Source organism: Siphateles boraxobius, unplaced genomic scaffold, assembly GCF_051911475.1.
Source record: "Siphateles boraxobius isolate OS27281-9 unplaced genomic scaffold, OSU_SipBor_1 6, whole genome shotgun sequence".
NCBI classification, from domain to species: domain Eukaryota; kingdom Metazoa; phylum Chordata; class Actinopteri; order Cypriniformes; family Leuciscidae; genus Siphateles; species Siphateles boraxobius.
In genome coordinates this window covers 28,810,627-28,920,971 of record NW_027509186.1, presented here as the reverse complement: position 1 = coordinate 28,920,971, position 110,345 = coordinate 28,810,627, and the positions used below count along the sequence as shown (strand labels likewise).

Here is a 110,345-nt window from a genome sequence, read left to right as displayed (position 1 = left end):
AATGCCACTGCAAACTTCACTTGTGCATTTCCTCTCAGGCGTGACATTTTGATTTTGATGGAAAGGGTGCATCAACATTAGCCTACACACACTAAAGCAAAGGGTGTGGCAACCAATATCATCAGCTTTTGGATGTGTTACAATAACCATCCCTTTGAATTTTTACATCAATCGTTTTTCTGTTCACAGATTCTCTCTATACTTTCACGGAACTAAAAGTGCCCCGAAAGTCTCTAAAAATATATTTCTTTTTAATTTTGTTGTTGTTTGTTGGCCACATCAGATATTCAGACCTTTTTATTATTTTAATCTGACCTTTTTTATTTACTATTCGTTTGATATGATGCTTGTCCAACTCTATGTTTGAGTGATTGTGCAATTTTCGCATATATATTCGCATACTGTGCAATAAATTTTAAGATAAACCCAAAAATGTGTTGATATTAGGCTATTTATCTGTTTTTGCACCCATAGAAAGAATTTAAATAATGTTATTTCTTGGTTGTAAAAAAAAGTAGCAAAAAAAAACCCCACTTAAGCTGGGGAAACGTCTCGGTTACATATGGTAACCCTCGTTCCCTGAGGGAGGGAACGGAGACGTAGGTCATGACTGACCAATAGGAATCTCGCTAGAGAGGCCAATCTACTTCGAGTGAAACTAAAACAAGCCAATACACATTGGCGTGCAATCATTTGTATCAGCTGCGCGCCCTCGTTAGCGCGGGTATAAACGAGCAGCTGGTGCGATTGCACACTAGTTTTTTGCTGAGGAGCCAAGCCTGAGAAAGCTGGCCGCCCCGGCGGGCGGCAGCGGATGTGGCGACGGGACCTACGTCTCCGTTCCCTCCCTCAGGGAACGAGGGTTACCATATGTAACCGAGACGTTCCCTATCGGTCAGTCACTACAACGTAGGTCATGACTGACCAATAGGAATCCCTACCAAAGCGCCACAGCCGCTGCACCCCATCCAGCGCCCCCGTGCAAGCCTCTACACCTTCTTGCCTGGAAGGACGATAGGCGGAGGCTTACACAGAGTGAGTCTGACACTGTTGTTCCGTAATAACCCATACAGTGAGATATTGGATAACACTGGGAAAGCGTGCCCTTTCTGTTTAGGAAGGAACGCTGCGGAAGCCACTTCTTCAAAGAGTTATGTGGAAATGCATATGGACTAGCCGAAGGCTGTACTGCATATGAAATAAAGGGTGACTTAGCCCAAGGGAAAGACACGGGCTTCCGATAGGAGCAGCCGTGGAATATACACATATGGGATCCCCGTAGGGTCACACAAATGGAACCCAGCCCAGATCCGGTTCTCAAGGATTCAGCGGATAAGGGCCTGGCGCCAGACGCTCCGCCAAGTCCGGGCCGAGGGGTTTTGGAGGACTCAACAGGTTTTACTCTGGAGCAATAAGGGTGCACAGTAGGGTGCAGCAAGCCGACAGAGCCAGACCTCTCAGTGCTTCTACCCGTCTAGGGTGAGAACACGGGAGGACACCGGCTCTACACGTAGGCTATAGTATCTAGCGAACGTGTTAGGTGTCGCCCAGCCCGCAGCTCTACAGATATCTGTTAGCGAGGAGCCACGTGCCAGCGCCCAGGAGGATGCAACGCCTCTCGTGGAGTGTGCATGCAACCTGAGCGGGCAGGGCACGCCTTGTGCTTGGTAAGCCAAGGCGATGGCATCCACTATCCAGTGGGCCATCCTCTGCTTGGAGACAGCCTTTCCCTTCTGCTGGCCTCCGTAACAGACAAAGAGCTGGTCTGAGGTCCTGACGCTTTGAGTTCTGTCCACGTACATACGCAGAGCGCGAACGGGACAGAGCAAAGCCAGGGCTGGGTCTGCCTCCTCCAAAGGCAGCGCTTGCAGGTTCACTACCTGGTCTTTGAAGGGAGTGGTAGGAACCTTGGGCACATAGCCAGGCCGGGGTCTTAGTACCACGTGGCTGTCACCCGGCCCGAACTCTAGGCACGATTCGTCGACCGAAAAAGCGTGCAGGTCTCCTACCCTCTTGACAGAGGCCAGTGCAACCAGCAGCAAAGTCTTCATGGAAAGAAGCTTTAAGTCTACTGACTGCAGAGGCTCAAAGGGAACATCCTGAAGTGCTCGAAGCACCAGGGAAAGATCCCAAGAGGGTATGGAGGGGGGTCGAGGAGGATTTAATCGTCTCGCCCCCCTAAGAAACCTGACGACCAGGTCGTGCTTTCCCACTGCTTTGCCATCTATGTGGTCGTGATAAGCTGAAATAGCGGCAGCATGTACTTTGAGGGTGGAGGGAGACAGTCTACGCTCCAACCCCTGCTGTAAGAAGGAAAGCACAGACCCTATCGGACATCTTCGGGGGTCTTCTCGGCGAGAAGAACACCACTCGACGAACAGGTTCCACTTCAGGGCGTAAACACGTCTCGTGGACGGCGCCCGTGCTGAAGTGATGGTGTTAAGTACCTCAGGGGGTAAGTCACCTAGACCCTCCGCGTCCCGTCCAGGGACCAGACATGGAGTTTCCAGAGGTCTGGACGCGGGTGCCATAGGGTGCCCCGTCTCTGAGTCAGAAGGTCCTTCCTCAGAGGAATGGGCCAGGGAGGGACTGTCACAAGGAGCATGAGTTCTGGGAACCAAGTCCGGGTGGGCCAATAGGGAGCCACCAGAAGGACCTGCTCCTCGTCCTCCCTGACTTTGCACAGTGTCTGCGCAAGTAGGCTCACTGGGGGAAACGCATATTTGCGAAGGCCCCGGGGCCAGCTGTGTGCCAGTGCGTCCGTGCCGAGTGTTCCCTCGGTCAGGGAGTAAAACAGCTGGCAGTGGGAGGTCTCTGAGGAGGCAAACAGGTCTACCTGAGCCTCCCCGAACTCTCTCCAGATCAGCTGAACCGCCTGGGGGTGGAGTCGCCATTCTCCCGGGAGCACAGCTCGTGATAGCTCGTCGGCCACACGGTTGAGCAAGCCGGGGACATACATGGCTCGAAGCGACCTCAGATGCTTCTGACTCCAGAGGAGGAGATGGCGGGCGAGTTGCGACATGCGACGGGAGCGTAGACCACCTTGTCGGTTGATGTACGCAACGGTCGCAGTGTTGTCCGTACGGACCAGCACGTCCCTGCCCTGTAGCCGTCTTTTCAAGCGGGTCAGGGCGAGATGTACTGCTAGCAACTCGAGGCAGTTGATGTGCCAATGCAGTTGAGGGTCCGTCCACACCCCTGACACTGCATGCCCGTTGTACGTGGCACCCCAGCCGGTGGCAGAGGCATCTGTGAATACCACAGCATGCCTGGACACCTGTTCCAAGGGGACTCCTGCCCGCAGGAACGAGGGGTCTGACCACGGGCTGAAGGTCTGGCGGCACGCCGGTGTGATTGCCACCCGGTGAGTGCCATGATGCCACGCCCATCTCGGGACTCGGCCGTGAAGCCAGTGCTGAAGCGGTCTCATATGTAGCAGGCCGAGCGGGGTTACCGCTGATGCTGCTGCCATATGCCCCAGGAGCCTCTGAAAGAGTTTCAGTGGGACCGCTGTCCTGCCCTTGAACGTGTTCAAGCAGTTCAGCACCGACTGAGCACGCTGCTCTGTGAGGCGCGCTGTCTGGGCGACCGAATCCAACTCCATACCGAGAAAAGAGATCCTCTGCACAGGGGAGAGTTTGCTCTTTTCCCAGTTGACCTGAAGACCCAACTGGCTGAGGTGCCTGAGCACTAGGTCCCTGTGTTCGCATAGCTGATCTCGAGAGTGTGCTAGTATGAGCCAGTCGTCGAGATAGTTGAAGATGCGAACGCCCTGTTCTCTCATGGGAACAAGGGCCCCCTCCGTGACTTTCGTGAAGACACGGGGGGACAGGGACAGCCCGAAGGGTAGGACTTTGTACTGATATGCTCGACCCTCGAACGCAAAGCGCAGAAATGGCCTGTGTCGAGGAAGAATCGAGACATGAAAGTACGCGTCCTTCAGGTCGATCGCTGCAAACCAATCTTGGGGACGGATGCATTCGAAAATGCGTCTCTGCGTGAGCATTTTGAACGGTAGCTTGTGGAGGCTCCGATTCAAAACTTGCAGATCCAAGATCGGTCGTAACCCACCCCCTTTCTTGGGTACAATGAAGTAGGGACTGTAGTGCCCTGACCTCATATCGGCTGGAGGGACCGGCTCTATCGCATCCTTCGCCAGTAGGACTGCGATCTCCGCACGCAAGACATGGGCATCGGCTGCTCTCACTGTAGTGGAGTGGATGGCCCGAAACTTGGGGGGACGCCGGGCGAACTGAATCGCATAGCCGAGCCTGATGGTTCGAATGAGCCAGCGAGACGGCCTGGGGAGCGCTAACCAGGCTCGCAGAGACCGTACAAGCGGGACCAAAGGGACCGAAGGCGTACCCGGAGTGGGGCAGCGAGGTGGAACACAGGGACGCAGCTCGGGAGGCTCTCTCTGGGAGGCGGCCCGTAGCGGGGTCTGAGTGTGCTGTGCAGCACTTACCTGGTTCCACGGGGCAGGAGGTGCGGGAGGCGGCTCGATGGCGTTCTCGGACCGTACGCAGCTGCCGGCTGGCGATAGAAGAGGCGGATGAGAGTGGTGAGGATTCTGACCCCCCACTACTCTCCGGGCCCTCTTCGGACCCAGAGATGATAGAAACTGCTCTTTTATTGAAAATTTGGGTACCGCTGGTTTTAAGGCCAGCGGCGGAACACAAACAAAACGGAACAAAGGATTTTCCACCCGGCCCTCTTCCGGGGGAGGGAGCGATGCAGTCATCGTCTCCTGGAGAGCAGTCCCTTCCACCTCTGGGTCGCCCGTCCTAGGGCCGCTTACCCTTGGCTTTGCCGCCCCTCTTGGCGGGGGCCTGGACGGGCGGGGCGCCCTGCCTGCGACTGGCTCCACGGTGCCGCTTGGATGGAGGCTGCTGCTGCGGCGCGGGAGCAGGGGCAGACGCAGGCGGACGCCCACGGCGACGAGCAGACCGAGGAGCCGCGGGCGGTGGGGTGGAGGCAGCAGCTGACCGCCGCGGCAGGATATGTTTGATGGCCTCAGTCTGCTTCTGTACAGCCGAGAACTGCTGGGCGAAGTTCTCGACCGCGTCGCCGAAGAGGCCGGTCTGGGACACGGGGGAGTTAAGGAACCTGATCTTGTCGGTCTCCCGCATGTCAGCCAGACACAGCCAGAGGTGGCGTTCCTGGACCACTAGTGTGGACATCGCACGACCCACTGACCACGCAGTGACCTTCGTCGCACGGAGCGCGAGGTCAGTTGCGGCACGAAGTTCTTGGAGAACTTGTGGATCATGACCACCCTCGTGCAGGTCCTTCAGTGCCTTGGCCTGATGAACCTGCAACAACGCCATAGCGTGCATGGCAGAGGCAGCTTCCCCACAGGCCTTGTAAGCCTTGCCGGTCAGGTCCGACGAGTACTTACAGGCCCGGGAAGGAAGACACGGTTCTCCACGCCAAGTGGAGTTAGGGCACAGTTGCATAGCAACGGCCCGTTCCACTGGCGGGATACGCGCGTATCCCTTAGCTGCCCCGCCATCAAGGGTGGTGAGGGAGGAGGAGCCACCGAGACGGTTTCGGGCAGTAAAAGGTGCCGTCCACGTCCCTGTGAGCTCCTCATGCACTTCCGGGAAGAAAGGCACTGGGGTGGGTTGCTGAGAACCAGCGCGCGCCACCCCGAGATACCAATCGTCCAACCTCGAGGGCTCGGGACACGGTGGAGGGTTCCACACGAGCCCGATCCTGTTGGCGGCCCGGGAAAGCATGGCCATCATCTCCGGGTCCGACTCGGGCACCGCTGACACACCTGAAGGAGGCAGCGGCTCCGAGCCGTCGTCCGCAGAGAGGTCTGACCCACCCTCCGATGCAGCGATCGACATCTGGTCGTCGCAGGGAGCGCCGAACGAAACGACCGGTACACATCTCGAGGACGGTCCAGAACGTTCCGTTGGCAGCTCAACTGGTTGCGGAGCATGAGAGGAGTGAGGGTTCCTAGGGGGTTGGTTCCCCGAAGGAAGCGCGCTCACTGTAATCCTCAGGTCACCCGTGTCACTGCCCGAAGCAACCCGCGAAGGGGGGTTGGAACGAGGTGCAGGCACGGGGACTCCGCCCCTTTGCAGGAACGTGAGTCTCGACCTCAGCTCCGAGATGGTCATCTTCCCACAATGGGTACATGACTCATCCACGAACGCTGCCTGTGCGTGTTCGAGGCCCAGACACACGAGGCAGCGATCGTGACCATCCCGCGACCCCAGGTAACGACCGCATCCAGAAACACACAGATAGAACGTCATCTTGAAAAAGACGCGAACTATCTGTGTGAGCTCTTTTAGGGACTACTCTCACTGGTGCTGAAGCACGCAGGGGAACAGCCACAGCGATCACAGACGGGAATGTGCACCCGTCTGTGCGCTGGATCTCTCTCGCTGGAGGTCTTACCAGCTGTTACAACAGCTTTTGAGCGCTTGCCAGGCGCACCTTACCAGCTGTTATAACAGCTTTTAAGCGCTCTGAAGCGCACCTCACCAGCTGTAAAAACAGCTCTTTTTCTTTGCTCAGTTTTTAAAATAAAAAAAAAAGAAAGAGAGAGAAAGAGAAACTGCTCGCGCTGCCGTGCTGTCACGCCCGCACCGGGAAGGAGAGGTCCAGAAAGGCTCGTAGTAGTTGGTTTCAACTGAAAGCAGAGACATCGAAGTGTTTGGCTCCGAAGCAAAAAGCTAGTGTGCAATCGCACCAGCTGCTCGTTTATACCCGCGCTAACGAGGGCGCGCAGCTGATACAAATGATTGCACGCCAATGTGTATTGGCTTGTTTTAGTTTCACTCGAAGTAGATTGGCCTCTCTAGCGAGATTCCTATTGGTCAGTCATGACCTACGTTGTAGTGACTGACCGATAGGGAACAACTGTTCATTATTTTTTTTTAAAAATACTACTGAAATGTCAAACATTATTACATTGTATGGTTTTGTAACCTGCAAGGTTAATTTTATGTATGATAATATTTTATCAATCATATCTAATAGGTCTCACAAAAGAAAGAAAAAAACATAGAGAGACAGATTTGTGCTTTTAATGCTGTAAGACACATGGAAAGAAACATTAAAGGGATAGTTCATCTAAAAATGAAAAACCTGTCATCATTTACTCACCCTCAAGTTGATGGACCCCATTGACTTCCATAGTATTTTTTTTCTCTCCATGCTATAGAAGTCAATGGGGTCCATCAACTTAAGGGTGAGTAAATGATGACAGAATTTTCTTTTTTGGGTGAACTTTCTCTTTAACAGTCTCTTTAGTGATGTTCCTGTGTCAGGCTGAGAAAATATACATGATTTTATGATTATGGTCTTTAGACAACATTATCAAACAATGCTAGAATTGTAATTCATGCCAGTCAACAAATCATGACATCATTAATCATCAGGACCCAGATTTTTTTGATCTCTGTCTTGTCCTTCCAAATGTCAAGTTTTCTATTGTCAGGGGACACAGTTAACCAAAACTTTATGTACAGACAGAATGCAATCTCTTATTTTTTAGAGACAGTTGTCCTTTGTGGTCTGCTCAGCCCACAAGGAAACAACATTGTCCCATGAGAAAGCAATTATCTAGTATAATGAATGCTTTGAACCAGAAAATACAGACTACTGCCCTCTCTGCGCTTGTGTTTGACAATCATTCTGCTTGGAGGCACCACACATATCTACATGTGAGCCTTAACTACACATCAGATTAATCACTCCTAATTGCTGAGGTTTATTCCACAATGTGAAGATTATAAATATTTGCCACAAACAAGTAACCATTTTTTGAAAACAAATCTATATAGATTCAAAAAATTATTGCTTATGTCTCTATTTTTGTAAGTCAAAGTCACTATAGCTTATTCCTTTACAATCACTTTTCAACTTTCGAAGCGCTGATACATCACCTTCTAATCATTGCATTTTCACTGAGAGAAAATAAATTATAAGAGCGTATGCTAATAATATTGGGCATCTCCAAATCAGGGCCCTTACTAATTGGTGTGTGTATCTTTAATATGATCAAGTCACTGAACATCTACTTTTAAGCGATAGAAAACTGATTAAACTTCATTGCAGCATAGTGGATTTTATCATGCATGTCCTAAGGAAAAGCATCTACTGGGAAAGCATCACTGTGAGCATTCGGGAAAGGCTGTTTAATTCCTAATTCAAGCTGCCCTTGCAGGAATCACGTGAGGGAAGGATTACACACAGTTGAGCCATTGCATTTTGGCACTTCATCCAATGGCATATGAAGCCCAAAAGCAGACAGTTGGACCATGACAGCACTGCCACTGGACAGACATTCAAACATGTTTAAAGATATCTGTCACTTAGTTTTTAACCTAATTTGAAGAACTGTGCAATATTTTTCTGTCCTAAAGAGCTGATCGAATGAATTTGGATAGGTCACAGTAAAAATAAGGTTCTTTATTGACATTGATTGTTCCATGAAGAACCTTTGACATCCATGCAACCTTTTCATTACACAAAAGGTTCTTTACCTTGGAAAAAGGTTTTTCAGATTATTAAAATGTTATAAATTATTTTAAAGGGATAGTTCACCCCAAAAAAAATATTCTGTAATAGTCACCCTTAAGTGGTTTCAAACCTGTATGAATTTATTTTCTTCTGCCTAGCACAAAAGAAGATATTCTGAAGAATGCCAATAGCCAAGCAGTTGATGGGCCCCATTTACTTCCATAGTATTTTTTCTTTTTTTTGTTTACACATGGAAGCTAAGGGGGTCCATCAACTGTTTGGTTACCATATTCTTCAAAATATCTTATTTTGTGTTCAACAGAATAAATACATTCATACAGGTTTGGAACAACTTGAGAGTATATGATGACAGAATTTCCATTTTTGGGTGAACTATCCCTTTTAGAACTGTTTACTGAAAGGTTCTTTGGGGAACCAAAAATATTTTCTTCTTTGGCAACGTTGCATTTTTAAAGAGCATTTTTAAAGGTCAGTTAGGAATATATATATATATATATATATATATTACATTTAAATAAAAAATATTAATAAGATAAAATAAATAATTAATATATAAATATTTTGAACCATAAAAAGCTGCTATTATATTTTTTTTATTATTTATAGAATGTTCTGAATGAATGTGAAAAAATATAAATATATAATAAATATATTTGTTATATTTATTATTTAGTACTTTAATATGTTGTCCTATGACATGGTTTCATTGTCAATATGTCTGCAAGTTCCATAAAGCTCCCTCAATCCATTTTTGGAAAAGATATGATGGGTCCTTAATGTCAGCAAAAATGGTTTAGTATTTTAACCCTAGTGTATTTATTGTTGAAGCTTGAGCCCTTGACACATTCTCAGTTTCTATAGGGATGTGAGGTATCCAAGTAATACTAAGAAAAGTCTAACTCTTGGCAACTGCTGCTGTGTTACGGCCCCTGCAACTGATTCTGAGCAGAACAGACATTTTTTCCTTCAACTTCATTTGTCCATTTAAAAGAGTGGGTGTCAGTATGTAAGCGTGAACTGTGCATGGTGTACTTCCACTAATGTGGCAAGAGAGCGTGTTTTCATGCTCCCAGTTCAGGCATGAAATTGCAATGATACGGCTGTTTTGTCAGACAAATATGCATGATTTCAGACATGTTGCTGTTAAAAGGTTTTACATTAACTTTGCTGTGAATTTTTAAGCTGCTGAAAGTGCACTGGTATGCTTCATCTTAAACTAGTGCATCTTGCTTTATTCCACATGCTGTGCTGGAAATCACTGAAGCTATCAACAGTGTATTTTTGGATTGTTTCTGATATCACAGTGATTTGGTGATACCTTAAAAGGATATATGTTTCTTCTTGCCATTTTTTTTTATCTTCTGATCTGCAAGAGTAGAGTAGCCTTGTGCAATGGGTTTGGTCAGATATAATTGTATAGTTTTTCTGTGTCATTTAAATATTCAACAAATAATGTGTATGCACATCTTTAACACATAATCTCAATCAATAAAAAAAACTATGAATTTGTTTATATATATATATATATATATATATATATATATATATATATATATATACGTTATATTTATATGCACAACTTTTTTAATATATTTATAGTTATGCTTACAATATAGTTATATTATTTATTCATAATCTTCATTGTTTAAAATCTTTTTGACCACAAAGCAGAAATAATTGGTAGATTTTTTTTCTTTACGAACAAGGAATCCAAAAAAATATATTCAAATATTATACACAATGACATTTGTGAGATCAAAATTGATGCTTATACAGTATATTTATACACCTACATACGTACACATAAATATGTGTGTGTGTGTGTGTGTGTGTGTGTGTGTGTGGTTGTGTGTGTGTGTGTGTGTGTGTGTGTGTGTGTGTGTGTGTGTGTGTGTGTGTGTGTGTGTGTGTGTGTGTGTGTGTGTGTGTGTGTGTATTCAGTACTGTACATACTGTATATAGAGAAACATATGTAATATATTACGTTTCTCTATAAACTGTGTATATATGTGTGTGTGTGTGTGTGTGTGTGTGTGTGTGTGTGTGTGTGTGTGTGTGTGTGTGTGTGTGTGTGTGTGTGTGTGTGTGTGTGTGTGTGTGTGTGTGTGTGTGTGTGTGTGTGTGTGTGTGTGTGTGTGTGTGTGTGTGTGTCATTGACAAATAAAGCTTCAAAAAAGTTTTTTTATCAAAATTGATGTGACGCATATTTTTCAGTCACGAACAACAACAATGTGTTAAAGCAAGTTTCAGTTGTTAAATAACATTTCAAAGTGTTCTTACTGTTTTTATGTCAGGCGGTACAACCAAATAGTTGTATGTATATATACTGTAGTTGTACACCTGACATGGAAAGTGTACCAACCTACCCATACTTGAAATTAGCCGTTTTACCAGTATTTGAGAGAGATCTACAACCCTTTTCTCTCTGCCACAAGGATCAGTTGGGCTACTCTGGATGCTGAATTGTCAAGTTAACTGTTACTGCCTTGCCAAATCATAAAAGAGCATGCATGTTTGCATTTGTGCCACCCTGACATTTGAGAATATACACATTTCTGGACAAATTAGTTTCAGTTATCAACAGTTTTAAAACTATATTCATAAAATGTCTTTATGTGAAAGCTTTTTTTTTTCAAAACTATAATGATGCCATAGTATTTAGTTTAAATTTTTTTTTTATTAAGACAATATTTTAAATAGTTTTCTTAGTCTGTTCATTTGTACAGACTTTTTCCCCACTTGATATTTTGGGCCTTTAAGATAACAAAACATAAAATAATATGTATTATTTAAATGTACAAAAAAATTATTCAAACTAAATAGATTTTATAGAATAAAGTATAGGCTATATCTCATGAATTTATCAAATTATATATATATATATACAGTTTTTTCTCAAAAACAGATGAAAATATTGTTCCGTTTCATTGTTCCCTCGCCATTGGACTAGTTGACACATGTGCTTCAGACGCAATCACGCAGGGGCATTCCCAAAGCGTCATCGACGCAGCGTCTCGTTCCCTACTCAGCCAACTAGGGTTACAGTCGTAACCTGAGACGATCTTGAACTCAGGGGCGTGTCCAAATATTTGTCCAAACAAATGATCTCTAGGATGGGAATATCCCTAATACCACCTGCAACTGACTAGCAATGAGAATATTTCCAACACATCAGAAATAAAAGTCATTTGATATTTTTGCTATTCAGCGTTTTACAATCAGGGCAAATCAACCAGTCAACTATGATAAGCTGCTGACCGACCATCTCTTTGGTCTCTTTGGCGGTTCTCCATTATCGTGCTACTGCCAGACTGATTCTGTTGGTTGGTTTTACTGTATTCCCTAACACTCTGAGCAGCCATCTGTGTACTGAAATCTAGTTAAAAACCATTCAAACCACCAATGTTATGAAAAATGCATATGGAGATTACCGTGCCATAATGCATCACAGTAGCAGTAAAAATAAATAAATTATATATATATATATATATATATATATATATATATATATATATATATATATATATATATATATTACATGTAATGACCTATTATGTTGCAGACTTTATGCTGTCTAATTGCTGATTATTACTTAATTATCAGAGTGCCTTGTACTAATGATGTCAGAGATTGAACTCAAGTGAGTACTGCTGCATATCCACTATACTCAAAGAGAGCGCCATAAATTGAGCCTTGGCGAAAATCCACTGTTACCAAGCAACCATACAACCAACACAACATAAAACATAAGAAACGTGATGTCAGGAAAGTGTGTGAACGGCCTAATGTAATTGTAGTGTGATGGAGGAGGCCTAATGACATGATATTAAATGAAGACCATGAAAAAGCTTATATAATTTTTTTATATATTGGATACAAATGTAAAAGCCAGACACAATGTCCTTGTGAGATATTTATATGTGTAATTCTGTTCACTGCAAAAATCCTCCCATATAGGGATAGGAAAAAATAAATAAAAAATACCCATGACTAAATCTCTAATCCACTTTATCCTGTAATGATGCGTCTCATCATAAGCCAACTACGGTAGTGGTACTGTCCAGTTATGCTCAGGAGGTCCACTCTAAAGCAACCGGCATATGATTTTGGAAACATAAGAAAAGAGTAATGAAGTCTTGTTGTTAATTGTTGTTAATAGTTTTTTGTAACACTTTACAATAAGGAACATAATTATTAGTTTACTACTTTAGTTAGCATGAACTATGAATGAACAATACTTCTAGCATGTATCAATAAGTTCATGTTAATTTCATCATTTACTAATTAATACATTATTAAAATCAAAAGTTTTTTTGTTAACATTAGTTAATGCATTGTGAACTAACATGAACAGACAATGAATGACTAGTATTGCTAATTGTTTGTTAGGTTGCTTTCCAAGTTCTTCTTAAACCCTCCACCCTTCCCCATCTTCACCAGATCTCATATACTGGTCATTTTATATTTGCATTCATGTTTTGTTTGGTGTAGTCCTTACAACAGGAACTTGGGGTGGAACAGGAGTCAGGACCAATCAGAATCTCCAGTGATCTGTAGGCCACACCCACCTAAATGCAGACATACACACATATACACCACAGAGACACATCAGCATCAAACACTACAACACTTCCATAAAGACATGAGTCGTAACAAAGCTTTTTGAGAATCGTTTAATCTCACTTAGAGAATGAAAGTCTAAACGCCTTACTGGCAAGTATGAGCATCAGACATTAAGAATTTTTGAGAATTGCTTACACTTAGAACAAAATTGGCCATGATTTAAATCTCTTAATAGAACAATACAGACCAATATTTAAATCTCTTAATTGCTTTTAAACGATCATATCTGTGTCCAAGTCACAGCGGCATTTATATACGTGCTAGATAATACTATAAATAGGCTACAGTATAGCTAGATCTAAATCCGGATGATCATGTCAGTTCAAATAAAGCACTAAGGCATTATAGACATAGCAGTGTCTGCAAAGCGGCTTTGAAACAATGTGTACTGTGAAAAGCGCTATTCAAATTAATTTTACTTGACTTATCTTCATGGGTGAGAAAATAGCACACAGCACTTCAACGCTTTATCTAAATGACCTTAGTATCTTCTCCACGTGTTTGCCTTTGATGCGAGGTGTAACACCATTGAACACTAATGCACGCTTGTGAAACACATTCCTCTGGCCTTGTTTCCAGCTTGCCAGAGCACCTGAGATGGTTGCCATGGTTTCCTGGTCACATATGTTCTGATGATGTAGATCAAGTAGCTGTTGAAATTATCTTCAGATTCATGTGCACCGTTGGATGACTCCATCCAGGAAGGCATTTCATTGCACACACAAGCATGCATGTGAATGGGTATTCAAGACACATCATGCATCATATATAAATAAATACATACTGTACCAAGCCAGGAATGAATGAAGCTCTAAAGGTGCCGTTGTTCTCTAGAGGACTAAAGCGTTAGTGGGCAAACTCAGCAGGCGCTGATAGAGCTGGACAGTTTGGTCGCAGTGTGTGCAAACACAGTGTAACAGTGGCGAGAGGGGGTGTGATTGCAGGCTGTCTCTTCGGCTGTGCTCCAGTGGCACAAACATGTTGATAAATGCAAAAAGGGTTCATTTAAGAATAAAATCCTTCATGTAGCTGAAGAAATAAAGCCTGCAATTTGGCATGAATGAATGAACATCCTATATGTTTTTCTCTACTAAAGACTAATAAGGTTCAGTGTCCTAATTAAAGAGCCATTTAATTATTGATTATCTTGGTTTGCTTCTATTGTACAACATAAAACTAAGTCCCTTGTTGTACACAGTGTGATTCCAGCCTAAAATAAGTGGATAATGCATTCAAATTATAACATTATGTAAATGTGGGTGGGGGGGACATGCAGTGACCAGGGAAATACAGTATTTCTGAATTGCTAAAACACTAAATCCCATTCTCTGAACCAAATTCTCATTAGTCTACTCTAAACCAATTTGTTGAATAAATCACTCTTTCTGTAAAACATTAAACAAGTACAGGTAGTTAAAGGGATAGTTCACCCATAAATGAAAATTCTGTCAGTGTTTACTCACCCTCATGTTGTTCCAACCCCGTAAGAACTTCGTTCATCTTCGGAACACGAATTGAGATATTTTTGATGAAATGTGAGAGCTGGATCACTCCTCCATACTAGTCCATAGGCTTCTTGAGGGATTGAACTTGCCGGTCTCGAAAACTTATTAAAGACATCGTTAAAATAGTCCAAGTGACTTCAGTGGCTCAATCTTAAGTTTATCAAACAACGAGAATACTTTTTGTGCGCAAAAAAACACAAAAATAAGGACTTTAAATTCAACTATTCATTTCCTTCTCTCTGGGCCTCGAGTCAGGTTACTAGTTTAACAACGTACGCTTCTGTTGTTCGTCACACGCATCACACACACAGCCTACGTGTGACGTAGCTCTACGCAATTACACTAGTTTAACTGACTAGAGGCCCAAAGAGAAGAAAATGAATAGTTGAAATAAAGTTGTTATTTTTGTTTGTTTTTGCGCACAAAAAGTATTCTCGTCGCTTGATAAACTTAATATTGTAGTCACTTGGACTATTTTAACGATGTCTTTAATAACTTTTCAAGGCAGGCAAGTTTTAATCCCTGAAGAAGCCTATGGACTAGTATGGAGGAATGATCCAGCTCTCAGATTTCATCAAAAATATCTTAATTCGTGTTCGGAAGATGAACGAAGGTCTTACGGGGTTGGAACAACATGAGGGTGAGTAAATACTGACAGAATTTTCATTTTTGGGTCAACTATCCCTTTAAAACACTGTTTGCAAATCTCTTGAACTCTTTTTTTAAAACTCTAAACACATGCTCACTCACTAAAACACATTTCGCACTGTGATGCACTTATGTTTCAAAATGCTAAACACAGGCAGGCAAAAGTTCAACACAACTACACAGTTGTCATCGTTTACACACAACGACTCAAAATTGTTCACACTTATTTCTAATGATGTGACCAAACGAACTAAACATAATACCAGTCAGTTCAGAGTCCCAAAATTTACTCCAAAATGTTGCACTGAATGTTGATACCAACAATGGATGGAAGCAATATAAGAGGGAGAGAAGGAAGAGCATGAGGTGAACAAGCAGGAAGAGGATGAGGATGAGGAAGAGCAGGTGTGGAGAATGTTGTTCAGGCTGGATCTGGATTTAGGATTTTTCCCTTTGCCTGCAGAGATGACATTGTCTGAGATGTGGAGAAACTCCTCTGGCCTCACCAACATGAAGGCATGATCCTAAAGCAGAATAAAATCTCTCTCACTGACCTTGATTTTGCAGTTTTGAAAAAGGAGTGAATAAGATTTGCAAACAGTGTTTTAACTACCTGAACTTGTTTAATGTTTTACAGCAAGGGTGATTTATTTGACAAATTGGTTTAGGCTATTGAGAATATGGTTCAGAGAATGGGGTTTAGTGTTTTAGTAATTCAGAAAAACTGTAAAAGCCATTTTACCCCTTCAGGGTGTGATGTTACATACAAACAAACATGGGTGATAACCTTTGACCTGTATATCATCTGTCCTCTCCATGTTAAGTGTGTGTGTGTGTGTGTGTGTGTGTGTGTGTGTGTGTGTGTGTGTGTGTGTGTGTGTGTGTGTGTGTGTGTGTGTGTGTGTGTGTGTGTGTGTGTGTGTGTGTGTGTGTGTGTCTGTGTGTGTGTGTGTGTGTGTGTGTGTGTGTGTGTGTGTGTGTGTGTGTGTGTGTGTGTGTGTGTGTGTGTGTGTGTGTGTGTGTGTGTGTGTGTGTGTGTGTGTGTGTGTGCTTGTGTGTGTGTGTGTGTTTAAGATAAAATAACATGAATAACAAATCATTAATTAATTAAAAGAGGCTGATGAAAGTGGTGATATAATTTTTAATAAGTATTTATTTCTATCTTCAACAGTAATATGCATCTTCTATTATCATTTTTGTATTTTAAAAAAATGGGAAAGGTTATATTCCTTACATATTGTTTCCTTGTGATTAGCCTAAATATTTAATTACCATTTAAGACAAAACCAGGTGTGAGGTGAGAAGTTTTTTTTATCCAGAAACTTCTTTTTTTACTAGTTTAAAATATCACACACTTCTCATACATTCTTACTTCAGTAATCGCCACAACAAAATATCAACCATTTGGTAATTTCGTTTTAGAAAGCATTAATTTTAAATAACAGATTTAGCAACTTGGATGAGGGGTGCAGTGTCTTACTCTAATAAAACAAATCTAATTCAAATACACCATCCCATATATGAGACAAATATGACAAAATATATTAATTTATTTTATGTAATAAATAAATAAGTAATTGAATATTTGTAACAAACAATGTTAAGCTGTATTGTGTGACATTTTTTATTACCAATAAATTTCAGTTTCTTAAAAATAGCCTAATACTTTACTCCCAAATACAGAAATTTACGTGTACTGGGCCTAATATTCTCTTTATCCTTTCTAACACTGCCATCTTGTGTTGAAATGTGAAAATGCTTCTAGACGCATTAACTTTAAAACGGATCATTTCAATCTAAATATATTCGCTATGTGTGTTCACTCTGGCTACTGAATCACCATTTAAACTATGGGGGGGGGGGGGTATAAGCCAGAGTGGACATGTATATCCGAGAAATGCTACTAATGCTAATTGTTTATTTAAAAAAATGACATAGACATGAGTAAATACGTTTAAGTGCAGTTTAATACCCTCTCTTATTTAATCCACATCTGTTTCATGATCAATGTTCATCATCAACCGGAAGCCCACGAGTGCTGTCTTAGTCCCTCCTCTCTCTTTCGCTTAGATGTCCTTGTAGCCAAAGCCCGCCCATATTAGACATTCTCTGTTGTAGCTATGGAAACTCATCAGCGGCAGCCAGCATCCTCCAGATTGTCCACCCCTTCGACTGGAGAGCTAAGCTAAATTTGCACGTTAAATAATCGACTCAAAATGGCGTTCTGGCGTCAAACGCCTTTCTTGGTGCTCTTATCCTGTCTGTGTGAGTACTATTTCTTTAATTGCTGTAAATGAGTGAGTAGTGGTTGAATAGGCGTTCGTGTATCCGTGTGATGGCATCTCGCGCTGACCCCCGCTGCTGCTGCTTTACTACCGTTAGCCATTTACCGCCACGCTCAATTTTAGTGTAAACACAGTACGCGGCTTCTAGTAATGTGGCTATTTTATTCGCTGTTGAAGTAATTGGTTTGATATCGCCCAGCAGTGGATTACATGCAACGGCTGTGTCTCAAAACACAATGAGATGCCTCTTCTGACAGCGTTTTGGGCGCGTTCGAATATGAACATCATATGTTCGAGAATGCTGTTTGAGTAGGCAGCTCACTAACGTTAGGTGTTGAGACAGCTCTAGTTTGTATTCCTCAGCATGCTTCTCATGTGTGATTATCTTGTGTGATGTCTTTGTGTTTATAGTCTAATTTAGAGGGGTAATTTAGTAATAACTACAAATTAGGCATAATTGCATGCAACTAACCCTATAGTTAATTAATATTACTCAGTACTTAAATATATAATTTCACTGTTACAGGGACACTTTAAATAAAGTGTAACCGAGATTTGAAGTACACTGCAAGTGCACATTCTTTTGTTGTATTATTTATTGTTGAATTATTTCTCTGTAGCTGGCATGTTGTTGAGGTATTGCAGGTCACATTTTAGATGTGGGGGACTCAACCAGATCTTTTCATTTTCATCCCAGCACAATGTGCTTTTGTGTAAAATGTGTGATGTGTGAAGAGGTGTAGCTACTTTCATCTGCTCTTTAAATTCTCAAAGCTGCAACTGTTGGCCAAAGTGCCCTTAATACCAAACTACTTTAAAAAAGGGCTCAACTTCAGCCTAAATTCTGGAGAAGAGTTTTTGTCATGTGTTAAAGAATGCATCAAGTCAAAGATCACACCGCTACCCCCTTCTCTCCCTCTTATTTTCCCATCTCCTTTTAAGTCGTTTCTTTGTAAAGTCTGGAATAGCATTTTTAGTTAGCCAATACAGTATGTCATTTGAAAGGCTACAACAATCAGCTATTGCCTTGTTGGAGTAATTTAAATTAGTGATCGACCGATGTATCGGTTTACCGATATTTTTCCCGATATTTAAGCATTTTCCCATAATCGGGAATCGGTTTTGTAATATCGGATTTTCCGATAAACGGCGCCATCTTGTGGCCGTTTTGAGAATTCCGCCATTGCAGCCCGCGTCTGAGGAGATCAGTTCAATAACAACTCTGTGCACAGGTAAAGTATATGTTCTACTTGCTTTGCTTTAATTATTCAACTTTATTTAACATAACAGACATGCAGAAATGAGATTTGAGACATAAATTCCTGATATAGTTTATTTATGCAGCTTGGTTCTAAAAAATTGAGACGAACTCATTGAGCCACGTAGCGTAATCCGTCACGTCCTTCCCCAATAAAGACGTAACTTTACACTAATTAAATAAAACAGTCATGAATGAGTGCATGTTGAAAATAAAAGCGCTGAATTTAATTCTCTATCTGTTGTATTTGCTCACCATTAGTCTCGAAAAAAAAGTTCGTTCATATTGCTGAGCATACACTGGGTTGATGATCAGGAATGCTCTAGCACGGCCAGTCGGCCACTGAATGAAACTTTTGACAAGATTATCTTGTTTAAACACCCTAGATTATATTATCATTTACTACATAGCAATTATTTCGCTAATAGACATCTAAATATACCGCTTTGTGGAAATTAATTATTTATTATCTGCACGCGCGATCGCGGTTGAGTAACGTATAGCCTAATGTTATAGTTATGTGTAAATGCATAGATAAACAGCACTTTGTCATAAAGCATTTCATGATCTAGACCGACAAAAATATTAATAATAATTAATAACATACTAGTTGGAAAATGCAATGATGTATATGCTGTTTTGTTTGTTACTTTCCTGATGTTATAGGCTATTCCAGCTAATATTATGCAGTGAATTAATATTACCCAGTGAATTATTCCTCGCTCTTAGTTTAAACCTATTAAACGGCACATAAACCTTCTAAAACTGTTTAAAATGAATTACATTTCTGCAAAGGTGATATGACTCCCCTGTCAATTATTTTTTCCACAAGAAAACATTAGACTTTTAACATTTATTTTGCCTATTGTTAACATTGTTGCTGCTGATGCTTATAAATGATATGTATAATTTAGATATAAATTATATAATGTAATTATATAAATGTTTTTATTGTAATTTGATTAGTTTACCATTTATGAAAACAAATAAACATATCCAAATATGTTAGAATAGTTTTTGTGCTTTATTTTTTACCTCATCAAAGCTTTTATTTTTAAACAAAGTGCACTTTATTTTTTGGACTCAGACCCCTCTATTTATTTGTGTATAAATATCAAGGTTTTTTTTTTGTATGCAAGGAGGGAGTGATTCTTATAAATAAAATGGTTTGTTCAGTTCAGTTCATTTGTGTTGTAATAATTGTGCCAAAAACAGAAGTATAACAGTAAATAAATATCGGTTCTGCATATCGGTTATCGGGCACATACACATGCAAATAATCTGTATCGGTATCGGTTATAAAAAATCAATATCGGTCGATCACTAATTAAAATCACAAAATATGCCATCAAAACAACCGTCATAATTAACACAAATAGTATAAAGGGAGCTTTTGTTGCTTAGAACGGAAATGCAAAAATGTATTATGACGATTTTGCATAGATTTATTTTTTTATTAAACCAATATGATAACAAAACAAACAACAAAATATATACAGTATACTGTTTATTAAATCGAAACTAAACTAAATGAATCTTCAAATGCGTAGATTTGTTTTATACACTTACTTCTCTAACCTGACATTAGATTTTCCAAGTCTTAAAAGTTGTTGGCTGAAAGAAATAATCTTATATTTATGCATAAACATTCTTTTGTTTGATGTAAATAGGGACCTTGCTAACACATGCTTCTCAGTGGTGGATAATGTTGCTTGTCTGATCGGGAAATGTCAACAGCAGATGTAAAAATAGACCATGATGCATCATGCGATGGGAAAGTCAGACTTGGAGACGTCACTGGAAACCTTGAAGTCCTCCAGCTGTGGCAATATGATTCTTTACTCTTGTCTCCAATAAAGTGCGTCTTTAAATGCGGCAGAATTCAGAACTGTCCCTTGAGCTGACAGTCTAGGTGATGATAAAACGACACAGATGTTTGGGTTTGGTAACTATCTCATACTTTGTAGAAGTCCATACGGCAAGATTTTAATCTGATGCTAAAGCCTCAGATTATCACATATGGATCACTGTAAATACACTCTGTGGATTTCATGAGATTATGCGAAAGTGGAAAATGCATCTAGAAATCGCAAATGCCCCAAACTCCACATTGCTTTCTCATGAGCGAAGTCTATCGGGACTGTGCTTTGCCAAATAGTTTATTTCATATTTGCCTTTTCATTATGTCACATTGCCTGGCTTTTTTTGAGTTGGTGCGGACAGATTGACACTGAAAAAACACACAGGCTCTTCTAAATCTGTCCATGGATTTTGAACATAAATTTGTTCAGCTCTGGGTACATTTCCCCCAAGATTCTTACAAAGTTTATTCTTCCATTATGATTTCCATAAACATTACAAAAAGTTGAAAAGATGATCCACAGAAAGTAAGTCACCCTTTGTTGAAATTCAGAAGAATTGTTTCTTCGATGACATCAACTATCTTTGAAATGCATAATAATTAAGATTATTATACATTTTTAGCAGCTGTCTTTTTTTTTGAAATCATGGAAGTAAAAATAAATTCTTAATAATGATTCTCATTATATTCACATTACTTTACTACAGTAATAAAAATTATCCTCTCCACACACCATTTTATTTATTAAAATCAGCATGAATTAAAGCCAGTGCAATAAATATTACAATGGAAACAGTTTAATACGGCTATCAATTTAACGTGTTAATTTAGGAAAATTAATTATAATAAATGAGTTGAGCCATTCACACAGTAATTTATTTACTTTTCTTTTTACATAAATATTAATATATGTTGATGTCAATGTGTAAGGTGGAAGTATTAAAACGAACGACGACAGAGTAGCAAAATGAACAGACTTTAATAAAGGTCTTTAGGGGCCGTTTACACCACACAAATTTCAACTAAAAACGGATTTTTTAAATGCGTTTTGGCTGTGCATTATCTGCGTTTTGGGGGCCTGAAATCGCAAACCTTTGAAAATGGGATTTGAAATGAAGTTTTTGAAAACAATACTGTTATCTATCCTCTCTGTGTAAACTAGAAAAAAAAGTTAATTTGTAAAAACTTTGATGTCATGCGTTTTTAGTAGTTTTAGCGGATCCGTGTGAATGGGGAAAGTTTTGACAATGTTGTCGTCTGTATACGAAAAAAAACACACACAATTTTTTTTCCCCCCATTTTTAGTACATCTTTGTCTTGTAAACGTACCCGAAGAACAGTCAGGGAATATAATCAAACAACCACATAATACAAATATGGCAATCAATACCAAACAAAGAACTGAAAAGTGAAGGCTTAAATACACAAGGCTAATTAACATAAAGTGAAACAGGTGCATAACCTAATCAGAAATAACCAAGGAAACTAACTAGTGGTGAAGAAAATGAGGGACAGGTATAGGAAATAGAACTAAACCACAACAGAGCATAGGCTACATGTGACAATAATCAACATACTGATACTCTACAATTAATTTAATTTAAATTTTCAATTTGTGATTGACAGCTGTACAATTTAAATAAGATAGGTGAAGGAGAAGAATTATCATGATAATGTCACAATGCAAAACAATCTTAAAGGAATAAAAACAGGCTTCATTTATATTTATGTAAAAATATAATTTCTTATTTTTAGACGGTTATTGACAGACTTTCTTTTTTTCTGTTGCAGGTAACAGTACAGTTTTTGCTGTAATACTCCGAACAACTGAAAAATCTGTGTGGGCAAATGAATTTGATTGTAAGTCTCTTATGATGCTGTTTAATTAGATTACATCATTAATGTGTGCATAAATTGATCTTATATATCTTGTATATTTAAAGCGATTGAACTGACCTGCCTGATAGAGTCCATTTCTACAAACAATCCCAGAATTGAATGGAAGAAAATTAAACACGGTGTACCCAGCTATGTGTATTTCCAAAATAAAATTTCAGGTAACAGATTCGTACTCTCAGGAAATGATATAATTTAGTTGTTGACAGTATTTAAACCTACTTTTAGCTAAGTTAAACTGAACTAAGCTGCTTTATGTTCTCAGGTGACTTGGAGCACAGAGCTTTGCTGAGAGAGCCTGCAAACCTTCTGATCCTGAACACTAGCAGATCAGATACGGCACAGTATCGCTGTGAGGTGGCGGCCATCGATGACCAGAAGCCCTTTGATGAAATACTAATCAGTCTCGCTGTAAGAGGTACTGTTGGAATAGTGTCTCTCAGGTTTAACATTCTCCAGATTTTATTCAAAGTGATGTTACACTGAAGTGCCACATGAGCACAATGATTGGACTGTCCGGACAAAGAGGTTTTAGTGGACTTGAAGGCTGGATGAATCCGTTGAGCTGATTAAAATGATTCCTGTATTCACAAAAATGTCTCAGATTATAATCGCGGTCTTGCTGTTTGGAACATAAAGTCGAGAGTGAATTTAATGCCATGCAGCATTAGGTTTATTGTGAATGCTGCTTTCGTTCTGCTGCTCTTTTAAACCTTATTTAAAGTTGGCATGAAATGAAAACTCACCCTAGCTATTTTCTAAATGCATATTATAGATCTTATTGTGAACAATTAATCCATGCTTAGTTTTTTTTACCTCATAATAATATACTGTATATAATACGTTTCATTTATAGGCGCCTTTCAAGGCACTCAAGGTCACCTTACAGTATGTCAAGTCATCCTCATTTATATAGCGCTTTTAACAATGTAGGTTGTTTCAAAGCAGCTTTACAGAGATAAACATATAATTTAAGGTAACAGAGATTGGTTTGGTTTTATAGTGGTTCTTGAAAAATGCTTTTTCCAGCTAAAGTTAGTTTTGATTGATTCATTTCCGTCTAAATGATCATTTGTTATTAAATTAGGGGCCGCTAAGACGACACCGTTCTCTCTAGTAAACAGACTTTAAACGTGAACCTGTGATAGACGCTGATGGCGTTCACATGCGCATTAAGAATTGATTCTATAGTTATGTGCGTTTGAAAATATGTGCGCAGGTTTGTAATTCCTTACAAACCATGCCTAAACAAACTACTTGTCTTGTCTATAAATTTTGATGCAGAATTTTACTTTATCTTATCACTTTGGGTAGGTACGCGAACCGAAAAATTCCACTAAGCTTTATCTGTTGAGTGGTATAGGGATCCTCCATAGGGAGAGGCTAGTTGGCACTTCAGCACTGCATTGTCATCGGGTCCAGGCGAAAGTCCTTTGTCAGATCTGGATACGGCCTGGATCCGGCAGGCTGCGGGAAAACCTCGGGATAAACAAAGACACTAAAATTAGCGTAGATGCCATTCTTCTTATGATGTAACGAGTTCATCAAGATTTAAGGGAAGTGTTCCCAGTTCCGGCTGACCTAATCTAAGCAGTCTAATATTGAATTATAGGAGTCAATGGAGGTGTTATGTGAATGCTAGGTCAAAGAGCATGAGAACAAATCAATGAAATACAAAGCAATACAAAACACAAACATACAAATCAAACAATTCCATAATTTTGGTGCTGCACAACTAAAAGCCCCTAGAAACAAAAAAAACCTATGTTCCCTGATTTATGTAAACACAAATAAACCGGAGCAGATGAGAAAAAAATTCATATTCTTTTTGATATTCTATTAAAAATATAAAAAAAGTCAATGTTGTACAACAATAATCTGGGGCCGTCTGCAAACTTTTAACCTAAAGGGGTTAAAGTTGCTGCCTTAAGTGCGAAAATATGACCAAGTGGTAAAATATAGATAATAAATAACTGGATTTTTCTGGTGAAAACATTTAAGTTGCCATATGCAGGACTTCTCCAATCATTTAGTTTGCTGAACTCCATCTCTGCAGGCTCATGGTCATCTGCCTCTGGATTTTTTAAGATGTGGCCACATCTTAAAAAATCCAATCAACAACCGGTTCAAGTGCCCACCCTACATTTTAAATTTTTTGCCCTTTTTGCTATAATCCGTTTCACTCTGATGTACATCACTATAGGGTGCTGCAGTGATGATGTATATTTGTAGGCCAACTGAAAAGTTAACATAATCCTGGTGTCTCCAGAGAAAAACCCCAATAGGATTTTCCATTGGCTTTTGGATTATTGCAGAAAACAAGAAAAAATGGCAGAAAGTTAGTGATTCTAGTGAAAGATCTGCTGCTGCTACCATTTCATTGCCACCTTTAGACATCGTCTCTTCCATTTCTTCTTTTGGGAAAGGGTTTTAGTTATGAAAAATGGAAAAAAAGCTGCTGCTTTGCTGTGGATGTGTTGCAGTGAAGCCGGTGATGCCCAGGTGTAGTGTGCCAGAGGCAGTTACGGTGGGTTCAAGCACTGAGCTGCGGTGCATTGAGAACGAAAGCTTTCCGCAGTCACAGTACCAGTGGTTCAAAAACAACGAGGAGCTGCCAGAGGACCCAAAAACCAGCAGCAAGTTCTACAATTCTACATACACCATGAACACTGAGACTGGTTCACTGGTAAGTGTTTTGTTCTATCATGCTAGCAAAAACATATCCTAATTTCTTGATTCAAAAACAGAGGCTTGGATTACGCCACCAGCGTCACCAAAAGGGATTGCAAATATAATGATTGATTTCACATCGCTTTCTGGAGCACTTAGATACAGATAGTCCTGTCCCCAAACTCATGCTATTGTTTAATATTGGTGCTGTATTGGGGTAGTCAGGATGCAAACGGAGTGCTTTTTTAAATTATTTGCCTGTGTGACATTACAGATCACACAATACCCAAATACACAATACTCCTTTTTTGGAGCTTGATAATAAATACTTTGTTTGTAATGAGGAGGACGTTTTATGCTATGAAACTTGCAGGATGTTTTAATGGTACAAAGACCTCTTGTGTTTCTAAAGGTCAAGGCAAATGTCATGAGCCTTTAAATAAACTTAAAACGAACGTTAATCATTCACAGGCTGATTTTCTTAAAGCACCAAACTGGGGTAGGAGAAAGTAATTTAATACTGAAAAAGATCATTAACTTTGGCTTTAAATAAAATAATACAAATAAAATGCAATGAATACAATTTTTTTTAAATATTGTTTCAATAAATGGGGGGTGGTGATGGCGCAGTGGATAAGACACATGCCTTTGGTGTGAGAGACCCGGGTTCGAATCCACTGTGAGACACCAATGTGTCCCTGAGCAAGACACTTAACCCCTAGTTGCTCCAGAGGCGTGCGACCTCTGACATACATAGCAATTGTAAGTCGCTTTGGATAAAAGTATCAGCTCAATGAATAAATGTAAATGTAAATAAATACAAGAGGCTTAGGGTAACATGCCTTTGTTTTTTAATCGCCAATCAGCAAATAATCACATTTTTTGTAGTTTTTCTTTTTTTACAATTATGTTGTATTTTACTTGTTATTGCATTAACTGTACTTTTGGTAATTATATGACTTACGTTTGATCCATAGAAATTCCGGTCGGTGAAGAAAGAGGATGCGGGTGAATATTATTGCCAGGCCAGAAATGAGGCAGGGTGGTCAAAATGCAGTCCACAGCCCATGGAAGTGTGTAAGTGTGGCCCTTTAAATATGCTGGTCAATAGTTGCATTAGTGATTGAGCTTTTAATAGTACAATTATTTATTCACAATAGCACAGCTCACTTCTCATCTCTTTTCCATTCACTGACAGTTCATATTAGTGACTATATCTATCAAGCTCCAAAAAACACCACGAAGTGTACACAAAATATAAAAGTATACAAAATAGTTAATAATTAGCAGAAGATATTGAATATAGTGCTAGTAAAGTAGTAATATAGAACTGTATGTGTGTGTGTGTGTGTATATAGATATATATATTATTTTTCTTTCTTTTTTTCTTTTGGGTTAGCTATTCAAACACATAATTTCTTTCTAGATGATGTGGACATTGTAGGGATTATCCTGAAGGTGTTAGGTGGAGTGGCAGCATTTTTTGTCATTGTGGGAATCTGTCAAATTCTGAAAAGTGGCATCTGTTCCTGCAAGGATCACAGGGAAACCAAGTGAGTATAAATAACCACAAAATGAATGCACCAGCGTTCTCTTTTTTGATCTGGCATTTCATACACTTTTGCTAAGATTACAATGCTCTGTTTCATACAGTTACAAAGTACCGCAACATGACAATAGGATGGACTACACCAGTCCAGATGAGGTGAGTCCTTGTGGATTTGTGACATAATAAAGCACCACAGATCTCATTGTCATGCATTAATGCATGTTTAGAGGCTGTACTCTACACTTTGCAGTGTTCTTATAAGGATGGATGGAATATCATGCAAGATTTGGTTGCTTATCTTCTCAGTTCCATGCAGCATTTCTCTCACTGCTGAAATTTTGTTTTTATTAATGGAAGCAAAGCTCCAAGTGGTATTAGTGCAATCCTCAAAATAATCTCTCAGTAAAATCTCTACATGGAAAAAATATTCCACTCGATTCATGTAGTGCCACATTTTAACTATAAATCCTTTGCTCACTGTTTTTCCTATCACTTTTTTTTCTCAGGGACATTTTCGCCACAAGTCCTCCTTTGTCATATAAAATCAAAGATGAGGAGATGAGCGCTTCAGCTGTGAAGGCCTTGTGAGCCGACTTCTGAACTGTCAAACTGTGCATTTTATGCAGAGGTGCGACTTGAGCTTCAGGGCTTGCCAAAGTTATTACAAAAACGAAAACTACTGTGTTAAACAGGGATTTAAACAGACAGGAATTGAACACAGTTTTACTTAAAACTCCACAGTTTATATATAAAATTTACATTTTCAACTAATCAGTGCTCAGATTTATAGCTACTACATGAATCTGTTCAAGTAAAAAATAATTTTTCAGCAAATCAAAAAGGACTGAACTTAAAAGATGAGTTTGAGTCTTTCCAAATTCTTGTGAATTTTTGAATGTCAGTGACAGACTTGAAATGAGGCTAATGATTTTTTTTGTTTTGTTATGGTAGCAAGGCCTAAATTGCATCGAGGTGCTGCTGTATTTTTGCCCCAGAGTAGTCAACACAAAATACCAGTGCAAGAATTTACGCGTCTTCAAGGTAAATATTTGATTTCCCACTGGAAATATAGCGTGTGACTATGTGAAGAACCCTGTCAGTGTAAATGTGTACAATGCCATGCCAAGACTGTTTTATCTGGGTCACTTTTGACAAGAGGATTTTATGTGTTAGTGTTTTAGTAGTAGTTATTTAGTTCATGAACTATACATTTGTAGCATTTTAGTTTGAGATTTGGCCAAACATCTCCGTAAAGTCAGTAGACTTAGTTGTGAAAGATGATTCATTTAGTTGGTTTCATTTTTGAAATATTCTAGATACAGATTATGCACTTGTGTTTTTTTCAGAGTGCCATTTCTGTGTTTAAGTGACCTTCAATACTTTATAATTGTTTTATACGTTTTGGACATATTGTCCAGGGTTTTTTTAAACTTTTTTTGTGTTATTGTTTTAATCTATTTTAAAAAATCTGCATACATTGTAGTTCACTTCTTCAGAGTAGTAGTTAGATAGACTGTGGGCCGTGTCACAAGAATAAAAATGATTTTGTGGAAACAATCAACATTGTCTATCATTTTATTTTAAAAAATGTAGCAATTGGACCATCAAATTGACTTTGTTTTTAAATACTTGCAGTGGAACTTAGCTTGATGAACAATAAATAAACTCATTATTTTCATCTTCCACTTTTATAAGTAATTTGACACACTATGACAATATATAGTCTTCCTCATGGCATGTCCCACTGTCAAAAAAAAAAGACCGTTTATAGAAAAAGAAATGAAAAAGAGAGCCTGGGTTCTATCAATGTAATTGATATGTGATGCAGCTGAATTTAATTAAAGAGTCTAATTTAATGAATAGGCAAATATAATGGATATGCCTATGCAAATTTACCTGTCCTATCAGAACTGATTGGTGCCAGATACTGTATATTCCAATATGTAAACAAATGTAAAGACAGTATCTCTTATCGAATTATTCAAAGTGTTTGATGGCAAAACATTTCAATGTACCATTTTTTTTTTTTAAAGCGTAGCACAGTATTATACAATTGTTTACCTATTCATACTATTGGGTGCCAGTCAATGGGCAGACAGAATCTGATTTGGTGTAGTTACGCGGTCAATAATAAACCCAGGTGATGCTCAGCCACATGTTTCCAAATAATTCTGTGTTTGAATTTACTATATATATATAAATAAATAAAAGCATAGAATGAAATATCTGACATTCCAGCAATGGTTAGATGTTGAATGTATTTCCTTACTATTTAAAGTTACACTGCAAAAATAATAATAATAATTTTCTTAACCAGTATTTTTAAAATGTTTTTTTTTATTGTCATTGGCAAAATGTATTGTCTTGTTTTAAACATGAATCGCAAGTTTGTGCATAAAAAAAAACAAGAATTTGCAAATTGCAAAATAAAAAAATAAACAGAATTCAGGAAAACAAGTTTTGCTTGTCAAGTAAATGCATATTGTTTTAAGTATGTTCAGATTTTTTTTAATGTAAAACAAGAAATACTGATTAAGAGTTTTATTTATTTTTTTGCAGTGTATTATAAGAAAAATTGTCACACGTTAAACTGTTGTCCAATTATTTTTTGTAATGTCTGGTTTGTGTGATGTGAAATGAAAACATTATTAGAGATGAAATGCTATTTGAATAGCATTATCACTGAGATGTTTACTCTATGCCACTACACTATTGTACTATCAATACTTAATCCATTATATAATGCTTAGATTATAAAATTCTCAGGTACAGTTAAAGGAAGTGACCATGTATGTAACGTTATACAGTTAATGTGGTCATGTAATCAGTTCCCTTTTATTATTGTTATTTAATAATAAAGAAATACTTATATTAATTAGTCTCATCCTTGTTGTTTCCCAATCTGAGAACTGCTATTAAAAAGCTTTTATTCTGAAATAAATCCAAACTTTTATTTTGAAATTGCACCTAGAGGAAGATCCAGGAGGTGCGGGAGTTTTATGGCAAAATATCCTTCCTGACTGCTGTCCTGCTGTGAATTGAAGAACTAGAATCGAATCAGGCAGAAATATCCGTCTGGTTTCGAGCTCAAACTATTAATATTTCGATTTAATCGCGAATATTAAAAAATCAAATAGGGCATGCACTAGTTTTTGAAGGCCACTTGGTAAAAGGTATCAGAGCGATAGAGAATCGCACAGCCACCTGTAGCTGAGCGCAGCCGTCAATCAATCAGGTGATCTATGATCGAACAGCAGTGACAGCAAACGTCCATTAGACATGAGCTTCTTCGGCTTCGGACAGACCGCTGACATCGACATCGTCTTGAATGACGCCGAGACCAGGAAGAAAGCTGAGCACAAAACTGAAGATGGGAAAAAGGACAAATATTTCCTATTCTATGACGGTGAGACTGTAAATGGGAAAGTTAGCGTGACTCTCAAAACTCCTGGAAAGAGGCTGGAGCACTATGGGATCAAAATTGAGTTTGTCGGGCAGATTGGTGAGTTTGTCGGTCGGTGAATGGAAGTTTAGAAACAGTCCTATGGTTATACATTATGTCAACGTGTCCTGTGATTTACAGAGCTGTACTATGACAGAGGGAACCACCATGAGTTTGTGTCACTAGTGAAGGATCTTGCACGACCTGGTGAGCTTTCTCAGTCTCAGACCTTTGACTTTGAGTTCACCCATGTGGAAAAGCCCTATGAATCTTACACTGGCCAGAATGTCAAACTAAGGTAAATCTATTGCTTCTTTTCTAAAGTTACTAATCTATCAGAAACCCTTTGGTGAAACTGGTGCTTGGAATGAAACTGTAAACATGACAGTAAACAACATTTGCAGAAATATTACATACACAGCAGTATGAATCGTATATGTACGGTGTGTAGTGTCCTTTTTGGAGGAACAGAATATACTTGAATTTCTTGGTTCTGTTTAGATACTTTCTGCGAGCGACAATCAGCAGAAGACTCAATGATATCAGTAAAGAGATGGATATTGTAGTGCAGACGCTGTGCTCATACCCAGAGCTCAACTCTTCCATCAAGATGGAAGTTGGAATTGAAGATTGTCTCCATATTGAGTTTGAATACAACAAATCCAAGTAAGTTGGATTTCTGAATAACATTAACACAAGTTAAAACATTTTGATGAATCGCAGTGTTTCATATAATTAACCCCTATTTTTTTATATACAGCCTATATGATGTAATTTTTATTATATATAGCACAATTTATGATATAATTTACAATATAATTATTTTTTAGTATAGTATTTTGGAAAATAATAATATATGAGCTTCATAATATAATCAAGTAATTAACCCTCTGGTACTGCGAGTTTGGCGGTCAAACATATTCTATTATTTCAATAATGAATGTACTATATAGTTCGATAATAATTTTTATTTAATATTTTGTATTTTTAGGGGATTTGATGGTACTAAATTATATTTATGATCCATTTATTATGTGTTAATCACTTTTAGACTGTCGCAAATCTTGAATGCTTTGGAGCACAGACTTAAGTTTGGTCTCTTTTTAAAGAAGACACATGGAAGATTATTTGCTTAAGTGAAAAAAGTTATAGAAGTTAAAAATTATTACCGGTAAATTGAAAAATGCACAACAAAATTATGAAATATGTACTTTACAAAACATGTTTTACTTTAAAACTGTGAGAAAACCAAAGCCATAAATCTAAACAAGTTTTGCTCCAAATTTGAGGTTGATGCCTCAAAAATGAGCTTTCAGTAAGAATTTGTTTGTGTGCAGTACCAAACGTTTCCACTAGATACAATTCGTCTCCCATTCACTTCCAATGCGAAATTTTTGACTGCGAACAATATAAGTGTGACAATTGTTTTAGGACCATTTAACCTTTTTGTCCATGATTTTTTTGTTCACATAGCACATGCCAAAACCTTTACTACGTTTTGTACCAGTCTGATGAAGTAAGCAATTCTAAAAAAAACAAAAGTTAAAATTTTAACCAAAAGCACAAGAGGATCATAATAAAGCTTGTAATATGTGCTTAATAAATAAATAAAGATTAAAATTAAGCTTGTAATAAATGCTTAAGTCTCAATGCAAAAGAATATTGTCATAAAGGGGCTGTTTTTAATCAAAATATCAGTTAGTCTTTTATTTAATGAATATGTACAGAAATGATTTGCAAAGTTATTTTTTCACTGAATGTGAAAGTGAATGTTCCAGTTCCATTTTCCAAATCTGTCCGGTTTAGGTACCATCTGAGGGATGTTATCGTAGGAAAGATTTACTTCCTTCTAGTGAGGATAAAGATTAAGCACATGGAAATCGATATAATAAAACGGGAAACAACTGGAACAGGACCCAGTGTGTACCACGAAAATGACACCATCGCCAAATATGAGATCATGGATGGGGCACCGGTGAGAGGTAAAGCCAAAGTCTTGATCTGTATTACATTATGATAATATACAGTCATCTTTTGTGGCTTCTATTCTAACACTTTTATCAAATGTATTATTGTCATATACACTTAACAAGGTCATGGCTTTGCTCCGTTATTCTTTCCAGGCGAGTCGATCCCCATCCGCTTATTTCTCGCTGGATACGAGTTGACCCCCACCATGAAGGACGTCAACAAGAAGTTCTCTGTGCGTTACTACCTGAACCTTGTGCTTATCGATGAAGAAGAGCGACGATACTTCAAACAACAGGTCCGGGATGACACACTAAGGAACATATTACACATTTCTTCCATCCGTCTTGAAGTATGATTTGATTTCTGTTCATTCCCAACAGGAGATCACACTCTGGAGGAAAGGAGATATTGTGAGGAGAAGTATGTCCCAACAGGCCACCATTGCTGCCCAGAGGTTCGAAGGATCATACACTGAAACTGCATCAGCAAAAGCCAAAGAGGAGAATGACTAAACATAAGACGATGTACGTTCCCTCAACGGTTCAAACGAGCCTTGTTGCGTCTAAATAATGTTTTATAAGTCTTGAAGGGATTAATGTGACAGATGAAGTTTGCTGAGAACAAAAATGAGAATCAAGCTTGTAAAAAGCATCTAACTACTTAAATGTGTATAGATTACAAAATTATTTTTTTATTTCTCTTTCCAATACTGCGTAGATTTTCATTACACAACAGTGACCAACAGTTTTGAAATGCCAGAAACGATCTTTTCATGTGACGGCCACTGTTTTCATTCTATTCTATTCTGATTCGTGAGCCTCAATACATTCCTCTTGTTCTGCTCAAGTCTAGTGCACTGAAAAGTCCGAATCTCGCTTCTATACTTTGTGCTGTTAATCGAGACCAAACTTAAATTAACTGTGATCTGTTGTGTTATAAATCTAGCGCTTCATGTACTTTTCAGAGTTCTGCACAGTATTATTCTGTCATTAAGGGTTTTACAAATGAAGACCTCCATAGAAATGTCTAACTAGAACATCTTGTCAACTAACTTATGCAAGGCAATGCCTTTTTTCTTTTACATGAATATTTTTATTGTTGAAATATCTTTTTTGATTTTCTGTCATCTTAAGTGTTTATTTCCTATTAAAATGAATCAATTATCATCATCACGGAAGCATAGTTCCAGTATTCTCAACAGTGCATTTAAATGCTGTAATAGAGAAAATCCTTTATGTGATTGTTTGCTACGCATTTTTAAAGTGACTTTGCTATTCTTACATGTGTATGTTATTTTATTACTAAATATGTGTTTAATGGCATATTAGCTGTTCAGGTGATAAGGTATGAAAAAAAAACTTCTGCAAAAGGCAAATTTAATCAGCCCTATTGTAATAAAATTTACTAACCTCTGCATCCAAGATGATTTTGCTTTTTGTCTGCAAAATTAAAATAACCTGTGATAACTGACCTCTCAAAACTGAAATGAAATCTGTATTATGAAGTGGTATGAAGGAGGCAGAAGCACAAATATTTTAATAACAAAATACTTTGTTTTATTTACTCATTTGATCACATCAAAATAGGTTACATAAAGAAATAAGACTGTAAAACTCCAAGTTTTAAAGTAGAGAGAATCGTAAGGTGGGAGGAAAAACTTTCATGATGATTTTCATATTGGATCTTCATTCTCCAAACTCAGGACAAAGTCAAATTCCTCTGAAAATAAGGAAAAATTACATGAATTTTAAGCTAACAATTATATTAAAGCTTCTTTTTACAAATGCATATATCTGAACAGCTGGAAATACATTTTTTTTTAATAATGTGGATTTAATATATATAATTTATATTTAGCTAAAAGTTATTTTTAAGATTATTATATTTAAATTTTTTAATTGTTATGATTAAATATATTATACCTTTATAATCACATTTTAAACAATGCTACATGCAAATGAGAATATACTGTGTTTTACTTATGCATAACAATAAATGAGCTGGTTTGGTGTGTATTAAATAGAAGTAACCTGCAGTGAGGGGCTGAACTGATAGTCTGGCCCTGGTGAAGAGGGCCATGTCTTTCAGAGGGCCACCCTTAGCTTTGTGTTGCAAGTGATATTTCTTCAGCTCAGCCAGAGAGATGAAACGCTTGGTCATCCTTTCAAACTGAACATCCACCTATACAGTTAATCAGTGGTCAGTTTTGATGGTAAAAATAGAAATATGTATTTTTTTTATCTGTGTAAATACACACCATACTCCATTTAGGGTTGTCTGCTTTGCTTGAGGGGTCGTAATGAACGTCTTTCTTGACAAATTGCGTATGGTCTACATAAGCCTCCTTTACAATCTGTAAGAAATAATTAATACAGGGTTCGTACAGATACTGTAAAATGAAATTCCAGCACTACTTTTTTGGTTTTCAAGGACTTCAATCAGAGATCGCATTTATCAAATAATATCTTTATTTTCTTTCAAATTCTAAAAAAAAGGGTAAATTGATAAACAAAATAAACTAATAAAACAAAATGGTACAAATAAAGTGCAGCACAAGCAATGACTGCGGTAACTTCAACCATTGAAAGGATCCTATGTCAAAGATATCGCTTTCCTTATTCAAACTGATTTTTTCTCCCATGAATATATGATTGACCTGAAAACCATATACTTGATATTTATGCGAGCAATATCAAGTGCAATGTGAAATTTCTCTATATCAGACGGGTTGCAGTGTTAATTTTATGTGAAAAGATTGTTTTAAAAACATTAAACACTAATTTCACATATATTGCCATTCAATAATTCAATCACTTTTCAAGTACCTTTTCATAAATATTGCTGTTTTCAAGGGTTTTCTAGGACTTAAATCTCAAAGCGTCAAATTCAAGTACTTCAAGCACCCTGTACGAACCCTGCTCATAAAATTATTCTCACTCACTGTTATTATGTATGTGGTTAAAATGTTAAGCTTCCACTGGAGTGACTCCTCACCTTCATGAGGCCAGCGATACCTGGCACTTTGCAGTTACTGTGGTAAAAGAAAGCCTGCTGGTCCACCTTCATATCTCTCATGAAATTACGTGCCTGAGGGGAAAAGTCTTCAGCATAAGTGATTGTTCTGCATGTGCTTTTTGATAAACATAATACTAAATCACAGTCTACCTGATAATTCCTCACTCCATCCCAGCATCCCGTTTGGTTGGGAAGGGCTTTTAGGTCCTCAATTCCAAACTGTAGTCGGAGTTGACAAGATATTATGTTATGTAATAGGCTAACATTGCTTCACATCTGAGTTGTTTAATTAGGTTTACATTCACCTATTAACATCACTTAAAAAATCTCTTCTGATAAAAAAAGCTTTTAAAATATCCCTCATTTACTGATTTTTTTTTTCTAGGTCATTGTACACTTCCACTACATAAGAAAAAAAATCATTTTTCACAATATCGTAAGTCACAATCATGGTCACAATGCAAAACTGCAACAATATGTATGGCATTGTATAGAGTGCTGTATGTGAGATCAGTATCATGATTTGAACCGACAGAAAAAGTAGAAATGAGATAAGTCATAATGAGATAAGACATAGGCCCTAAGTATGGCATCAAATGTCAAAATATGAGATACTAAATCATAATTTTGATAACAAGTAGAAATTATGAGATAGTCATATTTATAAGTTAAAAGTCGAGATGTTATCTCAAATTATGATTTTTTTATGTCACAATTATAATTTACCAAAGGAAATCATTTTGTTTTTGTAGTTCTCTGTAATATTGTATTGTTATTGTTGGAGTTAACTTAATAATAATAATTATTATTAATAATTGATTTACCTTCACGTCCACTCCATTTTCAATTCGACTCTCAGGTTCAGACTTCATCAGCCAGTGGTTGTAAGATGCTTTCCATGCGTCATCATTTTTAATTTTTTTCTCAACATCATTTTTTATTGCTGTTGACCTTTTTCTTTTGCCAGTTTTGAGTGGTGCTTCATCATCAGACTCCTTATTGTGTTGGGCGTCTGCATCAGCTAAAACAAGAAGCAAATAATTATTTAAAGTGATGCTTGTCGCGCATAAAACTATAAAACGATGCAACCCTCACATTGAGCAGATTACTTACTGTGTTCATTAGATTTGGCGCTGCTTCGTGTTGTTTTCCTGGGTGGCATGTTTCACTTGCAATGCGAGCGAGGAAATACAAGCACTCGTGATAAAACAGCGCCCTAGCAGATTGTGTGCGGTCTGGAGAATCATAACGGGGTTGGGATTTAGTCTGCTTTTATTTAAAATCAAATTCAGAAGGTGGATATAAAAAGAGATCCTTAATAACGTTTAAAAACTGTTTGCAACTTAAATCTAATAACTTTTAATCAACTTGACCTAAATATGCGTTAATGCTGCGCATACATGATCCATATGAATATATTTGTTGAAGCTGAACTACAAGACCAGTCTGTTTAGAACTTCACTACCCAGCATCACCGCGGCGACTGATTGCGTCACTGAACCAACATGGCGGCGGCTAGGGCACTCGTAAGAGGTGTCCTATTGGGCACATATAGCATCGGTAGAAGTCGCAGTTTAATATTTAACACTGTACACGTACAGAGACGAGGAATATCAGCGTGCATTGATCGTAAGTCAAATTATTTAAAGACCGTGATAATAATGACAATGTTCCTTGAGAGACAACCACACAAACAGTCAGTCATTTAGGACTGGATGTAATGTTACTGTTTGTTTCAAATACTATTTTTTTATTATGCTAGTATAGATCTAATGCAGATTTTAATCAGTTTAATCTCATTTTTGATTTTATGTCAAATCTGGTGCAAATTTATGATTTTGAACCTATGTCGATGGCCAGTCCCTGTCACAGGTTGGTCTGTTTAGTAAACTCAGTTGTGCAGGCTTGTTGAGCCAATATAAAAAGCTTCATTAAAAATCAGTGTTCATTGAGTTTACTGAAATTGTACAGTATTATGTTAAATGTACAAACACTTTTTCTTTATCATATTTAGATATGTTATAAAAAAAAATGTAATAGCACGTCTATGCAAATTTTAACCAATCATATTTGGGGGTGGGTGTCGAGCGCAGCTGATTGGCTCATATCAGATGCCGTTTCCCTTTGTTCCGTGCTGGTTATGTATCTCATTACAACAGATGCTGCTGCTAATACATACAGTATATAAACTAAACAATTACCAATTACACGTTCTTATACAGGTCCTTCTAAAAAAATTAGCATATTGTGATAAAGTTCATTATTTTCCATAATGTAATGATAAAAATTAAACTTTCATATATTTTAGATTCATTGCACACCAACTGAAATATTTCAGGTATTTTATTGTTTTAATACTGATGATTTTGGCATACAGCTCATGAAAACCCACAATTCCTATCTCAAAAAATTAGCATATTTCATCCGACCAATAAAAGAAGTGTTTTTAATTCAGAAAAAGTAAACCTTCCAATAATTATGTTCAGTTATGCACTCAATACTTGGTCGGGAATCCTTTTGCAGAAATGACTGCTTCAATGTGGCGTGGCATGGAGGCAATCAGCCTGTGGCACTGCTGAGGTGTTATGGAGGCCCAGGATGCTTTGATAGCGGCCTTAAGCTCATCCAGAGTGTTGGGTCTTGCGTCTCTCAACTTTCTCTTCACAATATCCCACAGATTCTCTATGGGGTTCAGGTCAGGAGAGTTGGCAGGCCAATTGAGCACAATAATACCATGGTCAGTAAACCATTTACCAGTGGTTTTGGCACTGTGAGCCGGTGCCAGGTCGCGCTGAAAATTGAAATCTTCATCTCCATAAAGCTTTTCAGCAGATGGAAGCATGAAGTGCTCCAAAATCTCCTGATAGCTAGCTGGATTGACCCTGCCCTTGATAAAACAGTGGACCAACACCAGCAGCTGACATGGCACCCCAGACCATGGTACCCACAGTACCCACAACTGACTGTGGGTACTTGACACGGGACTTCAGGCATTTTGGCATTTCCTTCTCCCCAGTCTTCCTCCAGACTCTGGCACCTTGATTTCCGAATGACATGCAAAATTTGCTTTCATCCGAAAAAAGTACTTTGGACCACTGAGCAACAGTCCAGTGCTGCTTCTCTGTAGCCCAGGTCAGGCGCTTCTGCTGCTGTTTCTGGTTCAAAAGTGGCTTGACCTGGGGAATGCGGCACCTGTAGCCCATTTCCTGCACACGCCTGTGCACGGTGGCTCTGGATGTTTCTACTCCAGACTCAGTCCACTGCTTCCGCAGGTCCCCCAAGGTCTGGAATCGGTCCTTCTCCACAATCTTCCTCAGGGTCCGGTCACCTCTTCTCGTTGTGCATTGTTTATTGCCACACTTTTTCCTTCCCACAGACTTCTCACTGAGGTGCCTTGATACAGCACTCTGGGAACAGCCTATTTGTTCAGAAATTTCTTTCTGTGTCTTACCCTCTTGCTTGAGGGTGTCAATGATGGCCTTCTGGACAGCAGTCAGGTCGGCAGTCTTACCCATGATTGCGTTTTGAGTAATGAAACAGGCTGGGAGTTTTTAAAAGCCTCAGGAATCTTTTGCAGGTGTTTAGAGTTAATTAGTTGATTCAGATGATTAGGTTAATATCTCGTTTAGAGACCCTTTGTGCAATGTGCAATGAATCTAAAATATATGAAAGTTAAATTTTTATCATTACATTATGGAAAATAATGAACTTTATCACAATAGGCTAATTTTTTTAGAAGGACCTCTATATACTGTAGGCTATATATGCACACACTGCATTATTTCCACAGCCTCTATAGGTCTCTCAGATGAACAGAAAGAGTTTCAGAAGGTGGCATTTGACTTTGCTGCCAACGAGATGGCACCACATATGGCGGAGTGGGACCAAAAGGTAACCTGAACAACTGAAAATATTGGTTATTGTTTATATATCACACTTAAACCTTACTGTACATTTAAACACAATTTATATTTTCACTTAGGAAATATTCCCCGTGGATGCCATGAAGAAAGCCGCCCAGCTGGGATTTGGTGGGATTTACGTGAACCCTGATGTTGGGGGCTCTGGACTCTCTCGTCTGGACACCTCTATCATATTTGAAGCTTTATCCACAGGCTGTGTCAGCACTACCGCTTATATCAGTATTCACAAGTGAGTCTGCCCTGCCATATATGCGCTATAAATGTCCCCACTCCCTACTAGCTTACTTATAAAATACTTTGTTTTTGCCTCGTAATAATACATATTGTAGGAGCAAATTGGTTTTTATATAAAGTAGCACGTGCTTGCATCTCGTTTTCCTTCTTCTTTGTGGTTTATTGGGCCTTACATAGTGTTTATGGGTTGTGTTTTTATAGCATGTGCGCCTGGATGATAGACACATTTGGAAACAAGGAGCAGAGGGAGAAATACTGTCCTGATCTCTGCTCTATGCAGAAATTCGCCTCATACTGTCTCACAGAACCTGGTAAATTCAAAGTCACATTTTTCTGTATTCATTTGTGGGCTATATCAGTGTTATCCTTAACCAAAAACCTAGAAATATTGCCTTTGAAACTAACTGAAATTATGTTGAAGTACTAAAATTACTAAAGATAAATTATATATATATATATATATATATATATATATATATATATATATATATATATACACACATATATATTAAAAAAGAGAGAATAATAAAAATGGCAAAAGCTCATGAAAATTACAACAACAAAAAAATGTATGCAGATACACCAAAAGTGATGTCTGGCCTTGGAAATTGTACATCTTTACATATACATATATATATATATTTTTTTTTTAACCTTTTTTTCTTTTCTTTTCCAGGTAGCGGGAGTGATGCTGCTTCTCTTTTAACCAGTGCGAAGCTCCAAGGAGAACATTATATTCTCAATGGCACCAAGGTACATGAAGAAACTGAGACATTGACAAAAATCTCCATGCAGCTTCCCAACAGTTTTCCATGTCTCCCGTCAGGCGTTCATCAGTGGAGGTGGAGACACAGATGTTTATGTGGTCATGTGCAGGACAGGTGGGAAGGGACCTAAGGGGATCTCCTGCCTGGTGGTTGAGAAAGAAACCCCTGGACTCAGCTTTGGCAAAAAAGAGAAGAAGGTAATGGATGTTTTCAGCTTAAACCAGGGGTGTCCAAACTCGGTCCTGGAGGGGCCACTGTGAGAATTTTTATTTTTTTTAGAACAAGTGACTTTCAAAAGAGTGTTAAAGGTTGTACAGCAGATGGCAGAATTGAGTCATTTATTTATAAACTGCAGGTAGGATGGAACTCACAGCCAACCCGAGCTGTGATTTTTGAGGACTGCGCTGTCCCAGTGACCAATCGGCTTGGAGCAGAGGGGGAGGGCTTCAGCATTGCCATGAAAGGCCTAAACGGAGGCAGAATTAATATTGGTGAATTGTTTCATAACTTTGATTTGAAACCTTTTTGATACCCTATTTATTTTAAGCCTTTTTTGGTGACTGTTTAATGCAAGTGCTCTTGTACCCACAGCTTCTTGCTCTCTTGGAGCAGCTCATGCATCTGTGCTTCTGGCTCGAGACCACATGTGTGTGCGTAAACAGTTTGGAGAAACACTATCGAACAGCCAGGTACCAGCTGAATTGTCTTGCACTGATCTTTCTAATAGGTCTCAATCAGACGTCTAGTTTAAATCAGAAACAGGAAGGTGTAATGGTTGCCCGTGTTCAGTTCCTGCAGTTTAAGCTGGCTGAGATGGCCACTAAGCTGGTCGCCTCTCGGCTGCTGGTGCGTCACGCGGCGCTGGCTCTACAGGAGGGCCGACCGGACGCAGTCTCCCTCTGCTCAATGGCCAAGCTCTTCGTGACAGATGAATGTTTTTCAGTAAGTACACACTAGAGCCCGACCGATATGGATTTTTGGGGGCCGATGCCGATACCGATATTAGGGAGTAAAAAAAGCCCGATACCGATATTTCGGCCGATATTATTTATGTGTATATTATAATACAGTAGCAATATTATTTATGTGTATTATAGTACAGTATACCAGTCAAAAGTTTGGACACTTTCCTATTGGTGTGTACAAACTTTTGATGGGTACTTTACACAGTAGCTATAAACAGAATAAATATATTTTATAAACACGTTTTGCAATGATCACTCAAATGTGGTAATCAAACACTTGTGTGACACAGATATGTAATGGAGGCAGGGGGAATGATAGAATGAGAATTATACAGCTGAGCTGTAACCAAACTAGTTTGCATTGCATGTTATATTATATTATATTATATTCCAAATACTGTTGCATAATCTTCACTAACGACGACTTTGTCTTTTAATTTAGTCATAACTTGTATCAATAAATATATAAAAAGTGTCACTGACAAAACCTTATTATCTTCTATTTTTACTCTTAATTCCTCTAATCTCTACCAGTGGAGGAAGAACTCAGATCTTTTTACTAAAGTAAAATGAATAATATCATAATGAAAACGTTTTTAATTACATATGTACAGTACTTTTATATTATTTTAAATAATTAGTAAGCAAAATGTACTAAACGTGACACTAGGCTACTCTTAATGCAAAATGGCCCTATATAAAGTGTTATAATTATATACATTTTTGGAATATTGCTTGATGTTGTAACGTAGCGTTATCAGGCAGAATGAGCTTTAACACTGTGTCTACACCGGACGCGGCCGTTACTGCTCGCGTCGCAACAGCTGTTTACCCTAGACAAAGCAGAATCAGTTTACTGTCGGAGATCGCTCGCGCCACGCATTTTAATCAATGTTTCATCAACCAATTGCCTTAATAAATAAGAAGAAGGCCTAAATATAGCAGACAATATAATCAGGACTTCTCAGCTGCACGCTTGCAATAGTCACAAGCTCACACAATACGTGACAGAGGCTTGTAGCAGAGAAATCAATTCTGTGAATTACACTGGTCAAATCACAAGTCGACTACTACCCACCGGATGAAGAAGGGTTGGCTCTCAGTCTCCACAGGCTACATAAAATATTCATTTTATTTTATTTTATTTTATTTTTCGTGTTTGCATTTATGAGGAAAAAACAATGTTACAGACGCGACAGTTCAGCACTACGGACGTGAGCGCTCTGAAAGCGGCACTAATGCTTTGAAACTTTCACATAGACATCAAACAGAAAGCACAAAACCTTTCGTTTCAAAGTGAATTTCGTTTTGTATTAATTGTATCTTAATTTTAATCAATGTTTCATCAGCCATTTGCCTGGATTTAATTTATAAGAAGTAAATTTAGCAGACGATAGATAATCTCGACACGGAGGCGCCTGTGGGTGAACTGGAGCTCGTCTCATGAACCGAAACTCAGCGTATAGACCTGAGAATTGAAATATATCTATATTGAAATGTCTACTTTTAAACAGAACAATTCAAAACGAAAGACAGACAGACTCATGTAATCGTATGAAATGTGCATTTCTCTCTAGCGCGCGCTCACTGAAGATCGCGAGTCAGCATCGTCAACTTCATCTTTGGCTGACACTGACTGAAAACACTTGTTTATTAATAAACAATTAAAATGTCTCCTTGCTATATTTATTGTATTCATAATCATTATTTTTGCCAGTTCTTGTGACAGCTTTTAGGTGCTTTATTGGCAGCGCCACCCTTACATGAATCACCGTATCCGCATTTTTTAAAATATTCATTTATCGGCCATTATAAATGCCGATACCGATAGTTAGGAAAATGCCTAAAATCGGCCGATAATATCGGCCCGCCGATATATCGGTCGGGCTCTAGTACACACACATTATTCCGTCACCTGAGTGCTGTTGTAACCCAAATATGTAAATAAGTATTTTCTGATCATCTCTTTCAGATTTGTAACCAGGCCTTACAGATACATGGAGGCTATGGTTACCTAAAGGACTATGCAGTGCAGCAGTATGTCAGAGACATTAGAGTACATCAGATATTGGAGGGTAATGACTTTTTTTTATTATTATTAAAAAAAGGAACTCTGTTTCACTTTATTTTAAGATGTCCTTGTTACAGTGTAGTTATACATTTAAGTACTGAATAATATTAATTAACTACATGTACTTACCATAGGGTTAGAGTTAGGATTATTGTTTGGTTAATTGCGTGTAATTATGTATTCTTACTTATGCCCCTCACCCTTGTCAGGGTAAGGGCCGCCAACCACAGATCTACAGATTATTCTGTCTTTGGCCATTCTTTCCAGCTGGTTCCGGGTGTAGCCCATCTTGGTGATGTCGGCTTCGAGGTCACATCGCCAGGTGTTTCTTGGACGGCCTCTTCTCTGCTTTCCTTGGAGGTTCCACTTCAACGCCTGCCTGTTGATGTGGGTTGATGCTTTACGAAGAGTGTGCCCTATCCAGCCCCATCTTCTCTTTCTGATTTCTTCCTCTGCAGGGAGTTGGATAGTCCTTTCCCAAAGGTTGATATTGCTGATGGTGTCAGGCCATCGGATCCGGAGAATTCTTCTAAGACAGTTGTTGATGAAGGTTTAAACCTTCCTAATGGTCATCTTGGTCATCCTCCAGGTCTCAGCTCCATACACTGACTTCACGTTGGAGTTAAATAGGTGGACTTTTGTTGTCAAGGACAGGTCTCTTGAGCTCCAGATGTTCTTGAGCTGTACGTAGGCCGCTCTTGCTTTGCCAATCTTTGTCTTGACGTCTGCGTCTGTCCCGCCCTGTTGGTCAATGGCACTGCCCAGGTAGGTGAAGGACTGAACTTCTTCCTGGGGACTTTCATTCATCATGACTGGTTCCTTGCTTGAGGATTTTATCTTTAGGATCTTGGTCTTATCTCTGTTTATGTTGAGGCCAATCTGAGATGAGATAGTTGACACTACATCTGTCTTCTCTTGCATCTGCTGTTTGTTGTGGGAGAGAAGTGCAAGGTCATCAGCAAAGTCCAAGTCCTTGAGCTGGGTCCACCAGGTCCACTGGATTCTGTTTTTTTGCTCTCTTGTTGCTTGCTTCATAACCCAGTCAATGGCGAACAGGAAGGGTGACCTGGAAGATGTTAGTGAGCTGCCCTCCATGGATGACTCAACAAAACCATCATTCCATCATGAGAATGTCTTATCAGGTTGACCAACTTAATTGGGATGCCGTAGTGTCGGAGGAGCTTTCAAATGCCTTCTCATAGTCAACAAAGTTGATAAACAGGGGGGAGTTCCACTCAAGGGACTGTTCGACTGTTGGTGTTCCGAGTGTGCGGATGTGGAGCTAGTCTTTTCAAGAGTTCTTCGAAGTGCTCGGCCCACCTCTTTGTCTGCTGTTCGATCTCTTTGACGGTCTTTCCCTGTTTGTCCTTGTCGGGTCGCTCTGGCTTGCTGAACTTTCCAGACAGTCGCTTGGTGATGTCATACAGTTGTTTCATATTGCCGTTGTATGCTGCCAGTCCACTCACATATTCTTTCTTATTCTTCTTGATACTCCTTTTCACTGCTTTGTTTGCTTTTGCGTAATCTATTTGAGCCTGGGCTTTTGCTGCGCTAGTCCTACTGGTATTGACTGCCGCTTTCTTCTTCTTTATATACTCTATCTTGGTCAAGGTCTCCACTGTAATCCACTCTTTATGCAGGTGTTTTCTGACTCGGAGTACTTCCTGGCATACTGATCTGAGTGCCTCTTTCACATGTAATTATGCATAACTGATGGTTATTACTACAGTAACTACATGTGTAATAAGGACATTGTAAAATAGTGTTATCATTTAGAAGTAGCTGTAATGTGTCTGTATTAATATTGCATACTAATACATATAAAAAAAATTAAACAATAAGAAGTATAATTATTATTGTTCTATGTGGGGTTGGGTGCAGTAATGCAGTATTATTTTCATGATCACTTTTGATTTAACATAGTTGTTTCTTTTGTTTAGGTACGAATGAAGTGATGAGGATGATCATTGCGAGAAGTTTGCTCACTGAATCATGATGTTCATGAATGGAATGGATTCATAGACAGGACTATATATCTTACATGGGACTATAGAGGTTACTGATCTTTCACACTCCAGTATCTGTTGATTTTGATTATGAGCTGTCAACTGTATTTTATGTGGAATGTCCAGAAAGTTTATGCCTTAAACACATGAATTAGTAAATCCAGATTACAGTGTTTATAATAACACACTGAGAAATGTAGTTTGTTTAGGGTGAAAATTCTGGCAGGTTACAAGACAATATTTGAAGAGAAAACACTTGGCAAAGCATTCAGCATTTACAAAAGTTACTGAAACACTATTTGAAATCTAATATAATTCTGACAAAGACCAATAAATCTATGTCAATCTATGTAGAAATGGATATCAGATTAATTCAATGTTCACCACTTGGTTTTATCACAGACAGCTTTCTTTGTGAGATCATTTTCAAAGCACAGAAACTCAGATCACAATTCAAGTGTGGCTTTATACTACTTTTCCTCATTGCAGAGTATATAAATCTGATCCTCATGTTGTTTTTAAAATGACTATTGTGTCTTCTATTAAACTGTCTTGTGCTTCCTGTGAAATAAAAAAAACTTGTTTCGATGAAGCTTTCAATGAAGGCTGTTTGGGTTTCACCTGAAAATCTGTTTTTGTATGTCTTATCAACGTTTATAATGCTCTCATATTAAGAATTAAAATGCTATTTATACCTATATTGCAAAAGTTATAATATCTTCAACTCATTAAAGTAGTATTGAAGTACAAAAGTATGCTTAGGTTAAAAAGTATTTTTATTGGTGCAAAAATTAAACAAGCATAGAGATGCAAAAATAAGTTTCTGAGGAGATTAAACAAGTGGACTAAAGTGAGACACTTTCATATCTGTTTGGTCTTCAGTATCCGACTGAATGGGAAGTACATTCCCTCCACTCTGCTGATGAGGTGCTGAATTGTTGTTCACCTGGCTTTTGAAGAAAAACCGATGAAAGCAAAATCATGCTTGAACACATCTAGCTTACCAAGGTTTAAATACACACCTAAGCTCATTTGCACATGTTTTCTGGATGTGCTTCTCGCTGTTCCAGGTGACATAGGAAACTATCATCGCACCAATCAGCAGAAGAACGAGGAAGATTCCCATCAAAACTCCACCAATTACAGCTCCAATTCTTCCTGCATCTTAGAATAGAACAGCATGTCAAATAATGTCAGTCTTCAGTTATGTCAGAGCAATGTGTGTGTAGTACTCACGGGTCACTCTGAGGGTTATGCTGCACACTGCCTGTCCGAGCTCATTGGACGCTTTACATGTGTAGGTAGTAGCAAAGGCATCAGACAGGTTGCGCAATATCAGGGAACCGGTGTGCTGATCTGAAGCACAAATGAGACATGAGTTTTAGTGATAGATTTAAACAATTGATAGAATAGAAAAAGTTGGCTGATAACATATGGTGACCTTATGCGCTAAAGAAAGAACGCGCAAATCTTTAGAACTTTGTGTTTGAACTTCCGTTTTTGCGGTAGCTCTGTATATTTCTATTGAAGAGTAAATAGCTGGTGAAGTGGATTTACTTATTGTGGAGTTAAAGGTGTTCTAAGCGATGACAGGTGACGTCACTTCTTGTTGAAGTTTAAAGTATTGTCAAACAAAATGGAGGCTAGCTAGACCCTCACTCCTCCTCATCCACACACTAACCCCCCAAACCCCACCCCCAAATCCTTCTTGTCTGTTATTGGCTGAAACAGTTTGTAGTGTTTTGTGGTGCGGGTTAGCCCAGTTTGTTCTTGCTGTTTGTGGAGTCATGGGGTGTCTGCAGAGACCGCATTTTTTACAGTGTGTTCAGTAGACAGGCAGCTAGCGGATAGTGAGGAGATGTTTGCTGTATGTGACAAATGTTTTGGCCTAAAAAACGCGTGACATCGCTTAGAGCACCTTTAACAAAAGTTATCATGACCACTTTAATGTATGAAGCGAATGTCATAACAAATGTCAGTAGACCGGGAAGATTTTAAACTAAGCTGTTCGTTCAAAAATCCCTAAGATCTTACCTTCATGTTGTGGAAATACAAACCGGAAGACAGGACACAGAGCAGAGCTGAAAAGGGGCGGGGCTACAAAAGCTCCAAGCTGTTTGGTTTTTTTCAGTGTTATTTCTAGTGTTTTTGCAGCAGGTACCTTCAATGAAACTGTCTGGTGGCAGATCGGCCGCATTCTGCTCTCTGTGCCATGAGTAGATCGGTCTGGGGAGACCATGAGAGGTCTGACAACTCAGAGTGACATCATTTCCCACGTAAGTGTCTCCCTGCAGCCGACACACTGGCACTGATGGAGGAACTGATGATGGAGAGAACAATGAACATATAGCACCATCCATGTGTGGAGTCATCATAAATATGATCAGTTAAAATTATGTATTTGAAATTTATCAAATTACACATTATTACTGGTTTATCATGAGTTCTAAAGACAAAGAAGAGTAATAACATTAATCACAATTATTAATTGCAATACAGTATGTTTCTTTCAGTGTTATTATTAAATAAAACTAAAAAATAAAGCTGTTTTTGTTCATTAAAATAAAATTTAAATATTAGATGAAAAACAAGAAATGTTGCATTGGCAATTAACTGAAATAAGCTGAAGATGAAGTACTAAAAAAAACTGAATAATAAATAAAACTAAAATAAATACATATAAAAAACAAATAAATTGACAAAAGCACAACAAAATCATATAAATGTAACAACAAAAAAAGAGCTAATTCAAAATATGAATAAATCCTATAATAGTATCTAAATAATAAAATAACACTTGCGCTTCCAATTTTTATATCTATAAGACAGGAAATAAATACAATTTCAATTGAATAGAAATTAAGTAAATATGTTGGGTAACACTTTATTTTAAGGTGACGTATAGTTACACGTTACGACATGTACTTACTATAGTAATAACAGTAAATTATGCATAATTACAAGTAACTAACCCTAAACCACACCCTAACCGTAACTCTATATAACTCAGTACTTAATACTCAGTATGAGTAATTACAAAGTAACTACGTCACCTTAAAATAAAGTGTAACCATTATTTGAATAAATATGAATAATAATTAATGTTTTTTTAATGCTAAAAGTATTTCCAATATTTTATACATATTTATAATATTTTTATTTTGTCTTTAATTTTGTCTTAAAATACCATGTTTCGGGGTTAGTGGCATCAAAAACTTTGAAAACCCATGGTATAGGCCATCTTACATAGCACAGTGAGGTTGATGAGACCTTGTCCGCTGCCGGACCAGTCATTTGGGTTGGTGACCTCACAAATGTACAGCCCAGCATCAGATGTTTCGGCACTGATAATCCTGATGGAAGCGACGCCTGACACTGGAGGGTTCTGCAAAAGAGCCATTCTTCCGTCCAAAGAGTTCACCCAGTACACCATCCCATTGTAGTACAGCAGCTGTGTCAAAAATAACATTGAGGTCTACAGACTGGTGGTCTATTGTAAATGACTCTGATTATTCCCATTCTTACCGTGTTGGCTAGGACAGCAGGAGTTCCTGGAGAAGCGTAACGCCACTCCAGGGTGAAGCCCTCTGAGACGTGTGTATTATATGTGCAGGTCAGCTCAGCCGACGAACCCGACCGTACAAACACTGAGGGCTTTACCACAACCGCATGCCGTGACCTCACTACATCTACAAGGACAAAGGAAACATCCGGAGGTTATGCTCTATACGTTGAGAAACCTTAATACATACACTACAAGAGTTTGGGGTCAGTAAGGCTTAAAAAAAAAAAAAAAAAACCTTTTATTCCGAAAATATGCATTAAATTGTCACAAGTAACAGTAAAGACATGTATAATGTTACAAAAGATTTATATTTCACATAAATTCTGTTCTCTTCTATTCATGTAATAATCACGAAAAAAATCAGTTTTCACAAAAAAATAAACAGCACAAATGTTTTCAACATTGATAATAATAATAATAATAATAATAAGCAGCAAATCAGAATATTAGAATGATTTCTGAAGAATCATGTGACACTGACAACTGAAGTAATGATGCTGAAAATTCAGCTTTGCCATCACAACAATAAATATGTATTAAAATGGAAAACAGGTATTTTTAATTATAATATTTCATAATACTTTACTGTATTTTTGATAGTAAATGCAGTCTTGGTGAGCATTAGATATTTCTTTTAAAAACAAATTAAAAATAAGATTTTCCATAATCTAATTATAAACCTATTTCAATTCTATATGTAATGACTGAAAAGGTTGATGGAATTACTCACCAAAGTACTGGAATAAAATCCATGTTGTGAGGACAGTGTGACCAAATGCCATTATGCTTTTAATATTTTGTTGCCCCTGCAATAAGATAAGGAGCAGCTCATAACTGGTTGGCTCTGACTAACAGAAAGCTCAACAATGTCCAGACTGTGCTTGCAAAAAAGGGAGGCATGCAGGTGTGGCTAAACGTTTCTTATTGTTTTTCACTAAAGCCCCTTTTTTCTTAAAAATGGTTAGAAAAACCAAAGTCACCTATTCCATAGCTAAGACAACCAATGTTATTTTGAACAAAGGAATTTAATTTATACTTACTCCTAAAGAAATGTTGATTCCGATGATGTTAACAAGAAAAAGACAATTTTGTTATGGTTATTATAGAAATCGGGGGCTCGTCCGGGATCTCAATCTGAGCTCTCTTGCACACAAAGCAAGTTAAAAAAAGAAATGCTGCAGCCAAAATTAAGTTTGTTAAGACAGTTTAACAGGGTCAATCAAATGCAACATGAAAGAACTATGCTTGTTTTAATCAACTGTAATATAAAACTTTGAACAATGTTTTACAATGCAATTTTGTATTGGTTTAAGAAGCAGAACATTCTGGTAAGTGATCAAAACATGTACCACAACTTGAACCTCACTAATGCATTTCCCCTCCAAGCCTTTTTCTTACCTCTGTGCTTCCATCATGAGGACAGTTACAGCATCATAATGCTTTCAATTCTATATTATGCCAATTTTAAAAAAACAAAATGAGTGAAAAAGGCCTAATAACAGAGTAGACAACCACATTATTCATTGCACAGAGAATAACATTCCGCATTAACACAAATATCAAACTATCAAAAATGATAATACATTGCTTCCAATATTCAAGTCATTAAACCACAAGCCTAGTATTTCATATATTATCATGTACACATGAATTAATAAATGTACCACTTCCATGTAACTTGGATGATCAAATCATAACTAAGAGTCCTTCTTGCTCCAGCAAACAAGCACGGCAATTTCTGGCATTTATTTGTTTTAAACTAAATCATATGACATTTTAAGACAGCATTTTCATGGGCATTCATTTTATTTTCCATTTTAAAGTTATCCCTTTTCTCTCACTGAAATTATAAATTTCTCTGAACGGCCAGAAATTTGTAAATATGAAAATAAAAGCACTGCTCATCTTTAGAAATCTGTCAACTGCTTGACAGAGAAAAAAAAACTCCTGAGAGAAACGGAGGCACAAGAGGCACACAATAACAGCCGATGCTTAATATTTGTCAACTACTGAACTAATACCATACATTTAAAAGATTGACTAAATAACTGGATGAATCGAAAATCCATAAACACAACTGTTATAAACAGTGGAACATCATCAGTGACATATGCATCCCTTCAAAACATCAGGTATTATAAATGTATAATAACACTGTAAAGTTGACTAAATAAATGAAAAATACTGTTCTTGGTCAGTGTAACGATTTGAAAAGATGACGAGAACACATCAAAAACACAAATTACGCTCAGTAAAAAAACATAGAATACCTTATAAAACAAAGTAAAGGTGTTTTTGACATAACTATATTTTACTTTACTTTACTCTGTATAAAAACTAAGCCAAATTTTGTTATATTTATAGCCACCTTTGTTGAAACTCTCCCTCATATGTTTGGTTAAGTTTTGTAAGTCTTTAGCACATTATTTGACTTTAGGGTCGTTACACCAGTGACCCTGCGTGGTTCTGGGTGGGCACCATGACTGGCACCGCCCCCATGCGGGACAGAGTAGCAGTGTTTATAGGCATGTTGAGTGGGCACGGGGCCTGTGGCTGCGGGCCCTCAGTCCTGTGTGTGGAGGAGCTGTCGGGACTGTGATGGCGATGGTGGCGGAGCGTGTGATTGGGTGCGCTGCTGGCGTTGTATCCAGGCAGGCTGTGGAGTGGGTTGGGATCCCCTGGGTGGAGGCGGTAAGTGGCTGTGCTTCCGGAGGTGGTGAGGATGGACACGGTGTCCAAGGCACCTGGGGGGTATGGGTAATGGTTGTTTTGGAGTGGATGTTGAGGGTCCTGTGCAGGAGGGCTGGTGGCTATGGAGGACAATGTGCCGTTCTTTGATATGATGTCTGATCCTGTGCCACTTTTAGCCCAGGAAACGCGTTTCGGGGCCTGTGCGTCTTCCCTAAAGTAATGGAAAGCAGATACTGTAATACACACATCTAATCTGTAGCATTATGACAGTGGTGAATGAAGTACACAAATCAAGTACAGATACCCTCATATAAAATATTACTCCAGTAAAAATACTTTTCTTTTTGAAATTTACTTGAGAAAAAATACAAAAGTAATGAATCATGTTTATTTATTCAAGCCAACATTAGTCAGACTAGTCATTATTTAGTATTGATAAAATATTAGTGCAGTCATTTAATATGTATTCAGCTGTAAATAAGCAAACTTATTTATCACCAAAACTTATTATACACTATTAAAACTTTAAACTTCAATGTACTAACATATACATTTAAGTTACTGATAATTCAAGTGTACAAATAAGTGAAACAATATACATATAGTATCTTAAAATGAGGAAAAACTAAATTTGGGTAAACATGTGGTGACAAATAGTATAAAAATACCATATACAGATTGTCGTCAAGTAAAAATGTTTGATATTACACTTCGGAATGTAGTGAAGTAAAAGTTTCCCAAGGTAAAAACACTCTGATAAAGTACAGATACTTAAAAAAATTACTTAAGTACAGAAATTAAGTAAAAGTACTCCGTTTCTGTCCTGCACTGTATTATGAAGAAATATAAGACTGGCTCTTACTTGATATCATTGGCCATCTCATCCTCAGTGTCATGATTTCTCCTCAGGATAAAGATCAGGAATAAGATGAGAGCCATCAGACCCACCACAGACCCCACCGTCGCCCCCGCGATGACCCAAACATTGTTAGCTGCGCCACAAGAGGAACAATTCAGTTACAAATATAGAGAGTGAGGAAATCGGCAATATTAAATGTGACATCAAGCTTTGTGACTGATACTTACGTGTGGAGACCTCTAGATTGATGTGGCAGCTGTCAGTTCCAGCCGTGTTGCTGGAACGGCAAATATACTTGCCGGACATGCTTTTGGTGAGGTTGCTAAGTCGAAGGGTGCCCTGCCTCTCATCTGAAAACAGAATCCATCCTTCATACTGTCATTCAGCACTGAACATCAAATAAGTGTTTCCAATAGAGTTCACCACTCCATATTTATCTTCCTGCTGTTGTGACCTCTATGTGCAAGGTATTGCAGACAGTGTAGGACTGCTTATTCTACGTCTATGGGTGTTTGTTCAATTATGGGCACTTTTGGTCCTGAGGACTTTTAGAAATTAAATCTTCTTAAAACACACTCACTAATTTGTTCACTAACATTGTATAAACATACACTTCTGTTTAAAATGTTGGGGTAAGTAAGATTTTTTTAAGAAGTCTTTTAAACTCACACCAAGGCTGCATTAATTTGATCAAATTATGGTAAAACAGTATTAGAATTTAAAATCATTTTCTATTTAAATATATATTAAAATGTAACTTTTTCCTGTGATGGCAAAGCTGAATTTGCAGTATCATTACTCCAGTCTTCAGTGTCACATGATCCTTCAGAAATCATTCTAATAGGCTGATTTGCTGCTGAAGAAACATTTATTATAATCAATGTTGAAAAAAGTTAGCTTGTTGTTGAAAAAGCTGAAATGTAGATCAAACTCAACAAGTTAATGTGTCCTTGCTGAAGAATAATGGAGAAAATAAATCTTACTGACCCCAAAATTTTGAACTTATTAAAATCTTAAATATTTTAAACAGGTACACCAACTTGATTTGGTGGAAAGGATACCACAATTCAGATATTTTCCATAATTTGTGGAAAATAGAAAACTCATATATATTTTAAGATCGAAAAGGTAAAAGAATACAATTTAATTTGAACATAATATGCATTTGATAAGGTAACAGAAGTAAATTATGAAGGCATGTTAAAAAGATTTATGTGACCATAAAAGAGACAGCTGAAATATGTTAATATACCAAAAAAATACAAAAGAATCTTCGGACGTGAGAGTACCCAAGCTTGAAGAAACACCTGACAAAGACAGAAAATACAAGTAAAATCCTTTGAGAATCCCTATTTAAAGGGTTAGTTCACCCAAAAATGAAAATTCTGTCAGTATTTACTCACCCTCATGTTGTTCCAACCCCGTAAGACCTTAAGACCTTTCCTTCTCTGTGGGCCTCTAGTCAGTTAACTTAGTGTAATAGCGTAGAGCTACGTCACACGTAGGCTCACTATTGGCCGACGCTGGTCATGTGGGTGATGCGTGTGACGTACAAATACTGATCATACGCTATTACACTAGTGTACTGACTCGAGGCCCAGAGAGAAGGAAATGAATAGTTGAAATAAAGTCATTATTTTTGTTTGTTTTTGCGCACAAAAAGTATTCTCGTCATTTGATAAACTTAAGATTGAGCCACTGTAGTCACTTGGACTATTTTAACGATGTCTTTAATAACTTTTCGGGGCTGGCAAGTTTCAATCCCTGAAGAAGCCTATGGAGGAGTGATCCAGCTCTCAGATTTCATCAAAAGTATCTTAATTTGTGTTCCGAAGATGAACGAAGGTCTTACGGGGTTGGAACAACATGAGGGTGAGTAAATACTGACAGAATTTTCATTTTTGGGTGAACTATCCCTTTAAGAAAGCACTTTGTCATAACTCTAAAGGAAGCTGAAGGACACAAATATAGGGCATATGTGTTAAAGATCTGGCTACAATTATGTTGACAAAATACTATTCCTATTTTCACTGCATGACAGTGGCAATAAGGATGGAAATTAAAACCACAAACACAGAGAACAAACATTACATTTTGGCCATTATTAAAGTGTTGGCAGAGAGTGCAGTGGGACCATCTGCTGCTGCAGCTTCTGTCCACACTGATTGGCCAGCAGTGATGAGCAGCCAAACTCAAATTCCTCAGTGACCCAGAGCCCAGGACAGACGCCCAGGGACCGGAGTCTGGGCTTCACAGATTTTAAAGGCACTTTTATACTAATGAAGTGTCACTTAAAATGATTGGCTTCATAAAATGTACTCTTCAATGGTATGTTCATAAAAACCACGCGGTGATGGCTGATTCAGGATGTGATGTTTCTACGTTGAACAAACAACAAGACACAGGACTGATTTTAGCTCTCTAACAAAATACACAAATAGTACAGAACCACATGATTCATAATTTCAAAAATGGGAGGGAACAAAAAAGATGAAAGGGGTAGGATGATGTTTGAGATGCTTTTAGACTGATATGTTTGGGATATTGAATGACTCTAATCTCACTGACACACATTGATACAAATGGCTGATTGCTAAAAATGCTTATATATATATAAGCTAAGCTTTTTTTGTTGTTTTTGTCCTTTTCGCAGTCTTTGTTGACAGATTTTGTGCAGATGGTAAACTTCATTCTGTGAAGGTTATCAAAATACTATATGAGGATTGCACGTTTTTCCCGGAATGATGATCCGCCACTGTTATGAGACAGGATATGAAATGAAGAATATGGCAAACGGGATCGGGAAATAACCCTAGCCAGATTCGAACTCTGACATGCCACACTTCCAACACATTTCTATATATTTATATCTGACAATATTTTAACAATGATAAAACAAAGACTATATCATATATCACATCATTTATTATATAATTTTAACATAATCTTTAAAGGTGAACTATGGGACTCATGCATATGTGAAATTAGTTTTCGGTTATCAACAGCATTTTGTTCACAGTCTGCCATGATTCATTTATACTGCAAATGAAAATATCCCATAAAAGGGAGGTTACATAATTTTAAACATTTCTCTGAATTACTATCACTTTCTTTATATGTAAAACTGTGTACCTTTAAAAAAACAATTACACTACCGTTCAAAAGTTTGGGTTCAGAATTTATGCTCACCAAGGCTGCATTTATTTGATCAAAAATACAGGAAAAGCAGTAATATTCTGAAATATTATTACAATTTAAAACAAAAATTTTCTATCTGAATATATTTTAAATTGTAATTTATTCTTGAAATGCAAAGTTGAATTTTCAGCATTATTACTCCAGTCTTCAGTCACATGATCCTTCAGAAACCACTTTAATATGCTGATAAGCTGCTCAAGAAACATTTATTATTCAATGCTGAAAACAGTTGTGCTGCTTATTTTTGTGAAACCATGAAATTCTTTTGATTAACAGAAAGTTTTTTGAAAAATAAATTATTGTTACAATATAAATGACTGTCACTTTTGATCAATTTAATGCATCCCTGCTGAACAAAAGTACAGTGTTACTCTAATTTTAAAAAAAGCCCCCCCAAAAAAATGTTTTTTTTTTAATGGTAGTGCAAGTAGTAGGAGTTTTTTTTTATTCCAGTAAAGAACTAAGCTAAGAACTAAGAACTAAACACTAAACACATTTAATGTGGCTCTAAAGAGTGTATCTAAAGGAGTTCTCTCTATCCTAGGGTCTGTTCCCTTACCCAGGTATCCCAGTACAAGCACAGGCTGGGGGCAGGACCTCCACTCTGTGAATGCGCAGATGAGAGTAACAGAGAGAGGAAGACAAATGACCAGGAGAACACGATACGTTTGTCTTTCCTGAGGGGAGTATTACTGAGCACCTCGTCTCCCTCAGGACTCTCATGTCAGGAGAAAAACGGTAGACCCACGTGCCTGGGATCAAGGAGGAAATTTGCTGCATGGTTGATAAGTATAAGCCTGCTTTCATGAACAGCTGGCACCGCAGTGTATTTCGACCAAAGATTTGTGCTGATCACAACTGACATGTCAACAGAAATCATCATGATATGAAGACTTCAGATGCAAAAGCCTCTAAGTCCGTTTAAAGTTTTTGTTTAACATTAACATTTTTATCAGGCTCCTAAGTATAGGTTTCTACCCAAGTACCAGCCTTTCTGAATGGAGGCTGGGATTTAGTGAGTTTGAAGTGAAAGTATTTGATGAGCGTATACTATGTGACGAGAGCATTCACTCAATATTATTATCTCATTTTTGACAGAGGTGGCTTTTAGAGGCTTTTGCATCGGAGGTCTTCATATATTTTGGAAAAACACATTGTATACTAAATGCATGTTTCTAGTTCTGCAACAGTCTTTGTAATGAGAGAATGCGCCAGTACTGTAGAAATGTTGTAAGTCATTCCTGGCACTCAGTCAAGGTCAAATCTGTTGTGTTCAGAAGCTGATGGGAACGTGTCTATCTGGCAGCTCTGAGGATAGCAGAGCTATTTCCGAGACATGCTAAACCAGTGATAAATGATGCCTGTGCTCTTCCTCTCTACACAGCACCTAACCAATCTTATCAAGATAATAAACTGAGTACAGAGAAAAACAGCCCCTTAAGATGATACTACAATAACAAAGTCATATACTACTGTTCACACATGTGGGGTCGGTAAGATTTAAAAAAAAAATATATCTAATGCTCACCAAAGCTGCATTTATTTTATCATAAAATACAGTAAAATTGTGAAATATCATTACAATTGTATATGTTTAAAATGTAATTTATTCCTGTGATGGCAAAGATGAATTTTCATCAGTCTTCAGTGTCACATGATGCCTCAGAAATCATTCCAATATACTGATTTGTTACTTATGTAATGTTTCTTATTATTATCAATTTTGAGAACAGTTGTGCTGGTTAATATTTTTTTGTGGAGACTGTGATATATCTTTTTTTTTCAGGATTCTTTGATGAATAGTAAGTTTTGTAACTTTATAAATGTCTTTACAGTAACTTCTGATCAATTTAATGCATCCTTACTGAAAAAAGTATTAATTTCTCTTGTTCATTTTGAAACACTAAAACACAATAGAATTAGCATAAAAAGAGTTTTTAAAATAGCGTTTTTTGATTTGCAGTATGGAGTAAAATAGGCAATGTGGTTAACATTACTTGATGAGACTTTCAAGTTTTGTTCTGCAACATCAATTACACAGTCAAATAACATGAGCTTCGAAACTGTTGTTTGACTCCAAATGCCAGCTGCTAACAACTAGCTACATAAAATCTAAAACGGTTGGCTGATTTGTACAGCATGTAAACTCAGAAAATTCCTGGGGGAACACATGGTGAATTAGCTCTCGGGTTGGTCTACAGATTGATGTGTGTGTGTGTGTGTGTGTGTGTGTGTGTGTGTGTGTGTGTGTGTGTGTGTGTGTGTGTGTGTGTGTGTGTGAGTGTGTGTGTGTGTGTGTGTGTGTGTGTGTGTGTGTGTGTGTGTGTGTGTGTGTGTGTGTGTGTGTGTGTGTGTGTGTGTGTGTGTGTGTGTGTGTGTGTGTGTGTGTTTGTGTGTGTGTGTGTGTGTGTGTGTGTGTGTTTGTGATTTGGAGGACACAAATGTGTATAATGACATGGGTATTACACTGGTATTACAACTTGAACGTCCTCATATTTCAAATGGCTTTAAAAACATACTCAGCAGTGTTTTATTAAAAATGTAAAAATGCAGAATGTCTCCTGTGATGGGAAGGTTTAGGGATAGGGGCAGTGTAAGGGGATAGAATATACAGTTTGTCCAGCATAAAAACCATTACGCCTATGGAATGTCCTCACAAATCACAAAAACAAACATGTGTGTGTGTGTGTGTGTGTGTGTGTGTGTGTGTGTGTGTGTGTGTGTGTGTGTGTGTGTGTGTGTGTGTGTGCGTGTGTTTGTGTGTGTGTGTGTGTGTGTGTGTGTGTGTGTGTGTGTGTGTGTGTGTGTGTGTGTGTGGTAAGTTGAACCTGATTATTGATAAATCATTTTAATGCAGCATATCAAATAATTTGTAGCCCGACTGGGTTTCAATTACAACATCTTCTTTAGCTTTGCAACACGATATAATTGCTTATTGGATTCTAAATTACATAATTGTTGATGACCGGATGATCTTGAGGTAACAAGATTTTCAATGTTAATCCTCCAATTTTACATCCAGTGTTCAATTGTATTTTTGCCACACAATTATGCTATTTGAGCACTTTTTTAGTTTGCTAAAGTTTAATGACTTTAGTATAGTACGTTTTAATGTCATTGTATCTCTTTAACTAAACTAACATTCAAACAAATAAATTAATATTTATATTCAGCAAGGACACATTCATTTTAAAATATATTAAAATATCTAAAATAGTAATAATATATTTTACAAAATGACTATATTTTTGATTGAATAAATGCAGCCTTGAGCATAATAGACTTGCAAAAACATTAAACAATCTTACCAACCCCAAAATTTTGAAGGGTAGTGTACCATCTAAATTAACCACATTTCAACCGTTCAAATATATATCAATCCATACAGCAAATTTAACACCTTTCAGTGAAATTATCATTAGTAGATGAAAAATGAAATCCAAAAATATTTGAAATGAATCCACAGAAGCACATGAATGTGTTTAAAGAAAAAAAAAGAGTAGCAAACAATGGCGTTCATACAGATGCAGGGGACTCACTTTGCATGGGAGAGAAGAAGACCTCAGAGAGAGGAGCTGCTTTGGTCCATTTGTACTGAGGAACAGGTTTGCCGTAGCTGGATTTACAGCTCAGTGTTACGTTGCCGGTCAGTACAGGATTTCCAGTCATAGAGCATACGGGTGTGGATGGAGGAACTAGAACAAACAGAGAAAGAAATCATGAGATAGACAGTTAAATATGCTTATATAAACATTACATTTTGTCAATGTACCTTTAACATTGAGGTGTAGTTCCCCTAACAGGCCTATAGCTCCTGGGATGATGACATTGCAGGCGTAGCGCCCGGAGTCGGACTCCTGTGTGTTGTTGATGTAGATGGACAGATTGGCAGAGGGCATAGACATGGAAAAACCCACCCGCTTCCGAAAGTCAGGACTACCGATGCCTATCTGTCCAGATGAATAGGAGATAACCTGCAGTGCAAAAGCACACAGAGAAACTTTAACACGCAACTAGGCTTCAGCAATATTACACATTTGCATATTGGCAGTCTGAACCAATCAGATATTTCTTAGGATGCGTTCATATACAGTAAGGTGAACATAAGACTAGATGGAATGGGGTCTCAAGATGCACATTTAAAAAAAATATGTGTCTTCAGTGTCACAGAAATCATTCTAATATGCTGATTTGTTGCTCAAGAAACATCTTATTATTATCAATGTTACAATATTTTTGTGTAAACCATGAAAAAAAATCTCTCCAGTTTTCACCTGGTATTAAAATGTGTTTTGGTCGTTCGAATCACAAGTATAGACGAGAGAGACACATTCCCGTTTACACATGGTGTTTTAATCTATCTCTTTTGTCCACTTTCAAACACTTCTGTCCTCATTTCTTCAAGGGTAGGGTCTATAGGCAGAAGCAATCCAGTCGAATGTGTTTTCAATCACCTCTGAAAGTGGTCAAAAATTGACAATCTCTAAACGTTTTAGACACTGTTTACCCCTGTATTGAGCGTCGTCCACTTGTGACCCGACCGACCAAAAAGCATCTTAATACCTGGTGTAAACAGGGTCAAAAGCACAGCATTTATTTGCAATAGATTGTTTTTTCCAACAATGTAAAAGTCTTTAGTGTCACTTTTGCTGAATAACACTAATTTCTTAAAGAAGAAATAAATAGCACATACTAAATGGAAAAAATGGGTAGCCCTTCAACAGGTTAAAAATGCTATAAAAAAGCCACCACTAAGAATATGAAGCTAAAAAAACTACCGGTAATTAAAATACACAGTATATGTAAACTAATAGGCTAGTAGGCTGTTGGACCTCTATCATTGCATATCAGTATTCATATGGTCAAGAACATTAAAATGAAAGTCTTCTGGCACTGAGCGTGTGGCCGATGATAATGATGGAGGTAAACTGTCATGCTAAAGATAATCCTTGGGTGCAAGAGCAGATGGTCAAGTTCGAATTTTAGGCTGATTTTCCATTTATTTATGATAAGCTAGCAGGCAAAGGGAAACATGTGGAACTACAGATTATGATAAGCATCACAAATATCATTTGAACACGATGTCTCGCATGTGCAGTATAACCTTACACATTATCACACCTCGAGGGTGTATTAGCTGACATTTACATCGCAATCTAAAACCTTCAGTGATAACGGCTCGAGTTAATCCACTTCTCGGCCATCCATCAAATTCATTTCGTGTAATTTCATAAACAGGCTTTGACCTTTCAAGTGTTCCATACTTTTCCTGTGACATTAAAGTGAAACCCATCTGTTGAGTGAACCTGTGATAGAGGATGCAGAGGGGGTCTGGCATGTTAGGTTCATGTCATTTATTATGTTTGCTGATGGAGGACAACAGATTGTTCTCACATGTAATCCGCCCCTCTTTTTTCACAATGACAGTAAAAGGGGGACAGGCAATGGTCAGCTGACATATAAAATCGACTTAACTTTACATTAAGATATTGTGTTTATATATATATACACACGCACACACACACATTTATATACACATACGTGATTGTGGTAAAGTGTAACTATTGCAGGTATACTTAAGGTACACTTTAAATATCTTGCATTTAAAGACTGATATTATACAGAGAGCATACAATCCTTATTAATAATGATATTAAAGCACATTTTAGGTTTAATATTAAGAAATGTGCATTGTACAATAAAGAAATACTCCAAATAAACTTAAACTTAAGTGATATGTCAATAAATAGTATAGTTGAAGTATAGTTTTTTACTTGTGTATATACACACATATGTGACCTGCATCACAAAACCAGTCACAAGTAGTACGGGTTTATTTGTGGCAATAGCCATTGTATGTATTGTATGGATCAAAATGATCAATTTTTCTTTTATGCCAAAAATCATTAGGATATTAAGTAAAGATCATGTTCCATGAAGATATTTTGTAAATTTCCTACTGTAAATATATAAAACATTTATTTTTGTGAGTGAATGCAGCACAATCGCGAACATAAATAGACAACTTTAAAGGCGATTTTCTCAATGTTTTGATTTTCAAATAGTTGTATATCGGCCAAATATTGTCCTATCCTAAAAAAACATACATAAATGGAAAGCTTATTTATTCAGCTTTCAGATTATGTATAAATCTCAATTTCAAAAAAATTACCCATGTTACTGGTCTTGTAGTCCAGGGTCACATATATATAATGCGTATAATGTATATCTATATAACTTATTTTCAAATGAAACATCAGGATTATAGGTTACATATGCATAATTATGTATTTATAACATGGACTTACTTTAAAATTCAACATCAAGAGTTTAGGTTAAATATATATATATAAACTTTTTATTTTTATTTTATTACTAATAAATTAATTATATATAACATGGACTTATTTTAAAAAATGTACCATCAAAAGTATATATACATACATATATACAGTGGTTAAATTGGGCCGGGGCTCTCCGGGGCTCAGCCCCGGCACATAAGCCTGCTCGTTTGCAGTCAGTTGCCTACTGGAAATTATGTCACATACAATTTGATGAAAGTGATGCTTTTGAAAACATATTTCTGACAATAAATGAAAGATTTTTGAAATGGCATGTCTATTTTGTCTCGGCGGAGCTGAGATGAGAAAAATCGGAACACGGCCGTATTTTTGTTCAGCTGCTTAATCTCGTTGTCAGTCGACCATGATCGCGCACCGCTCGCGCATGCGCATCTGACACGGATAAATGTACGCAGCAATAATGAATGTTCCTGGGAGACCGTGGTTGCGCGGGATGTGGATGTTCCAGAAATGTCAAAAAAGTGCCCTCGCCTTGAATGACAAGGTAAGAAAAATAAGACTAAATCAAAATTAAATAACCAGGACTAGGTTGACCATGTGATTTTTCTCAGGAGATGTTTTGAGCATTTTACTTCAGATACCGGATTATCAGCAAACTGCCAAGAGAATTGCTAATTTAACGTTAGCTGGCTACTTAAAATAAACTAGCAATCTATTCAGTCAGCATATTTGTATTTGATCTGTGTGAATTACCATCTCTGTTCGAAATCTGCAATTGCAGTTATTCGCGGAATTATCAACTTTACGTGGGTTGTGTAATGATAGCAATGATAGCAATGATATGATAATGCAATGATATAGCAAATATAGCAATGAGGCAACCACTGGAGCCAGAAATCAAAACTTTGCCTTTTTATGTGTGTGTGTGTGTGTGTGTGTGTGTGTGTGTGTGTGTGTGTGTGTGTGTGTGTGTGTGTGTGTGTGTGTGTGTGTTGTCGTAGTAAAGAGAGAGAATGGGAGAAGGAAGTTTGTATGAGGTGGACATGGTCACCACAGACCCAAATCTTCTCAGCTGTTGCTACTGTCATATGCTGCACTGTCTCTCCATGTGGCACATTATGTTTGGCACATTGTATGGGTCACTATATCATAACAAGGTATTACAACGTGTAATCAAGTGATGACTGATTAGCAGTAATGTAAATGCTAAATGTCCTAATACCTGTTGCAAAGTAAATGCTCTTAACCTTGCAGTTTTTCACATATCATGTAATACTCAATTTCTCCATTTCTTTGCACAAAACTCTCCAGAAAGTGCTATTTAATGGTTTATTTTTCAAAAAAAAATTCACGGGGGGGCATGCCCCCGGACCCCCCTAGGGAGAGCACCCCCACATAATAAATCCCAATTTAACCCCTGCATATATACATATATATATATATATATATATATATATATATATATATATATATATATATATATATATATAGACATGTGCCGGTATTCGGTAATGCGATAAATCGCGGTAATGAATATGCACGATATTGTTATCGCGGGGACTTCGAAATACCGTGAAAAATAATAGATCCGAATTTTGATTTTTAGAACGCGCATCAGCTTATTTTCCATCAACCGCTTAAAAAAACAATGCGTATATGCTGCGCAAAACACGTGCGCACTTTGATGTAAACAATCCCCACATCACATGTATAAGCACTGTGTGAATGCAGTGTGCACTCTAGTCTAATGTAAACAATCCTCACATGGAAAAGAAGCACGGCGGAAGGAGGAACGCTGCCGATTATTTATCCCCCGCATGGCTGCCAACTCTCACGCATTCAGCAGCTTGAGACTCACGCAATTGACACTTTCACACGGTCTCGCGCCACACATCCATTTTCTCACGCAGAGAAAAATCGCGGAGCAAAGAGGACACTGACACCGACAGACTAGACAGAGCAGGTTACTTTTGATATGAAAAAAATATCAGCTCTCAGGTTTTATAACGAAATTCAGACAATAAATACTGTTTTGGTGCTTGTAAATGACGTGACAGATCGCGCGCCTCAGTTCAAGTAAACAGATCATCTGTTACTTTTTATTAAAGATACAGTACAACCCACCGAAAGGTACGTACTTTCGATCAATCAGTGTTTTTCAACCACGGAAAGAGGTCAATAACACTGCAGGAGAACAATTATGTCACAGAACGTTACATTTACCTCAGGAAAGCCATTTAATGTTAGTTGACTATAAGAAAATAGCTATAGAGAGGAGTATTTTGCTAAATATGTGCACTATATTACATATTTTAATATATGTTTACTTGTCATTATATAATTGTTATTATAATGAAAATTACGGCATATTACATTTTTATATTTATATTATTATTATATTTATATTCTTTGCATTATATTTAATTTCTCTCTGTATGTTTACAGCATTATGTGAGATATATTTTTTCTTGAGAAAAAATTAAATGCAGGCTATCTACTGTAGCCTACCTTATATTTATCCAAATGAGTCAATATTGAATCAAGATTGAAATTAAATCCAAGAATTTAATTGAAATCATGAAAATTGTGTTAAGCAATAATACAAACAGTAGCCTCAGTAACTGTACCATGTAAACATTATAACATGTTGTCACTAAAAAATAAAATTAATGTTTTGACAATCACAATTACAATTGCAAGTATTTTTTAGATACCCCCAATCCGTCTGTTTCTCTTGTGCAATTAAAATATCGTGATAATACCGTATACCGTGATAAAAGCTCAATCAATTAATCGCAGCATGAAAATTTGATACCGGCACATGCCTAATATATATATGTATATATATATATATATTCCAAACATACTCACCTGTTTGGAATCATTGCCCCAGAAGGTCCAGATGATTGTGTTCTTCTCGATGGAGGTGGTAGGGGTGTACCAGGCCTCCAGAACAACCATTTGTCCCATGATTACTTCCATGTCTTTCCGTGGCACCTCGACTTGCTGAGAATCACCTGTGATAGAAGTGAAACAGCCAGTGATGGGACTTATCCTGGAAATCAGAGGGCAGGTTCGGCAACCGTGCTTGACTTTTAGGTGACATCATTAAATTGTACATTTAAAAAAAAAAAATCATAATCCTACACAGGCAAAATTCCTAATCAATTAAAAAACACACACACACACACACACACACACACACACACACACACACACACACACACACACACACACACACACACACACACACACACACACACACACACACAAAAGGAACCTTTACAGCCCATCAGGTCCTAAAAATTATGAACTGAAAAAATTAATAAGGTCATATATAACTATTTTTAGCAAATTCTGTAGAGAAAAATGCATATTCTACAAGAGCAAAATATAAATGCATGCATATTTTCCGAGCATAGCTGTGGTATGACTTCATTTGAAAATAACTAATTAAAGTAATTGAAGTATTTGATGCGCTCCTCAGCGTTAAACAGCAAGAGGCCACAATGAATTGCCAACCTAGTTTGCGCAAACAGTGAAATATGAAATATGAAAATATAAAACAAAAATAACTGGTTAATTAAGAATAAAATTATCTCCTTGAATAAGAACATCTATTGCCCACACACGCAATGGTTCCACTGAAGGAAATGTGCTAAATGATACCTTGAGGTGACTAATTTAAGCAGGGATCACTCACAGGGCAGGGAGTCTCCTGAGCTGCTCAGCTGGAGGTGGATCAACTGATCCCAGCATTCCCAACTGTCCTGGTCAGCCAGTTTGGCGGTAGATCCCTCACTTGCAGATAAACGGGGTGGTGGAGCTCTGCTGAGCCGCGCTACACTGCACTTCTGCTATATTCCCTTTACTTTCAGCTTTAAACTGAATCTGTCTGTGACGTAAAGACGCCGGTTTCTTGCTATAGACTGAACACTGCCCACAAGCTGCTTTGTTATTGCTCATGAGACTGCGCCTCCATTTTTTAATTTCTGTTGTGGATCTGGACTAGTAATCCTCCAACAATCCACGGCTCAATCTAGCAACGCTTTCTCCTGGCTCACGTGAAACAAGTCAAACTCAGCTGGACTTAAAGATGATGTAACCGACCGCTCCTTTGACAAACGCTTTCACTGCTGGATTGCCTTCATTCATATTGTCACAGAAAGATAAACCTCCCAGATTAAAGGACCTGATGGGAAACTGATCTAAATATATCCACATTCCTTATCATTTATCCTTATTTCATCTCACAGAGGGAGCTATACAATAGTACATAATCTCATCATGCAAAGAATACTATTATTATATTATTATTAATAAGAAATGGTTCTTGAGCAGAAAATCTGCATATTATAATGATTATGAAAGATCATTTGACAATGAAGACTAGAGTAATGGCTGTTATTTTAAATTATTATTATTATTTTAATTTACAATTTAACTGTTTTTACTGTATTTTTGATTGAATAAATACAGCCTTGGAGACCATAAAGACTTACTGACCTCAAAATTTGCAAAATATATTAAACATACAAGTCTAACTAAAGACGAGCATAAAAGTGTAGTTAAAGCTTTCCATGGATATTTAGAAGAGCACAATTTACCTCGGATTGTCTGATTCAATCATAACATTACCCAAAACAGTATTGTACTAGTTTCTGTCAGCCAGTTTTTTTTTTGCACATTGTCAACCCTTAATCTTTTTAGTGGTAAAAGCTCAATCTTCCCCTTCATCCCACCCTGGGACTTTGGAGGGAGTGTAAGTAGGACATGCATCGCCTGGGCTCATGAAAGCGCTGCGCCGATGTGTGGCGGCTCTCTGATGTGCCTCTGTGTGCCCAGGTTTATCCCTTATCTTTCTGAGCCATAGTTGTTTATTAAATCAAGGAACATCTTCCTAATCCCGTCACTGGCTCCATCTGTGCCGCTATAGACAGACACACACAGTACCAAGGTGGGTAGCCTGACACGGACACCTTGATTCGAGGATTACCACGTGGACACACTGCACACACAAATACATGATGCATGTATATTTATACACAGACCAGCTGAACACGAGTAAAAGTTTAGATCTTCATCCTGAAATAAGTAAACAAGCTATGCATTGTTTGCACTGCTAAAACAATCAGCTGCTGTTGATTGACAACAACACTGACATTGATCTCTGGGATTGATATTCACACCAGTCTAACAATGTGCACGGTAGTATTTTATACTTTAAGAAGGTGAAGACAGGAGAAGCTGCACAAAAGCAATGAGTGAGGGACAACTTTTGGAAATGTGTTGAAAATATCACCCCCCTACATTTAAAAATCAAACTAATGAATGGAAAAAGAGATCACTACAGACTATTGCCGTTACAGAAGGCCACCTAATGAGGGCAGCACAATACTGATGGATGTAACAAAGTAAAGATGAGTTAAGATAAACAGATTTAACAGGGTATATGTCAATGCCACTGAGTTTTATGTGCATTCAATGGAATCAGAAATCCAGATCAGACAACAAAGCAAATTTTAATGTAGTGTACTTAGAATTTGTATCAAAAGACAAAAACAACACACAATTCTACATATTATATAAATATAAAATAGTTTATATAAATAAAATTAATTGTATATGATCAATAAGAATATAATTTTGTTCATAAATTAATATACATTATAAAATAAATCAAAAAGTCATTATTCACTGACACTCTTCCTGTTCCATTAAGCTGTTAACTCAAGAACTATTGTGACCAGATCACAGAGTCTGTGAGTTTAAGGGTGTGTTCACACTTGTAGTTTGGTTTGCTTGGTTCGTTTGGTCCGGATCACAAAAAAAATGCTTGAGCATTCTGTCCTTTTTAGGGTCGCAACTTGTGACATCATGTCCCGTTTTTGGTTTTTTTACATGTCTTTGGTCCATGTTGCATTTATATATCATTTGAACCACAACAGAGTTCATGTAGAAGCAGACTAAGATCCGTCTTTTTAGCGGTGTCGGGTCCGCTCTGCTTGTTTGGTGCGCACCAGGGTTCAGATGGCAGCATTCACATTAATTCAAATGAACTGCACTTACAGAGCAATCACAACAGGGTTCGTTTTAACCCAACCAAACATGCCAAGTGTGAACACACCCTAACTCAACAACTGTTGAATCAGTCTGATTCATCCAATTCAAGAATCAGACTGATCTGATTCAATTCACTGGCTCAATGATCCAGTCAAAACAGATCTCAAGTTTACAGCTTACTGGAGGGGAATAACAACTGAATTAATGTCTATTCCTCACACTAAGCTATCATGGCTTCAATAGATTTTGAATAGATGTAGTTAGTATATGGTAGAATAAAAAAGCGGCGCAACGATTCTTCTAAATTCTCAGAAAATAAAAGCATACAAAATTTGGAATGACAAAAGGGTAAGTAAACAAGGATGATGTTACAAGTAAGAGCATTTGTAGGCAACAAATAGGCTATAAGTAACTAACTTCATCAAAAGGTTCATTGTCAAGTGTAGGCCTATCTAAAAGCAAAAACTGACATTTCCTGGTACATAGGTGCTCAAAAACAGACAAGAAGCTTTTATCAAATGTCCTTCCTGAAAAGAAAAAACCCTTGAGCCGGGTGTTGATAGTAGCTTACTCCCGTTAAACAGAAACCCATTGTCTTCTAATATAATCTCCTCTTTTGCTTGTCTCCGGCTCACAAGGGTTGTCTGATAAAGCTTTAGCATGAGCGATCTGAGCCAGCCTTAAAATACCTGCTAATCTTGGGCAGCTGCACATTAGAAAGCACTTTACTGAGGTATGAGCGATGCAGCTCAGGTCTGATGAGTACGACTAACCTTTCCCATTTGATTTTAAAATCCATTGTTAGGGGAACGCTGGGTTTAATTATCAGAGAGTTTACCTTGAGAGCGAGAGTGCTGAGAGCGAAGTCTGTGGCATATGGTGACACTGAGTGAAGTCTGCAAGGGCTCATATGTGTAAATATAAATGCTCTATTTTGAATAATAAACATTTGGTGAACGTTCCTTTAAATACGGTTACATCAGTCTAATCTTTAGTGCTTTTTAAAGCAATTTTCTGTGTGTTGTCACATCAAAGGGCCTTCTTTCAAGTTTAGATCAATTCTTCATGCATAGATGGACACAAACAGGCCGTAGTCAGGGGAGGACAATCAGAAACATTGTCCAGCATACCAAGGTATTTTAGGTTGTAGCCTACTTATCCAGGCCCTGTGGATTTAAGCAATGGTCCGGACATAACACAGTATATACTACCTACTGTACATAGGCAGCACTCTAACCACAATTGAACCTTTTTAAAGGGTTAGTTTACCCAAAAAATTATTTAATTATCCCATAATTTACTCCATTTAATCCATCTGCTTGCTTGTAGCCTATAGCCTACATTCCCAATAAGGTCCGAGTTTGGTCTTTTATGTCACTGTATAAGTCCATTAAGCTACATTAAGCGTCCCGACGCCTGGGGAGTCCTGGAGTATGATGTATTGAGGGAACCCCCAGTACTGCAGCACAGCGCCGCGATATAAATTTAAGGAAACTAAACAAACGAGAGAAATATATGTCTTCCTCAGATGTAAAGACTGATATGTAAGTCAGCATTGGGGAATAATATTATAATCTCGTTCACAGTAGAGAAAGTTGCTTACATGTACAAAAGTAACTGTGAAGACTTAATTTGTAAACACAGCTTTTGTTTTTATCAGCTTTTCCATATATACTGAACAAAATTATAAACACAAAACTTTTGTTTTTGCCCCCATTTTTCATGAGCTGAACTCAAAGATCTAAGACTTATTCTATGTACATAAAAGGCCTATTTCTCTCAAATATTGTTCACAAATCTGTCAAAATCTGTGTTAGTGAGCACTTCTTCTTTGCCGAGATAATCCATCCAACCTCACAGGTGTGGCATATCAAGATGCTGGTTAGACAGCATGATTATTGCACAGGTGTGCCTTAGGCTGGCCACAATAAAAGGCCACTCTAAAATGTGCAAAATGTGCAAAAAGTTGAAAAGAGGAATATTTATTTGAAATATAAATCTTTTGTAACATTATAAATGTCTTCACTGTCATTTTTGATCAGTTTAATGTGTCCTTGCTAATTAAAGTATATATATATATATATATATATATATATATATATATATATATGTATATATATCTGACATATACGTATATTTATATCTTCTCTCAACTGTCGTCTTACAAATATGTTTCACTGAGTCAGTCACAATGAATTCTGGGATTGCCTTGTCCATGAAAGATGAATGTCATCCTGCCGAATTTGACCAAAATGAGGGATATTAGAAACTTCCTATCTTTTGGAACAGGCTTCAGGTCAGCAGTGTGTCTATGATGATGATGAAAATCCTGTCTACTGTAGGTAGTCAGCTCACTAGTATTGAACAGAGCCTTTTACCTTTCCTCCTCTCAGCAATTCACTTTTCCTCTCTTTTTGCACACATACACCCCTATAATAACAAATATTAATCTTAAAAAAGAATAAATTGGACAATGGAGGCTATATATTGTGACATGACATTATGGGAGATGCTAAAATAGAATGACTGCGGGGCTTGAGAAAAACTTATCGGCCATAAATATGGTCTTAAATCAATGTGACTTTTTTGCTCTCAGTCATCATGACCCAAGCTGTCAGCTGGATTTTCAGAGAAACTGAAAAAACAGAAATAATACCTCTATATATATTGAGAGTTAATAGACTCTACAAGTTCAATCAATAACTGATCATAAAAAAACACGAGTAGACTGTGGTGCAGACAGACAGATATATAGATTTTCAATAAACACCTTTAGGGGACATTCCAACTGGTTTTGAATAATCTGAGCCGCAACCAAGATCATTATATTTGTTTACATGTCTGACTGCTCTTGAACTGCTGCATATGCTTTGTTTTGATTGCTGTGTTGGTCTGGGAGAGCGCTATAAATCTAAAGAGTGCTGCTAGAGTGTGGAGAGCATCAATCAGCCTGAATGTGACGGGCATCCATCTCTGCCACTCAGGTCCACAGGAAGAAAATTATGCCGTTCCACAAAGCTACTCTCTCCGTAGCCTCCGGCATATGGACACAATCTCCTCCTACAAATCTGTGCAGAAAATATTAATCCATGCAACAGGCAGATGGATCGGTCTTGAATTATGTATAGAGCGCAAGCTCAAGCAGAAGAATTACTCTTGCAGTCTAGAGGCACATCTGATGTACAACATAAAAATCATGGTTATCAGGTTCTTGTGAAGGAAAGTCAGGAGAGAAGATCATTATGGATTCTGTGGATGGGATGGCATTCACAGAGTCGGAGGAAATTTAATGGCCATAAAAGGCTATCAGGAGAGATGATGCCGCATGTTGCCTCGGGTCCTGAAGATAAGCATGGATGTAAAGCAGTTCACTCGTTCCTTCTGTAAAAGACTGCAGAGAACGATTGATCAAAGTGTCCTCACACTGTACTTACAGATTCTTGGTTTGTTTGCTTCACATTTGTCTTTTTGTTTAAATAAGCCCAAACGCTTTGAATCAAAGGAAGTCTAGACAGTCATAGAATAACGGATTGAATAACGACAACTGACATCCTGCAGGATCCCTAAAAATTCTTTAAAAAACTTTAAATATGGATAAGAATTCTTATCAGCAAATACTGATACTAGTGAGATGATATACTGGGATCTTATTGTGTCCAGTAATGAAATTGGCTTTATTAGACACCCTCCATCCGCACACCCTTATAAGATGTCCATCATCTAATCATACGCAGGTCTGTGAAGCTCATATTCAGAGTGGGCTGTTTGAATTATAAAAAGAACAAAAATGAAATCTAGACTAAATCACTGAGACCTTAAATCAGACTCTCCAGCCATGAGCTGTGGGATAAATATTTAGATGTCAGCGAGGGGAAAGGATACACTGTCTTTTCATCTCTTGGATGTATCATTTCCAGGGAGATCAGACAGCTGCTATGGTAACCTCAGAGCTGACATCCTCTTTGAAAGTTTTATTGGGAGGTTAATTAGGCTGTTCCAAAATACGTACAGAAAATATATACAGTATACACTGGTAAGATTTTTTTAAGTTTTAGAAAGAAATCTCTTATGCTCACCAGGGCTGAGTTGATTTGATCAAAACTACAGTAAAAATAGTATTGCGAAATATTATTACAATTAAAAATATCACTTCTCTTTTTGAATATATTTTAAAATGTTATTTATTCCTATGATGGCAAAGCTGAAGTTTCAGCAACATAACTCCAGTCTTCAGTGTCATATGATCCTTCAAAAATCATTTTAATTTGCTAATTTGCAGCTCAAGAAACATTTATTATTATCAATGAAAAAAACAGTTGCTTAATATGTATGTGGAGACCATGATCCATTTTGTCCTTACTCTAATTTTTGATCAAATTAATGTCCTTGCTGAATAAAAATCTTACTCACCCTAAACTTTTGCGTCACATACTGCTCCAAGACGCAAAGGTTGAGGATCCAAATGCAGTTTATTTTGAAAGGGTAATCCAAAGGCGTAATCTAAAGTACAGGCAAGTTCAAACACAGGCAGGCAGTCAATACAAACAAACACAACAAAAAGGAAGGGGACACAGGCAAAAAGGAGGAATCCAAGAAACAGGCAAAGATCAAAAACCAAGAACACTAGACCAGGGGATCAACAGAGAGAATGCTTGGAATTGCAGTGTAACACTAAACAAGACTTTGCAGGGAATGACAGAAAGAACCAGGCTTATATAGCGTGAGTAAACAAGATAATGAGACACAGGTGTATGTGATAATGGATGATGGGTAAAGGATTATGGGGAATGGAGTCTGTGGATGTGTTGTGATTGTCCAGATTGGGATGCCCTCTGATGGACATGCCGGGCACTTCAGATGCTCCTAACATAGAGAAGTCCAGCAGGGAGGCAGAGCGGAGACAGACAAGGGGGCGGGACGGAGGTCAAGGTCTGTGGAAAGGGGGAAAGACTGGAGACGGAGATTCAGGGGGCCAGGGCGGATCCAACGCTTCAGGGGCCCAGGGAGGTGCCAGTTGGTCAGGCGCAGAGGTGGCCAATCTTGTCCAAAGACACAGGCGTAGAGTCGGCCATCTTGTCCGAAGACACAGGCATAGAGTCGGTCATCTTGTCCCAAGACACAGTCGTAGAGTCGGCCATCTTGTCCGAAGACACAGACGTTGAGGCTGCCATCTTGTCCGAAGACACAGGTGTAGAGGCGGCCATCTTTTCGGAAGACACAGGAGTAGAGGCGGCCATCTTGTCCGAATACACAGGCGTAGAGGCAGCCATCTTGTACGAGGGCTCTGAAACGGTGGCCATCTTGTCTGAGGGCTCTGGGGATGGAGTTGACGTGTGTGTTGCCCATACACACAAAATAGCCGTGGTCATGATGATCAGCGCTGTATCTCCAGAGCTGACTCAGGCACGGCGGATATCTTGTTTGAGGACTCTAGAAGGGACGACCTTGACGTGAAGAAGCTCAGGCTTGGCAGGCATGACGTGAAGAACCTCACGCTCGGCAGGCATGACGTGAAGAAGCTCAGGCTCGGCAGGCATGACGTGAAGAAGCTAAGGCTCGGCAGGCATGACGTGAAGAAGCTCAGGCTCGGCAGGCATGACGCAAAGAGGCTCTGGTATGGGAACCAAAGGACAGGGAGGTACATAAAACACAGGACTAGCAATCATCAGACCTGGGACTGCTGGTGACTGTGGTGGTCCAAGCTCCGTGGCCACTGGATCTTGGAGTGTGGTGCCCCTCCCCAAAAAATGTTTAGGGGACATGTCCTCCTCAACCTCCCCAACAGTGAAGGAGGAACCAGTCAAATGAAGGGCATAACCTAGGAACTCGCTCAGTGATCCTCAAAGGACCATCACATATTAATGTGGATTGTAACGGGTTGTTGAGTCCATAACAAAAGAAGTCAATGATAGCATAGTCTGGGAGTTTAGTGAATTTGGCAATACCTAGGAAGTCCTGAGTGTGGTCCTCGAGCGAGCGAGGTCCTTGACGAAGGCGGACGAGACGTCCTGCTGGATCCATATTGGCGAAGTCTTCTACCATGTACTGCTCCAAGACACAAAGATTGAGGATCCAAATGCAGTTTATTTTAAAAGGGTAATCCAAAGAAGTAATCCAAAGTACAGGCATGTTCAAACACAGGCAGGCAGTCCATACAAACAAACACAACAAAAAGGCAGGGGACACAGGCAAAAAGGGGAATCCAAGAAACAGGCAAAGATCAAAGATCAAAAACCAGGGACACAGGAACACGGGGGCACGGGGACACAGGATCAACAGAGAGAATGCTTGGAATTGCAGTGTAACACTAAACAAGACTTCGCAGGGAATGACAGAAAGAACCAGGCTTATATAGGGTGAGTAAACAAGATAATGAGACACAGGTGAATGTGATAATGGATGATGGGTAAAGGATTATGGGGAATGGAGTCTGTGGATGTGTGGTAATTATCCGGGTTGGAGTGCCCTCTGATGGACATCCCGGGCACTCTCACTGGTGATCGTTACACGCACACCCAACAGCTGATCGTTTATTGCAATAAATTCCTTACATTTTTGGGTAATTCCTTTTTTCTTTGATGCTATCTTGAGAAAACTTCTTTACTTTTTCAAATACCTGAGCCACAGAAGGTGTCGGAACACTGGGAGGCTGTAGTTTTTTCTTGGCAGCACTGAGGCAAATTAAATTGGATGTGTTGAAACTATTAGCTGTGCTACCCCCTCTTGATATTTCTGCAGAACCCTCATTGCAAATGGCAATTTTCCATCCATCCAATTTCCAAACCGTTGGTCAGATGTGGGTACAGCATAACATCATACAGGTATAAATTCCTTTTTAATTGAGTATTAAATTAAGGTTTATAGATCCTAGTTTCCATGACAGAGTTCAAAATAGTTTTTTTCATTACTACTGGAGCTGCTAGATTGCTAGGTTTCAAATGATTATTAAACAGCAAGCACAAACTACACAAAAGCGACAGCCCTTCCCGAATTCACTCGCTCATTTTCATTCACTTCTTCTAGTGGACTATATTAGTGGAGTAATGTAGGGGAATAGTATAGAGTGATTTCAAACAAAGCTTGTGTTATAAGTTACATAAAAAACACCATTAAAATAGATGGTACAGTTTTTATACAAGTGCATGTCTGAGATAAGGCTCAAAAATAGAACTAAAATGCTTGATCTGACCTAGACAAATAAGAGGCCCAATGGGAGCTGGGATGAATGCGAGAGGTCTGTGCCGAAATCCCACAGGGCTGCCCCGTACAGCTGTGGGACAGAGTAGACCCCGTGCTGAGGCTCAGGTGTTTTATACAGTTGCCAAGCAAGAGCAAAGGAACTCAAAGCTAGAAAACAGAAACATGGAGTGTTTCGTCATGCGCTCCAGTGGAGAGCTGGAAAACCTTCAAAATATTGTCACATCCAAATCTGAAAGCTCTCTCGCCACAGCAGACCATCAAGACTTCATTTAATGCCATTACTAGAATACCCTCCTGGGATGGGAGTTTAGATAACATACCACAGTCCACACTAAAAAAAAAATTAAACAAAAGTTTGGAATTTTAAATGTACGAAACACATAATTGTGCAAAATACAGCCACTCAAGCTAGCAAGTTTGCTACCATTCAAAAGTTTGCTGTCAGTGAGATTTTTTAATGTTTTTGGAAGAAGGTTCAACAAAGGCTACATTTATTTTGTCAAAATTCCAGTAAAACAGTAATATTCTGAAATATTATTCCTTATTATTTTATAATTTAAAATAACTGTTTTCTATTTTAATATGTAATTTATTCCTGAATTTTCAGCATCATTACTCCAGCCTTCAGTGTCACATGATCCTTCAAAAATCATTTTAATACAGTGATTTGGTGCTCAAGAAATATTTTTTATAATTATCAATGTTGAAAACAATTATTTTACTTAATATTATTTTGTGTATGGAGTGGAAACCATGATACCTTTTTTTTCAGGATTATTTGAAGAATAGAAAGAACAGCATATATCTTAAATAAATATTATGTATTATTTATTTGTATGATTGTATTATTATTATTATTAGTAGTAGTAGTAGTAGTAGTGGTGGTGGTAGTAGTATATAAGTATATATTTAAGTTTTTATTCACCAATACTGTTCACCTATCTGTTTGGTATGGTGGTTCATCTATTCTGATCTGTGTATAACACAAGGACGTCTCACTTGTCAGGAGAACTGGGATGGTTGACTCTTGGTAGATGATGAGTCACTGTGAATCCATATCATCATATGCGTTATTGACCGAAACCATTAGTCTGACCTAATGCATGTGGATCATTTTAAGACTGTATTAAGAGACCTAAAGTTTAAAGTGACTAGTTTAAATGGTCATTAGCTCAGTTTAGAAATAAAACTAGTAAAGTCTGAGTAAATCACCAATCGAACTTTAGATTAGAAAGGAATTGAATTGCTTAGGGGCATTTCCCCCAGAGAAACCTGTGGTAAAATACCTTGCTCAAGGAAAACATTGCCGTTTCATGACTTGTGTCAATGTTGCAATGCACTTCTCAACAAACACCATAGAAACTGTCTAGACAGTAATCATTTGAAAGGTCAGCGGCAAGCAGGGTCAAAGTTGACTGCATTGAAAACAGATGCAAATCAGGTGAAGGGGCTTTTACAGGAGTTGAGAAACACATTAATGCAAGGATGATAAATCTTTTGCTTTGCTCCCAGCCTGTTTGCCTGTTGATGATAAACCACAAGAATGAGCTTGGAAGATGAATGAATCTTATTAAATGCTTGACATGTTTATGACTCTGCTGAAAGGACAGGTTAGGACACCCAGAGGGAGGAATAATATTGTCACAGTGCTTTGCAGTTATACAAACAAAACATAGTATAAAACTAACAGAGCATTTTTACACACCACATATGCTACCGTAAACACCATACAATAAAGGATAAATACAACTGTTATCATGATGAGTTCTTAGAAGAAACTGATGTATTTGTGTGGTCGTGAGAGGGTGGTACCTGATGACACTTACGGCTCTCATGTGAATTGGTATATCTTAAAAAAAAATCATAAATACACTACTGTTCAAACGTTCCATTCAGTTCAGCCAGGACACATTAAATTGATCAAAAGTGACCATAAATATATATATAATAAATATATTTGAACTTTTTTATTCAAAGAATCCTGAAAGAAATGTATCAGTTTACACAAAAATATAAAGAAGTACAAGTGTTTTCAACAATAATAAGAAATGCTACTGAAAAGGAAGTTTCGTACATGCACAGAAAATATCTTGATTCTGTTAAAAAATAAGGTCTTTCTTTCCGACAAAACTGCTGGAAGTGCCTCTATTATGCTTTTTCGAATATTAACTTTAATGCAGAGTGCAATATAGCTGTTTGTGAATGTAAAAGTCTGAAAAGTTTTAAAGATCAAAGTGCATAACAAAGTTGTCAGCAATTCCAGTCTCAGTTCCTGCTACATACTGCTAGTACGTAACAATGCAACACATTTGTAAAAATGTAAAAAATCAGGTATGGTAGGTGTTTTGTTTCTGACATGCACTAAGCGGTATTCCAATCACAACAGACTGGACTGTCCGACCAATCAGAGCAGAGCAGGCTCTCGGAAAGAGTGGGATTAGAGAGACTGATTCTTCAAACAAACCGTTTTCAGACTCTTTGAGAAATGAGGTGATGTGCAGCGTATATTATGAACAAATTAAAGTGTTTTTTTTTACCTTTGATGGATGTAAATCTATTGTAGGAGACCAAAAAACTAAATTAGGAATTAAATTAAAGCATATTAGGGAACTTTAATTTAAAATCATAACATAGATCATAAATCATATGTTGAAATAAATTAGGTAAACTATTTCAATAGGGTTACCAATTTTTTATGTTTAGGGTTAGGGGTTGGTTAGGACAATATATCAATTAAATTTTAATAACTAATAACTAAATAATTCCTGAAAATTAATAATACAAATGCGGAATTGAATAGTAAGTGGTCCTAGGACTGTGGTCCTGAAACTGCAGCCTCTGGTATTGCAGGAATACCCAATTTAAAATTTTGTAAACAGTAGTTTATATATGTAATATGTAATAAATGTAGTAAATATATATAAATAAAACAGGTTGATCTGTTGCTGAATCCCAAGCAACTATTAGTCATAACATAAGCTGATGACATGTTTCTTATTAAGTTTTTTGCTATCTGTGTAACTCATGAAATTCAAGTCATTAGATGTCACAGATTTCTGCATCTTGTCACATTATCCATAATACATTACTGCAAGACATAAACAACATGCACGTATTTAAACAAAACAGCCTTCACTCTTCACACTGAAGGAGCCGCATAACTGTCACACTGAGCTGCGTTTTAATCTGTCAGCAGATACCAGCTTGCAAAAGACTAAATCAGGACAGAACAGCACAGGAAACGTCTCCTTCCTCTAACTGTGACACACACTATTTAGTTAGTAATTCACAGGAAAGTCTCCCTGGAGCAAACCTGAGGTCAAATGCTTTACTCAAGGGAACAAGAGTGATAGGTTTCCTCTCAAGTTGCCTGGACCTAGGTCCTGAGACCAAAGTGTGCCGTGTTGAAAATGACCTGGATATTGATTAGTTTAGTATGAGCTTATTCAAACTTAAAAAATGGCTGTAAAAATAACGTTTAAATGCTTACCTTACACTGTAAAAAATTATTGTAATTGTAAAAGTATAAGATTGCAAAAATGCTACGGTAAAAAAACTGTTAATTGGTTAAGAATAAGATTCCTGTTGAAAAACTATAGTAAATGGTCACAATAAAATATTGTTTCATTTACAGTTGTTGGAAGTGAAAAAGAACAAGTCGTCTAATATTTTACGCTACAATGAAAAAAATGTCAATTGTGTCACTTCAAATTTGATGTTTTTTTCATTTAAATAATTGTTTCTTAGTTCTATGTTATTCGTTATGTACATTAGGGTCTCATGTTACATATTAAGTAGCTAAACTAATGTTTATTGCATTATTTTAGTGTCATGTGTGTTACCATGATAGTGTTTTGTATTTGTGTGCAAATCACTATGAACATTCTGTACAGTATATTAGTATTTACATCAGCTTGTGGAAAAGCTATAATACTGAGCTTTGATTCCCCACATGTCATTTTCATTACCACCTGTGTTTATAATATAAATATAAAGGTATATATAACGGTACAGAGTTCACTTCAGTAGATTGAACATTATATCAATTAATGAAATATACTTTTTTACTGTATATTTAAGTTCAATCCATACAACCTAAAATATTACTACTTTTTTACGCTAAAATTAATTTACCGTAAATTTCACAGGTTTTTTTAGTGTAGAAGAATGAACTATTGGCCTAAATTATGCTCACACACAAGTCTATTTATTCTTTGTATGCAACAATGTCTCAAGGTGGAGGAATCTTGTGAAATCTGCAGGTGTTTTACTGACGCAGAAGGACATCAAGGACGTTAGACAGCGCTCCTTTTAGACCGAGTTCTGAGATAAAACTATGAATATACAATAGGTTTATATGTCATGCAATAGACCTGGGTCAGAGGAAAACACACTGTTTAATTTGATGGAAACAAAGCTCTGAGGGATGGCGGTACACTTTAGTGCAGTTTGACATACTAATATAGGTCACATCTCATTTTTACACCCCATGCCATGCAAAGTGTTTTGTTTACTGACATTTTATTTTCAATCCTTTCTGTGAGCCTTGTTTTCGTTCATGTCAAATTACCTATGGCGTCTATAACCCAGCCCTAACTAAAATCTATAACAGAAATAACAAGGGGATATTTAAATGCACATGAATATACTGCCTGAATGGTAAGCGAAACCAATAAAATGAGGAGGATAAATATGAAGTCAAATTTATAATGATGCCGCTTCACAGCATCATGGATTTAAAAAACATAAATACTAAACCAAAACAAACACCCTGACTCATTAACCTTGTCTCATTAGACATGCTAATTGTATTCTAAATCAAAGCAGCAAAAAATTAAATGTACTTTTTTTTTGCTCTTCTTGCTCGACATGATTCAATATTAGAGTGCAGACTGGTGGCTTCTCTAAACCTTTATATCAAGCCAATGTATCAAACATTCATTGGTACAGTGTGGATTTCAAACCATTTGTTGCCTTCAATTACTTTATTTTCACTAACTAAAAATAAAGATGGAAAAAAAATCATATATAAATATTAGATGAAAACTTAGGGCATGACACCCCAGGTGAATAGGGTAGAAAAAAACAATAGCTATCACCATACTTCTCCAGTTGATTGATTACATTAAGAATAGCAAACATTTTTTGTATTACAAGTTTTATGAAATGTTATTGGTTAAATATGCAAATGAGGCATTATCTAATTAAATATGGACTACGAAAAATCGGGGTTCAAAATGTATTAAAAACCTTCAGAATATAGATAGTAATAAAACTATAAAGTTTGGTGTATGTAAGAAGTGCTACTGAAGTGGAGATTTCTGGCTCAGTGCAGGAGAAAAAACTCATTTCGAGAAAACGGCCTTTAAAGATATGTATTACAACTGAAATCTACAGACGCAAACAGATAGGTGCTATAAAAGATACACTTAAAAGTGTATTTTGGATGTTTTCTTTCTACTAATCTGAAAGAAAAAAAACAACACTTTATGAATTTCCAAAAAGCCCAAAATCAAAAAATGTACAGATACATGATACGTCTTGCCTTAAAACAAATAAGAAATGCTGCCTTGGTAACTAACTGTACTAAAAGTACTAAAATTACTAAAACTGAAATAAAAATAAATTAAAGCTACATAGAAATAATTGTTAAAAAAATATTATATATATATAATTATATATGAAAAATATGACAAACACAATTTAAGGCACATAACACAATTTAAATTAATAGCAAATTCAAAAAAAAAAATACTATAATAGTATACTAAAATAACACTGAGAGCAAACATAATTAGTTGTTTAAAAGCAGCAATTTTCACTTTTCTGCAAACATCAACTGTTAAGGTAACTGTTGAGTTACCAATATAAATGACTTAATACATAATAAATAAGGCTGGTCAAGTTCATAAAGCCATCAAGTGTCAATTCTGCAAGCATTATTTCAGGGAGCTGTTGTCGTTCTGTGGTGTGAAAGACAATAGCATTCAGTACGATTACAGTAAATGGGTTATATTATGCGAGTGTTTGTGAGCAGGAGCGATGACCGTTCCCCCGACTACTTTTTCCAGGGGCATTTTGTGGATCCTTAGGGGATTGGGCGATGTTCCTTAGGCCATGTAGCTAAGCTGCCTCTTCACACTATAATCCCATTACCAGCCCAAGCTGTCTTTACGGGGAAGAAGACAGGCCGATTCTGGCCTTAACAAACAACATTTCTTAATCTGTGACTTTTCAATTCCCTGTATAATTGCATTAGGCATTGCTAATAATTCAGAGAGTGGGTTGAAACCCCTTTTCACATGCTACGGAGGATTTCAGCAGATCTACTCTTGCTTGCTTATCTAGGTTACCAGCCAACATTTTAAAATAAGACATATTATTTGGAACTATTACAATAAAAATGCAATATTTAAATGGATCAGGAAGAGGAAAACACACAAGATGTTAAGCTAAACAAGTCTGCATATAGAAGTAACCTGTCAACTGCCATCTGTACTGAAATTAATGGAAATTTGTCACACCAGCTATGATGGATAGATGTCCTCTTTCGCCAGAAGGAAATCATTTAAAAGGGCTGTGTATCCTTTGCCCTATTTTTTGGACAGAAACCCTATTTTATATACCCGATGGTCATTTTTTATTTGATTTGAAAAAGAATAACACACTTCCCCTCCAACAACCAAACAATTCCTCACAGGCCTATACGCAGGGGTCTGATGAGGCAACGTGTTCCCCTAAATAATTGATCACACCATCAGTTCACTTTGACTTCTACAATGTTTTCTCATTGTATTTGAGATGTACTAGCTTGAGCTATTCGCATTAGACATGTTCAACAAAACAAGGACATAAAATAAGAGAAAAGTGGGTAAATGAATAAATGAATGCCCTATAGTGAGCATTTACAGCAGTCACGCATTTTCCCAAACATATTCCTAATGGTCCTTCCTCTTTCCATCGTGCTTCTCTGCTTGACAGTAACAGTCTGCTGCTCAGAAATAATAGATGCTCACCAAAACACTACTTCATTTGCCACAAAGATAGTCCATGTTAAGTCTATGAGGGAAGCCTGAGGAGATTTGCATTGCAATCTTAAAATGACACACAGGAAATCACAAAGAATTTAGCGATTCTGCTTCAGATTCCTGAACAATCCTTTTTAGAGTTTTAAGAAAAACTAAAGGAACAAAACACACAAACTTTTGGCACAAAAGCACAGTAATAATGAATTCCATAATGAGTTTGTATTATATAAAATATATTGTATTACACAACTCTGAGGCATGCCTGTCAAAAAAAAGTCTTACCACTGCAAAAATGGCGCAAAAGCATTTATGCAAACTTTTAGTCATAATGGTGTCGACTTGTATTGTGCCCGGTGAAAGAATTCAAAGAGTAAACGTTTAACAGGTGTGAGCTACTTTTGGTTTCCAGTGAAGGATTCTGTCCGTTTCTACCAACCACCAGAAGCAAATGAAGTACAGGTAAGAAAGCTGTTGCCATAGTCTTCCATTTTCACCTTAATGTGGTTTAAAAAGTAGACATACAATTTTCAGTGATAAAACAACCCTTACAATAACTGTTCTGTTAATAACCCTCTGTCGATCCAACTGTCCGTGGGTGAGGATACAAAAATACGGAAGTATAATCTGTTTTCACTAAACCCCTGAAGCTAACGTGAATAAACGTGAATTTCTCTGTCCATGCAACACAGAGAATGAGTAAACTTTTTCAAATTAAATACATAACAGACATTGTAATAACAAAGCGGGTTGAAAATTGGCAAAGTTACACTTTTAACAGAAATTGTGAATGTAGATGAGGGAAATATCCAGGGTACTTCATGTTTATGTGAAAGCTGTGAACATAGGCGAGATAAATGAAAGTCACTCTCCAGAAAAAAAAAACACCACCCAAGTAGCCTGCTTACATTTCATTTGTAAAGCAAAATAGTGAGCCTCTCTTTACCATAACAGAAGCTCACTGCTAACTTATCAGGCTTTATGTTACAAACTTTGACAATCAAACTATTAAGGGCAAATGGTTAATAAACTCACTGAGCCCAATGTACACAGCACAATTTCCACAGCAGAATGTAGAGCACTCCAAACCTCCACAGACTAGGATGCCGGGCTTATCAGGTCCGAGCAGGTTTCACAGATGCTGCTCTGTGCATGGAACTGGGACTACATCAATTTAGCAACCAAGCTGGGGAAAATTGAGGCCTGACCGAAATGAGAAGGTAACACATCTTTGAAGATGACAACTAATTTTCAGCTGGACGCATTTGCTATGGAGCCTAAGTAAAAAACAAAAATCCAGACTGTACTTTTGAGTAGTTTATAACTTTAAAAATTTGCCATATTTAAAAAAACAAAATACTGTATGTATGGATATACATACAAACATATTGTACACACACACAAATAGTTCTGTTTGGGATCAGTAAGAATTTTAATATTTTTCAAAGAAGTCTCTTATGGTCATTAAGGATGCATTTATTTGATTAAAAATACAACAAAAACAGTAATGTTGTGAAATATTATTACATATTACAATTTTTTTTTGTATTTTAAAGGTGGGGTAGGCAAAAATTTTAAATTATAAACCCTTTTTGTTATTCTGGTTGAAACTCTTCTCCGAATGCAATGATACAATATCCTACCTGCCTGTCAACATATGTATTTCCATACCTCCTCGTGTGCTATGCAGAGTTAGAGAGACAGTCACAGAGAGCCGCAAACAAACAGCAGCCGCCTTTTACAGTTCCTCCTAAACCAAAACAGCGAGCTTATGCTGCGTTCACGCCATGTCGTAACCTTAATTATGAGATGGCAACCCATGATATTTTACCCCGAGCTGTTCATGTCCTCAGACTCCGATTTATGCGTTTCTATGTCAACACTATCAATGCAAAATTAATCTGTAGCTCAGTCAAGTGGCACAAGTAACAGCTCTGTAAGTACTTTACCTTTATTAGGGGCCAAACACCGAAGGTGCTAGGGCACCTATTGTAATTGTTCGTTTTCTTATTAGGGGCCCAAGCCCCAAAGGGGGCAGCCCCTATTGTATGAGTTAGTTTTCTTATTATTACTTTTCCCGAATTGGAGTCAATGGCAGCCCTAACAACGGAACATAGGAAAATTATGAAATTAGGCACACTTGTAGTGATGGTAATGAATAGTTATTGTACCAATTTTGGAGTCTCTATGACCAACTCTATAGTGCCACCACAAGTTCAAAAATTCAACATTGAAATGGTTATAACTTTTGAACCCTTTAATCCAGAAAAATTAAACTTACAACACCTAATTCCACTCATTATGGTGATCACAATCAATCAATGTCTTACATTAAGACTCCGCCCAGTACAGTAGTGGCCATTTTGTAAAGTACAGTATTCAGTTTATTTTTCTACTCCTCATTCAAATTTTGTTCAATTCTTACGAAAATTGGCTCAGATGATCTTTGGACTGAGCTGCACGGAAATGACTGAACCAATTTTATTTTTTCATCTTTGTTCAAAAGTTATGATGTCTCGAACTTAACAAGGTCAACCCAAAATTGGTTCATAGGCTTTATCACAGCCAAACTTTGATCAATCGAAACGGAAATTGGTACGCTTCATTGGGGCCATGATATGAGGGTCCATGCCAAAGTTGGGAACAGCGCCACCTACAGGTCATGAGATCTGGAAAATAGCTATTTTGGCCAATAACTTTTGAACAGTTTTTCAGAAAATCATGATATGTCTATAGATTCCTTGCATCATACCGAATCCAGGATTGGATGAACCACGTGTCCGCCATTTTAAATTTTGTCATAATTTGCAATATCTTTTAAAATGTTTTACATATCTTTACAAATTTTGGTATGTATGTGCAATATCAAAATTAGTTTATAAAAATAAAAAAAATATCTCAAGCGTGCTTTGTCCCTGCATGATCATAAACAGCCTATCATATGCTACGAGTGACAAGTCAACAGCCAATAATTGAACAAGTTGCTTTGCTGCGGGGTTCTGTTGCGCCATCGCCATGTGACATCAGAACACATGAACTCATCCAAAAATTAGTCAATAACTTTTGAACAGTTTTTCAGAAAATCATGATATGTCTATAGATTCCTTGCATCATACCGAATCCAGGATTGGATGAACCACGTGTCCGCCATTTTAAATTTAGTCATAATTTGCAATATCTTTTAAAATGTTTTACATATCTTTACAAATTTTGGTATGTATGTGCAATATCAAAATTAGTTTATAAAAAAAAAAAAAATATCACACTCACAAACATGCTGCTATACTAAATATCAACACATACGCATTCTTGCTTGTGTGATGTAGCTTAATTTCGGATTTAATAATTACTGTCTTTGGAACTTTAACTGCTATTTTGGGGATTCAAAATGAAGTCATTGCTGTGATACATGCTGCAGGTTCTGACTGCTGCCCCACAAAGATGACTGCGAGCTCAGCCCCATCATGGCTGATTATTCTCTATAATTACATTTGCAGGTGATGGGTGCACAGCATGGCCAACCTCTTCAACCTCAGATATTATCTCATATTGCTATTGCTATTCCTCATCCTTCTGGTACATCAGAGTAATTGCTGCTACTACTGCCAGAGGGATGCCATAATAAAAAGACCTCATAGATAAGAGTTAAACACATGCGGCCCCCCTCACAAGATGTCTGTCACGAAGAGTCATTTCGATGAAGGACGGACAGATGGATTTGGATCATCTGCACAGATGTAGCAGTAGGGAGAGGGGGAGTTTTAATAAGAGCTCAGGAGAGATGGGGGTGAGATGTTATGCTCCATCACGATAAGAGAGAAGAGAACGGATGTCTCCATGGCAGATCAGGGACAGTGAGGGCAGGGGGGAAAGGCAGATGAATGCTTAAAATAATCAGTGGTGTAAATCTGCAAGGTGTAACAGATGCTCCTGGTGTATTCTGAGGTGACTGGCCCGGATCGGATCCTTTAGGCCCTTATTAGCCTCGCTCGACCAGGTCTAGCATGCCTAAATCCAGGTCACATCTCCTAAAAAAACAAGATTCCTACCATTCCTCTCGGACTATCCAGGGTAACGAGGATTACATGCCTCTAGGACAAATCTTGCCTCTAAAGCATCCTTTAGGATCATGTACAGTAATGAATAGCATAGACTAAAATTATATATTGGGTGGTTTACTTACAATTTCACTACATTAGTCCTACAAAGCACAGGCTAAAAAAAATATCACATGTAAAATCACGTGATATTGTAGTACTTAAATCAAGGGACCCTTTCACTTTTCCGGGGTTCTCAGAAATAGAAGTTGTCATAGTTGGGTAAACTTCTATGATAAATGCAAATGCAACGTTCCAATTTGCTCCAATAGCAAAACAAAGAAATCCATGATAGCATTTCTATGACTTTACTCCATGATTTACTCACCCTCAAGCCATCCTAGGTGTATATGACATTCTTCTTTCAGACGAATACAATCGGAGTTATATTAAAAATGTCCTGGCTCTTCCATGCTTTTAATGGCAGTGAATGGCCATATATTTTTAAATCAAAAAAGTCAAAGTCCATTCATCCATGATAAAAGTGCTCCACACGGCTCTAGGGGGTTAATAAAGGCCTTCTGAACTGAAGCGATGCATTTGCGTAAGAAAAACACCCATATTTAAAACTTTATCGACTAAAATAACTAGCTTCCGGCAGACGGCCGTACGGCGAAAGAGTAACCCTTGACCTTGACGCACAACTTAATGACGTACTTAATGATGTTTGTTTGAACTGCAAAAGGCGTCAAAGCTTACGTTACTCCTACATCCTACAGTACGTCATACATTGTGTAAAGTGTTACTCTTTTGGCGTAAGTGGACTTGCGTAGGCCGTCTGCCGGACGCTAGTTATTTTAGTCGATAAAGAACAGAGTATAGTGTTATAAAACATTAAAGGAGTAGTTCACTTTTTAAAAAACCTTTGCTGATAATTTACTCACCCCCATGTCATCCAAGATGTCCATGTCTTTCTTTCTTCAGTCGAAAAGAAATTAAGGTTTTTGATAAAAACATTCTAGGATTTTTCTCCATATAATGGACTTCATTGGGTACCAAACGGTCCAAGGTCCAAATGAAAGTTTCAGTGTAGCATTCAAAGAACGAAATGACTCGAAAAAAGATTTGTTCATTTTGATGAACGAGTTTGAACAGGAGAGTCACGAACGTGCATCACAGAACAGAGCAAGGCGAGCATTTGTGCTTATAAAACTTAAACTTTTTTATTTATTTTATAAATGACCGATCTTTTTGCAAAATAAGACCCTTATGCATCGTCTGGTGTCGTTTAAAGCCATTTGAAGCTGCACTGAAACTTTCATTTGGACCTTGGACCTTTTGGTACCCAATGAAGTCCATTATATGGAGAAAAATCCTAGAATGTTTTCATACAAAACCTTAATTTCTTTTCGACTGAAGAAAGAAAGACATGGACATCTTGGATGACATGGGGGTGAGTAAATTATCAGCAAAAGTTTTTTAAAAAGTGAACTACACCTTTAAATTAATAAATAAAATAAATAAATGAATAAATAAAAAAATGTAGCTAGATTTACGATGTTAATAACTGTGGAAACTGGTTTAGGCCCTAACTGCCAGGGATCTGTCCATCCTAACAAAAGGATAAGCTTATCTGTGTCTAATCCCACTGAAATAGCTATTTCTCCTCAATAATCCCCATAAAACATACTCTGAGCATATAATGATGCTATAGAAGTGCCTATGGCATATATTGTAAAGCGCTGGAGTGTATAGTCAGCTAGTTTGCAGTTTCCCCAGGTGTCTCTGAAGCCCACACAGGCACACAGCAGTGTGCCCAGAGGACCCATGGCCTCATTTAGATGGCAGAGTTCTCATTACTGTATCCACTTTCCCAACTTACACCTGCTGTAAAACAGCGTCGACCTCGCCTACGCTTCGGAAAGCGACACAACGGCACCTTTGAACATGCAGCGGGCTCTCAAGGGAAGTGCAACTATGATGCCATGTTGGTCCGCTGTTGAAATTGTATGCAAGTTTATAAACAGATTGCAATTATAATTATTTGAGAATCATGTTGAGAAAACTGCATGGCAAGGGCGTCAGTTCTTTTCGCTGCATTACTTCCCGCAGGTGGCAACAGGGCTGCAGGTGTGATATGGCAGCACTTACATGAGATGCTGTGTCTCATCTAAAGCATTAATGAGAGCTGAATCTGTCTCTTGTCTCAGATCTGTCAGGATGATTCTTGACAGATGAATGTGAGCATAATGGTTTTCAGGTATATACTTCCCTTGTAAATCCTTGAGTTAATAAGAGCTGCACATCCAGAGTAAAAGACAATGTAGTGTAAGTAACATTTGAAGCAAAAACAGCCGACCATATAGTGAATTCCAAATATATGTAAATAGGACTGGATGGTATAACAACAGAGACATGCCATCCAATAGAGACTTATATTTATATATTGTATACTATCATAGATCTATTCGCACAGATAGTGGAAAGGACCTTATCACATGTTAAAGCAATGAAAAAATAGGAAGTAAAGCAAAAATACGTTGTGACGTGTTCCGCAAATGTCAACATGAAATGTTAATAGTACAACATTCAAAATTTAAATGCCGTGTGAGTCACAATTTAGAGTCAGAATTATTTTTATAATATTAGATTTACCATTTTAAAGGGGTAATGAATTGAGATATCAAGTTTCCTTGATGTTTTAACATGCAAGAGGTCATCGCATATAAAAACATCATGTAAGTTTCAGAACTCAAAACTTTCTTGTTAGTCCCAAAACAGCCAAGCTCTGAAATCGACTTGTTTTGGATTTTGCCACATTATGACGTAGTAGTGTGATTAAAGACCAACTCTGCAGAATCAGATTAATGCCTACTTGTACATCATGGCATCTTTGGCGGGCCCACTGGCGCGTTAGTGAGATGCGGAGAGATCCGCCGATCTCTTCCCAAGGATCCTAATGCGAGGAAAGTGATTATTTATTTTCAACTACATGTGAATGTTTCAGTAGAGCATTAATTGTTTTTTCGGTACATTTCACTGTGGATTTTTAGGCAAATCAGTTGAATTTCGGTGCAGAGTTTGCAAACAGACTTTTACTGCAAGATATGGACCCGACAGTAATGCCGCAACATGTAAGAAAACGTGTTAATTTTAATGCCTAGTCTGTGATCAGTGATATCTGATAGGCTATGTAATGATTCATGTACAGTCAGGCGTTCTTTGTCTTGCTGTTTAGAGTACGTTTATCAAGCCAGTGACTAAATGGTCAACTTTACATTGTTTCACTTTATTATATAAATTATATATATAAAGCGATCAAAGAACCCTCCCTTTATAATCTCTGGCGCTGTCAATCACAGCACGAGTTTATCAGTGTATACTGCACAATGAATCTCTTATTTACACAGTGTTTGCACTGTTATGATGAAAGCATTCCAGATATTGAGTTGCATTGACAAGATCACTGCATTCATGCGCTCAACAGACATATCTGTCATAAGCTACAATGTTCATCGCTGCAACCTTTCATGAGTTCCGAGTAGATATAAATATAATGCTATAATCAACACTTTTCACAATTAGTTAATTTCGACAGCTGTAACAGTAAAAACGTAGTAAAGATTTTGAGAGCATCCCACGTGCAATACTTATTTCATATACAGAGCGTTCAATCTGCCAAAATCAGGGTAGAAAATTGCCTTTTATTTCTAAAATATGACAATTTTTATGTTAAAATCACACTTACATTATAAGTGCACCTAAGGAAACATTATACAGAACTGCAGTTTATGACCCCTTTAAGTCTTAGTTTTAGCTCAATTGTTACATAATGTGCAGCTGTTCTTGCAGTTTCAGACTTTCATTTATTTGTTATGAATAATCTAATGTTTAAGTTTGCTTCCATCCAAGTTTAAAAAAGAGAAAGTAATCAAATTATTAAGTTTAATTTGTGAAGTTTTTAATTCCCAAGATTATCCAAAAATAAGCATTGCCACAGGGTTACATAAATTATACCCTTTTTCCCCAAATTATACAGTGATTTAAACTATTACCATAATCATGTAAAATCTATGTCCAAGTGCCCAAATATATCTTATAATTATCATGTATCAGGACAAATCAAAAGATTGATTCCAACAATAGATTGGTGTCAGGGTTAATGAATTGAAACATTGATTTTTTTTGTGCCATTATTGAATGTTCTTTGCTGTGCAGGGGGCAAACATAATTGCCTCTGGTAGGTGAGGATTACAGTTTCTAACGATGTCTGTTGTGAAGGCCCAGTGATCCGCACTCAATTACAGCCATTGATTATCCACCTCTGGCTTTTCAGAGGATGAAACAGTTTGTTTAAACATCCTGCAATTTGCTACAGGTGGTTTCGAGCATAGAGAAAACAAATATTTGAAAACATTTTTGATTGGTAAGGACGACATAAGTATGGAGAGTATTAAATGTTAGACTTATTTCTTCTCTGAAAATATAATCACAATTGAACTTGTGCATTCTTGGAAAGCAGTTAAGATATTTGCACAAAGGTTGTACGATCACAAGTAGCTGTAACCCAGGGACCAGAGAGCCACATTGACCACAACTGAATACTTGTTCAAGGGACTTAAGCCATCTCCTGTGGGGCTTTTCCTTTAAATCGGTGTGGAGTGTATTTAAGCTGGTATGGATTAGAACGCGCTGGATAAATGGAATATAAATCCGGGGCATTTTCATTTTCCGAAAATTTTAAGATGACAGCAGTCACTAATAAGCCAAACGTAAGTTTTATATTTATTAATAAATAAGGGGCTGTGTCTAAATTTGCAGTCTACATATAAAATGCAACCTTCAGACCACCTTCAAACCTTGAGGTTTGTCACATACGAAGTAATTTCTTAATTAGGTGTAATATTCTACAGGCTACCACAAAAAAGTGAATGTACAATCAGTGTAGTAATTTTGCAATGCACAATAGGTGGCAATATTCTTTTGGGGGTCATTAAGACAGGGCACACAAAACAACTAAAGATTTGCAGGCGGCAGCAATGTCATCTGGCAGTTTCCCCATTATATGGCACATTCTCCATATAATGCGATAATGGTTCCTCCCTGGAGGTACAGAAAACACCACCACATCAGCAACTTGCCATGTTGGAAGCATAGACCAAAACCCTGACAAAGCAACCAATACCTGTTTAATAAATCTCACTACATTTCAAAATATCCCAAAGGTTATGAGGGCATGTGAATGCAATTTTGTTATATTCAACCTTGTCAAGGAAACAAGAATTGTGAGTTTTGGAGCTCTAAAGGAAAAACTGCAGCACATCGACACAGTTTAATCTCGTCAGCCAGCACTGAAAATGAATTCGTACCTTGTTCTTGCATGCAAAAATTCAACAGATTACAAGCTCCTCTGACTTGAGGCTTGTTGGAGATTAGTCAGGAGGACAATGGTCATATCACAGTGCCAGGAATCACTGTCACTACTTTCAAGCATTGGCTACAAATGGCTCTATCATGTCAACATAACACCTTATTTAAGGCTAAGGGAATTTCAAGATTGAAGTCATTAATGTGATGACTTCCCATTACCAATGAATAGCATGGCTTTATACTTCAGGATAAAATATGCTGTTAAGAAGTAAAAGTCTGTTTAAAAATAAAATAATAGGCCTATTTCATAACTACAAAAACATTTTTATTATTGATGTTAGCTACTTTCCATCAACTTATTTGAAATTTTGCTTGATTTTAACACATTAAACACTACAATATTAAAACGTTATCTTATTGTATAAGAAAAATGTAATCACGTGAGATAAACAAAACCTAATAAATATGATTTGAGAGTTCACTAATGATATATCCTAGTCTCTTTTAACTTTCTCAGTTAGCCCAACACAGCATCAACAGACGTAAGATTTGCCCGTTTAGAAGCTATTTCTACTGTATAGAGTAAGCTGATATTTGTCTTACCTGGAAACACCCACAGTAAGGTGAGAAGCAGAAATGTTGGAGGTCTCCAGTCCATCAGCCTCTCCATCGCTCCTTTCGAAGCGCCCGCTCGCGCGACAACTCATATAGCATCTAGTGATAGTGATACTCTCTCGCTCTTCGTATTCTGCATGAACTGTCTTCTGCCTTACCTCGCTCGTTAAAATTAATATTTAGTTTGAGTAGGCTATATCAATTCACTCAACCCCGACAGAAGAACCCGAATCAAGCTTGTAAATTTCCTCCTCTTCTCTCATACGCGCTGCTTAGACTGGAGAAGTGCTCTTTGTAAAGCGTCGGTGCTTCCTTCCTTAAAATAAACTCTGTGGATATTTAATCAAGTATTTTCATTCATAACCTCTGTGGATATTTAGTCAAGTATTTTCATTCATAACTGAAGTTTTTAGTAGTTCTTGGAGGGTACGAAGCGAGTCTGTCACCTTCCACTAGCAAGTCTAGATCATGTTCTTGAAGCCACGCCCCTTTCTCTCTACAGGTGTTACGAGCTCCTCGATCATTCCATCTCTGCATTACCCGGAATAGCCAATTAATCCAAAAACTATTTAAATGTAATTTTTATAATATTATTTTATAATTATATATATATTACATTGATATTTAATAATATTGTATTGCAACAAACAAACAAACAAAAAACACTTACAAGGTAAGTTCAAAAATGAATGTATAGCCTACCATCTTTGGTCCTTACAACACTACCAGGACCAAACACGCACAAAATCAACTAATAAATTCATCCTGACATAAGACAACAAAAAAACGTGCAACAAAACCAACTATTTAAAAAAAAAATACTATACAGCATTGTAATAAAAAAAGCTGCATTTGGGATTTTTCTATGGTTATTTGACCAATTAATTTTCAGTGTACGTTTCTTTCCGACTCAATTGGTGCAACCAATTCTGGCGTAGGCTATGCATTGTGACATGAGTTGATCTGTGATATTAGGCTAATCAGTATAGGCTACAGGAGAAGCCATATACAGATCCTGAACAAAGCTCATTCTCACCCTCTCAGATTGTCCGGTTGCCATAGAAACACATCCGAAGTTCATGCATTAGGGCTGCTCAATTATTAGGAACTGGTGAGCTCAGGTCTTTGATTGTCTTGTCTGAGCTTTACATCTAACTTGGAACTACAGGTACAACGTGTCAGGCACAAAGACTGTGATTAAGAGAAAATGGTCATATAAGTTTTGGTAGAAGAACATGTTGTGTACGCTTCAGTTATTCAGCTTTAAACTATAGCCTGCCGTACAAATGTGTACCGTTTCCTGACAATAATTTTCAAACCGTGACATAAGTATATTTTAAATTATGAAATTTATAAAACAACTGAATAGCTTCGTCAAAGTCAAATGACCTTTCACACAACCGACACATTTTAAATATGATATTATAGTATAAATATAGATTTACAACTTGCAAAATATGGAATACAATACTAGGAAAAATATTTGTCTGTGGGTGTCACCAATAAAAACAGAGAATAAAGAGTGGCAGGTGCTGTCACCACTGCTACTTCAGAGAGAAGAGCAAAAATGATCAGATCTTAGGGTTGTTGACTGATGAAGCAGTGACAATATATACAAATATTTTACAGGCTGTCAATGTTGTGTATGCAACACAGAGGTAGACAGGATAACCTGCACATAATGTGCGTGCAAAACAAAATTTGACTGAAAAATATTGCAACATGACAACATTTTCTTCACATTCAGTTTTATAATATCCAGTTGGATTTCCATGCATTGAACACTAAGGGCCATGGTTAAGAGGTCACTCTTCTCAACTTGCGTATGGCCGTTACCGGAAGCCAGTGATTATAGTTTATAAAGTTATAAATATTAATATTTGTATTACAAAAACACATCGCTTCGCTTCAGAAGGCCTTTATTAACCCCCTGGAGCCGTATGGATTACTTTTATGATGGATGGATGGATGCGCTTTTTTGGGCTTCAAAATCGAACTCCCATTATAAAGCTTGGAAGAGTCAGGATATTTTTAAATATAACTCCGACTGTGTTTGGCAAAAAGAAGAAAGTCATACACTCCTATGGCTTGAGGGGGAGTAAATTATGGGATAATTTTAATTTCTGGGTGAACTAACCCTTTAACCCAATTGCCTTTTGTTTCCATTCATTTAATGGGTGCTGTAGTTGCATTTATGTTGTTTCTATAAAAGTAGTTCAGTCAAGAATGTAAATACATAAAATGAGAACAAAACATTTTCTATAGTAATAATAATTAAGATTTAACATAAACCTACAGTATTTGGCTTCTATAGAATTTATTATTTTGGGAGTACCTTTGTTTTACCTGTCTATTTAAAGGTTAAAGATTATTTATAACTTTTAACCAAAAGAAAAATAAAATAATTTAATTTGAACCTTTGCATTTCTAAACAAATAAAATATTTGGTGAGTCTTCTCTGCCACCTAGTGGTCAAGATAGACTCTCCAAACAACTACACATAATGTTTAATTTTAATTTTCTTCCAAAGGAAAGACGGTCATATAACTGCAATTCACAGAGAGATATTTCTAAAAGACTTAGGATAGCTTAATATAAATGTTTGACAACTGGGATAGGATACTGTGTAAAATTCCAATCTGTACAATAAATGGTTTTAAACCCGTTAAAACTCTAAGCCAAACATACACAGATTTACTGACATTTAACCACCCCCATAATAATAGGAGACTCTGCGGATATTAAACTATAGATTCCAGTGGTGTTACACAACCATTAATCCAGACATTTCACTTTAGTGAGGTTCTGACCCAGTGCAGCTCATGTAAACAAAGCTCTCTCCACATTGAGCATTAAGCTCTGGACTGTAAATTCAAGTCAGTGTAAAGTAAGCACATTGCGTTCCATGTGTGTCTGTGGTGCCAGTAATGTAAGATTAAGATTGTTTTTTAATTAGCCCGATATTAGCTACTTTACTGGAAGCAGTGGACCTATTTTATATAGGCCTACTTTTGTCAGGACAAGCAATAAAAATACAGCCTACTAATATATTAAAATAACAATAATAATAATAATAATAATAATAATAATAATAATAATAATAATAATAATAATAATAATAATAATAACAACAAATAATTATTTATTATATAGGCCTAATTATAATTATTGATCAAATGAAAGGCTATATGGTATTATAATTAGGCTATTATATCATTTTAATATGTAGGCTAATATAAAATATATTTTACACAAATTATAATAAACAAAAGTTTGGAATCACAAAATGAGTTACGAAATGTTTACGTTTTCCAATTCACTCGTCAGTTTGCGCGTGACTAAAACGGTGCTGCATGTAGCTCATTCTTGTAAGTAGATAAATCGTCCCCACCATGTTTGGCAACGAGGATTATTTATTTATTTATTTATTTATTTTCAATTCCTTTAGTAGAATTGATGGTAAAAAACGGGTTTAATGGTCACCGTTTAGCGAGGCAAAGGTGTCAGCGCATTACAGTTTTAATAGGGCTACGCTATGAGGCGTGAAAAGCTATTTCTGAAAAATAATATCAAAGCTATACACTTGGACACTGGGTTGTAAATAGGCTACAAATAAGCAAAATTCTTTGTATTGATACAAAATCAATTTTAAGTGGTGCATACGCCTCCAAAGTTTGGTACATATGTCTTCTTTTGGTCAAATGGTCACCCTCTGCTAAATCACCTTCAGGACTGGAACAGGTAAGTCTCCGCATTAACAACGAGGTACAAAATCGCTTTACAGAATCTTTTCTCTTCAGTTACTAACTTGGCATTGCAGTAGCCTACTGTTGGCTCTTGAATGACAAGTTGTGCTAATTTAACGTTACATAGCCAACATCTAAATGTAGATTAAATTATTTATTCTATATATCTAATGCTTGACCTTTGAGAGTATTGCAAACGCAGACACATGAGTAGGCTATGTGGATCTTTTAGTGGAAGCTTTAGATGGGTTTCGACTTTTCCAAGTGAGTGGCCTACTATGATATAGCCTAAAAGCTGTGTTTTGAAAAGAAAATGATTTAAAACTTAGAACATAAACCAAATCTTTATTTTATGATGCGTAATATCAACAGTGAGCAGTTCTCTTCTAATTAAACATAGAGATCAGTGTATCTGGAATCAATAAGTGGACGGATTGCAGGGGGCAATAGTGTTCTGTTAACTGCCCCTTGGCCATTCAGACCCAACAAAACTAACAAAAGGGGTAAAGAAACAATGAGGTGAACCTCAGCTGTGAGAATGTACCTCATTACAGGTACAATAGACTTATTCTGCCTTCATAAACACATTGCTTGCTTTTATTTTTGTTAGTAAATAGTGCAGCACACTTTTCTTTGTATGCGGTACTCATTTAAGTGCATAGTTACAAAAGAAGTGATCTGTTAGTAAGCATGTTCTGTATAGATTCTTTGGTACAATCTGTTGAACAGGTTCTCTAGGGAATCGTTGGATTCTAATGAGAGAGAGAGAGAGAGAGAGAGAGAGAGAGAGAGAGAGAGAGAGAGAGAGAGAGAGAGAGAGAGAGAGAGAGAGACTGAGACTTGGAGCTCCAGTGGCAGTATCATTTCCAATAGCCACATAGCTGGAACTGACGCGTTTGTTTCACCTCTGCTTTCAGACCAAGATAAGTCCATTAAAATTTTATTTCAACAGTATATCTTGGACTTACTTTAATGGATTTTGTTATGCTAGAATTTTTTTTTCTACTGAATACCCCTCGGGGCATTGAAGAAGGAGGCATTGAGGACTAAAGCAAAAAGTTTCTGTGCACAAGAAGAAAGATGCTGCTCCATCTACTCAGAGCACTTCTTCAGCTAAACATATATACACAATCCAAAGACACAGATATGACACCCAACTTTCCTTCAATCACTTCAAAGAGTCTGTCACACTTGGATTTGGAGCGAGCTATTGGCGTTAGTGGTGAGTTAATTTTCTGAAATGTTTTATAAGGTGTTTTACAGATTTGATTGTCAGTATATGTCTAAAATATAAAAATGTAGTTAATGATAAATATTTGTTTATTCAACTGACTGCATTTAGTTTGAAGTGCTCACAAAAGCTATATGCCAAAAAAAAAAAATTTTATTCACCTGACTGCTAAAACGGGTGCAGCCTCAAGGGGCTTCTTAGGTGTTGCCATGACAACAGACCCTGGGGCAATAGAGATATGATTTTTCCCTGCATCTTCAACCTTTAACTTTTTATTATAATTTCTTAGAGTCTAGAGTTGAAAGGTATATTTTCATCATTCATTTGTTGAATCATAACAAATGAGTTTCATAGCAAAAGGCACTCACCTCAGTTCAGTTTTTTTTTGGATGGCATAAGATTCACTTTAGCCTCTGTGTACATTCTTCCTCCAATCCATATTTTTAGCCTGCATTCTTCTCCTTGCATCATTATTTGTTAAGAATGAGAATTTACACTATAAGTATTATTTGATGTAGGCTACCCTATGTATTTGATTCACTGAAAAGAACTGAGTCGTTCGTTCGGAAATCACACTACACAGGTTGCAATCAGTCACTTAAAAGAATCTGGTGTGTTTGTTTCACTAAAAATAATTGGTTCATAGAAGTTATTCGTTCGGGAGTCAGACTGTGCTTGTTGCGCTGTATGTTTTTGATTCACTAAAAAGAAGGTTGAGTTATGCATATAACTACTGTTCCCAGAAAGAGGGAAACGAGGTACAACACATTACTATGGGATATCGCGCACTCGCGTCATTCTCTGAAGACAACTTTTATTCACGCTAATGACCCATGCCGACATGGGTGGGATTACCTGCCCAAACCATATACAGGTCCTTCTCAAAAAATTAGCATACTGTGATAAAGTTAATTATTTTCCATAATGTAATGATAAAAATTAAACTTTCATATATTTTAGATTCATTGCACACCAACTGAAATATTTCAGGTCTTTTATTGTTTTAATACTGATGATTTTGGCATACAGCTCATGAAAACCCCAAATTCCTATCTCAAAAAATTAGCATATTTCATCCGACCAATAAAAGAAGTGTTTTTAATACAAAAAAAGTCAACCTTCAAATAATTATGTTCAGTTATGCACTCAATACTTGGTCGGGAATCCTTTTGCAGAAATGACTGCTTCAATGCGGCGTGGCATGGAGGCAATCAGCCTGTGGCACTGCTGAGGTGTTATGGAGGCCCAGGATGCTTCGATAGCGGCCTTAAGCTCATCCAGAGTGTTGGGTCTTGCGTCTCTCAACTTTCTCTTCACAATATCCCACAGATTCTCTATGGGGTTCAGGTCAGTAGAGTTGGCAGGCCAATTGAGCACAGTAATACCATGGTCAGTAAACCATTTACCGGTGGTTTTGGCACTGTGAGCAGGTGCAAGGTCGTGCTGAAAAATTAAAACTTCATCTCCATAAAGCTTTTCAGCAGATGGAAGCATGAAGTGCTCCAAAATCTCCTGATAGCTAGCTGCTTTAACCCTGCCCTTGATAAAACACAGTGGACCAACACCAGCAGCTGACATGGCACAGGCTGGGAGTTTGAAACAGGCTGGGAGTTTTTAAAAGCCTCAGGAATCTTTTGCAGGTGTTTAGAGTTAATTAGTTGATTCAGATGATTAGGTTAATAGCTCGTTTAGAGACCCTTTTCATGATAGGCTAATTTTTTGAGATAGGAATTTTTGGTTCCCTTTCAAGGGAACTCGAGCTGCGTTGAGACGCGGTGGGAACGCTCTGCGTGATTGCGTCGTGAAGCACATGTATAATTAGTCCAATGGAAGAGCGAGACGTCATAGACGGGTGACGTCATAGACCAGGAAGCTATAAAGCACCCCTGAAAACAGACCGCGACAGCTTCTGTTGCCTTCAGCAAGCGGTCTCTGTATACTGTCCTTGTCTATTTACTGTTGTCTGTCACAAGCACATTATATCTATCTATCTATATATGTATATATTATGGCAAAACAAGAGTTTAAGCGTTGTGTTGTCCCTTGCCCTCGTTCCATCACGGGTGGGGACACACATCAGCCTAGTGTTGCTTGTTTGGGAGTGGAGCATGCCCAGTCAGTTCTCGAGGGAGCTGACTGTGAGCATTGCGAGAAGCTGTCCGTGAGGACGCTCCGCTTTCGCCGGGCGTTCTTTGAGGAGGACGGTTCGGTTCGCGCTCCCCGAGGTGCGGGTCCCGCTGCTGCCGAGGCACAACGAAGGCTTTCATCTTGGGGTTCGCATATGGATCTAGTAGCGGGGCTTGAGACGGGCCCAGCCCTTTCTCAACCCTTACCTGCTGGATCCGGTGCCTCTGCCCAGGAAGGAGCCCGCGCTGCGGCTTCCCCTTCCCAGGTCGGGGCACCATTGCTGAGACTATCCAGTTCTGAGGATCTGGATGTCGTCAGTATTGATATGGAGGATTTTGAGTCTTCGCCAGCTCATACCCCCGGTAATGATGAGGAGCTTATGGAGGTTTTATCTCGTGCTGTAGCTAGATTAAATATTGAATGGCCAGCCGATGTTTCTCAGAGTGTTATTAAAAAGGGTTTATTAGATGAAAGATTTCTACCATCTAAAACACAGCCTCCACGTCGGGGACTCCCGTTTTTTCCCGATCTCCACAATGAGGTTTCGAGATCGTGCTATAAACCGGCGTCATTCAGAGTGTTTAACCCACAAACCTCTAACTATAGTAATGTTTTGGGTGCATCTGATTATGGTTATTTGACGGTGCCTCGGGCTGAATAGACGCTCGCGAGCTATCTCTCTCCCGAGTCAGCGTCATCATTAAAAGCCCCGACGTGACCCACCAAGCCCTTAAAACCTACATCTTCGCTGGTGGGTAAAGCTTATCCGGCATCAGGTCAGGCTGCGTCCTGTCTGCACACTATGTCTATACTGCAGGCATACCAGGCTGATCTGCTGAAGGATATCGATGAACGTGAGGAAGTCAGCGCTGATGCAATTCGAGAATTGCGTCGCGCAACAGACCTGTCTCTCCGGGCCACCAAGGAGACGGCCAAATCAGTGGGCCGTTCTATGGCAGCCCTGGTGGTCACAGAGCGGCATCTTCGGTTAAATCTGTCAGATATAAAAGATAAAGATCGGTCTGTTCTTTTGTACGCACCACTTTCACCTTCAAGTTTGTTCGGCGACGCTATCAACTGTGTCGTCGATAGGTTTAAGGAATCGAAAAACAATCTGCTACGTTCCAGAGGTGTCTTCCTCGACGTTTCGATGTCCCCGAGACTGCTGGGCGGAAAGTGATTATTAAGTCCGAGCAGTCTCGTCCGAGTACAAGCTCCTCACAGCACTGAGTGCATCAAAAACAGAGCGTCGCCACTCGAGCTCCTCCACAATCTGGGGAACCTGGCTGGCGGTCGCCGTCCAGGCCAGCTAGGGGTAGGCAAGATCTGAGGACTGTCATATCTAAGAAAGCTTGGGCTAAGAAGAAGTCCTGACGTCCAGGGTGTCAGGCTTATGAGGGTGGTCCCCTCCGGGGAGGGACGATTTCGAGAAATCGTTCATCCTCGCCGCCCTCTGGGGGGCGATTCTCTGAGGAGAGTCGCAGCGCTGCCACATCGGTTGTTCCCTGCCGGTTCGCAGCTTCAGGGCACCGAGATGTCAGCGTCCCCATACGATTCTCCGAGGAGGGTCGTAGAACGGTCAGTTCGGTTGTTCCCTGCCGGTTCGCCGCTTCAGGGCACCGAAGTGTCCGTACAACCGAATCCCGAGGCCAGTCTCGAGAGACTGGTCCCCTTAGTAGAATTTCTGGCAGCGTGGAAACTACTGCCAAATATCTCTCAGTGGGTCCTGCATATAATAGAAAAGGGTTACAGAATTCAGTTTGGTTCTCGTCCGCCCAGATTTCAAGGGGTCCGTCCCACAGTGGTGGACCCAGAGCAGGCTCGGGTCATTGAGCAAGAAGTACTGACGCTTCTGCAAAAAGGGGCTATAGAAAGGGTTTCTCCTCCCAACAGACAGTCAGGGTTTTACAGCCGTTACTTCATCATTCCCAAGAAGGATGGGGGGTTGCGTCCTGTTCTAGATCTGCGTCAGTTAAACAGCAGAGTTCAGAAACTCAAGTTCAAAATGCTTACACTCAAACAGATTGTATCACAGATTCAGTCCGAGGACTGGTTTGTCACAATAGACTTGAAGGACGCTTACTTTCATGTATCCATTCATCCTCATCACAGGAAGTTCCTGAGGTTTGCTTTCGGGGGCGAAGCATACCAATATCGGGTCCTTCCATTCAGCCTAGGTTTATCACCCCGCACCTTTACGAAATGCGTGGATGCAGCGCTGGCTCCTCCGCTGACTCCAGGGCATTCGCGTATTAAACTATATCGACGACTGGTTGATCCTGGCTCGTTTCGAGCAGTTGGCAGTTGGGCATAGAGATGTCGTTCTGTCTCACATAAAGAGGTTGGGGTTACGGCTAAACATCAAGAAGAGTGTGCTCCTCCCAGCCCAGAGGGCCACTTTTCTAGGGGTAATGTGGGATTCGACAACTATGCAAGCACGATTGTCTCCAGCACGTATCTCTGCGATTCTCACAGCCGTAAAGAGGGTAAAACTAGGCCAGTCACTCACTGTGAAACAGTTCCAGAGACTGGTGGGTCTCATGGCAGCTGCGTCCAACGTAATTACTTTTGGCCTTCTGTACATGAGACCCCTACAGTGGTGGCTCAGGACCAAGGGGTTTTCTCCGAGGGGAAATCCGTTCCGCACGATCAAGGTCACGCGGCAATGCCTACGTGCCTTGGTCATGTGGAAGAAACCTTGGTTCCTCGCCCAGGGCCCAGTATTGGGGGCTTCTTGTCGACGCGTAACGCTATCGACGGATGCTTCCCTCACAGGCTGGGGGGCGGTCATGAGTGGCCGCTCGGCGACACTAGTCTGGCAGGTTTCGTGGCATATAAAGCGACTAGAGATGATGGCGGTATTTCAGGCTCTCAAATACTTCCTGCCAGACCTGGGAGGCAATCATGTGCTTGTCCGCACAGACAACACATCGGTGGTCTCTTACATCAACCATCAGGGGGGGCTGAGGTCCCGATTATTATGCAAACTGGCTCATCAGATCCTCCTATGGGCCCAGGGGAAATTTCTGTCACTCAGGGCAGTTTATATTGCAGGGTGTCTGAATGTGGGAGCAGATATCCTGTCAAGGCAGGGGCTGAGGCCCGGGGAGTGGAGACTTCACCCCGAGGTGGTGGAGCTCCTATGGGAGAACTATGGTAAAGCTCAGGTCGATCTTTTCGCATCTTACGATACAACCCTTGTCCGCTCTGGTTCTCCCTCAGGCCGCACCTGTACGCTTTTCCCCTGATATCATTGCTTCCGGGAGTTCTGGAGAGGGTTCGCCAAGTAGAGGCTCATCTATTATTAGTAGCCCCGCACTGGCCGGCCCGAGTGTGGTTCTCGGACCTAGTGTCCCTTCCCATGGAGATTCCTGTCAGAAGGGACTTGTTATCTCAAGCAGGGGGCACGATATTTCACCCTCGCCCGGAGTTGTGGAAACTGTGGGCTTGGCCTCTGAGGGGGCCCAGCTGTTAGAATCCGGTCTCTCGACTGAGGTCGTTGAGACCATCCTTTAATCCAAAACTGCTTCCACAAGGAAACTATATTCATTGAAATGGAAGCTGTTCTCTACATGGTGTGAAGAACGTTTTTTAAAATCCTGTTAACTGCCCGGTTGGTACAGTTCTTGATTTCCTACAAGACTGTTTCTCTGCTGGATTATCTCCCTCCAACTTGAAGGTGTACGTAGCGGCTATATCTGCTTATCGCTCCCCTCTGGGGGCTTCTTCTCTGGGGAGAGATCCTCTTATTATTCGTTTTCTTCATGGTACATAGAGGCTGAGTCCTGCACTGCAATCTAGAGCACCGGCTTGGGATTTGGCCATTGTACTTGAGGGTCTAGCCCTGGCTCCCTTCTAGCCTATTGAAGAGGTTTCAGAGAAGTTCCTTACACTAAAGACTCTATTTCTACTCGCTATTTCTTCTATCAAGAGAATTGGAGATCTGCAAGCCCTGTCGGTGGCTCCTTCATGTTTGGAATTTGCACCTGGTATGGTGAAAGCATTTTTACACCCTAGGCGGGGTTATATTCCGAAGGTCCCCACTAATGTGGCGAGCCCTATTGTGCTGCAGGCTTTTTGCCCTCCACCTTTCAATACTCCAGATCATGAAAGTCTCAATCTGTTATGTCCCGTTAGGGCTTTGGATGCCTACGTTCACAGAGCTGCCCTGTGGCGTAGATCAGAGCAGTTATTTGTCTGCTTCGGTTCAACCAAGAAGGGTTGCCCTGCATCGAGACAGGTAATGAGCAAGTGGGTAGTTGAGGCTATCTCACTTGCTTATGACGCGGCCGGACAGCCTTCACCTATGGCTGTCCGCGCCCATTCTACAAGGAGTATGGCTGCCTCTAAGGCTTTAATTTCAGGTGTTTCCCTTCAGGACATTTGTAATGCGGCAGGCTGGTCCTCACCGCATACATTTGTCAGATTTTACGACCTAGACCTCTCCACTCCCGGGGCTAGGCTGCTTGTTTCCTAGTGTGCGCAAGGACTCCACACAGAACGGCATTTTTCATTATGGCGTAGGGGGTATGGGGTTCCCACCGCGTCTCAACGCAGCTCGAGTTCCCTTGAAAGGGAACGTCTCAGGTTACGTATGTAACCCTGGTTCCCTGATAGGGAACGAGACGCTGCGTTCTCCTGCCATACTTCCTGCATGCCCTGATCGACTTGCTTCAGGCTTTTTCAGAAGCTGTCGCGGTCTGTTTTCAGGGGTGCTTTATAGCTTCCTGGTCTATGACGTCACCCGCCTATGACGTCTCGCTCTTCCATTGGACTGATTATACACGTGCTTCACGATGCAATCACGCAGAGCGTTCCCACCGCGTCTCAACGCAGCGTCTCGTTCCCTATCAGGGAACCAGGGTTACATACGTAACCTGAGACGTTTTCATGAGCTGTATGCCAAAATCATCAGTATTAAAACAATAAAAGACCTGAAATATTTCAGTTGGTGTGCAATGAATCTAAAATATATGAAAGTTTAATTTTTATCATTACATTATGGAAAATAATGAACTTTATCACAATATGCAAATTTTTTGAGAAGTAAATGCTCAGAGGTGTTTTACCTTGTATCCCTCCTTCTGGGAACAGTAGTTATATTTATAGCTCAACGTTCTGTCGATTCACTCAGTACAACCCATGACTATGGGACATATATTCACGCCCCAGCACCACCACATATCCCCATGTTTTTCAAGGGAGTGACAGACTGATACACCATCACCGCAGTGACATCTACTCTTTAAAACCGAACAAACGTGTGCAGTGATGCCCAACTGGCCACAGCACAAATGTCCTCTACAGACTCCCCTCTAAACAAATGACGTTGTCTTGCCCCTTGTGGTATGTGCACGCCCCCCTGCAGGCAGAGCCAATCCTTTAATCTGGTATGCAATAGAAATCGCCTTCACCATCCAATGTGAAAGATGTTGTTTAGATAGCGGTTTTCCACGAACTGGGTTGGGAAAACATACAAAACGTTTTGTACGTATGATCGGATTTGATAACCTACTAAATTCCATGGATTTTATCCTAGGAACAAATTGGGATTTATAAAGGCAGAAATTGACTTAAATTATTTTATGCCCTCATACAGTAGTGGCCTAAAGTGGTGTCTGACGTACAAAAATTGGCGGCTTCACACTTTTTTCTAACTTTTTTCAAATGTTTATTAAAGGTACACTGTGTAGGATTTTCTCCTATCTACCGTTGAAATTGTATTTTGCATTCTAACAAATAGTGCTCTCTTGCGCCTCCAAGAAGCTATGACAACATGTCTTCCAAAAGCACTTCATCGAGTTTTGATGTAACGAGTAACACTGACTTACCCGTCGAGAAGAAAGCAGGCAACTTCCGAGTCCCTTTCAAAGTCTTTCTCCTTCATTAGCTCTTTCCACCTGGGAAAAGCTAACCCGATATTTACCTTTGTTTTTTTAATTCACACCGAAGCAGTTTGTTTATACCTAAGGATCCAACATGGCAGCAGACGCGAAGTTACCTTTCGATGCAGCCTTAGATATTGTTTTAAGTAGTTTAGTTAATTATCTGACCCATCGTCTTCTTCCTCGTCTAATTTCTGTCGGTCTCACTCTTAAGGTTCCAAAATAGGGGTCATAGAAGAACCATTTTGGTTCCCAAAAAACCTTTTAGTGAATCGTTCTAAAAAGAACCATTTTTTGAACATATTAATAATCTAAAGAACCTTTTTCCACTATAAATAAACTTTTGTGGAACTAAATGGTTCTTTATGGAGTCAATAATGCAGATAAAGAACCATTACATTAAATTTAACAGAATGATTATTTATCTTACACAAACCTTTCTCAAAGTTAATAAAAAAATTACTTTTGGATTTCTGAACTGACACTAGGTGGAATGATCGGCCAAATCATCTAAAAAAATGATTCACTAAAAGGTTTTTTGGGAACCAAAATGGTTCTTCTATGACCCCTATTTTGGAACCTTTATTTTTAAGAGTGTACATACGTCATCTGGTATAATTGAAACGTTTGGCTATGAGCCACAAACAGGCGCATTTGATAGACATTCATAGCACCCAATAAACGGCTCTGGGCATTCGTAAACCACACCTCAAATACGTGAAAATGAACATGTGGTTCCCAGACCGACGTCCCAATGAGACTCGGCCTGATATTAGCCAGGCTAGTGAAGTTGTGCCTGGAGTGTAAAACTTATGTATGCGTTTCACGTTTCAATTGTTTCAGTTGTCAACTTACCAAATTGTGTGGACTTCATTTGCACTCATTATTCCCAGCATATAATTCATAAATCACGATGTGGCAGGTAGATCTATTAGCTATATTATTAGATGTAATTTTGTGGGTTTTAGTGAAAATCCCCAGATGGAAGGAGCTGTCCACTGCAACCAACGAGGATATTGTTGAAATGGCTTAATCTGGTCAATCAGTTTTGGATTTGTCATACGCAGGATGTAAATGGTCACAATGTCCACTGAATTATTTGAGACCACAATAAGACCAATACTATGCAGAATGTAAAGTGCTGTGGCTGGTCAATGACGACTAGTGAGCAATTTGACCAGAGGATAAAAATCACCTGAATGTGGGATCACCTCAAAACAGCTAAAGATCTGGATAAGACCTTCAACCTCCAATTGCATCTTGAACTGTAAGCCATTGGCTATAAGAGGCTAGATTGAGAGGTTGTATAGTAAAGAAACCATTTAGGCTATTAGTTTTATATACTGCACACAAAAAAAAACCGCCAAAGAACATTAAGACTGGAGTGTGGAAGATTGAAATGTGTTCTGCACTCCGACAAGTCAAAATTTAACAAACTACTCAAGGAGACAACTGAAGTGTTTCAATGCCAAATGCGTCCGTGGCGCCATTATGCATGGTAGGCCGTAGGGGAAACATAATGGTATTGGGGACTGCAGCAGGTGTTGTAAGGATCTACAAAGTTTCTGGCACTTTGAAAAAGGACCAATACTTGGGAACGGGGCCGGTTCTAGGCATGGGCAGGGGTGGGCTGAGCCCACCCAAACGTCTGCATGCCCACCCAATCAGAATTTAGGAACAGATAGTATTAATCTGTTTTGAAGATTTTTTCATTTATTAAAAGCAATCTGAGGTGGGTTCTGTGTTAAAAGATTTGATGAAGGGCTGTAGAATGCCCGAAACAATCACAAAAATAACACCAGAAAGTAACGGAGAGTCGCGTCACGTTCTTCAGTCTGTAGCAGAAAAGCACAGGCTGACAAACATGCGAAAACGGGCAGAAATGTTTGCGTGCTATCAAGGTGTGAATTACGAGGAGTTGTATCTTCGTAAATATGTACCTTCATATTTACTTGTAGAAAAGTAGAAAACTAAAAATTTTAGCATCATAGGCTGCTTAAAGTGAAAATAATATAAAAATTGTTCAAATGTTATGGAGAGGTATGTTATAAATGAATATAGTTTTTAAGAATATTTCTCTCTCTCTCTCTCTCTCTCTCTCTCTCTCTCTCTCTCTCTCTCTCTCTCTCTCTCTCTCTCTCTCTCTCTCTCTCTCTGTCCCTTAATTATATGCTGGAGTTTGCCTTTCTTGCCAAATAGTTTTGACATTTTGATATCTTGAATCAACCACAGTCCTCCTCATATTTTGATTGTTTAATAGAACTTGACGTGACATTAAAAGAAAATATTTAGCAAAAAAAAAACTCTGGACATCATTTTTGGACACTACTGTGTACACAAATATTAAAATTAAAATAATACAACAAAGGTCTATACACACAAACACACACATATTGATGCATTAATGCTCTTGCTCACTTTGTGCTTGAATTGAATGAACTGCGATTTCTGCGAGGGAAACATTTAGGAACATATTTTGTGCATTCGGATGTTGTGCATTCTGGACATCTTTGTCCGCACCCATATAATCATTTTACGCATGTCTTTATAAATGAGGCCCTGATTTTGATTCCCAACCCTTCTATTCACTCATGGCATTGATATCTCCAGTAGGTGGCAGTATATACATATATTTTAGGCACTATTGTCAACTTTCTGTTACTAACAGTTTCTTCTTGGACCATTTTCATCATAATTTTGCCCAGAAAACCTCAAGAGTTTGTACTTTGTGAAAAACCACTCCATCCTCAAGTGAACGAATAAACAAAAATAAACTCCATCTCGTTGTCTTTGTACTTGTACTCTGCAGAATGACAATAAAGTTGAAAAAAAAAGCATCTGTACTATAACAATCATGCTATTCCCATGGGTCACAGTTGTATCTACCAGAGGTCAAACTGTGAAGTTGTATTGATGTTGCCAGGCAGGTGTACGGTCTGCTCTTTTTATCCCAACTGACCCCATGCAGGCCCCCTCCCCAAATCCCCCCTCATCACTATCCTCGTCCTAAACTCCTGAATTTATCATCAGATTAACGCCCTCACTTCTGTCACTGAGCTGTTATGTATTTGTGCTGGACCACAGGAAATCATCACAAGGCTATTGTGTCCTCACAGTAGGCAAATCTACTTGAACACACGTCCCAGGAGCAGGCCCTTTGTTATGAAAAGCTCGCCCATGCCCCGGAGTGACCCGCAGTCTGTGTCTTCGTCCTCCACCTCTCCCACCCCTTTCCTGAATCCAGGAGAAACTCGGAGCCAGGGCCATATGGCACTGCCACGCCACTGACAGGAACTGTGGACAGCAGAAACAGAAACATGGGCTATAGGCCAGCTTAGGCCATCAAGAACACAAATATATGTCTGTGGTTCGCAGCAATTATGTTATTTTTAGCGTTGTGCTGTTTTTGTTTTTTCACCGTTTGTTTACATGTAATACATGGATCTACAGGTGCTTGGTCTGATCAAAAGTACTCAAATATATTTGCGTCAAGGCTTTTCCAAGCATCAACTACCTTTTTTTTTGTAAGAGAGCAGTCAATGTTCTATCGTGTGCCATTGTGTTGAAAGAACAGGAAGCCACCGGAGGAGACAGGCAATAACTTGGGTCACCTTTGAGCTTTGCTTTTTCTTTTCTGTCCATTTATTTGTACCATGCGTCACTTTGGTGTAAAAAAATGTTTTGTGAATCTAAAGAGTATGCTTTTTCCTAGGGGAAATACTTTGCTGCTTTGCTAAGTGTTCCTTTGAGACAGCATATGGATTTATAGCAGTTTTAAAGGGAAAATATACTTTAGTTCACTAAAACTTGCAGCTTATGGAGGCAAACTGGAAGAAAGTGTAGAATTGTAGTTCGGTTCTTGTGCAGTTTACATCCATATAGATATGTAAATAAAATCCTTTGAGGAGATAAACATTAAGTGAGACACATTGTTTGTTTGTGCTGTCGAGTTTTTTGTAATGTGCCACACATTGTTAAGGGACCATAGTTTCTGTGTCTGAAAGAAACTATGACTCATCCGCTTTGTGATTACAGTATTGCAGGATGATCATTTGTTTGTGGCAGCACTATAGTCTGAATATGTCTAAACACATAATTGTGTGTCATCTGCAAGGCAATCATAGCTGACATGCTCCTTTGACATGTAGGTGCATGTTGATGACACTGAGAGTATCAGAGAAAAGGCTGAAAGTAAATGTCATCTCATCTCAATCTGAGGGAGTTATTATATTAATTAACTTTTTTTTATTTAGGGAACCAGATGAAACGTTGCTTTTAGAATATTGACAGGGCCGTTGTTTCTGATGTGAGCACAGAAGCGTGAACCCACCATGCGTGGACAGCAAATTCATGCTTTCAAAATACTTATTGATGCACTGAGATCTTGATGAAGGTTTTCATTCGGACATCTCAGACATTGTTTGCTATTACTCAGAGCAATTTCTCAACCGAGGTGAGGAGAATTTCAATTTGTTGCACAGTTGGTTTCCTTGGAGCTCACAACTGTTGTCTGTCATCTGATTCTCAGCCCATTTTGGGCTTCAAAGAAAGACAAATGTTGGCTTCTCACTTCAATAATGGTGGTCTTTCACAAAAGACACAAAGTCAATGCAGTAAAGAAAAACGGCACATGGCTTAAGGAAAGCCCTGGAGAAGAGCACCAGTAAATCTCAAGAAGGCCGATCAATGAGAGGTCTGATTGCATTGGAAATAAAGTCCACACTTAATGGGTTGCTGTAAAATATAGCCGCATATCTATTCATCAAAATGTATCCCTGAAAGGAAAGCCAGATTTTCTAAACCAAGATAATTTTTGCTTTAGAAGACACTAAAGTGAGTCCCTGCTGAAACAAAAGTGCCTAGGGTAACATGGGGAAAGATGACACCCTTAAGAACAATGTGGATTTAGATGTAAGTTTTGCATGTGCAGCATGATGATGCATCAGCCAATGTGTTGTTATAGGAAATAAATAACATTTGCTAATTTAGTTCTTATAGCACAAAACGTCAAATATTAAAAGAGGGGTAAGATGGACCCTAAGTTGACCCACTATGAATCCCCGCCTGGATAAACTTTTACAGAATTTATAAATTACTTTTTATATATTTTTTTAAAAGTGTCATTAATGTAAAATACTAAATCAACTATTCTATTTTAAATGCTATTTTGACAATTTAGCTGAATAATTGATTAACCGATGACGACAAATCAGAATCCCAGTAAAAGAGATTCATCTGAA

The 110,345-nt window shown here is 38.3% G+C and overlaps 6 protein-coding genes across 11 annotated transcripts; 3 read left to right on the top strand and 3 right to left on the bottom strand.

Annotated features, from left to right (window-relative positions):
• The first annotated feature begins 17,346 nt into the window (after positions 1-17,346).
• Positions 17,347-29,669, top strand: jam3a (junctional adhesion molecule 3a). 3 transcript variants are annotated; one of them, XR_013195969.1, is made up of 10 exons: positions 17,347-17,543; positions 22,474-22,542; positions 22,626-22,739; positions 22,844-22,996; positions 25,062-25,264; positions 26,226-26,325; positions 26,675-26,801; positions 26,902-26,953; positions 27,304-27,425; positions 27,749-29,669. XR_013195969.1 is itself a non-coding variant. In XM_077208666.1 (9 exons), the coding sequence occupies exons 1-9, from the start codon at positions 17,495-17,497 to the stop codon at positions 27,337-27,339; spliced, it is 903 nt and encodes a 300-aa protein (XP_077064781.1). In that variant the 5' UTR covers positions 17,379-17,494; the 3' UTR covers positions 27,340-29,669. The 3 variants fall into 3 exon arrangements, 1 of the variants encoding a protein (XP_077064781.1); XR_013195970.1 differs by having other exon boundaries at positions 17,351-17,543; positions 27,753-29,669; XM_077208666.1 differs by having other exon boundaries at positions 17,379-17,543; positions 27,304-29,669.
• vps26b (VPS26, retromer complex component B) lies at positions 29,619-33,631 on the top strand. The gene is made up of 6 exons (XM_077208665.1): positions 29,619-30,299; positions 30,381-30,537; positions 30,741-30,905; positions 32,046-32,221; positions 32,363-32,505; positions 32,591-33,631. Exons 1-6 carry the CDS (start codon positions 30,077-30,079, stop codon positions 32,720-32,722), a joined length of 996 nt encoding a protein of 331 aa, XP_077064780.1. The 5' UTR covers positions 29,619-30,076; the 3' UTR covers positions 32,723-33,631.
• A 112-nt stretch (positions 33,632-33,743) lies between these two features.
• On the bottom strand, positions 33,744-36,701 carry thyn1 (thymocyte nuclear protein 1). Of its 2 annotated transcripts, none has more exons than XM_077208668.1 (7): positions 36,339-36,701; positions 36,050-36,246; positions 35,376-35,444; positions 35,205-35,297; positions 34,468-34,563; positions 34,241-34,391; positions 33,744-33,929 (listed from the first exon to the last, which is right to left on the bottom strand). In XM_077208668.1, the coding sequence occupies exons 1-7, from the start codon at positions 36,385-36,387 to the stop codon at positions 33,883-33,885; spliced, it is 702 nt and encodes a 233-aa protein (XP_077064783.1). In that variant the 5' UTR covers positions 36,388-36,701; the 3' UTR covers positions 33,744-33,882. The 2 variants fall into 2 exon arrangements, with proteins under 2 accessions (XP_077064783.1, XP_077064784.1); XM_077208669.1 differs by having other exon boundaries at positions 34,241-34,379; positions 36,339-36,489.
• On the top strand, positions 36,691-45,791 carry acad8 (acyl-CoA dehydrogenase family, member 8). Its single transcript, XM_077208664.1, has 11 exons — positions 36,691-36,854; positions 39,016-39,116; positions 39,208-39,377; positions 39,584-39,693; positions 40,059-40,135; positions 40,209-40,346; positions 40,505-40,640; positions 40,741-40,838; positions 40,939-41,091; positions 43,087-43,189; positions 45,126-45,791. Exons 1-11 carry the CDS (start codon positions 36,731-36,733, stop codon positions 45,179-45,181), a joined length of 1,266 nt encoding a protein of 421 aa, XP_077064779.1. The 5' UTR covers positions 36,691-36,730; the 3' UTR covers positions 45,182-45,791.
• Positions 45,792-45,949: 158 nt separating this feature from the next.
• On the bottom strand, positions 45,950-49,700 carry LOC143716280 (V-set and immunoglobulin domain-containing protein 2-like). Of its 2 annotated transcripts, none has more exons than XM_077208662.1 (7): positions 49,487-49,700; positions 48,717-48,880; positions 48,438-48,642; positions 47,353-47,511; positions 46,428-46,547; positions 46,214-46,355; positions 45,950-46,141 (listed from the first exon to the last, which is right to left on the bottom strand). In XM_077208662.1, exons 1-7 carry the CDS (start codon positions 49,536-49,538, stop codon positions 46,024-46,026), a joined length of 960 nt encoding a protein of 319 aa, XP_077064777.1. In that variant the 5' UTR covers positions 49,539-49,700; the 3' UTR covers positions 45,950-46,023. The 2 variants fall into 2 exon arrangements, with proteins under 2 accessions (XP_077064777.1, XP_077064778.1); XM_077208663.1 differs by having other exon boundaries at positions 45,950-46,137.
• A 287-nt stretch (positions 49,701-49,987) lies between these two features.
• Positions 49,988-92,587, bottom strand: esamb (endothelial cell adhesion molecule b). Of its 2 annotated transcripts, XM_077208660.1 has the most exons (9): positions 92,481-92,587; positions 92,105-92,443; positions 64,678-64,823; positions 59,277-59,478; positions 59,044-59,199; positions 56,064-56,108; positions 52,534-52,656; positions 52,310-52,439; positions 49,988-51,658 (listed from the first exon to the last, which is right to left on the bottom strand). In XM_077208660.1, the coding sequence occupies exons 2-9, from the start codon at positions 92,169-92,171 to the stop codon at positions 51,199-51,201; spliced, it is 1,329 nt and encodes a 442-aa protein (XP_077064775.1). In that variant the 5' UTR covers positions 92,172-92,443; positions 92,481-92,587; the 3' UTR covers positions 49,988-51,198. The 2 variants fall into 2 exon arrangements, with proteins under 2 accessions (XP_077064775.1, XP_077064776.1); XM_077208661.1 differs by lacking the exon at positions 56,064-56,108.
• Positions 92,588-110,345: the final 17,758 nt, after the last annotated feature.

What these genes read in the sequence shown, in the direction of transcription:
- jam3a (XM_077208666.1), top strand. Translation starts at nt 17,495, where the DNA reads ATGGCGTTCTGGCGTCAAACGCCTTTCTTGGTGCTCTTATCCTGTCTG. An exon ending in GGTGCTCTTATCCTGTCTGT is followed by an intron (nt 17,544 to 22,473) that starts GTGAGTACTATT and finishes TTTCTGTTGCAG; the next exon opens with GTAACAGTACAGTTTTTGCT. An exon ending in TTTCCAAAATAAAATTTCAG is followed by an intron (nt 22,740 to 22,843) that starts GTAACAGATTCG and finishes TTATGTTCTCAG; the next exon opens with GTGACTTGGAGCACAGAGCT.
- vps26b (XM_077208665.1), top strand. Translation starts at nt 30,077, where the DNA reads ATGAGCTTCTTCGGCTTCGGACAGACCGCTGACATCGACATCGTCTTG. An exon ending in TGAGTTTGTCGGGCAGATTG is followed by an intron (nt 30,300 to 30,380) that starts GTGAGTTTGTCG and finishes TGTGATTTACAG; the next exon opens with AGCTGTACTATGACAGAGGG. An exon ending in TTTGAATACAACAAATCCAA is followed by an intron (nt 30,906 to 32,045) that starts GTAAGTTGGATT and finishes TGTCCGGTTTAG; the next exon opens with GTACCATCTGAGGGATGTTA.
- thyn1 (XM_077208668.1), bottom strand. Translation starts at nt 36,387, where the DNA reads ATGCCACCCAGGAAAACAACACGAAGCAGCGCCAAATCTAATGAACAC. An exon ending in GTATCGCTGGCCTCATGAAG is followed by an intron (nt 34,564 to 35,204) that starts GTGAGGAGTCAC and finishes TATTTCTTACAG; the next exon opens with ATTGTAAAGGAGGCTTATGT. An exon ending in AGTTCAGCCCCTCACTGCAG is followed by an intron (nt 33,930 to 34,240) that starts GTTACTTCTATT and finishes CCTTATTTTCAG; the next exon opens with AGGAATTTGACTTTGTCCTG.
- acad8 (XM_077208664.1), top strand. Translation starts at nt 36,731, where the DNA reads ATGGCGGCGGCTAGGGCACTCGTAAGAGGTGTCCTATTGGGCACATAT. An exon ending in ATACTGTCTCACAGAACCTG is followed by an intron (nt 39,694 to 40,058) that starts GTAAATTCAAAG and finishes TTTCTTTTCCAG; the next exon opens with GTAGCGGGAGTGATGCTGCT. An exon ending in AGTACATCAGATATTGGAGG is followed by an intron (nt 43,190 to 45,125) that starts GTAATGACTTTT and finishes TCTTTTGTTTAG; the next exon opens with GTACGAATGAAGTGATGAGG.
- LOC143716280 (XM_077208662.1), bottom strand. Translation starts at nt 49,538, where the DNA reads ATGGCATTTGGTCACACTGTCCTCACAACATGGATTTTATTCCAGTAC. An exon ending in GATTTTATTCCAGTACTTTG is followed by an intron (nt 48,881 to 49,486) that starts GTGAGTAATTCC and finishes TTGTCCTTGTAG; the next exon opens with ATGTAGTGAGGTCACGGCAT. An exon ending in CATAACCCTCAGAGTGACCC is followed by an intron (nt 46,356 to 46,427) that starts GTGAGTACTACA and finishes TTCTATTCTAAG; the next exon opens with ATGCAGGAAGAATTGGAGCT.
- esamb (XM_077208660.1), bottom strand. Translation starts at nt 92,171, where the DNA reads ATGGAGAGGCTGATGGACTGGAGACCTCCAACATTTCTGCTTCTCACC. An exon ending in GGGGCAATGATTCCAAACAG is followed by an intron (nt 59,479 to 64,677) that starts GTGAGTATGTTT and finishes TTTGCACTGCAG; the next exon opens with GTTATCTCCTATTCATCTGG. An exon ending in GAGATGGCCAATGATATCAA is followed by an intron (nt 51,659 to 52,309) that starts GTAAGAGCCAGT and finishes CCATTACTTTAG; the next exon opens with GGAAGACGCACAGGCCCCGA.